The sequence below is a fragment of the Varanus komodoensis genome, unplaced genomic scaffold (genome assembly GCF_004798865.1).
Source record: "Varanus komodoensis strain SLA01 unplaced genomic scaffold, ASM479886v1 scaffold7_3, whole genome shotgun sequence".
Lineage (NCBI taxonomy): Eukaryota > Metazoa > Chordata > Lepidosauria > Squamata > Varanidae > Varanus > Varanus komodoensis.
Genome location: NW_025336480.1, coordinates 7,766,846 through 7,911,024, shown reverse-complemented (window position 1 = coordinate 7,911,024; position 144,179 = coordinate 7,766,846). Strand labels below are relative to the sequence as shown.

Genomic DNA, 144,179 nt, shown 5'->3' with positions numbered 1-144,179 from the left:
TCCAACCCGTAGATGGGGTTGCATTCCCCTTAAAAAAGAAGTGCATTGCTTAGAAAGCTTCTTGGACTTGCACTAATTGGGAGAATTCAGGTAGCTTCAGTATCCATTTGTGCGTTTTACCCGCTTAGGCTGGTATAGCAGCTGCAGCCCTGTCTGAAGAGGACAGACTTTGCCTTGATTATCCATGCACTACTGATGTCCATTTGGACTACTGTAATATGTCCCACGTGGGGCTGTCTTTGAAGACATCCAGAAACTCCAGCTGTTGCAGAATGCAGTTGCCAAATGTTGATGGGGTGAGGCAGTCGGATCATACCAGTGGTGCCAGTATGTTTCCAAGCCCAATTTAAAGTTGTTTTGAGCTTTAATGTTTTGAGTGATAGCATTACTTGAAGGACTACTTCCACCTGACTGAATTTAAGAGGCCTGGCTCATTAGCCCACCTTTGAGGGCAGCTATGTGAAAGTGCCCTTTTCCACAGTGGCCCCACACCTCCAGAATGGGGCCACTGCATACTATCAGGAAGGCCCTAAAGACCTATATGTTTAATTTGGCCTTTCCCTAACTGTGTTTTACTGGACTGTTCTGTATTGTAACTGCAGTTATAGTATAGTTTTTAGTAACATTTTATTGCTGGTGACTGTTGTTTTTGGAATGTTTGTTGTCTTATTATTGCATCTTTTTATTATATGAATTTTAAAATTGTAAAACCAAAGGGCAGCCTAGAAATGTTACATTCTGATACATTCTATTGTCTTTCCCTTTCTTTTTCTGCATTTTACTGCTTTCCTCTCATTTATATCAGTAGGAGGGAAATCAACAGAATTTTCCCAGTCTAGCTCCTTTTGCAGAAAGGGCTGTAGAGTTTTCCACAGGGCTTGAAAGGGTGCATCCAAGGTCAGATCTCCTCCTCTGAGTTGACCTTTTTCTCCATCCTTTGAAGGGGATATCTGAACATTCCTATAGAACCTGAGATGTCTAAAGCTGCAATTTTATGCACATTTATTTGGGAAAAAAATCTCAAAAGGGACTGACTTTTGACCAGGGTGCAAGATGATCAGGATTTAATTGGGACAGAATGGAAACTACACTCATATATTTTCAAAAGTAAAAAGTTTTAAACTTTTCCATTGGATAATTATAAACAGATAATATGAATTAAAGAGTTCAGTTGATAACAAAACCCAAGAGATGCCAACAATGCTACGAGATTTGATTGATCTCTTCATTCTTGTATGGGTCAAAGAAGCCAGAACATCTCTTTTCCCTAAAAGCCAGAAACACAGAACAACAGATGATATATTTGGAGTTTATTTTGAGTTTATCCCAGTGGGATGTAAGAGCCTGGAAAGAAATGCATATTAACATCCTTCGAAATAAAGTGTTCGTAAGATAAACATGTGGGATAAATAAAGTGCAGAGCAGGAAGCAACGGTTTATAAAGTAGGGGCCAAGAACAACACAGGTGATGTCAGAGCCTAAATCCCCCCATTTACCCCTCCCCCTTTTCAATCCAGGCGTATTGCTTAAGAAGGACCTCCAAGATGACCTGTTAGTTTCTTTTGGAATTTCACCAGCTCAATGAAGAAAGAAGGGAACCGATATGTTAGGATCCATTGCCAAGCATAGTGAACATTTCTGTCTTCTTAGTTTCTGTATGGAATAGTGACCTATAAAGCCCTAAAAGGCTTGGGACCAGGATACCTGAAGGAATGTCTCCTTCCTTATACGCCCTCACGCCCCTTAAGATCTGTGGGAGAGGCCCTGCTGTGGAAACCCTCCCTGAAGGAGGTAAAAAGGACATCTACTCGGCGTAGGGCCTTCTCTGTGGTGGCACCCAGATTGTGGAATGCGCTCACCAGAGAAGTTTGCCTGGCACTGAGCCTATATTCTTTTTGGTGCCAGGTCAAAACTTTTTTATTCAAGTGTTATTTTAAAAATTAGCATTTTTATGTTGTTAACAGTTGCTTTTGATTTTATTTATTTTTATTGGTTATATATTGTTTGATATGGTGGTATTGATTGTTTATTGGGTTCAGATTTTAATGAATGTAAGGCATCCTGAGATGGTATACATATAGGACGGCATCTAAAAGTTTTAAATAAATAAATACTTGCAAGGAAACACTATGAGATGAGCAAGATTCACTTGGCCTGAAGTCTGGTAAAAAATCAGGGTGGCTACTTATACACCACTGGAAGGGAGACAAAATAAGCGAAGTATGTGCATGAAATTTGCATATCCCACTTTTATGAGAAAATGCATAGGTGAACATCTAGAAATAATTATTATGAATTAAATAGAAATGCACTACTAGTCATTGTAATCTGAAGGATGGATTGGGTCATCTGTGTGCCTGACTGTTCAGTCTCCTGTTGAAGTGGAAAGGTTTTTTTCTCCCTGTTGTCAGAATACTCCCCCCCCCGCCCCAATTTGCTCCAAATCTCTCAACTGTCCAGAGCAGATTTTGTAACTAGGGGGCTGAGGCTACAGCAAGAGGTGGAATCCCACCTGTGGAATGATTCTGTTGCATTGGATACAACTCCATCTATTCCATTATTAAGGTCATCTGCTGAAATCACTGATGACTTCCATTTTTTATTGTAGATTTTTACTGTAGTTAATCTCTTATCAGTAAAAAAATCTCTCACCCGCTTTTCAAACTTTAAAGCATTCAACTCCTTCAAAATGAATTCAACATACTGTGGGTATATGCACACACACGCACACACATATACAGCTGCTTATACAAAACTTCTCAGCATTTGCAATTCAGGCTGTGGTGCTTTGTAGACCAGTAGAAACCTTTGTGCTTTTGCTGAGGCATAATTTTGAATGGCTTGTCATGCTAGAGATAATAGTAAGATTGACAGTGTAGACCTAAGTGAATTGACTCCTATTGATTGTATTGATTCTGGTTCCTGACTCCTGACTGAGCAGATCAGAGAAAGCTGCCCCAGAGGAAGTCTAATTCCTGACTTTTAGCTGAGCAGAGTTTAGGGGCTCTGGAATACAAGCGGCCATCTCCCAGGGAGCGAGCAAGCAGAGCAAGTGAGCAGGGAGAGCAAACAGGAGTGTGGTGGTGGAGATGTAGGGGAAGAGGAGACAAAAGGCAGAGGCAAAGGGCCGAGGGGCCTGAACTAGCCCAGCAAACAGTCTTCCAAGAGGCCGTGTGCTCCTGAGAGCTGCAACTGAAGGGGGCACGTCCTGAGAGCTGCAGCTGAAAGTGCATGGCTTGATTACTAGCAGCAGCTGTGTGGGTGGGGAGATCCATTCTGGTTCCTGACTCCTAGCTGAGTGGAGCAGAGGAAGCTGCCCCAGCTGGATTAGAGATGGGGGTGCAAGCACCCAAGTTTCCAGGGAAAGCAAAGAGGAGTTTGGTGGCAGAATTCAGTGGGGGAGGTCCCTAACTTCCTTTTTCCTCTTAGTTTTTCCCACCTTTGTTTTCTTCCTTGTAACACACTCTCATAACTGGTAGGACTGTGTTGTTAACTTTCAGAGGAGATAGGAAAAAGCACTGGTTGTTACAGCAACCCCAACAAGGTAGAATCAAAAAGGTAGCAGAGAGAATGGCCCGAGAAGACTCCCCAGTGGTGGTGACCTGCAATGTTTTTCAATGTTTATTTATATGCCTGAGGTCAACATGGCTACACATGCAACAAGTGCAAGCCCGTACCCTGTTAGAAGAAAAGGTGAGGGCACTAGAGCAGCAAGCGTCCACCCTCAAGGTAATAAAAGAAGAGTTTTTAGACAGAGTGGCAGAATTGCAACAGCTAAGAGTTGTACAGAAGCTGGACGTGCAACAGCAAGCTGAGACAGAAAGGAAATGAGGAGGGAAGGGAAATGAGGAGGAAACTCCCTGGAAAAATGGTGACAGTTGGGTGCAGAAGAAGTAGAAGACGATGACACTCTGCACCAGTGGAAACAGTTGTTGTTGTTAGTTGCGAAGTCGTGTCCGACCCATCGCGACCCCATGGACACCATTCCTCCAGGCCTTCCTGTCCTCCACCATCCCCCGGAGTCCACTCAAGCTCACACCAACTGCTTCAGTGACTCCATCTAGCCACCTCATCCTCTGCCGTCCCCTCCTCCTTTTGCCCTCAGTTGTTCCCAGCATTAGGCTCTTCTCCAGGGAGTCCTTCCTTCTCATCAGGTGGCCAAAGTATTTGAGTTTCATCTTCAGTATCTGGCCTTCTAAAGAGCAGTCAGGGTTGATCTCCTCTAGGACTGACTGGTTTGATCACCTTGCGGTCCAAGGGACTCGCATGAGTCTCCGCCAGCACCACAATTCAAAACAGTGGAAACAGTAGAGCTCTCAAACTGCTTTCAGATATTTGAGGATGAGACTGGAAGGCAGCCTGCAGTGGAAGAACTGCAAGTCATCCTGTGCAACGCTGAAGAAGAGGCTATAGGTCAACCAAGTAGCAGCAATGATACCAAGGCTTGCAAGAATAAGAAGTGAAGACTCCCTGTTGCATGAGATGGAAACACATGTATGCCAGGATGACCTGTGGGCTCATCAGGTATGCTGTCTCCCTGAAGAATAGATTAGTGATATAAAAGAAAGATTGCCAAGGCTCATATGGCCCACTGACACGTATCCCTTCCTTCTTATACATGTGGGAACAAATGACACTGCCAAGCGGAGCTTTGAAGAAATCATGCCAGACTTTGAAGCTTTAGGGAGGAAAGTCAAGAACTTTGGGGTGGGGCCCAGATAGATTTCTCTTCAATCCTTCCAGTTCTTGGAAGAGGAATAGACAGGGAAAGAAAAAAATCTCTAAGTGAATGCCTAGCTATGAAGGTGGTGCCAATGTGAGAGATTTGGCAAGGGATGGGTTACACCTTACAAAGACTGGAAAGAATGTGTTTGGCCACAGCATGAAGAAGTTTATCGGGAAGGCTTTAAACTGAATCCTACAGGGGAGGAAGAAGTTACACCTGGTTGTAACAACAGACAAAGGCTTATGCACCACAACAGAGAGAGCAGCTCTAACAGTGTCCAGTAATAGTTTTACAAAAACTGTAGGAAGAAAGCTAGAGTATAAAGCATGTGGTCTTTTATGTCTATATACTAACGCCCAGAGTATGGGAAACAAACAGCATCAACTCGAGCTCTTAATACAGCAGGGGCAAATATGACCTGATAAGTATAACCAAAACTTGGTGGGATGACTCCCATGACTGGAATTCAATAGCTGAAGAATATAATTTCTTCAAGAAGAACAGAAGGAACAGAAATTGAGGCAGAGTCACACTATATGTTAAAAATATGTATTGCTGCACAGAAATAGAGAAGGATGAGCTTGGTAGTCCCCTTGAGAGCATCTGGATTAAATATAAATGGAGCAAGGAATAAAAGGAACACAGTAGTTGGAGTCTGTTACCAACCACCCAGTCAAGGAGGAGACAAGAATGAAATATTTGAAAAGCAAGTTGCCAGTGTTTCAAGGAGGTATAGTGTCTTCATTATAGGGGACTTCAATTTCCCCAATATCTGTTGGGACACAAATCCTGCCAAGCATGGCTTCTCCAAGAGATTCCTAACATGTGTTGCTGGTAACTTCCAGCAACAGAAACTGGAGGAAGGAAAAAGAGGAATGGACATTCTCGACCTGATACTAACCAACAGGCAAGACCTAGTGGAAAGAGTGGCAGCTATGGGACCTCTGGGGAAAAGTGACCATGCCATACTTGAATTCTTGATTCTAGAGGAAGCAAAAACCAAATGTAACCAAACATGTATTGGATTTCAAGAAAGCCAGTTTTAATTAACTCAGTACAATGCTAAGCAAAGTCCCATGGCAAATGACTCTAATGCAAAAAGGAGTCCAAAAAAGGACATGTATAGGAAGCAGAAGGAAGGCCAGGCTACAAAGGAGGAATACAGGCAGATAACACGGAATTGCAGGGAAGGTATCAGGAAGGCTAAAGTTAGGATTGAATTGATGCTAGACAGGGATGCTAAAAGCAACAAAAGGGCCTTCTTCAAATATCTCCGAAGGAAAAGTCAGAGGAAAGAAAAGAGTGGTTCAGCTACTCAGTGTGGCAGGCAAAATGATAACAGATGACAAAGAAAAGGCAGAAGTGCTAAGTTCCTACTTTGGCTCAGTGTTCTCCCAAAAGCTGTGAGCTTCCTGAAGAAGGGGAAGTAGAAGCTGAAGGAGCAGGATGGCAGCTCAGGACTGATAGGCAAATGGGCAAGGATCATCTAATTGGGTTGAATGAGTTCAACCCAATGAACTTGGGCCCAATGAACTTGATCCTAGAGTCATAAAGGATCTGGCAGAAGACATCTCAGAACCACTGTCTATTATTGTTGAGAAATGCTGGAGGACAGGGGAAGTGCTATATGACTGGAGAAGGGCATATGATGTCCCTGTCTTCAAGAAAGGAAAAAAGAGAAACCTGGAAACTGCAGACCAGTTATTCTTACTTCAATCCATGGGAACATTCTGGAGCAGATTATAAAGGAATCTGCGAATGCCTTGAAAACAATGCCAAGATTACTAGAAGCCAACATGGATTTCTGAAGAGCAAATCCTGTCAGACTAATTTGATTTCATTTTTGATTGGGTAACCTAGTTCTTTTCAACATTTTTATTAATGACTTGGATGAGGAAGTGCAAGGAATGATTATCAGATTTGCAGATGACACCAAACTGAGTGGGATAGCTAATATCCTGGAAGACAGAAAGAAGATTCAAAGTGGTCTTGGTATGTTGGAGTGTTATGAATGAAATTCAGTAGGGATAAATGACAAATTCTGCACCAAGGAAAAATGAACCAAATGCAGTGTTACAAGATGGGGAATACTTGGCTCAACAATACTGCAGGTGAAAGGATCTTGGAATTATTGCAGATCACAAGCTGAATATGAGTCAACAACTTGATGTGGGCGCAAAAGGGCAAATGCTATTTTAGACTGCATTAATAGAGATATCACTTCCAAATCACATAAGTACTAGCTTCACTTTACCCAGCACTGGTTAGGCCTCATCTGGAGTACTGTATCCAGTTCTGGGCATCACCATTTGAAAAAGATGCAGACAAGCTGAGAAGGGTTCAGAAGAGTGCAACAAGGATGATCCGGGAACTAGAAACAAAGCCCTATGAGTAAAGGTTGAAAGAACTCGGTATGCTCAGCCTAAAGACAACCAAGGAAAGATATGATAGCACTCTATAAGCACTTGAAAAACTGTCACAAAGAGGAAGAACAGGATCTCTTCTTGATCGTCTCTGAGTGCAGGACATGGAATAATGAACTCAAGTTACAGGAAGTCATACTCTGGCTACACATCAGAAAAATGTCCTGTGAGAGCAGTACTGCAGTGGAACCAATTACCTAGGGAAGTTGTGGGCTCTCCCACATTAGAGGCATTCAACTGAAAGACATCTGAGAGGGATGGTTTAACTTGGAGTTCTGCACTGAGCAGCAGGTTGGACCTGATGGCCCTCTGGCAACTTTCAACTCTACTCTTCTATGATTCTATGACTCAGAAGTAAGTCCCACTGAACTCAATAGGACATACTCCCTAGTAAATTTGTTTGGAATTACAGCTTTAGTTTACCTTCTGGATTTGCAGTTGGACATGAGAATTTTCAAATCAAGATTGCTGTTTACCTATGTAGCATAATATGGAAATGAACTCTTTTCAGTCACAAATTTTTCTATATTATTGAATGATTCCATGTTGTACCATAAATATTTCTCATTGTTTCTGTCTGGAAAAATGATATTTTATTTTTTGTTTATTTCATTTTTATACCACCTGATAGCCAAGGGCTCTCTAAAAATTTCCTTTTATTGTAAGCTGCACTGGTTACAAATCCTTCCCTTTCCCCCTTCTGTTAATAAAATAACTTTGCCAGTTTTAAAGGATGACTTTTCGAAGCTGATATCCTTGCCAGCAAACAAGGAACGTGTGAGCAAGTGTGTGCTCTCCCTAACAGGTGCTTGCGGTTAATCTCGCTTGAAAAAATACCTTTGGGGTTATTTGCATGATGTTGGCAACACTCACTCTACCTCCCCCTCAGAGGACAGATTCAAACAAAGTAACACAGAGAATACAGAATAAGCCTTCTTCTGAATCATAACCCCCTCAAACTTGTTGAAAAAGTGGGGCATTCTTGTATCCATTCTGAAAAGGCATAATGTCAGCATTTGAAACATTGACAGCCTACACATTCTTTTTCATATGACAGAAACAGTGCAGGCAAGACAAGGCAAGGCAAATATAATGTGTTATAATGAATCAGTGTAGTGCAGTGGTGCTCTGGTGCCTGATGCAGGCTTGAGCCAGTCTCATTTCCCTTCAGTATCCAAAGATCCTATGGGGCTGCCAGACTCCAGCATGATCCCAGGCAGGGCCAGCATCAAGGATAGTCATGGGCACCTATTGAGGACCACATCCCACCAAGTGTCTTCAATCTCCACGTCGAGACTGTTCTGACCGGGGCGGCTCAGGACTTCATGGCCTCCATGACAGCCATGGGGCTGCCTCAACATGTCATTGGCCCAACCCACAAACGAGGTCACACTCTGGACCTGGTTTTCTCGACGGGGCAGGAAGAGGGTGATCTGGAAGTGAGGAACTTATGCCTGACTCCCTTGTCATGGTCAGATCCTTCCACATGAGGTTTGAGTTCGGAGCTGGCTTTTCCCTCTGTAAGGATGCGGACCCCATTACGATGGTCTGCCCTCAGAGCCCGATGGATTCCTGAGGGCTCTGGGGGATCTTCCAGTTGATAAAGCTGTCGCTCCTGTTGATGCTCTGGTTGAGCTGTGGAATGGGGAAATGACCAGAGCTATTGACACGATTGCTCCTAAGCGTCTTCTCCTGCCAGGCAGAGCCTGTTCATCTCCATGGTATACATATGAATTACGAGCAATGAAGTGGGTTGGGAGATGACTAGAATGCAGGTGGAGGAAATCACGGGATGAATCTGACCGAACACGCTTATGTGCTCACTATCAAGCCTATGCTGTGGCGGTGAGGGCGGCAAAGAAGAAATTCTTCTCCACTTCCATTGCCTTCTCACAGTGCTGTCCAGTGGAGCTTTTCCGAGTGGTACATGGGCTAATACATCCAGGCGCTAAAAAAGATCCTGTGCCACCATTGATTGACTTTGCCCAGCACTTTAAGGCGAAAATTGTTCAGATTCATCACGAGCTGGACTCCACAGTTGATACAGTTCCTCTAGGGGAGGTGTCCATAACTCCGTCTGCTTAAGCTTTATTGGATGAATTTCAGTTAATGAGACCTGATGATGTGGACAACGTGCTTGGACAAGTACATCCAAGTACCTGCTTACTTGACCCTTGCCCTTCATGGTTACTTACCAAAGCCAAACACAGGATTGGTTCCTGGATCCAGGAGGTTAGTAACGCCTCACTGAGGGAGGGCCGGGTCCTCGCTTCTTTAAAGGAGGCGGTGATCAGGCCTGTCCTAAAGAAGGCATCCCTGGATTCAGAGATGGCTGCCAATTATAGACCAGTGGCCAACATCCCGTTTCTGGGCAAAGTATTGGAGCGGGTGGTGGTGGGACAACTCCAGGCACTCTTGGATGAAACTGATTATCTGGACCCATTTCAGTCTGGTTTCAGACCCAGTTATGGCACTGAATCTGCCTTGGTCACCCTGTATGATGACCTGTGCAGGAAGAGGGATGGGGAGTGCATCCCTGTTGGTTCTCCTGGACCTCTCAGCGGCTTTCGATACCATCGACCATGGTATCCTTCTGGATAGGCTGGCGGCACTGGGAGTAGGAGGCACTGCTTGGCAGTGGTTCCCTTCCTACCTTGCCAGCCGATTCCAGAAGGCGGTGCTGGGGGACTTTGGCTCTGTGCCATGGCAACTCTGCCATGGAGTACCGCAGGGCTCCATGTTGTCCCCCTTTCTATTTAACATCTACATGAAACCACTGGGAGAGTTCATCAGGAGGTTTGGGCTGCGGAGTCATCAGTATGCTGATGACACCCAGCTCTACCTTTCCTTTTCAACTAATCCAGGTGAGGCAGTGGCTGTCCTGAACCACTGCCTGGCCAAGGTAATGAGCTGGATGAGGGCCAATTAACTGAAACTCAATCCAGATAAGACAGAGGTCCTGTTGGTAGGTTATTCGAGTTTCCGGGTAAGTGACTTGGGCCCTGCCCTGGACTGGGTTGCACTCCCTCTAAAGGACAGGGTCTGCAGCTTGGGAGTGCTCCTCGACCCAGAACTGTCCCTGGAAGTCCAGGTGAGGGTGGTGGCAAGGAGCGCTTTCCTTCAGCTCTGGCTGATCTATCAGCTGCATCCTTACCTGGAGAAGAACTTCCTGTCAACAGTGATGCACGCACTGGTTACCTCCCATTTCGACTACTGTAATTGACAGCAAGAGAAGAAGGGGACGGCAGAGAATGAGGTGGCTAGATGGAGTCACTGAAGCAGTCGGTGTGAGCTTAGGGGGACTCCGGGGGATGGTGGAGGACAGGAAGGCCTGGAGGAATGTTGTCCATGGGGTCGCGATGGGTTGGACATGACTTCGTAACTAACAACAACAATGTGCTCTACGTGGAGCTGCCCTTGAAGACAGTCTGGTTACTTCAGATGGTGCAAAATAGAGCTGCCAGGATACTGTCAGGAACTGGTCGTTATTCTCATATAACTCCAGTCCTCTATCAGCTCCATTGGTGTCCCATTGAAGTCCGGGCTCAGTTCAAGGTGCTGGTTATTACCTATAAAGCCCTAAATGACTTGGGACCAGGTTACCTAAAGGAACACCTTTCTCCCTATATGCCCTCCCACCCCCTAAGATCGGCATCAGAGGCAATCCTCCAGGAACCCTCTTTGAAAGAGGTTAGGAGACAGTACTCAGAGGAGAGCTTTCTCTGCGGTGGCGCCCCGACTATGGAATGAACTCTCGAGAGAGGTCCGCCTGGCGCCATCGTTATATGCTTCATGGCGCCAGGTCAAGACCTTTTTATTTAACCAATATTTTAAAGTTAATTAATTTTAATGGTATATTTATTTATTTAATTTATTTTAACCATGTTATTTTATACTTGGTCATGGTGTAGCCAATTTATTTATTTGTTTAGGACTGGACACTGTATTTGGGGTTTTAATGTTTGTAAACCACCCAGAGAGCCCTCTGGGCTATTGGGGTGGTATATAAATGCAAGCAAGCAAGCATGCAAGCAAGCAAGCAAACAATAAATAAATATGTAAGTGCACTGATTAGAGCCCTTGGGGTCTGCGTCTCCTTTTCGTTGTAGCAAACCGCTTGATCCCTTGGCCCTTGCTTCTTGCTCAGGACCAGGTACTGGTGGTGGTGAGAAGAGGGAGCAGATGCCACAAGCTCCTTCCTTACTGGCAACTGAAGAAGTGATATCCATGATGGAGAGCAGGAAGCATAGCAGGTAAGTAACAGTGGCTAAGGGAGACAGCCCATTGACGTTTCCTTGCATGAGAGCCCTCAAGACCCCTGGAGCATAGGTCCCAGACCTCTTCGCCACAGGTGAAGGTGTGCCAGCTGTCATGCAGTAGAGGTAGAGGATGTGGAAGGACTCAGAGATGGGGTCCCCAACTCATCTGAAGCAGCTACCTCACCTGCAGGATCTGAGAGGTGCGGCTCACCTACCTCCCAGTCCTGGGAAATGCCAGCCAGGCAGTCCTTGACAGTAATGGGACTTCTTATGAGTAAACAACTCCCTGAGAGTTGCAAAGGCTGATGACTAGCATAAAGGGATCCAGCTGAGTCTGTTAGTAGCTTCCCAGTTACATTCAGGAAGCTGCTGAAGCAAACCAGTTCTGCATTCTTACTTTCCAGCCAGCTGACCCCAGCTGATACTTGGCTCCTGGATTCCTGCTTATAGGTGGAGCACTCCATCATGTCTGACCTCAGCTTTGCCTCATGACACTGATATTAGGCCATGCCTATCTTTGGACTGCCTCATGATGCTTGACCACAGTTTCTCTTAAAAATACTTTCCTCGATTGGCCTGATACTGAATGAAGACCATCATTCTGTGGAGCTTGGTCAGGTCCCTTTCATGTAACCCAGCCTTCCCTCACCTCTTGTTCTGGGCCAGGGCCAGATCTACACCAAGCTTTTACTGCAGCTTTTATGATGCTGCTTGTTTTTAGCCTCTGTGGTGTTGTCCCTCTTCTTTTTTTCAGGAATTTTCATGGCCAGGTTTTTTTCTGCTTTCTGCTTCTTGTGTGCCAGTTGCATGTGCTCACCTGGCACTCTCCTTGCCTCCCTGCAGGATGGGCAGAAGCAGGGAGAGGAAGTGCCCCATCTGGACTCAGCCTCTGCAAAGCAGGAGAGCCACTCAGAGATCCTCTGGTTGCTTTTCTGCCTTCCTTGCTGGCCCCTGCTACCTCCCTCCCTCCTTCCCTCCCTCTGATTTCCCCTCTGGAAAAAAATAAAGCTTGTGGTGTTTGTTCAAGAAACATCTAGTTGAAACACATGTCTACTCAGAAGTAAAGTCATGGTTTTCAATGGCCCTACTAGTACATCACAGTGACCTCAATGGAGCTAGCTTATGGGCCAGCCTGCACGGGAGACAGCTGTACTCACTTGATTCGAGCAGAAGGAATGCAGGTTACTGCCAACCTCTCTAGCTACAGTCTGTGGAGTTGGGTGTACTGGAACAAACAGTGGCACCCTTTCTCCTTTTCCATGATTTTAAAAAGTTTTTATTTTGGCAGGGCAGGAGGAATGTCATTTTTCCCACCCTTTGTCTCTTTCCCTCCTTTGTGCCTGGATACAGCTATTTGAACTAAAAACAAAGGCAAAAGCAAGAGCCATTTTGCCTGCATGTATCTCCTTTCCAACTTCACTTGACATGTTCTCAAGTGGCAAAGTCGTCAGACTAGCAACATCCACTAACAGTGCCAGGGAGTATATGTGCGATGTGGGAAAATGGAGTGAAAATCGTGGCTTTGTGAGACTACAACACAGGTGGGGATACTTAGCAGCACCAGGGTGAGATCCTAATGAAATGAGGTTAAGTGTAGATCTGATAAGAGAAGACAAATTCGGGTATTGGGCAAGGACCTTTGAGACCTACATTTGTATGTCCACTTCACCATGGAGTTCAGGTGACCTTGGTCCAGAATATTTTATTTGTTCCTTCCCCTTTAAAGCCATACAATAACTGTAGTTCTCCATGTAGGACACAGCTAAATTGGAATCAAAGAAGGCAGAATAATAATGAAACAAAAACTGATATAACAGCCCAGGAGTAAAACAAAGGAAAAACAAATGCTTTCAAAGGGCAAAAATCTTAAAGCAGTAAAACAAGCTCCTAAAATGCCTGTGGAAAATAAAACTTTTCCTCCCATGGTGCGGAAAAGACCACAATGTGGCCCTGGGTGAGGCACTCAAGGCTGGAAGAACAGCGTCACTCGAGGCTCCCCTGGAAGAACAGCGTCAAGAAAGGCCACCCCTGTCGCTTCACTTGCAGCCACCACCTTGCCTCAGGCAGCTACGGCACTTGACAGTGGGCTGTGCCATTGGGCGGGGGGGTCACTCTCTCTCAGCCTCTCAGGTTGTTGTAAACAGGTAAAATGCGGAGGAGTGAACTTCCCTCTACACTGCCTTGAACTTTTTGGAAGCAGATGGAAAAAAAACTTTTAAAAAGAGAGAGAGAGAATTTAAAGTAAATAAAACAGGAAGAAAGCTTCCTTGGGTTCCTTGCAGGAAAAAAGGTGGGCCATAGGTTTGATACACATATAAATACATAATAAGATGTAATATGTAGAGTTAGGTATAACAAGAGGTCCAACATGTCCAAATTCCTATCCACATAGTGGCAGTCCAGCACCCTGTGGGACCCAACCAGTAGGACATGAGTGCATTGGTGGACAGCTCTACATTTCGTGCTCCTCAATTCCAGATATGTTCTGTATATGTCATTCTCAACAGGATTGGGTGTTTTCCTGCAGTCAGTGTAGGTGTAGTAAAGATGCCAAGCATGCAAAATAAAATGCAAGAATAAATAAAAGTGGAGTTGCTAGGAGAAGAAGTCATTAGTGTTCTGAAAAACAAAGAGAAACAGGAGAAAATGAAGGAAAGGATGTGTCACTAATAAGCTGTATGGAAACTATCATGAAGAGAGAGGAAGAAAATGTAAAAATGGAAGAACACAGTAACAATAAGGGTTGATACTCACATGTAAAAATTAAAAGCTAGGAGGATGGCATTGGTGGAATTAATATTTTGTGGGTTTGTTGCATTACTCATAGGATGCACAAAAATGAATAATTGCTCAATACTTTTGTCAGCATTGCTGGTGTGTTGTGAGTAGAGAATGAGCAAAGTTTAATACAATGAAAGAATAAAGATAAGAAAGCATAGGAGAAAACTGAGGGAAAAGAATTTAGTCTACTCCCAATAAATTCAAACCTAGGCTCTGATACAATACACTGGCAGATGCTAAGAAAGCTAACTGAGCACATTTTTAAGAGCCCAACATCTCTGGTTAAGGATGGAAGGAAGATATCCTTCTGAAAGGCAAACGTTTTGATGGTTTCAGCAGGAAGCTGGATCTAGGGCATGTGTGTGTAACAGTGTGAACTGGCTCCGACCTTCCAAAATAACTTTATCTAACCTTTGGGTACGCTTCCAAACTTTAACCTGGAGGTGATGGAAAGCTTGTTCAGAGCTTTAAGTCATAAGGAAAGCTTTCATTTCCCCAGAAAATTTTTTGAATGCTATGCTTTGGCTTTATTATCCCTTTCTCCTTGTTGCTGTTTATGTAATATTGTAGTCACTTCCTGAATGCATATGATCTCTCACTGCTAGATGAGATAAACAGCATTACAGAGATTAATGATGTGAAAAAGAAGGGCACATTTGTACATTGGAATATTCTTCTGGCCACAGATGTCAGAAATGCAAGTTTGAGATCTATCACATGAAGAATCAGGGATCTGATAATCCTTGTGTGAAGTTAAATGATAGAACTCTTTTGTTTTTGTGTGAAGGCAACTCAAGTTATTACTAATGGCTAATGAGGTTTTTGTTTCTTTGTTTTTAACTAGTGTAAAAAAGTAAACCATAAAAATAAACTAATGTGACACTAAGGGCTCTTCTAAATGAAGCATTGACTGCGTGCTTGTCATTTTCTACTTATGGTTGTTGAGAAGTTCTTTTGATAATACTGTGACCTTTCCCCTTTAGTTTTTGTTTTTAGAAAAGGGAAAGTAGGCATTTAGTTAGGAAAGCAAAGGAAGCATAATTTCTTCTTATGTATTCGTGCCATTCTACAATGCCACCTAGAGGTTATATGCATGTAGCGGTGTGAGCTAGGGGTTTTCTCCCTTCACAGGTTGCTTTGCAAAAGCTCTTCATTCACCTAAGTATACCCAATAAACCCAATCACCACAGAATGTGTCTTTGAGCATGCAGAGTGTTCATTGGACCCATTCTAAACAAATACTTCCAGAAACCCTCCTTTTCCATATGCCTGGGCCTGATCCCCCATTTGGATGTGAGCACATCTTTTCTCTGTATGCCAGCCTTCTGGTTGGCTAGCCCTCCCTTCCTGACACTGCCTCATGGGGTCAAGGGTACATCTCGGTTATTCTCAGAGCCTGTCTGAGCACTTGAGGGAGGACCTTGAGAAAAGCACCTCCTCTTCCCTCTCCTCAAAGTCTGGAGGCCCACTTTCCCCTCCGTCGCCTCCACTGCATTCTCTGACTCAGAGTCCAGATCGGTGTGACCAGGGAGTACGCATCAGGAACAACTGATGCCCTCATTGCAAATATGTAGTGCTTAGATCTTAATTCTGTTACAAAACCAGAAGCAGATAACTGAAGATTCAGTCAATTAACGTCCTCATATGGAAAAGCTCTATAAGGCTGCAATTAGAAACAAATTTGCCTGGAAGTAGACCCCACTGAATTCAGTGGGATGCCTTTCTGGGTAGTCATGTTGTATGGGATTGTGCTGTAAAGGCATAATCCCATGGGGCAGGAAAATGTCCTACAAGGAATCTGATGTGATGGACAAACAGAAGAAGTTCAAATGGAAGGGTGGGGTGGATTGGGGTTTGCATTATTCTGCTTGTAATTGCAAATAGTGAAATGCTATTTGAATGTAGAGATGAGCATGAGTGGTGTGGAAAATGATGAACTAATAATGAACATTCATGTATTTGTCATAAAATGTGCAATTTCCTCTCTGTGTGCAAAGTCCCTAAAATGAAGAATATGACCCACAATCAAATCATTTGGAAAGGTACTCACTTTCTTCCTGGAGTGTCTGTGATCACGTAACAGAACACCTAGGACCTGGAAGGCTCTGATTTAGCAGAAAGCAGCAGAGAATTCACACTGTAGGAAGACTGGGGGTATTACTTTGCTCTGAATCACAAAACAGGGCCAGGAAGAGAATCTGAACGCTACCCAAGTCAGTCCTTGCAACCCAGCATGGAAACAATTCTCACAAAATAATCCATATAATAGCATAATACCTGTGTTTATCATGCAGATCAGAGAGAATGTTCCAGGTGCAGAAGGGCAAGAAATGTCTCTGGGACAAAGATTCATCTGTTCATTCAAAGAAACCCAGATGCCTCAAGCCGGCAATTTGTGCCATGTGCTTTGGGAGTGACCAAGCTAGGAGCACGGAAGAGATCAATATTTGTGCTCTGGTGCGTGTATGTTTTGTCTTACCCTTCCAGATAACTGCAGCACTGATATCTAGACTGCGTGTCTACTAGGCCACTCCTGTTCTAATGGGATGTGAAAAAGATCAGTGTTTGGTCAAATCCCACCACCATCTTCCCACTTCTCTGCTGTGGCCATGAGAGAGTTCTGCTCATCGTGCCCAGTTGGTTCTTTACTCGTGATTAGCAGTCATGGTCTGCATGCTTTCATTATATCAGAGGTTCGCTCCGCTGTCTTTTTTGCAGCCCTCACAGCTGCTGCTGCTGCATCTGAATTTGCCACCACCCCAGCCCAGCCTTTTAGCCTACAAGCATGGCAGGCACCTTGTTTGGAAGCAGAATTATGTCCCTGGAAGCTTCCTCCACGTCCTGAAAAGTCTTGCCTAGTCATTAACCAAGGAGAAGGCAAAGGATTTTGTACCACCATCTACGAAGGAAATACATGACACAAATAACTGAGCACTTCTTAAAAATGAAGTTGGCAGAGATAATACCAGCTCAGGTCTGAGTGCCCGGAACAAACAACACACGCAGTCCTTCTGTCTTATGATAGATGGATTTATAATTGAGATTGGCTGATGACAAGCAGCATATACCACTCTCAAGGAAAGGGTTAGCTTTCTTGTGGATAGATCTATGCCTAGTAATGAAATGGTGTGTAGTACAAAGGCATTATCAAATACCCATCCATCAGATGTTGTTTTCACATATGTAGGAAGGCAGGACATCTGTGACACAAATACTCATTGCACAAATAATGAACAAATGCAAAGTTTTCCAAATGTCAACATTGCTTTTAGTATTTATTGCACCACTTTTGGCAAACTGTGCAGGGGAGTACTCTTTTTTGAGGTCAGCCTTGTACTACTTTCAGTTGGGAACAAGCATATGGAAAAATGGAATTTGAAGATGTAATCTGTGCTTTTGCTGACAAAAATGGCCACAAAGTTAATGTGTAATCCACATTTACTTAAGAAATATCTATATGAGTAGATTGCTATATTGAACAGCTTTAATCAAGTTAAACCTTTCTGCAGGCCCACACTGTTCCATAGGCTCTTGGGAGTTTGGTTGGCCATAGATCTGCGACTCTTGTGCCCAGTGGACAGCAGGATGGAGGCTGCCTCTTCAAATAATGGAGCAGATTGATGGAGGTGAGTGTCTCATCGCATTTCCTGTGCAAATTCTTCCTGCAGTGCAGGCATGTGACATAAATGGGAGTTGCCATGATCTCAAAATGGTCTACCATGGAATTCTATCACTTACCACTTAACAAGTTGACAACCAACTAAGAGCAACAAAATCTTAGAAATCCACCATTTTAAACTCATGATCCGCTACAAATCAACCCTTGATCACAGCACAGTGATCGGAGCTCCTGGTAAAACAAGCCCTTAGAAGAGGCAGCTGTCAGTCCCTCAACTCTGATCACTCCCATCAAAGTGTTAGAAAAACAAAAACAAACGATACTATTTGGGAAAGTGATAGAATATCTGAGCACAAATTGCTAACTAATCCTTGTTTTAGCCCAGTGTCAGTACTAGAGGCTTTAAGGGGAAGCCCACTTCCCACCAGGAAGCACCCCAAATAGTCCAAAGGGCATCTCTCTGCCCAGGCTTCATCTGAATCTGCTGCAACCCTTAAGATGGAGTTATGGACAGAACTAGATGGGTGTCTGAGTTTGCAAATGTATTTTTAAAAAAGCCTTCAGAAAAAGCCTTAAGAAAGATCTTCCCCACAAAACAGACCCTGAATTTGCTGAATTACATCTTGTAATGTGTTGTTAATCCAAAACTATGGATTAACTATGGTTAGTCAATCACCCAAAATAACCCAAAGAAAACCCATGGTTTTTTATTAGGTTGTGAACTTCTTTGATGTTGGTTTGTTTAAACTGTGGTAGTTGTTATTTGTGAATCCAGAATTGTGGATAGTTCATGTACTGTTTTGCCATGCTACAGAGGTGGTGAGCAAGGGTTGTAAAACAGCAAAACAATAGAAAACAGCACCTTTACTTGCTAGTACTGCACCCTCACAAAGGCAGTTGGGATAGAGGGAGGAAGTGGGCAAAGGAAGAGAGAAACGACCTAGGGACTGAGAAAACCAATGAAACCATAGTTTGATATCTGTTAGACAAACTCTAGATAGGCCAATGAACCATGGTTTAAGTAAGCCATGGATTAACATTACATGTGAATGAGACCAATGGCATAGGATGTTGTGACACTAAGATTTGCTTTAATGAAATCCCATGGGTCAACAACACATCGGCTATCAGAGGCAAGTGGGACAGAGTGCAACATGCCCTGTACTTGTGATTTTACTCAGCCACCCAAAATTGCCTCCTTACTAGGTGACTTAGCACAACATGTGAACTGGACCACTGGGTTGTTTAGGGATGAACTGGCAAGAAAGGTGAAGAGCTAGCAACCAGCGGGGAGAAAGGAATAGAGCAAACTGGTTGGAAAGGGAGGATGAGAGATGGAGAGATAAAGAGAGTAAAAATGGAACCATGTCTTTGTGTAGATAATTTTCTGGTTTATACTAAGAAGCTATTTTAGAATATCCTGAGAGCTGGAAGTGAGAGCTGCCCATATATGTAGAAATGTATACAGACATGTATACATTGTATATAGAAATGTATATAGGAGAGCCAGTGTGGTGTAGTGGTTAAGAGCATGGGACTGGGACTCAGGCAATCTGAGTTCTAGTCCCCACTCGGCCATGGAGCCAAGTGGGTGACTTTGGGCCAGTCACAGACTCTCAACCCAACCGACCTCACAGGGTTGTTGTTGTGGGGAGAAGATGGAGGAGGAGAATGATGTAAGGTGCCTTGAGCCCTTTGTAAGAAAAAGGCAGAATATAAATTGGGGGAAAAAAATCCAAGGCTCATATGTAGCTAAGTCTGTATACCAGTTTTGTCCATCCTATCCCACCTGTCCCTGAAAAACCTTAAAAGTGGCAGGAAAGAGTTCTGGCTTTCTATAACATAGTTCTTGAGTATGGCAACATTAAAAAGACAAACAAACCAACTCCCTTATGCAGATTCCATAGCAGATGCAATTCATGATCCCAACTGCAGGTTTGAAGGAGCTGTGGCTGGGAGAGGGGTTTGTGAGAGCCCTGCAGTGGGAGTCACACTGAGTATTGCAGGTCCGGCTCGGAGCAGTGTGGTCCAGTCGTGTTGGACAATGGCAGGTGCAGGTTGGAAAATGGACTGAAGCTGAGACGTACAAAATCCCTGCAATGTTACCAACTGCTTTTGATACAACATTCCAGTTGGGGCTGCAGTGTAATTAAGTATTAGTTCATTTGCAGAGTAAGTGCGACTGGTTTGGGAAAACCTCCCCATACTTTTTTAGTGATGCTAAAACCAATCCAGAGTGTCCCTTGGACTGCAGAGAGATCAAACCAGTCAATCTTAAAGGAAATCAACTCAGACTGCTCTTTAGGCCAGATACTGAAGATGAAACACAAATACTTTGGCCACCTAATGAGAAGGAACAACTCACTGGAGAAGACCCTCATGCTGGGAATGATTGGCGGCCAAAGGAGAAGGGGATGGCAGAGGATGGGGTGGCTAGAGGGAGTCACTGAAGCAGTTGGTGTGAGCTTAGGTGGACTCCGGGGGATGGTGCAGGACAGGAGAGCCTGGAGGAATGTTGTCCATGGGGTCGTGATGGGTCAGACACAACTTTGCAACTAAACAACAAAACCAATCTAGCTAAATCACTCCTCAAACTGGATCCCAGGCCCAGTCAAGTGTTCAGAAGCCTCATGTTGCGTGGAGGTGCATGCAGCCAGGTTGCCCTTTCAGTGTTCAAAATGGACCAGAAGTAAGACTCTGATTAGAGCAGTGATTCCTGACTTTGATGCTTTTCAACCCCATCAGCCACAGACTCGGCTAACACGCAAATGTACTGGGGACATACTGCAAGTACAGCATTTTGTTGTGGATGCCATTCATCGCATGCTAATTTCCAAAGGCAAATGGGAAGGGAGCGCACTTGAATGCAGAGGCCCCACACCTGCATGCTGTGTTTGTATGGGTCTTCCTGGTTTGGCCTCTTATGCGAGAGCAGTACATGGCTGTTGGCCCAAACAAGGCAAAGAACAGGAGGAGGCAACCTTGGACATTTAGTCTTAGGGGATGAGAGAAGAGCCCAGAAGGCCTCAACACCTGAGAAATACTGCCTGCTGCTTTTTATAAGCTAATATTCCAGATTCCTCCTGAAAGTCGGTTCCTAAGCCTCAAATGTCCAGGACAGAGGAAGCAAAGAATGAGTCTCTTGCCAGCAGCCTCAGTGCATTGAAAACATATCTTTAATAGTATCCAGATGGATCCACAGAAATGGTTAGGTCGCCACACAAAGCCCTACCCCCAAATCAGTTGCAGGGTAAATGAGATTCAAGTGGTTTAGGAAGGACAGCTTGGAGGAAAGCTCCAGTGCTGTGTTGCCCAAGAGACCTAGGATATGTCTGAAATACAAGACACTGTGGTGGGAGTAGTGCTTCCTAAGCAAACTTGGAAGGAAGGCAGGAGAGAGGAGGCCCAACAGCATGCACTGGGGAATGGCTGCGTCTGCGAGGAGTGAGTGATTTGACAGAGCTACTACCTCTTATATTTCTGCAGGGCTCACTAATTTGATCTGGATTTGAAATCCTGCTTTATTTATGAGCCTGCTTTTAGAAACAGCCCTCATTCCCCCCCCCCCCCAGCCCCTTTGGGGTGTCTGGGGATGCTTGACTCCCGGCTACCCGCAAAAGAAAGGAAATAAGAGTACTGCATTTGTCTGGGAGCACTGAGGTCTTTGCACAGTAAATCAAGATGGAAGAAGTGTGACCAGGGGATTCTGCCTTCAAAATGGCATCGTTATTTTGGTGAGGGTTGCGCCTCTCCAAGTGAGCTTGATTAATTTGCAGAGTCTGTTAATGCAGGCTCATAATGAGCGCCAGCACCGTACCCCCTTGGATACATCCCAGAATCCTTTGCAATGTGGGAGAGTTCCTTCGCTCATCAACTTATATGGGAAAGGCTCCCTCAGGGACAAAGTGTGAAAGTCCTAGCTTTAAAGCATAAGAGCACTCCAGAAAAAAATATCCATGCTCTAGGAACCTTTAGAATGGTTAGCAGTCAGAAGGAGAGCCTTTTCAGTGGTGGTGCCCTGTTCCTGGAATTTAATGCCAGAGAAGTCTGCCTGCCACCAGCTGGGTAGCAGCCAACTGTGCTTCAGCACTAATGGTAGTGCACTAACATTGAGTGGTGCAATGTAAAACTCACTTGCTAGGGAAATGGGAAGAGGCAGTGACTTTTTCTCAAAATGTGCACGGGCTTCCCCATACCCCCCTCTCCCACCCCCTTACCTTAGCACCAATGCTCGGCACATTTGCTACTACCACAGTTATCCTTTTGGCCCCAAGCACAGTCTATTTCTCCTTCCAGGATTTTTGTGTATTCTTAAAAGACCTACACGAATAATTGACCACACATCACCAGTTAGCCCCTGGACAGCAGGCTGAACAGGCAGAATTACAGGTCACCCAGTCACAGTCTTCCCTACAACAGTGAGATTGGCTGTACTTCTATTTAAATTATAACCATGATGTCTAAATCTGCAACTATAGCTATAATTAGCATGTGCACATTTTGTGCACATTGGTCCAGCGCTTGCTTCTTTTTTGGTGATGCATTTTTAGGAAATGTAAAAGTGAAGTGAATCTTAGATGTCAAGAAGGGTTTTATGCACACACCTGTGGCTTTAAATCATATGGTGGGACTATGAGAAGCTTGTGCAAAGAATGACAGCATTCCTTGTTTTCCTGTGAGGATGTTGGGCAGGGGATACATTCAGAGGAGACAGGAAAATGGAGAGTGGGTTGGTAGAGGGGGGAAGAAGTGAAGAGAAGGAAGGGGAATATTCTTTTCCCAGCATAACAACTGCCTAGATTGCCAAACAGGAAAACCTAGTAAAAGAGGATGCAGGTATCAGAGGATTTATATCCTGGAAAACCCCAGTGCATAATGCCTGCAGTATTTGGTAACATATATGTGTGCTTATTTATTCATTATATATAGATGTGTATATAAATATATCTATTCCAACTAATGTGAGAAACAGAGTTTCCTGTAACAAATGAAGTTCCCAAAGATCCAGAGGAATTGAGAGCCAGGAACAATCATGAAGCCATAAACAGGCAAACTCATTACAGATGGCCATCCCATCCCATTCCATGGGGACTCTCCTGGCACTGAAGCTTCAGCTCCCTCAAGCTTTAATACTTCATTGAAGAAGTGGCATGGGTATTTCCATGTCAGAAGGAAAAGTGATCTGAGGGCTGGAAACACCAGGTACTGGGTTTGCCCAGCATGGCAACACATTGAAGGTGGCAATCCATGATGGGTTATTATGTCATGTAAACCTGGCCTGATTACTCCAAAGGGGCTTGTTTGTGAGCAACACACCACCTGACAAGCCATGGGATATTGTAGGGTTAGAGTTGCTGTGTCATCCAAACCCAGGTGAACATCCCCATTGTGTATATGGAGAATTGACTAAAAATGGCCCCCCACTCTTGCCAAGCAGTTCCCAGACAGCCACCAGTGCCAGCCACTCACAAGTTGCCTGAGCGACACCTGGGGCCAGCTGGCACAAGATTCCTTCCTCCTCACAATTAATGTGAGCCATTTCAGACTCACTGCATTTCCCCCCTTTACCTTTTCCACCCCAAAGAGTGCCTAACAGCTACTCAGAGTAGCTGCTACTGGCTTCTCCAATCCCTGCTCTGCTCTGCTCACATGCCACTTCGGGCTTGCTGCAGGTTTTATTTTCATTTTTTCTCCACCTCCCACACCATCAAGAAAGTTGGATTGATAGCTAGCATTTGCATCCTCATTTTGACAGCCAGTAATCATCTGTGGCAGCTGGTAGCTCCATGTCAGCTGGCTGTGTATCCACTCAGATTTTCTTCTTAGCTTTAAAGGAGCCACCCATTATGCTGAATCCTCTTCTCAGAAGAGGTTCAGCACCACGGACAACTCCTTTATCAAGTTCAGGGTGGAATCACAGTCCCATTAATACTGGAGCTATAAGCCTCTGCTGTCCACTGCCCTTTCAAAGTGCCTTGGAGGGGCTGTTCCTGGCTGTCAGAAGATTTTTTTTAAAGGAAAATCTGTACAAAAAAGAAGTTAACACCAAAACACCTTAAAATATTTTAGTGTTTAACCTCTGCAGGGAGTTGAAGTTTTGGTGGGGATAATGTCCAGGGAGGTTCCTGCTGCCAAGCTGCAGCAGATACCAACACTGGACATTGCCCAGAAGAGGCAATTGCTCCAAATTGTCCCTCACACATACACAGGCACTTCTGTTTCTCTTCACAACTATTGAAAGACTACCTATCAAGAAAAACAAAAAGCAGACACAAAAGGGGGTTTTGACAGCTTTGACAGTTATTCTTTCATGTTGTTGTTGTGGCTGTTGTTAGAAAATGGGGTTTAATAGAGTAGTTTTTGATTGGGACATATTGCTGTACATGTCCCAGTCAAAAAACCCAAACCCATCCAAAACAAACCACAGAACCATTGACCAGAACAATTTTTGAAAAGAAACCAGAATTTTGACAGCTATCTCCCAAAAAGGAGGATGTACTTTTGTACTTCCTGAGCACCTAGAGGCTTGGGGGAAAGTGCAAATTGTGCACCAGCATATGGACTAGTGGGGGGGCACAAGATAAGGATTTTGACATAAAGGGGATATAGATCCCAAAACAACCACTTTTTGTGGGCAAAGATCCCCTGGCTTTTGGATTCTTTGCACAGCTCATCTTTGACAGCTGTCAAGAGAAACTAAAGAAGGAAAACAATTTGTAGCCTCTTCTGGGCAATGGCCAACATTAGTACCAGGCACACCCCTGAGGCCTCAGCTACCTGCACTTACACAACTATGAGATTTTACAGTTGTGCAACCGTAACGTGTGTGTGCGAGTGCATGTGCATGCATGCATGTGTGTGCTCATACTGTTTGAACAAAGTTTTTTTTAAAAGTTCTAATAGCCATGGATAGCCCCTTCAAAGTGCTGCTCAGGAACCTAGAAGGAGCTGTTGGTGGCTGTCAAAATGAGGATCTGAAGAGGTGGAAAAGGTAAAGGGAGAAAATCCAGTGAGAGTTAAATGGCTCACACTGGTTGTGAGGGGGGAGGAAACCTGTGCCAGCGGCCCCCAAATGTCACCTGGGCACTTTGGGAGTGGCTGGCACTGGTGCTTGCCTGGGAACTGCTTAGCAAGAGTGGGAGGACATTTTGCTGCTCTTATTGGGTGCTCCCTAGCCATTTCCCCATTCCTATGATGGGATCAGTTGCCCAGGTTTGGATGATACGACAGCCCATCCTAAGTGCAACACTCCCTACACAGCTTATTGGGATGCGTTGTTGCACAAGCACAAGCCACCCTGGGGAAATTGTGTCAGTTTACATGGCACAAGAGCCAGCATAGCTAGCAATCCATGATAGGCTGTGTTGTGCAAACCCCGTCACTGGCTTTCCTTGCTGTCTCCAGCAGTTCTCCAATATGATCCTCTGCTTGCAGTGCTAGCTACATGCTTTTTAACAAAGCTTTTCTTCCATTTTTTTGCATCCAGGCTACAGAAAGCCATGACAGCAAATCTAGGCATGTGTGCCATTTCCTCTTTCAGCTCTCCTTGCCGGTGTCTTCCAGTGCGAATGGGATGAGAGCAGACTGGCACCGTTTAGCTTCCTTGACAGTTAGATTTGCTTAGTGGATTTGCTGTTTGCCTGGGGTGTGTGCAGCATTTCCTCCAAAAGGGGTGTTGAGAAGGAAGCCTTCTATTTATGTACCAGTGCGCTGTACTGCAGGTGGCTAGCTGTGCAGCATATCAATTTCCTCCTGCTGCCACATCTTGGAGGTAGGCAGCACCCTCTTCTGGGCTTAGTCCAAAGGCTCCAAACTTGCTAAGATGCTAAGCATGATAGCATTAAAAGGCAAAAGGTCCCTTTCTGGGCTGCAGTCAACTCTGTACTGCCCCCTTCTGGACCTGCCTTGTTGTTTATTTCCAAAAATAAAACACTGTCCTGCTCTGGTAAATCTCAAAGCTGCTGTGACTCTGATGAAGTCCACACATTACATTTGTAATGTACCTGCCAAAGGTTTTATGTGAGCATGTGAACATGGCAGATACATGCTTACATATGTGCATATTATGCAGGAGCACAGCAGGAAATTGGGACTCGCCCTGGCTCCCCAGGGAGAGCTGGCAGTGTCATCAGAGAGGATAGGACCAAGAACTGCCATAGGGAGCACAGTTTCTTCTCATTTTCTTCTCATTCCCAGCAGATCCTGGAAGGTGCTAATACGGCAATTGTTTCTAGTGGCTGAAAAGGTCTGATATTGCAGTGCATAATGGGATGCACAACACAGGGCCTCTGGCAGTGACCAGCTCAGCTGACCAAGGGCAATTCCACATTGGAGCCTTTCAGAGCCAGAATTCCTCCTTTCTGCCTTTCATGCAGCTAAAGGGGAAGGCCTGGCTGGGACATGCTGGGCGCTGCAGGCCTTTTTTCTGTGTCAACACACAGAAGGTTGCACCTTGAATATATCACCATATGCAAACATTGTCCTTCCCTGTGGCCAAGTATCATCAAAAATGCATGCACATATATAATTCTATCCAGCAAAGGTCCTTTCTAATGGTTTTTTGGAAGGTTCTTGTTTGTAACTTTCAGCCCATTTATTTCATCAAGTTCATAGCTGGCTTCTGATTTGCTTTTTGAATGGTCTCCAAATTCTCCCAAAGCCAGTGTCTTCTCCTGTCAGGGAAGATTTAATTACTGGCTCTTCTGCATTCCCCCACCATTTACCAGCAAAATAGCACTATAAATATCAAAAACAGTGCATTTAAAACAGGGGCTGGCAGCTTTTCTCCATCCAGAAGGTTTGATCTACAGCCCACTGATGACACTGACTTGGGTCAAAACATCAGGAAGGTCACAAGTTGCCCATCCTGGATGGAAGACATAAACAATGGGCAGAAATCAGTAAGTGAAGCTTCTTCTGCCCCCACAGAAACGGAATGAGCTCTGGTAGAACTAGCTGTAACGGCATCCAGCAGTCAGACAGCTGTGAAGGCCCAGTGCAGGCGATAATGGACTGAGAGAAGAGGTGCCCATAGTTAGAACTGTAGCATTGAGGAGGTCTATCTGAAACAACAAACTGTACCTTTGATCCTAGCCCATTTGTAAAATAATAAAGCCTTATGCAACATCTAATTATGTCAACATGCTTTGGCCATGAGGATTACATCCTGTATCAACCATTATCAGGCATATCAAATATTAATGGCCATCAACCTAGCCTCTATCAGTGTGATCATGTTGCATTGTGAAATAACACACAGCTAGGATTCTGTGGTCAGACACTACCAACATGGTTACATTCAGAGGAACTGCTTCTGTTCACTGCACAGCAAACCGTAAGCAAATTCATGCTAGAGGCCAGCTTGCAGTTTTGCAAGATGAAGTGGGAGTCACAATGTCTGACCTGCACATCCTTTGGAAAGCATCATCTCTTCCTGAGAGTTGTTCAAGTGCATGATAGCTATGCAAGCCCAGACATTCCTCAGTGACACTGATTAGCTGAACTTACATTCATCTGTCTTTAGGCTTGGGCTCAGCACTGAAACCGCCTTGGTTACTCTACTCTGGGAGATCGAGGAGAGTACAATCATACTAATTCTCCTTGCTCTTTCAGTTCCATTGACCATGGTATCCTTCTGGACCATCTGTCTGGAACACAAACTTGGAGAATGGAATCCTGGAAATTCCAGTCTGGCCAAGCATTTTCCTAGTAGCAAATGGTGCCACAGGGGGTCTCTTGCTCTTCTCCTGCTATCATTAGTGCTACTCTCTCCTCTATTCATGGAATCACTGAATAAGATTAATGTAAACTAAGGTGTCCTAACTGTGCTGATTACTCCCTGCTCTATTTTTTCCTGGTCGTTTTGGGCAGAGCTGGGCAGCTGGCCATGGTCAGTAATGGCCTGGATGAGAGCTAACAAACTGAAGTCAGTCCAGACAAGAGAGCCAGTGTGGTGCAGTGGTGAAGAGCATGGGACTGGGACTCAGGCGATCTGGGTTCTAGTCCCCGCTCAGCCACAGAGCCAAGTGGGTGACTTTGGGCCAGTCACAGGCTCTCAGCCCAAGCTACCTCACAGGGTTGTGGTTGTGGGGATAAGATGGAGGAGGAGAATGATGTAAGCTGCCTTGAGCCCTTTGGAGGAAAAAGGCAGGATATAAATCGGAAAATAAATAAATATGTAAAATATGTGGAGGTTCCGTTAGCTGGCCACTCACCTAACTGAAGGGATGGGGTTTAACTTCTTCTGATCAAGGCTTAAGGAACAGGTCCACAGCCTGGGTGTACTGTTAGATCTAGCTCTTAATTTGGCATATATGGCAAAAAGCTCCTCCTGTCAGTTTAGACTGGTGTACCAGCTGCAGCCAGCCCCTCCTAAATAGCAATAGCCTGGCCACTCTGATCCATACAATGTTCTCATGCAGATTTAACATCTGGAATGTGTTGCACAGGCAGCTAGAATGTAGAACAGCACTGGTTGATTGGAACATACTTCCGTATAGCCTGAAGTGCCTAATCCTGCCCAATCATGGAAGCTAAGCAGGGTCAGGCCTGGTTGAAATCTTGATGGGTAGCTTAAATGTTGTGAACTGGCCAGACGGCTATGGCTACAGGCAGTATAACAATGTAACAACAACAACAACATATCTTGTCAGGTTTGAGAGTATTTCACTGGCTTACCAGTGACACAATTCAGAATCCTGTTTTTAACCTAGAAAGCTTTATTGAGCTTGAGACTAGGATATCTAAAGCAGGGATGGGCAGACCTAAAACTTACAGCATCTGGAGTTTTCCTAGAACTCCAAGTACCACCACCTGAAGCTAAGTGCAAAACTGTAGGTCCAAAACAGCCACATATTCGTAAAACTGGGAACATCTGAATGCATCTCAGCCCAGTGCTTTGACTCCTGTACCAATATGGAGTAGCCTGCAGTCCTTTCACACGGTCCCATGATGAGCTGGGGGAAGGGAAATTTCTCAAAGCAGTCAAAGCAGGGAACTTCTTGTCATGAAAAGCAGATATAACCCTTAAGTCATTGCTCATTCTGCTGCTAGACAATTTTTTACTTCTTTGCTTTTATTTTTACAATGGGCATGTTTTTATTGTTGGTTTATTCAAGTAATGTCCCCTGTAAGGTGGACGGAAATATTTCAAATGCAATAAGTAATAAGACTCTTGAGTTGCAATGAGAGTGTGAAGACAGAATCCCTGTGGAAGTTCAGTAATAACCTGTAGATGAAACTTGGTTAAACTGCTTTCTTATAAAGCTGACAGAAAAGGATAAAGGCCAATAGAGAGCACGCTTCTTCCCTTGGGATAGCTTCTTTTAGGTTCTGAAGTGATTCTTTTCCTCCACTTCCTCTTTTGATCTGAATATTTCCAGGCCTGGGAAAGAACTACAAGAAAGAACTGAAATTTGAATTGCATCTACTCAAAAGTAAGCACAATTGCATTTGGTGGGGCTTGCTTCCAGGTAGGTGTGCATAGGATTGCAGGCTGAGGCTGAATTCACATAAAGAGGTAAATAGTGTTAGATATTTCTGGGAGGAAAGGGCGTGTGGGTCACATTCCTTTTTATGTCCAGGAAAACATCCCTGGCTTCTGAACAGAGAACCCTGAGGTTCTCTGTCACTTCTGCTTTCTGGAGACTGGTAGCTGATTTTTGTGTTAGGGGCTTTGTGTATTTTATTCTGTACATTTTAAAATTGCCCAACAACTAAAAAAATGCTGATAAAACCACCAATATAAACCTTGCATGATGAACCAAACAAACCACCAGCATAGAATCAAACAGTGCAGAAATCTAAGGGTATGAATGTCAGGGAAAATAAGGAACTCTTCAGTTGGCGCTAAAACGACCATGCCTTAGGTTACAGGTGGATCTCTTTAAGAAAGGCAGGGTGCTACCATTGAAAAGGTCCTGTAGCTACCCACGTTGCCTTGCTCAGAGAAACATCTGGAGGATGACCTTAAGATCTGGTAGGTAAATAGTTGGGGTGGTGGAGGCATTCCATCCGGTCCCAAGCCATTTAGGACTTTCGAGGCTAAAACCAGCACTTTGAAATGCTCAGGAACAAAGTGGCATTCTTGCCTAGCAAGCTTGAAACCTGGATGTGGTGTGGTTACTACTTCCACATGGTTCCATCCCACATTATTCTGGTTATATACCTTATGTAAGAAAGATCACATAAAAAAAACCACATCATTGTCACATCATGACCTTAATCCAGCCTTTACAACTGGTGTGGTTCTTTCCATGTGGTCTCATGGCTCCATGCAATGTTTCCATTCCTGAGGAAGACCAGGAAGAAGTGGAGCAAACAATACTTTAGTAGGAAAGAATAATAACAGAAGAAAGAATAATGGTAAATCTTAAAGCATTTGGGGGCAGGCGGCCTGAAAGGAAGACCCGCTTGCCCCGCTTCCTGCTTCAGCCTACTGTGGTTTGCTTCCCATAAAGCTGGCATGACATACAGGACAAACTGAAGAAAGTTCTTCACTCAGCTCACAGGTCAACTATGGATTTGCAGTTGCAAGCTGTAGCTATGACCACCATCATGGATGTCTTTAAAGGGGGACAGAACAGGCAGCTGGTGGGCCTCTGTGTGAACAGAATGCTGGAGGAAAGTGTCTTTTTTGTGTAGCAAGAACAGCAAAATGATCCCACCCACCCCTAAATAATACTGTTGAAATGAAGGAGACTGGTGTGCAAGAAGGCATGGGGAGGAGATAAATCTGTACCAGGAGTGAATTTTTGTGCCTTCAGAGTCCAAATAAATTCCTGGACTCAGAATTCTTTAGCTTTTATGCCTTTTGCACTGGGCTGTGACCAGTGGATCTCTGGATTCTGGTAAAAAGCAAGCAAAGCAGATCTTGCGAGCCTGGCAGATGCAGGCGCTTCAATTTTCTTTTCACTTGGAGGGCCAAGCACTTTTCCCCCTTGACTTTGGGCAATCAGCTGCCCACACAGCAGAGAACGTGCTGGGCAGACCCAGGGCAGGGGGCGGTTTTCCTGTTTGTCCGTCCTTTTGAAGTGGTGCAGCACAGTGAGATATTCTTGACTTCAAAACACACCAAGAGGCAACAGATGCAGCTTTATCTGTCAATCGAGCTTTTTACAGCCGGCTTCGGAGGTGCAGCTCCCCGGCTGCCATGTGTTTGGCTGGGAGCTTTCCCTTCCCAAGGTAAATGCGAATGAGGCATTATAACAACTAGAAAGAGGGCCGCAGCTTCCTGCTTCGGCTTGCCGGAACTTTGCAGATAATCAATGGCAGGATCACAGGCCTCCCGTAATCGGAAGGAGCCCTGTGTCACTCCCATGCCCTTGTCAGACTGACACGGGCCTGTCAGGCCACTTTGTTCCGCGGCTCCCCGCTCGCATTCCTGCCCTGCGCCCGGCGCGCTCGCCGCGGAGGAAGCAATTCTGCCCCTCCCCGCGCTTAATAGGCCTTTTCCTGCGCCTGATGGCACCCTCCGGCAGCAGCAACTTCCTAAATCACTTTGAATTGATTTCAAGCCCTGGCACGGAGGGTGGGCTTCAGGGCCCCCTAATCCTCTGAGCAGGAAGGCTTTAATGGGAAAATGTTGTTTGCTGCAAGTTAGGAGGTCAAATAAACCCAATCTGGAGACAAACATGCTATTTCATCCGGTAAACAAACGGCTTTCCATGTTTCACTACCACCACCTCCCTGCCACGTTTTCTTTTCTGCTAGGACTTAGATAGTGAGGAGGGATTTGGTGCTTATCAGGGGGTGGCGGGAGGGGGCCCTTAATGCCTTGCGTCTGTATTTTAGGGCCTCGTTCATGCTAAGAACGGAAGAGGCAGCTCTGAGCATTCAGCTAGAAGTTCCAGCAATACGTGGCTGAGAGGCTGGGAGGAAGATTTAGAAGTCCCTAAAATGGGGCCGCTGTGTTGCTCACTATAGTGCTTCTTTGCAAAAAATTATTTATTTACAATATGTTCCATCTAAGCAGATTCAGAAGTGGTGAATGATCAGGAAATAAAAAAGATAAAACATATAAAATCTGTATGTATGAAACCTTAGCTGGTTGGTCTTGGAATAGAGATGTGCCCAGGAGGTGTCAGAAGCATCACAGCATTGGTTGTGCCCGGCCTCCAGGGATGGCAGGTGTTCCACAGCGCCCGGAGTGTGCCATCTGAGGACTTCACTCACCTGGCAGGTTGGTAAGGGAGAAGGCACTGTCTCTGACCTCTTGCTCTCGAGTTGTTTAGTGCTTTATATAGGAATGCCCAAGTGTGAAACCTGGCCCTGTAGCAAATAGGCAGCCAGTGACATGCCCATGACTGCACAGTACAATGAGCTCAATGTAGATTGAGATCAGCAATCTCTTCCATTCAGTTTGGTGGGCTGAATGAAGGAGAGGAAACTAATCCACCCACCCATGCAAACAACACATTTTCTAGAGGGTGATGTTGTTTGTTATAACCCAGGAGTGCTCTATCTGAAAAATATGTTATCTGGAAAGGCCAGACACATTGCTTGCTTTACACTTACCATTTTCTTGTTGTACTGCTGTGCGCATGCGCACATCTGTGTGCATGCATATGTGCCATTTTTGGATTTCATTTGCATTATTTTTTACTTGTCACCCTGAGAATAATTGTATAAACTGGCACATAAATGTACTACATAGATAGATATATGGAATTGGATGATAAGCACCCATTGATGAAACCCACAGCTGAATCTGGAAGTGCTTCCAGATGAGGCTTCCCACTTACTACAGAGAATCTATTAGAAATACAGAATAGCTACTAGACTTTTGGTTTAGTAGTGTGAGGAGCCTTCCATCCAGAAGCACTCCCAAAACCTAGCGATGTTGTACCTTCATGGATGTCATTTTCTGTATATCAGTAAGATGAGCATGTAGCACTATCATTTGCATTCTATTTTAACTGGTGGCAGTAGGTTTTTCAAGTTCATTAAACAGTGTGATATTTGCAAATCTGAAAGTACTCCACAAAAAGGACAAGGTGGGGAAAGAAACTTTTTGTAATTTATCATGCTCATTCTCTTGGGACCAGGCAAGCATCCAACATAATGGCAACATTGGATTTGCTCTCTAAAGATCTGGAATTCCATTATTGGGAGTGCCTCTATCATAAAATGTAGGACTGGGTGTGTTCCTACCATAAAATGTTTGTCTTATAAACCTTTCTCTAGGAAATTGTTGTTTGGATTTGGTGGATTAATTTGATATTATGACACCCTTGGGTTTAATTTGTTGTTTACCATAAGTATAATCCAATGATTATTGGATACCACAGTTTACTGGACACTTTCAGTTATGACTGGGAATGGAAAAATGATCTACTGCAATTATATTGTCTATAGCATAATATCAAACAGCCACTTCTTTCTGTCTGGGCATGTATCTGTCTGACTCATTTGGTTTCTGTGTTTTCTGCCGATTGAAGAAATATTATGCAATGGTCATGGCTTCTCATTTGAAGTGTAGAATTATTTTTGTCTCTTTCATTAATGGCCTCCATTTTCCAAGCCTGTCGCTCTAAGCCCCAAATTCTTTACCACTAATGTGTCAATCTAAAAACGATCTCTTCTCTGGCTTTTTGGTGGTGTGTGTATTGTACACAGTACAATGTATTATTGACAACACAGTCAGGATCTAGTCTGCTCCAGGGCTCCATCTGGTGGCCAGAACCAGAACACCCAGCACAGTACTTGTGGATTGGTTCCAGACCACCAGCTGGGAGTCCTGGGGGAACAGCCATATCAGAGCAAGCTCTTCCCTCCACTAGCAGCCTTAGTAATGTGGGTTTTCCTGCTAATTGTGGCTCAGTTCCTGCATTTTGCTTGACCCTTGCTATGTCCTGCCTTGCTGCATTGTGCCTTGTGGTCTTGACTTGTCTGCCACACATTTGCCGCTCCTGAAACCTGTCCAGTTTCCCTGCTCAGGTCCCTGCTCTTGTTGCCTTCCTCGTTCTTGACCCTTGGCTGGTTTCACAACTGGGTCCTTGTCTGTCTGGATACATACTTCTGGCTCCGGACTTCAGCCTCTTCCTTGACTATGACCATGCCTCTGGGCTTTGGACTGTGTTTGGATTCTGCCCTGCACTGAGTTCTGCTGCTCTGTTCCCAGCACTTTTGTTATGTCTCCTGCCATCCATGCCTTGGATCATCCATGCCCACACGCACAGACACACTGCACAGTGTGTGTATTGTATATCATACAGTCTGGTACCCAACACTGGCCTTCAGTTTCAGGTTATATTTGCAGCCAGTTTGTAAGCTCATTCCCTAACCACTGGCCAATCTGCTGTGCTGGGAGAGAGCTGGAGCGGCCTGGCTGTAAGGAAGGGAAGGCTGAGAGGAGGCAGCATCAGCTTGAATCTCGCAGATACAAGTGAAGGGTTGAGAAGAGGGACTTCGAGAAAGGAGGCAGAGGGATAAATAGAGACTGGAATGATAGAATACACAGGGCACAGAGAGACGGGATGAAAAAGTCTGATGGGCATGGAGAAAAAGTGCTGAGAAGAGAGTGTGAAGTTTACGAGAGGAAACAGGGGAGATTGTGGTAGGGATGTTGGGCTGATGGAGGTAGCATTAAGGAAACATTACAAGCCACAGGAAATATCTGGTGTGTGAATGGAAAAATGGATGCAAGACCTGACCCAGACCTCTGTCTCCTCCAAGGTTTTCTGCATGTGGTCTTTATGTCTGTTTAATTTTCTTGCCTCTTGACAGCTGTGAGTGTATACTTTCTATCCATCTGAAGTCTTGATTGGAACTTGTAATGCTTGAAAAAGAAGAGAGAATCCTTGCTTCCTGCTCCAGGGAGGCAGTAGGCCGTGAATGTAGAAAGGTCAGGTGTGTTGAAGTGGGAGAGCACTTGGCTGCTTGGGGCTGTATGTTCTGTATGAGAGAAAACAGAAGCGATGGAACTGCGACGGGGGGATTCCCCGCTGCCCCCCTTTCCTTGAGAACCGTAGAAAACAGCTTCTCCGGGGAAGCTGCAGCTAGCTCCTCTCAGGGTTGCTTTGGATACCGTGCTTCTCACACAGGCTGCTTGAAACTCACCAGTGTAAGGGAGTGCTTGGAGGGCAGGCTTGGGACTCAGGACATCCAGCTTCTAGTTCCTACTAGGCCATGAAGCTCACTGGGAGACTGGAAAGTCACTGACTGGCAGCCTGAAATACCTCACAGGGTTCTGAGAAGGATATAGGGGTGAGGAGGAGGGCTAAGCTGCCTGGGGTGAAAGCAGAAAGGAGGGCTGTGGATGTAATAATCAGACAGTATAGATCCACAAAAATACGCTGCTGGCAGTGTCTCCTATGTGGTAGTCGCAACATACAAACCACCAGTCCTCAGACCAATTCTTTCTCGGACCAAGGCTCACCTCGTACATTGACAAGGGACTAGGGACCAGCCGGACAGCCTCCTCTCATCTGCAAAGCATCTTCTGTGCTAAGTTTCATCCTCACCCGCTTGTCCATTATCCAGGATCCGTGGCTTGGCAAAGCAGAGAAGCCTGCAGGATTAGTTGTTGGCTCAGGGAGGCCCACTAAAAAAAGCTGGATGCCCTTTGCTATGACTGAAGTATTACAGTGGAATTTCTGTAATACTGCATTATTTCTTAATGGGCAAACAGCTCATCCTGAAGACCACCTAAGCCATCCTGGGTTCCCTGCAAGGGGAATAAATGATGGATAACTAATCATCATCAACAGCAGCAGCAGCAGCAGCAGCACAATGTTCACAAAGAGAGGATTTAATTGCTACTTGCACAGAGATTCATTTTGCACATGCTGCACCAGGAGGTCTCTTAAAACACTCTCATGTGTTGAAGGATGGAGAGAGTGGGGTGGCAAGTTCGGTGTCTCTGATGTGGATGCACTCTCTGGAAGCCAGAGACTGTGTGAAATTCTTGCAGAATTCTATACACGTAGGGGAACCCTGCTGGGAGAAGCCCTACACACGTTTCTACACGCTAATGCCCCGCGCACGTCCACATGGGATGTGGTGAGTGCAAGTGTCACAGGGGCACGGCTGCTGGGTATGATCCTGTTTCACCTCTCATGTGCTTATGGCACCATGTTAGTCTTTCCTCTGAGCAGTCCTGAAGCAGTGATCTGTCTTGAAAATACAAAATGCTGGCTGTGAAAATAGTCACGGCACAATTGATGGTTGTTGTTGTGGTTATGTGCCATCGAGTCTTTTCCGACTTCTGGCAATCCCATGAATGAAAGCCCTCTAAAATGTCTTGTCCATAACTGCCCTGCTTGGTTCTTGTAAATTCTAGGCTGTGGCTTCCTTTATGGAGTCAATCCATCTCTTATTTGGACAGTTGATTTAGTTTTCATAAACTACGGCTGTAAAAATCTGTGTTTGATTAGCTGGACTTAAACCCAGCCATCACTGGATTGCTTCTACCAATAGAACAAGCAAGCGACTGCTTGAATGAATGGTACTCAGAGTTTCCTGTGGTCTTGTGGATCCAGTGCCAGCCTGGCTTCAGGAGTTGGCATCATCGGGCACTTTCCAGAGCATACATCCTTGCAGGTGACTACTGCCAATCCCCGGAGTCTCCTGGTCCTGCCACGCTATCTCCTTGCTGCTCACTGGCCTTCTCCAGCATGCCAGCAGCAGCATGAGCGAGCAAACAGAGCAGCGTTCCCTCCCTGCCTTGAGGCGTCTGGGCCCAGCGGGAGAAGGCAACTGCATGGGCAGCAGTGACCTTGGCGGGGAAGAAATGGGCCTCTTCAGAGGAGTCTCTCTGGGCATCTTGTCCAAACCCCACTGGCAAAGTCAAACTCATTAATGCTATGACTACAGACTCAGCATTTTATTATGCTCTAATGGAAGGGAACAAATACATGTGGAGGGAGAGTGTGGATCAAGGCTGAGTATGAATGATGGGAAAAATCCCAGCATGCAACAGGTATAGCAGCAGTTATTATAGAATAGCCAATACTGGAAGAAATAACATTGCTGAAATATCACTATAGACCATTTTCATTTTGTAACATGTTGAGGTCTTACGAGGTCAATGGGTGCTCAAGGGCTAGGTATAGACTCCATTTCAAATTCTGGATTTAGATTAGGAACTAGGCCTCTCAGCGTGACGAAAGAGGGACATGGACACCATTAACTGTCTCTAGAAACGCCCCATGTTTAGACTGAAAAGAATATTCTGTACATAACTGAGGCATTCTTACTATTCTCGATATGGACATTGTGTGTGTGCGCGCACGTTTGTGCGAATGCACGTGCACCCAACTGCAGATGGATAAGAAATTTGCCCATTCTCCTGTGAAGGAAATGCAAATCCATTTGAAGCTCTGCAAGTCAAGGTTCCAATATTTTCTGCTTCTGTATTCTTTTTCTACTGCCTGCTTTTTCACCTTCGGTACTTAGCTATGAGCTTGTCCTGAGCATTAGAGCAGCAGTTTATATCTCCAGACAGCTTTTTTTTTTTTACTGCATAGAGGGGTCCTCTTTACCCTGGCGCTCTGGGAGGATGCACTAATGGTTAACCTCCTGGTTTGGGAATATTTACATTCTGAACATCCTGTGTTGCTCCTGCCCTGCTCCATTTTTTTTCTCGGAGGTTTGCAGATCTTTTGCTCTCCAATAGCCTTCTCCTTGCCCTCTCTATCTAGAAAAAAAAGCAATAAAGCTCTCCCTCAACTTCAAAAGCATGAGGATTATTGTCCTGTAATCAATTTGATTTTCCATAATAAAAGATCTTTAGTTTTGATAAGGCATTAACTCACCTTCTTTTAAAGGAAAGTTTGTGTTGCCAGGAATAAACTCCTTAAAATTGTGTATGGGCACAGTCCAACGCATAGTTAAGCAGGATTAAACCTACTGAAATCTATCAACTTAGACATACTTAACTTAGTGCTGGATTGTGCTCTATAGATGTAGTTGGCAATGCTGTTCTCTCTTGTTCATCCATCTGGAGCAATTACTGAGGATTATTTTTCAGGCAGGAGTGTTGACATTTTCCCCAGTTGGGTGTCAAGTATACACGTGAGGTTAGCAATAGCTGAGCTTCAGATGTCTAATGAAAGGAATGCCCTGAGGTTAATGAGGTGCTGGGAAACAGCAGAACTAAATCCGTTATTACTGTTTTCCAGTTTTCGGGTTTAATTAGAAATCTTAATCACCTGTTCACATATAAGACATTTCTGTTTGCAGGCAGTTGGCAGTGCAGCCCTTTCTAACTATGTGCGTGTGTGCGATAGTGGTAGTGGCAGTAATGGTGGGAAAACCGGGCCATATATGTTGTCCTAGACATCTGTTTTTGCTGTTACTTCTTCCTGCTTTGCCCCAGATCTGTTTAGGTGTACACAACTTTATTACCTTTTCCCAAAGGTAGTTTTTAAACTACTCAAGTCTACCATGGAATACTTAGGAAACTTGAGCTGTTTCTCATCTTCTGCCTCTATTGTCTTTTCTATATTACAGTGATAGAATTCCCACACTTTTTCTGTCTGTGTGTATGGATTAGAATGAGCCTTTGCAAAATTGGCTACCACTACGATATCACACTTTTTTAATCCTAGGTTTTCCAACAGATACCCATCAAAATGAAGTGCTTCCAGAAACATGGCAGCAGACTTGGGCTGCACCTAAGTGAAAGCATTTTGGGATAGAGTGCAATAGCATACGTTTGAACTTATGAAAAGGCTAGGCCTTGAATTCTGCAACTAAACAACACAGCCAGTTCGGTAATTAGCAAAACAGTATTTGGAGGACCTGCCCAAATTTTCTAGCTGCACTGTGAAACAATGATGATACTGGAACAGACAGAGGAATGCAGACATTTATAAACCATAACCATGCTGAGGAAAAAGGCATTAGAAACATAGAAACATAGAAAACAGAGCAAGTCAGAAGGGGCCTCCCGGGCCATCTAGTCTGACCTCCGGCACCAGCCAGCTCCGCTCACGACATGCCCACCATGTGGACGTCCAGCCTATCTTTGAACACCCTCACTGATGGGGCCTCAACAACCTCCCGTGGAAGCCCATTCCACACCCTCGGGGTCCTGACTGTCAGGAAGTGCTTCCTGGCATCCAAATGGAACCTTGGCTCCCTGAGCTTTGCTCCGTTGGAGAATGCCCTGCCTTTCTCTCCAGTTTCTCTCCTTTCTCTCCAGGCTCTCCAGTTTAAAAAAAAAGCAAGCAAAGGCAATTGCTGCATTAATAAAAGAAGACAATCAGATTTCTTTTTCTGTGTGGAGTTTTACAATTGCATTGAGAGGCTGCATATATATATATAGTGCCTTGATCTGGCTGGAAAAAGTAGTGTCAGGTCTAGCTCAGAACTGCAGATGGAGTGAAATGCTGACTAACCTCTTCACCTATGGAAGTATCTATCTGAATGTTCCTCTATATGAACAAAACAAGACCTCGTGTATATCTCCTGACCTAATAGTAATGAACTAGTTTATGGAATCCGTTTCCTAGAGACCATCTTTGGATTCCCCTGTAAAATAAAGTGGTTCACTAGCTTGTCTTCAGTTTACATGAACTAGGCCTTCGTGTTAATTCATGTATTAGTTTGAACTTCAGTTCAGAAGATACTTGTGTGTAAATGGCAAAATGTGGAGACAAACAATGCTGTCAGTTGTAATGGGAACATGCATATGATTAGGTTTCCCCATAGTAAACAAAAGATAGTAAAATATGCCTTGCGTCCTAGCTATGGTGGAAGCTAGATGTCATGCTACTGGCCTCTGCCCTGGGGTGAGAATATGCATCTCCTGTTCTCTCCCATGCAACATCTTGGGATATTTAATTCAGGGAATGACATCATCATGGTGCAAGTACCCCCACCCTTATGCCACTTGCTGCTTGCAGAAGCAGGGAAATTTACAGCATTATAGCACCTTATGAGTCCTCTAACATTATGGGAGAAAAGAGACACCGACCTACTTAATGGCTCCGCAATCTACCATGGCTAAATTTATGCTCAGCAGCATGATAGGGAGAATGAGGGAAAGATGGGGCATATCCTGAGATTGTGCAGTGGGTTCAAGGCCTACCATCAAAGATGGCCAAGGGCTCTGACACCTGGATGGTGAGCAGGCAGTGAACTTTTTAACAGATCACTCTGCTGCTCCATTCCCAGTCCCAAAAGGGCAAGAAAAGACACAGGCACAGCTGTTCTAGGGTCAAAGCTGATAGCAAGCACAAGAAGAGGATGTAGGTGCCCCTGCTTCTTCTCCCTGCTCCTCCCCCTCCACCAAAATCTAGCAGGGAGGGCAGTGATTTCTCAAGGCAGAGCAATTACTCCCAGCCTCAAGAAGCTGGACCCTAACGGGAAGCAAAATACAAGCAGGTTCTCAAGCTCTCTCCAAGTTCTTTCCCAGCAGCTTGGATGCACCATCCAGCTCTGAGCACAAAGTGGAATGGGGGTTATCTAAGGAAGACTGAGCTTGGGCTAAAGATTCCAGGCTTTTTCAACCAGAATGTTTTCCAGCCAAAGCCTCTTGGGCCATTCAGCTAACTAGAAATAAGGAACCAGAGATCAGCTCATTCAGGATCTGGAATGCCATTCCCCAAGAAAGGTGAAAAGCCTTCTGCCAGGCGCCACTGGTGGAACCACTTATGTCCACAGTAGCTATTCATGCAGATGGGGAAGGTGGGCCATGGGATCGCTGTGGCAATCATGTACAGTGGTGCCTGATCTCGGAGGCTTCAGCATTCTTTCTGAGCAACCATTGTAAACTCCATGTTTACTAGAGTAGCTTTCCATATGGGCACCAGATTTGGCCAAGCTGCATTCCATTGTTAAATAAGTGGAGAATGCATGATGCAAGATTTCATACTGGGCTGCACTCTTGTCAGACTCCTCTATGGATGCAGTTCAGGATGCAGAGAACTCTTGCGGCTAGTGTGATAGCTTGCAGAAATTTATGGCTGTGTAGCCGGTATGTGGATTCTGCTCAGGCTGGACTAGTTATCTCTCCCTTTGTAGGTGCCAAACATTTTGGGGAGCCTTTTGAGAAAGTCCTGGTGGAAGGCATGTACAAAAAGAAGGTACATCTCCAAGGAGGAGGACAAGAAGGTCAAAGCAGAAACTATTTTTGTCCCTACAGATCTACCAATAGATTTTGAATCTGTTCAGACCAAGAATTAGAGAAATTTATGAAATGGGAACAGTGCACTAATTCACTAGTAAACCCTGGCAAGATGGCAAAGGTGCTACATTCTTCCAGATGCCAAGAATGGAGGCAAACTTCTCCATTATTATTATTATTATTATTATTATTATTATTATTATTATTATTACTACTACTACTACTACTACTACTACTACTACTACTACTACTACTAATGGTAATTAACAACAGAGACAAGAGCACTGGAATCTGTTTCATAGGGGTATGGCCTGAAATTTGCTCTGTTTCCCAGGAACAGATATCGGGCAACTCCCAATTCCAAGAACTGAAACAAACATTGACTTTTGAGCTAGCTATTCAACAGTGTCTGGACATTCAGGCAATAGAACTTACCTCAAGGGCAGGAAAGATCAGGGATCTATTTAAGTATTTTCTTGGTTAGGAAGAGAAATGGAGACACAAGAACTACAGTGGATTTTAAGTGGCTGGACAAATTGATCTCAGCACATTTTAAAAATGAGACATTGAAGTTGATAATAGCTGCTTTGACAGAAAAAATGCTGACCTCAGTAGACCTGTCTAGAGGCCCAGCTGCCTGTGCCAATCAGGGTCAATCACCAGAAGTTCTTGAGCTTTGCTTCCCAACTGAAACATTACCAATAAAGGCAATGTTTGGAGTTTGGGCAAACCTCCATGTGTGTATACAAAAATCCTGGTACTGTTACTGGTTCATTTGAGAAAGAAAGAATATACCTGTGCTCAATCTCAGTAATGCTTCTACCTTGTTCTGAAACCAGAGAAAATTGGATTTTGGTTACTGTCTCAAGCAGGCTCTCTTCCTCATCTTCCAAGCAGATCAGGTGAAAGACTTTCTAAATAAGGTTTTTATTATATCTGTGCTGACCAGCTAGGTGGGCTTCATGGTACAAAGAAGAGTATTGCAGAAGTCAATTAAAAAGCCCCACAAAGTTAGAATACTGGCAATTAGGGGAATTTGGCTTAAGGTAAGAAATGGATTCCAAACGGAATACCTCCCCTCTCATCCATGCCAGCTGGCACTACCTTCCAGGTGTATCGTAGTGCTTGAAAGGCAATCATGCAATTTCTTAGTTGGCTGCCCTTTTAACCTGATGCTGTACAAGTGGACTCATGTGTCTCTGCTCTCCAGAATCCTCTCCCAATCTTGAAACTGACTGGTTGTCAGCAACTGTCCGACATATCTCTAGTTCTGCTGGCCTTGGTATTTCAGCTGCAAATTCCAACCCCACCTCTTCTTCTACTTCTCAGTTAAAATCCTGAATCAACAACCTTTGAAGGATGCATTCTAGGATAAGTGGGCCCAATTCCTACAGCTACTGTGGACATTCTTCAGCACATGGCTCATGTGAACTGGCAGGGGGATGAGGTTGGAGATGTTAGATGCAGACCTGTGAAAGCTGCAGAAAGCTCACAGGAAGAAAATTGATGCAGGTGGTGTCAGAGGAGAGCCAGAGGAGAGGAGAGAGAGGAACCCTGGACCAACAAAAAGAAACACAGAAACTGAGCGAGTCAGAAGGGGCTTCCCGGGCAAGTGAGTCCTAGAACAAATCAAACTACAGCTTTTCCTAGAAGCAAAAATAACAAAAATGAACTGAATTATTCTGGATTATTTACACACAGGAATCTCCAAAGTACTAATACCCTTATGTTCCTTTAAATGGGTGACAGTGGTCATTTAATACTATCCTTGGCTACAGGGACAAAGAGGAACTGGTTTCCCATCTGCCTATATGCCAGTTCCCCACTGTTGAACCCCCACACTCCTATCCATGGATTATCTTCTTGGAACTTAAACTGGGTCCAGAGAGTACTAATGAAGGATCATTTTTTTGCCTGTGGGGAAAACTTCCATTGGATAGCATACTTTCCAAACAGAATTATTAATGGCTGTTACTTTAGTTCGCAGGGTGTTGGAGTTGTTTTTCATGTCAGTGAAGTAGTGTTTTGACCTGATTCATCATTTATCCACAAGGTAAATGAGATATTCCAAAGGTCCCAGGAGGTGGTTCTTGCATCTTGTTGCCCTAGTCCTAAGCAACAAGAACTGGCAGAAGCGCAGTGTGTGAAGTGCTCTCTGGTTAGGACAGCAGCATACAGGAAATCTAAATCTTGTGTTCTTCCTAGCTGTATCTTTGGGGGAAAAAGGGCCTGCTATTTTCCAATAACTTAAGGAGGGCTTTCAGGCAGTATATGTTAGTCCCAGAAGGCAGGCTCCTCAAGAATGACTGTGCAGTCAGTCTGGGCAGCTGGCATGTCTGCTGCCCTCTGGCGTAGAGCCTGCATGGTGTGGACATTGTGTCAGTACATACCTTCTTTAAACTGAGAGCCAGTGTGGTGTAGTGGTTAAGAGCATGGGACTGGGACTCAGACGATCTGGGTTCTACTCTCCGCTCAGCCACAGAGCCAACTGGGTGACTTTGGGCCAGTCACAGACTGTCAGCCCAACCTACCTCACAGTGGGTGGGGATAAGATGGAGGAAGAGAATGATGTAAGCTGTCTTGAGCCCTTTGTAGGAAAAAGGCAGGATATAAGTCAATGAATCAATCAATAAATAAAATAAACAGTGTAAGAAAGACTGGTAGACTCTGGCTGCTCCACTCTGGGGAGATGGATTTTGCAATGGGTGATTTGGCCTTACAGGAGGACCTTATTCCTAAATATCCTGAAAGAAAGAGTCCTGTGGTGCCTCTTCAGTCCACTTGCCGAATTAATGGGATGGCTGTTTTTTAGAGCTTCTGCCACTGCTGCACATGTGGGCATGGCAGACAATTTTCTTGGTGTGTGTGGGGGGAGGACAATGGTCTCCTTCATCCAAAGTTTTTGATTATCAAGCTTTTATGTTCTCTTTGTTTGTACTTTTGCTTTAGATGTAGTAGAGGTTTGCCTGCTGTTCTACTTCTGGAAACACAAATTTTCAGTGACCTCCATGGTTGGGTGGGGTCTAGAACTCAGATCTCCTGAGTCCCAAATTTTTAACTCTTCCACACCAGAATTTGTTTATTTATTCACACATTTATATGTCACCTATAACTGCCAAAGGCCTTCCTAGACAGCTTACAACTAACAACCTATTAAAAGAGATAAAAGAACAAAACATCAATGCAACAAACAATATAAAAAGGTCACAAGCACTCACAAGGACTTCTGATGATGATGATGACGATGGTATATCTTTGCATGGAGCCAAAAAGAAAATAAAGACAGCATCGGGCAAATTTTCCTAGGGAGGGAGTTCCAGAGATGGGGAGCAGCAGTAGAAAAGGCCCTTCATCTCTTTGCCACCTCCTCACCTCCCTGAGGGGTGGCTCTCGCAGAAGGCCTTCTGAGCAGATCTGGGGGGTGGGGGTAGATATATTATAGGTGTAAACGGTCCTTCAGATAGCCAGGGCCCAAGCCATTTAGGGTTTTATAAATCAAACAAACACCGTGAATTGGGCTGGCCACAACTGGTAGCCAATTTAGTTCTTTCAAAACTGCTGTTATATGGGCTGCTCTAGAAGTGCCAGTCAACCAACTGAGCAGCGCGATTTTGTTCCAGTTGTAATTGCTGGACTGTCTTCAAGGGCAGCCCCATGTAGAGTGCATTACAATAACCTATTTTGGAAGTTACCAGTGCATGGGTAATTAACCAGGTTCCCCCTGTCCAGGTAGGGGCGAAGCTGGTAAACCCACTGTTGCTGGAAAAAGGCACTCCAGGACACCAAGTCCACCTGGTACTCCAGGGACAGACGTAGGTCCAGGAGCACCCTCAGACCATGGACCATGCCCCTTAGTGGGAGTGTGACCCCACCCAGGACAGGGTAACGCCTCTCTAGCCTGGCAGAGGAACTCCCTACCAGTAGTACCTCCAGCTTATCAGGATTAAGCCTCAGCTTATTGACCCTCATACAGTCCATTAGAGTTGCAGACCACAGCTGGCCCACGCTAGCCTAGATACACAGCCACCTTAAGAAGATAGCTCGAGATCATCAGACTTTGCTGCATTCCTAGTCAAACACATCTGAGAGTAAATTTCATTAAACTTATGAGTAATGCACGGTTTTATGCTCTTTATTTTCTATATACCAGTAAGAGTATGCAGATGATGTCACTTTGACAGTATCCCAGTAAGAATTTTATGCTTAATGTATAGTCTACGCAATGGTAGCAGTGGTGTTCACATCTGAGCTTGGTTGATTTGGTGCAAGGGAGGGCCTCTGCATTTGAGGGTGAGTTGTGGGAAGTCATATGAAAAGTATGGAAGCTAGTGAGGAGTTGTTTTGCTAAAGAGTCACTTCCTGTTCCAGGAGATTATATCTCTACATTTCTATTATGCATTAGGCTATTGAGGGACATAATTAGAATGTAAAAACTCTTCTTGTTTAAATTACATCAGCTGAAAGTCTGCAACAGGCCAGGTGGAACAAACACACATAGTAAGAGACAGCTGCAAATTCCAGCAGTGACTCTTAATCCCAGGAGATTGGGAATAGTGGGGGATAGAGAACTTTCAGAGGTGGAGTAAGCAAGTGGAAATTTGGCAGGAGTTTACAAACAAAAGAAAACCAGAATGCTGAGAGAAAAACACCACTCTCATCTGACAAATGACATGTTTCTTGCAAAATAGTACTGCTGTATTGTATTTTACAGAAATAGTACTACTAATAATAACAGGAAGTCAGTGGAGAAAACAAATGTCCAGCAAATAAACAGTCTCTCATAAATTACTAGCTTAGTTCTTGTAGATTCTGGTTCCATGGAACTCTGTTCCTTTCCTGAGAAAAAGTTTCTGTCTTGGGACAAGAATGAATTTCCTGGATTGCCTTCCATCCAAGTAATAATATAGCCTTCCTTTAGCTCCCACATATGATTCAAGACAGGATATTGGGTAAACACGACTTGCACCCCAACAATTTTTTGTAGATGTTTAGTGGGTGGGCTTTCCGCAACCTCAGGTTCTAAATGATTTCCAGATTTGTGATTAGGAAGGATGCTGGAGCTCAGATGAGCTGGTCAGCCAAGCCAAGAAGTATTTTCTTTCTCGTGTGCTGCTTGGCCCATAGGCTTGAGGCTTCTGAAGCTTGGGCTCAGAATCACAGTGCCATAGAATAGCAGAGTTGGAAGAAGCCAAGAAGGTCCAAACCCCTACTCTGTGCAGGACTCCAAATGGAGAACTCTTGGTTTGCTGTCAGGAGGGGAATTGCTTCTGTACCTCTGTGCTGAATTAGGTTGTAACTGCTGTGGTTTTATTCTCTTACATTATTTTTTCTTGTTTGTGTGTTTTAACTTTTGTGAACCACCCAGAGAGCCTTGGCTATTGGGCAGTATAAAAATGAATTAAATAAATTTGGAACCTGTAAAAATGAGAGATTTTTGGGGTGTCTCTGAAATTATTCAGTGTTGTATTCAGTGTTGCGGCCATTGATGTAGCTACCGTGGCTTTCCTCCCATCCCCCCCCCCCCCACTGCTGACACAGAACTGCTAAACTTCAGAAAGGCGGCTGCTACTGGGCAACAGTGATAGTTGAAAGTGACACTAACAGAGATCTATTCAGACAATGGCAGGAATACTCAAGCTAACTCTGGTTAGTACTGCGCAGAAGAAGAAGGTGACAATCCACTTCTGAATGTTCTTACCTCAAAAAGCCTATGATGAAACAATAAAAAATGATACAAGAGATAGTGCCAAAAGATGAGACCCCTGAGTTTGGCATTTTACAAGCTACCGGGGAAGGACAAAGGACAGTGCCAGTAGCACTGTCACTAATGACACCATTAGGTCACACCCAAAAGGAAATCTAGTGGCCGACACCCAGAGAGGTGAAAAGAAAGTCCAGTGCTGAACTACGCATATAATTGGGACATGGAACGTGAGATGCATGAATCAAGGCAAACTGGAAATCATGAGGCAGGAAATGGAAATAATGAACATTGTAGTACTTGATGTGAGGAAACTAAGGTGGACTGGAATGGGACATTTGCAGTCAGACAAGCACAGAGTATTTCACTCTGGAAATGACAAGCTCAGAAGAAATTGAGTGGCTCTAACACTGAGGCAAGATGTAGCACAGGCAGTAAGGGAGTACAGTGCAAAATCCAACTGAATAATATCAGTCAGAATTAGTGGAGAACCTATCAGCATAACCATCACTCAAGTCTATGCTCCATCAAGAGATGCTGAAGACAAAGAAATTGAAAACTGTATGCAGGTGTTCAGAAGGAAATCGTAACACGCAAAAACAAGACGTGTGCCTAATCCTGGGGGGCTGGAATGCAAAAGTAGGAAATAAAGCAAAATCAAATGTTTTAGGAAAGTCAAATGTTTTCCCCTACCTGGACTAGGGGAAAGAAATGAAGCAGGAGAATAGCTTGTAGAATTTTATGAAGCCAACAACTTCACTGCATACACATACTTTAAACAACCACTCAGATGACTGTATACATGGACTTCACCAGATGGCCAAGCAGAAATCAAATAGATTATGTAATTGGAAGCAGAAAGTGGAGAAGCTGTATTCTTCCTGCCAAAACAAGACCAGGAGCAGACTGCGGTAGTGACCATCAGCTCTTGATTTCAAAAATCAGAGTAACACTTAAAAAGATCCCCAACAGAAACATAGTGCCAAAATATAACTTAAGTAACATCCCCTAATAATTTAAAGTCCACATAAAGAACAGATTTGCATTGCTCAACTTGATCATGAGCCAGAAGAACTGTGGACTGGAACCAAAGATATCATTGGGGAAGAGTGCCAAGAGACAATTCCTCTAGCAACAAGAAAGAAAAGGAAGGTGATAGAAACAGGGACAGAATCCTGAATGCAACTTTCTGGCAACTATTGTGTAGTGTCAGAAAGAACTATTACAGTGATCAGTGCAAAGAGATAGAAGAAAGCAGCAAAATACGAAAAACAAGAGACCTCTTCCAGAAGTTCTAAGAAATCAGAGGGAAATTCAAACCTAGATTAGGGATGCTGAAAGACAAACAGGAGGACATACTATCTGAAGTATAAAATAAAGAGAAGGTGGAAAGAATATACAGAAGAACTATATAGAAGTGATGAAAGGATGGCAGACTCCTTTGAAGCAGAATCCTATGAAAAAGAACCTCCAATATTAGAAAATGATACGAAAACTGCTCTGAAAGCACTTAAAAAGAGTAAAGCACCTGGGGTAGACAGGATGCCAATAGAGCTATTCTAAGCTGCAAAAAATGAATCAGTCCAAACCGTAACAAAAATATGTAAACAAATACAAAAAACAAAACAATGGCCTACAAACTGGAAACATTTCAATATATACTCCCATCCCCAAGAATTGTACAGAACTTCAGGAACTGTTGCATCAATCTCCCACGCAAGCAGAGTGATGGAACAAAAGAATATGGATTGAGATATGCCAGACATCCAAATGGTTTCTAACAAGGAAGAGACACCAGATATTATATTGCAAATATACATCGGTGTGCTCCAATAGCCAAAGAATTTCAGAAAAAGATCACTCTTTGTAGAGTACAGCAAAACCTTTCACTGTGTGGAACATGAGAAGCTATGGATGGTCCTGAAAGAGATGGGGGTGGCTCAGCACTTGATTGTCATGTTGCAGAATCTTTATCATGGACCAGAAGCTACTGAGAGCACAGAATACAGAGAAATATAGGCAAAGCTGTCGGACAAGGATGTCCTTTATCTCCCTATCTGTTCAAGATGCATGCAGAACATATCATAAAGAAAGCTGGATTAGAATCAGAGGAAAGAATGAAAATTGATGGAAGAAACATCACTAACTTAAGATATGCAGTTGATACCATACTACTGGCAGAAAGCAGCAATGACTTGAAAGGACCTTTAATAAAATGAAAGAAATACAAAAGCAGGACTGCAGCTGAATATTAAGAAAACCAAAACAAAACATGTGCACAGAAGAATGACAAAACTTTACTATTAATAATGTAGAAACTGAACTTGTGAAAAAATTCACATGCCTTGGCTCAGTCATCAATTCAGGCTGCAGCCAAAATTTTGAAAACTGAGACTTGAAAGTGCAGTAACGAAGGAACTAGAAAGCATAATCAAGTGTAACGTTTTACTGGAGACCAAGATCTAGTTAATCCAAACTATTGTATTCCCAATTGCAATGTATGAAATGTGTGAAAGTTGGGCAGTGAAGAAAGATGACAGGAACAAAATGGATGCATTTGAAACATAGCACTGAAGGAGAGCTTTGCAAATACCCTGGACTGACAGAAAGACAGACCAGTGGGTCCTAGATCAAACCAAGCCAGAGCTTTCCCTAGAAGCAGAAATAACAAAACTGAAACTGTCAAACTTGACACATCAAGTATAAGAAGACAAGACTAACTGGAGAAGACAATCATGTTAGGGGAAGATGAAGGCAGAAGATGAAAGGGAAGACCAAATGTGAGATGGATTGAATTTATAAAGGAAGCCACAGCCTTGCACTTGGAAGAGCTGAATGGAGCTGTCAGCTTGGACAGTTGTCATCTTTTGGACAGCATTCATTCCTATGGTTGCCAGTCAAAGATGACTTGACTGCACATAACAAGGCTGGACTTAGATGCTCCTACCCCTGTCCTGAATGAAAGCATCATAATAATTAGTCTGAGGAAGTGACACAGATCTCTGTATGCCTGGAGAAAAGCCACATTTACTCATTTAGGACTTTTACTGGCAAATTAGTGTGAAGGATTTATAAACCTGCAGTGCTGGTTTGGAATGGATAGGAAACAGAATGTCCTATGTCCATGTTTATTCTGGAACCAAGTGCATCATTAGAGCCAACCTTTTTGGTGCAAGATGAGGAAGTGACATGCATCAATGTGGAAGAATAGGGATCTACTTTGGCAGTGCCAAAAGTGGAGAGAGATAGTCATCAGAAAACAGAACAATAACAATTGATACTTTATGAAAGCTTTGACTTGATATATTCAATAAAGGTGAACTATTTAAGCAGAAGTTAATTTGAAGGGTTTAATACTAATGAAGTTCACCTGTAAGTACAAGCACCTTATTCTCATTCTCATTCCTGTTAAAATGAGAACCGGTGGCATGCCAAACGCATGACTGAACAAGCAGCTTTGAAATACAGTAAAATAATAAAGATTAATTAATACCTTTGGAGGAAGGTAATTCATTTTGTGTAGCTGATAGATTTATAGTGGAATTTCCAAGCTTCCTTAGGACTGTTTGGATGTTATTTTCAGTGGTGAGTAAATGCATATAGGTAAGGCAGCAGGATCCTGCCTGTTGACCTCACCCCTCCCTCCCCACGTCAGCATATGTTCACATACTAAGTCACACTGTACGCACTGTGGCATGAACTTGCTCTTCCTGCAGGTGTTTGGTCAACACTGTAACATTTGCAGAGTTCTTATAATGAAAGGTTAATTACATTTAAATCAACCCATTCTTCACAGTCATTCTTCTTAAAATACACTGCAATTTAGCATGTTGGAGGAACCAAAGCTATAGCTATGATCTGCAAATTAAGACCCCACATTCCTGGAAAGGATAGCAAAAATGCAAATTGACCTAGATAATTGAGTTTCATTTACCCTAGCATGTCACTGAGAATCTGATTATGGAAGTACATCATAACTGTATATAGCTAGGTTGTAGTCCTTAGTTCCCAACCTGGTGCCCTGCACAACTCCCATAACAAAGAGGCCACAGCGTTGCACTCAGAAGAGTGATGAGTTACTCATTCTTATCTAAGGAGGCTATCCTGTGTATGTTGAAACAGAAAAGAGCCCTAGGATACCGTGCACACTGCCAAAGTGAGCGTGACTGCCTGGAGAAATGCAGGGACTCGTAACCTTCTTGGCATGCATAGTGGTGGACCTTAAGGCTAGAGAATCCTGCTTTGTAGCAAGCTGTGTCACTGAGCTCCAAGTCCCATTAGGCACAGTAAATAGCAGGCGTGCCAGCGATCCCATGGTCCATAGATTACAGAATAACCCATTAAGCTGCTGTGACTGCAGGGAGAAATTGCATCAGTCTCAGCAAGGCACAAGCCCACCTACTGCACTCTTCCTGGGAGGGTAATACTGCAGGGATTGCCTCTCACTGCAATCCATACTGGCCTTTATTACATGGCGGGTGGGAGTTATCCCACTGAAATCAAGGGGGTTCAGACCACAGTTAAATATGCAACTCTCATTGAATTCTATTGGATGTATATGTATATAATCTTCTTTCCATTGTATTTTTGTATTTGCCCTATTTTTTCTTATTTTTGTAATGAAAATGTTTGGGATTATTTGGATCTCTTGTGGTTCTTGCTTTGGGCTGTGGTAGGACAGAATATATATATTGAATGACATTGCCTATAGTTAAAACTGCTGAACATTTTTGAGTGCATACAGTTTTACTTAATAAATTAATACATATTGCACATACCAGATATTATGAAGATCCAGTATAATATTACTTTAAAAAGAAAGGATTAGTTTATCTTGGTCCTAAAAGCACAGTTAATTTGTTTTAAATAATAGGATAAATCCAGTATTGTTGATTATGCTTCCATGTGTTACATAAGAATGATAACAAGCAGACTTACATGTTTTTCAGTCTTAGATCATATGGTCTAAATACATTTCTTTCCAAAAGTGGAAGCTTTGTTATGCATAAGGCAGTAGGAGCTGCACACACCTAGTTGTGTGCTTGTCTATGGCTAGAGCTGATTTGATATACTTTGGAGGCAGTATTATGGGATTCCTGTGACTATGTATTAGATGTATGAAATACATTTGTATTTTCATCTTGCATACTCTGCCCCACTTTATTTTCACATTCCCCAGTGTGAGAATCAAGGGGGGGTGGGGGGGCGGGAGGTGAGAGGGAAGGCTACTTACTGGCTGCTTAATTCTAAGGGACATGGGTGGGGAAACCATCTAATCAGGAGAGACTGGCAGGGGCAGAAAAAGTATCGCCTTCTGGCCATAATGAGTCCGTGGTCCCAGTTTGCTTCTCCCATTCTTCTTCAAGCCAACAAACCAGTTCTTCTCTGCGTGCATCTTCGACGTGTATGTGTTGTAATGGTTCTCTTCCAACCGTTCCAGGAACAAACACTCCTCTGTTGGCAACTGCTGAAGAAAAAAAGGGTGGCGCATTCATAAGGCAAAGCAAACTCAGTGGGTTTCCTGTCACTACTGGAGGACGGTAGTGATTGAGCCTTGATTGTTGGAAGGGTCCTGGCAATGCCACGTGTATAGGCAAGCCTGGATCACTGCAGACATGGCACAATGGACGAGATGGGGAAATTAACCCTTTTGGGCCAAGTGCTTGTTGTTCAACGAGGTACTTTCCACTGAGTTCCTTCTGTCCCAAGGCTGCCAACATGTCCTCCCACCACTCCAGGTTACTGGATGAACAGTACATGCAGCATCTCAGAGGCCTGTTTATCTGAGGTTAAATTTGGCTCAGTGCCCCTAATGGCAACCTCCGCTGTGATTTGGCAGCTGAAGGAAGAAGTCCTGCTTCTTCCACATATGAAATTCAATATCTGAAGTATTTTGGAACATTGTTTCAAATTATTCTATTTATTTTTCCAGAAATAAAGTTGGGCACTGGGTGGCAATCCAGCTGCAAAAACAACAAATGACATCTAATTGATGTTCGTGGGCTAAGTTACTCTGTGCTACAAGATTTCCGCAAACCTCAAAACCTCCCCATGCCCGATCCCACAGAAACCTCATACTTACCGAGCCATATAAACGTCCATTGGCATCCATAGCCAAGTACTGTCCAGACTCAGTGCCCTTTATATACACCTCACCCACACTTTCTGCACTTAGCAGCAGTTGGACTGCAATTGAAAAAAAGAAAAACCTTTAGGCCTGAGGAAGGCACATGATGTTCTACTGCTGGAGCCGAACAGTTTTGGCCCAATAAGCTGCAGGCATAGGAGGCTGCTAGGGAAGCACATGTCAGCTGTTCTGAGCTTCCTGGTGGAAAAGCAGGGCGTAAGTGTGATAAATACAACAATGATGGCATGAATAAGAGAAAGAATCAGGGCTTCTCTACATGAGCCATTCAATGTGCACTCAAGATTCTTTGCTTCTGGAAGTCTGTGCGGCCTTTTCTTGACATTACCATCCCGCCGGTCCACTGCTCAGCCACTCCCATGGCTTTTTTAGTGCATAGCAAGTCTGGCTCTATTCCGGATGGCACTGTAATTCCCAACAGAAGCCTAGCTTATTTTTGCAATTCAACTCTATGCCACAGTGCCACTTGGTACTGTGTAAACATATAGAACAGCAGAGAGGAAAGCTCCAGGGGAAAAATACCTTGTTAAGCAACATTTTAGTCTTCTTGTAAATCAAATGGAAGCTTATGTTGGTAAAGCACCCAGTTATTTGCCTCATGTAGAGAAACCTTACATTTAGAGTTCCAATATTAATCTTGTTATTTAATAGAAACAGTGTGTGTGTACTTAAAAATCTAAAAATCAAATTTAAATTTTAAGAAAGCAGGGTGGGTTTTATTTTGTTTTTTAACCATCCTTTTTTATTCGGCCTGCACTAAAGCCACACAGCTCTTTTTCTTTCTCAAAGAAAATGTTGTGGTATATTGTGCCACTCCCACTTAAATATTGATTGTTATTCTCTTTAGAAAAGGAAGTAGTTTAAAATATCTCCAAGATTTCTTTTCTGCAGATCATAAAATCTATCTCCAAGGGAATTATTCTGCTGTAACTCCCTGTACATATCTGGAACATTAAATGTAGCAAGCAATTTACTTTTAATACTTCCTTACCCTTAAATACAAGCAGCTTCAGCAAAAGAGGAAAATAACCTACAGAATGCCAGGATTAAAGCTATGAGGGAATTTTCACCTGTGCCTGAGATTCTCCCATCATCTGGTACGTGACAATCAAATCAGATGACCAGCTTCCCTTGCTGCACATGGAAGATGCTACGTAGATGTAATAGTTTCAGACAACAACAGTCTGGGAAAACAAGAGCTACTTCCCCTGCAGACGTTGTGTAAAGATTCTTCTTTCCTTTTTCTTTTCTTTTTAATAGAAAATCTTGCTCTGGTATGACAAAAAACATACTGAATGCTCTAATGACTTTGCCTTTGGAAAACTATAGCTGCTATAGTTCATACCAAATGCCAGAAGAAAGAAAGAGAGGGAATTATAGAACAGCAGTAAAATTAGAACTGGTAGGCTTAGTACTAAGTAATTAAATAAAACCGTGGCTAATGGGCAGTGTAGACATTTGATAAATAAAAACAAATATAAAAGAGACCAGTGTGCATTTGGGTAGCTGTTTAACCAAATATCCGTATTTCTCCTTATCCCTGTTTTCTAATCTCATTTTCTCTCCATCCCCCATATTTTTACTTGTTTTAGAAAGGAATCAGGAATATAAAGGGGGTAATGGTGGCACTGCTCCTGACCCCAATCACTGTAGAAGAGGTTGGTTTGGTATTCTGCTTCTTTGTATCAGGAAATGAGCAGTCACACACACACAGAAAAACACTGAGAAAGCAAAAGAGACAGACAGACACTAGAAGAGGTTGTGAAAATTGTGTTTTCTTTAGGAACTGTCCATGCTGCATTAAGGAGGCCCATCTCATGTTTTTGTGGTTGTAGCATGAGTTGGAGAATAATCCATGATTATTATCATGGAAAAAATATGTTGCTGCTTGTGCACATCCGGTGATACAAACAGTTTCTGCTCCCTTCAGTAGCGCCAAAGTGAGTCTTGCATCCATTACTAGCCATACACAAATGACATTGTAAAGATTAGACCAATAGGTTGTGGAAAGTGAGGGCACCACCCAAGTTTACTTATGGAGTCAGCAATGAGACTTGTGCTCTGCAACTAGGGTTATTCCACTGGCACAGATCCGTTTAAGGAGTTTCCTCTGTAAATATTTTTTCATCAGGATATCCAAGTGTAATAGTTCATTTACACTAAGCTCATTTCTGGCAGGGACTAGCGAACATACATCCTTTAGAAAGCACACTGCAATGTGTTTGCAGAAAAAAAAATAAGACGCCTCTAGTGAGAAAATGATGTGTGGTTTTATGTGTGTGTGTGTTTCTCTCATCACACTGGCTCATAGTTTTCCTTCTTCATTTCTGTGCTTGCTCTTACCACTTGCTGACTTATTAGACGAAAGGAATCCATCATTGTAAAACCACAGCTGGACTTTGGGACAAACCCTTTGGTACCACAAGATGTGGTGGTGACCATTAGGATAGAAGGCCTTTTGAAGTTCAAACAAATTCTTAAAGGGTAACACAACTGTTAATGATGATAACTAAATTGTATATCTCCATGCCTAAACTCTATATTCCAAAATGCCAGATAACCAGGGCAAACAATTATGGCAAGCCCTACCATTTGACTAACTGATTTTTGGGAAGAAAAATTTTGGACTAGATGTACCTTGGTTTGATGGAGGTAGGTTTTCCATATGCTCCCAAGACAATGGAATCAAGCCCCTTTAAAACTTCACAATGGGATGGCCTCTGGAAGATATAATTTCTGCTAGAATTAAACGAGAACTATTTTGGTCAGCTTTAACAAAGTTTGCAGAAGCCTGGGGGAAAAGTGCTTCTGAGGTAGACCAAGGGTTTTCCATTTCAGTGTGAAAAAGAATGTGAAGGAGATTTTTTCCAGTTCCTTACTTTCCGTGAAGCACCTTGCCATGCTTCCTAAATATCTCCTCCAGAGCACTGAAGACCCTCCAGAACAGCATGAGTAGTGTCATTTAAAAAAAAAATACCCCTCCCCTTGCACTTTCCCTCAACTGGACCATCTTGAGTAGAACTTCACTCAAGAAGGAGTGGCAGGAGCAGACTCTGCATCCAACCCAATGACTTGTCATTATGGGAAGAGAAATAATATAAGTCAACCACTGTCAAAAAAGTCTACTATCTATGTGACAGGTTCTCTAAGAGTTCTAAGGCGGCCTTTCTTCCCCTGCCAAAGCTCTGTGGATGGATACATGAATGTATATCTAATATCCTCCCAACATTCCCATGGAATTAGTTCTTAGACCCTGTGAATTGCTTAGGACCTGATTCATACATTTATTTTTATTTATCTACAGTATTTTTACCCTGTCCTTAACACATGTCTCAGGACAGCTTACAACATAATACATGCATTCTATGGTGTGGCAGCTGTCTGAAGATACAGTTACATTATGTGCGGCTTGTATGTAGCAAGTTCTTGGGCATTTGGGGATTCTTCACCATGAAAATATAGCTCTTCCTGTGTGTGGCTTGTATTATCATGATGAAAATTGCCCAAGCTGCATGGAAAGCCACCTGCCACATGGAGCTATCGCCACATGGTTTCACTCTCAGGGGGCCACAGCACCTGAGGGTACATTTGGAAACTGGGCCTCATGTGGCCCAAAAAAGACAGCTTGGGCTAATAGGATCCAGGCAACTGACTAGAACAAGGTGAAATATACACAATGTTAACAAATATAGGAATAGTCCTGAGTCAATTTTATTTCCCTAAACAATACTCTTGGTATCTCTGGAATGAGTTGGATTAATTACAGGAGGAGTTTCTATCTGGTTGTTGTTGAACTCAAACTTTATGGCTGAGGTTCAAACAGCTACCAAAGGCTACCCAATGGGGTTTTCAGTTTTGAATGAACTGCACCCCCTTCCACCAAACACACACACACACATACACAATCTACTTTTGTGCCATGTGGTGTGGGCTGGCTGATTTTCAAGAGATCAGCAACTTGCTGACCACACAGAACTAACCATGCAGCTCTTTAGATTCAACCTATGTCAGGGCCAGCATCAATGGTGAGCAATGTCAAGCACCTCTTGAGGCCTGTACTTCTGCAGGGGTCCCAACAGTAATAGTAATGAAGAGGAAGTGAGAAGGCATAGAAGGTATATTTCCAAATAGCCCCTAAACCTCTATCAGGCATGTTCCCAAAGACAGGGGTCCAATACATGTGTTTCCTTTTGCATCTCATGTTTTGCTTGTTCCTTGCGAACTGCAAGTACTCTTACACTTTCTGCAGAATTTGCTCCTTGTTTGCTTTCCTACCTCCACTGATTGAACAGGGTTTCAGAAAGGTTACATGCCAGTTTACTCTAGGTTAGAGACTTCCTGTCTGTCCTTTGCTATGTTTACTCAGGATGAGATCATCTTCATTCACTAAAATGTTGAGTGTGTGTGAATGTGAGTGTGCAAATGGCATTTATAATTAAACCTCTACCATAAACTGACTTCAGAAACCAGAGAACAAAGCTGGGGCAGGGGAGGGAAACCACATATTCCTGTGGCTTTTCTTAAAAAAAGAAGTACTTTTCTTAGAATTTGGAGAGTGTGCCTGACTCTGTCATCTCAACACATCCTGCAGCAGGGAGTCCAGCTGTATTCCAGTAAATGCGCAGTAGCCCAGTGTACACACAGAACAGGAAAAGGTTCCTACCGTGAAATCAGTGTATTGTGAGTGTGTGTTCCAGTGCACAGTGGAGCCCTATGTATGTATGTATGTTCTGGACCAGCAAAACAGTGAAGCCTTTTATACTAGTTCTTCTCACAGTATCAGCTCTCATCTCACCAGCCAATTTTCCTTGACAAAGGATTTCACTAACCTTTCCAGGTCTTTCTGAGACCATAATAGTGCATTAATATATTTGAAGTTCAAAAACAAGAGTTGTTTTGACGAAATGCTAGACTCATCTCAAATAGCCAATCGCAAACAGATACTTCATTAAAAAGAAAAAAGAAAAAGCATGACACAATCCATAATGAAGTGGAGGCAGTGTTCAGACAGCAGTCTGAACATTCCAGTTGATCACGGATAAAATCTAATTATCCCATTGTTCAGCTTAGAAGTAATATGTGCTTTTTTATAGAACATGGAGCAAGGAACAAGCATTAAGTCCCATAAACATTAAGAGAGAAGTTCTTGGGAGAAGTTGCTCCCATGCATTTTCAGTCTTGCTTGCTCCTCTTCCCTTAATGCTAAAGCACAGAAAAAGAGAAGTAGAGGTAGAATTTCAGCAGATTCCGCTTCCTTGGGAATATATTATGTACTGCTGCCTAGGGAAAACAGAGGTATGACTCTGTATTGAGAATACATCCTATACAAAACAATAAAATGCATTCTTTATCCACAGGAAGATTCATCTTAGATATTTTGCAGAAGACCTTAATTTTCATAAAGGTCTCCACTCCAGACAAACTAATTCAGAAAGTAAATGGATATGGTCAAGTTGGGAATACTGGCATAAGCCTTAGCAGGACAGGAATACTGCAATCAGCTTTTAGGGGTGGAATGCTATGATCTCCTAACACTGGAGGACCAGACAGGGTTTTTCACAGTCCCAGAACCAAGGTTCTGAGTGGGACTTGTGCTAGTTCAGTGCTGGGATTTGAAGGCTGATCCCTGCACTCCTTGCAGCCTGTGCAGCAGAAACACATTGCCTGCCTGTCCAGGACTGCAGATACACCTTGGAGAGGGTAAAAGGGGTATGCAAGCAGTGGGGATGGGGGAAACTGGGGGCCATCAGTGTCCAAGTCTCCTTCCCTCCTCCCACCTCAGAATTTATCTAGCTGGTCAAAATGACCGTCTAGATAGAATGCATGGAGCAAGTGGCACTGGAGTTTGCGGCTGCCATGCCTTGCTCTGGACACAAGTCGCCCTCAGTGTTCAGCGGTGTACCGGTTCTGAGGGCAGGGGACATTGGATTGTGCCTAAAGTGCCTAAGTTTTATAGCTTTCATCATGAACACTCCAGTACAAAAGCTACCATTTTTCTCTACTGAACTTGATGGACAGTGGAGGTCAACCCTTGGTGTGGCATTACTTATTTCATTTTTATACTTCCCAATAGCCGAGGCTCTTTCATTTTCAAAATGAGAGCTACTTTGTCTGAAGTTTGGGTAAGCGTCCTGGCATCTGCCCTGGAATTCCATCACCATAATTCTAGGAGTATAAATATTCAGGCACTGGGGTAGGAGGCATGAAGGCACTCTGATTTTGAAGCTGAGCTGGGAATAAATGCATGGCACAGCAGCTGGCATCCTTTTTTTTTTGGTGCGGCTCAGCCTGGCAACCTTTTCTTCATGCCTTGGACATTGTGTGGTACCACTTTCTCTCTGCTTTGGGATTTTACGTGTAATGATATAACTGGCCAACACAGGCTGGTCAGAGAGATGAACCACTGTAAATGGATTTGGTTGAGATAAGCAAAAGCAGGGCCATAAAATCAAGACCAACCATTCCTGCATGTGTTTTTTTTTTTTTTCCAGTGCTGCTGAAAAAGACTGGAGGCCCAGCTAAATAGTACAGGGGATGCGTGATTCAAAGATTCAAAATTCTTGTGCATCTAGAAATGTGTTGTAAAAAGGTTTCACTGTGGAGCGAATGGCGATGCACGCAGTATTTCCCTATGTCTGGAATGGATAGGGATGAATTTGCATTGCAAAATTGGCCCAGTTGAAATGAAAGGGAGTCCTCTTGCCATGCAAACTGCAGGTGCTCGGGGAGCAATCTGAATTGGACCCACAGTGGAAGGCAAAAGGTTGAATCTATTTTAACCCACCATGCTGTGGTCCCAATTTGGATCAGCCCCCCTTTGTTGATTTGTTATGAATTGCTCCTGCACTTACCTTCAAAGCTATATGAATAGCATCACTTGTAGTTTGGCACTGAGTTCACACAGGACAATACTGAGCTCCAACAAAGCATTCTATAATATGGCTTGGAATCCTTTGCTAGACAGGGGGCTTCCACTATGGTCAATGTTCCTAGGTTCCTCAGCAGGTAGATCATTCTAAAAAGGTAGGAAGTTTGAAAGCCACTGATAAAGGGCAAGGAAAAGCTTACTGTGTCTGTCATTTCGGTCCATTGTGCCATCTACTTTACCATCAGGAAGTATCCTTAAGAAGTGGCCTCCATTGCTGCAGTAAAGGAGTTTGGGCTTCTTGTAATTCTCCATTGGGAGATCAAACTTTTCCATCAGGGCTGTGAACGTTGTTATTTCCCCTTCAGCCATCCCTTACGAGTCAGTGCTTCAGTACTGGAAAAGAAATTCAACAAGTTTGTAGCAGTAATAGCAATGTATGCAATGCATTTATTGCAACTGCATTATCAAAAAGGGGGAAGCAGTCTTTAACGAATCAAGTGGGGATTATTTTGCACACCAGCAAACCTCACTTTCCATGAAATCAACCATGGAATGTGCTGTTCCTTCACATTTGATCCACTTAACACTTGAACATTTGAAAATATAGTTTTATTTCTTTAATCTGGAGTACTCATATCCTATAGTACAGGCCATCCTTCTGCATCCTGACCGCCTGCAGATATTTTGCACTACAACTCCCATCACTTCCTAGCCAGCACTGGCCAGGAATTCTAGACCAACATTTCTAAAGGGTACCAGGCTCTGGAAGGCTGCTTCAGGCCAGTTAGCATGAATTCAAAACCATGATGTAAAAGAATAGTAAAACATAAGCAAAAGCAGTTGTATCAAAAGCTTACACGCTAGATTAAAGAAATACATTTGACTGCATAGTTTCATAGGAGTAAGCCACACTTATCACAGTGGGAGTTAATTCTGAATAAGCATGCACAGAGGGTTGCACCATACCCAAAAGACATCAGAGGCAGGCCAGCCTCTCTGCAGACAGCAGTCTGGAGTTGTGGTATGACAACTGAAAAGGGCTCCTCATGCGTCCCCTTACTGGTTATTACCAGAGAACAAATATTAATTCTTTTTTAAAGTTCTTTGGGGAAATGCTTTTATGGTTTCTTCCATTCTGTCTATAAAATATATAGTTTTAAATCTATGCACCTATTAAGCCAATCTGTCTGAGAAATAAACAAGAGGCACTCGGCTCCCTGCTGTTTTGATTAGGTACCGAGTCGAACAGACATCCTGCCAAAGCAATCACTAATCATAGGAATGTTCAAGAAAAAGTGGGAAATTGGTAATTTATGGGCCCAGTGTTGGTAATCCTTTTCACTTCTGAAGAATCTGCAGGGGCAGACAAAAAGATGGCTCTATACAGAAATCATACTTGGACATATTGAAAATAAGCTGCTTGAGCAAACGAGTGGACGTTCCTCAAGTAAGCTTGGCTGGTATCGTAAAGAGATTTCCAAAAGTGCAAGGAAGTGTTGTGCCCTACACTACAGCCAATAGCCATGCAGGGCGCTATTTCTCACCCAGTGGATTTGACGCCCTCTTCTGGCTGGGCTGCAGGCTTATTTGTATAGTTTGATCAAACGGTCAAAGCCCCTAAAGCACTAATCTTCTAAAAAGCCCAGCTCAGGGCCCTTAGCTGAGATGAAGGGAGAGGCAGGAATGGAAAATGAAAAGTGGGACATGCGGTAGATCTAGTTCTACTCCTTGTAAGGCCTGTTTAACTCTCAAGTCAAAGCAGACAATCTACAGATTGCAGATCATAGAAGAGCTCTGCTTTTCTTTGCGCCTGACAGCACCTTTCCTCATGCCCATTTCAGGATATAATACAATAAAACCAATGCTGACCCATTTGTTACATTTGCTGAAATACGAAGGCCTAAGCCAGGATGCTGCCTTCATAGATTTGATGGTCTGATCCAAATGCTTCTCTGAAACATTTTAGCAGAACAGCTCAATTGGACATTTGGAAATGATTTAGTTAATTTCATGTTACTATACTTCTTTAAGATTCAGCACTATTTTTAGAATCTGTCCCTGCTTGCCAGCAACCTTTGACTCCCAAGGAGGAGTTGAATGAATACTATTTTCCACCCCCATTGTCCTGCTGTGCTAGACTTGAACGCTGTTCTCGTACTTTTATGATCATGTCGTTGATATTCCACACGCACAACCCTACTCCTGGTCCTGCCATTATACTTTGGACAAAGAGGCACCAGGCTTTACTGGAATAACCGTATTTGCATGCACTTGCAAGAAAGAGGACACAAACCAAATGCAACGTAAGAGGACTTTTTTCCTAGTCAGCCTTTTAATGATTGAAAAGCTTGGAGAGGACCAGGAAACTACATCCACGATGACCTCTCTCTTCAGCATTCCACAGCAAAGGTGAAATGCTCCAAAGTGAAACACCCTACAAGGAAAGGCTTTTGGCGGTTGCTTGGATTAGGCCTTTGGTTGGATTAGGACAGTAATGAATGAGCGGATGCATTTGTAGGCTCTTACAGCTAATCTAACCTTGCACACTACATATCCAAACATGTTAGATCTTTATATCTTGTTCCAATGTTAACTTCCTTTTCATTTTTAAGTAGGCTCTCAGCACATTTACTTGACTGATTTGCACTGGGCTCTATTACCTTACACTCTCATACTACTTGAGAGTATATGATTGCTGTCTTGATGCAATAGGATTTCCAGTTAATGCTACACCAAGATCTTAATATGCATTTAATGAGAAGAAAGCCTCATTGAATTCACTGGGCATCTGTGGATATCATTGCAGCTTAGAAGGTTTCAGAAGCTCACTGTGGAATCCCGAACAAATGTTATTGCTGGTGGTCAGACAAAATGATCAGTCTCCTAAATTTAGCGGTTTCACTTGATCAGATAACTTAAATGCAAAGCAAAAATGTTTCTTCAAACTGTTCTTTTAATTTCTTCTCCAAAATTGCACATTTATTTACTTTACATTTTAAAATCTGGATTTTAATAAAAACCTTAAAGAACCAAATTGGATTTTTTATTGATTGTAAAATGCATAACTAAATCCAGGTTGAAAGCGAGCAATTCAGTGTACAGTATATGAAAACACAAACTACAAAAAGATGCAGTAGAAGCAAGCTGTTGAATAAAAAGAATGACTGGAAATTGCTCAGTCGGGAAAGACTTGGCTGAAAAGAAAAGTCCAGCAAACACCAAAGACCAAGCAATATAGATACAAGTTTGATTTCAGTTGTAAGGGCATTTTCCCTCTTTCCACAGTAATATACAACACAGATGAATGGTGGTGTAAATTAAATTGTTATTGAAAGAGCATGTCCATTACCCATGTTCCAAAACTATTCTCAATGTGGGATCCCAGAGACTACTGGGATGTTAGAACAATAATGCTGTGGAATCCATTGAGCAAATCCACTGATCCTTAATGTGAAGACTGACCCACATATGTATGAGTGTAAAACATCGCAACCTAGGCTAGCATAGAAGACTGCAGTCAGCAAAAAGAACAAAGCCAACATTTTCCCTACTTCTTTCCTGTATTCTCCTGTGCTTGACAACTCTGTACGTGTTCCAATCCTTCTCGGTTTAAATCAGCATTTTTCTGAGCTAAACTGGAGACACATTTCTGTCATATACCTGAAAAGGCCTACTTTGAAGTGTATGTTCAAGGACTGCTTAGCCTTAGAGAGAAGCCTACCCTCTTGTTTCTCTGCATGAACAATTCTTCAAGCATGATTCAGTGCAAAGATGCAGCCAAAAAACTCACACCAGCACACTGAAAGGACTGCAGCACACTGAAAGGACACTGACTCACACAGAGATATCATACGCAACCTCTTAGATGTACTCCAAGGAGTCTTAATTAGTTGATTGATTTACAGCATGGGTCCTCAAACTAAGGCCCGCGGGCCGGATCCAGCCCACCACGCCCATTTAACCAGCCCGCCCCACGGGTTTTGCACTTGCCAGCGCGCAGCTTGCTCGCAAGGAGGTTGTTTTGGACTAGCTTGGAGAAAATGATCTCCTCGCAAGCAAGCCGGCGCCTCGCCATGCGCGCACCCAGGGTGGCTTGCTTGTGGGGAGGTCATTTTGGACTCGATCTCCTTGCAAGCAAGCTGGCACCTCGTCCCGCACCCCCCCGCCTTGCCTCGTGTGCACGCACATGCACCCCGCCCCTCACCAGTGGCCCACGCCTTGGTGGCCTGCACAGCTGGCACCTGTCAACTGGCCTCCTTTAGAAAAAGCTGAAGGACCCCTGATTTACAGGGTAACTGTATGGAAATCTTCTGCGAAAAATGCCAAACTGACTTATTCTTAGGGTCCTCTTTTCTGTAGCACAGCAGCGGTTTGGAAATTAATTCTAGACTGCAAACCATCTGCCATGGTTTTAAGAACACACACATACTCACACCTACCTCTCACTACATTAATAATAAAATGATAACAATGAAAGGTCATTAATTTTATAACAGATGAATCAATCAGTCAATTTTTAGACTTCTCTCTCTCGCTCACACACACACTATCATACTTCTGTTCAAGTGTGCCTGTGTTAGAACCTCGAGATTTCAATTTTGGAATACTTCTTTAACCCATATTTATTCCTTCACTATTTAATTGTTTAAAATGTCTCTCCATGGTCGCCAACAGCAGTCATTCGAGCAGGTGGTACTGCAGTGGATGAGGGGAAAGCCACGCCACGCCACGCTGAAAGACTTACTTCCATTTTCCTGCTCCCTTCAAACTCCTCATGTATCATGTCCTTTTAAACACTGAGCCTGTCTTGTTTAATCAATGATATGAAAGTCATTCTGGGAATATTTTTGGTTGAGGAGCAGCATAAAAATACTTCAAATAAAATATATTCAAAAATAAGACTTGATACTTCATCTTTGCCTAAACTTCAGTTATCACCTGTCTTAAATCTTTTAGGGTACAGTCTAGTACTCTCTGCTTGAGATGGATCTAGGCTTCCAAACTCAGAGGCTTACATGCATCTGATTCACGGAGCGAGGAACAGCAGTGTGATCTCCACTGCCACTGTGCCTTGAGTTCGGCATCCTCTCCAGGTGGTTGCCTGGCCTTCCATCTTAAGGGTGGGGAGTGGCAAGTCTTTCCATACTGACTCCTAGAGAAGCAGAGTGGGGGCCCGGACTTCAGAGTGCCAACTTCAAATAATCTTGTGTCCCCCACCCAAGTAAACCCTGAGAGCCCACAGAATTGCACCATTAATAGCCTCTCCCTTTTTGAGAATAAACCTGGGAAACTCCTTTTTCATGTCCTTTATATAAAATGTACTGTGTTCTCACCCCATCTCTTCACTCATCCAGTAAAAGCAATACCTTTTTCTCTACCATGCCTGTTACAATAATATTTAAGTAACTACGTTTGTAGAAACTCTTTGGTTTATGTGGCTGAGCGTATTCGTGCCAAGGAGAAAGCTGCCTCAGACACTCTTCCTGGGTATCTATATTTCATATAAGGGAATTGTAACATTAGACAGATTTTTGTGTACTGTTCTAAGGTTGCAATTTGAGCCTACATCCGATACTAATGAAAAGTACATTGCAAATTTAGTGTGCTGGAAGAACAAACCAAAGGGGCAGGAACTTTCTTTTGTACACTGTAATATCAAATTATCTCATGTGCTTTAAAGATATGTTTGTGCCTGGTGTATTGGTGCATTTCCCGACCGTATTTTTCCATTGCCTCCCTCCCCTCCCCTCTTCCAGATCAGCTATCCTCAGCCTGCTAGGACTACACCTTTCATCATTCCCGACAGGTTTATGCTGGCCCAACTGGAGGGTTCAAGGCTGGACAAAGGTTTTAGAGATTTAAGTGATTCACAAGTTCAAGGCTGTCAGGACTGGCACATTTCAAAGGACAAGCAGTCCCACCAGCCGCAAGAGGAGTGGAGAGGAATAGTTGCTTTCACCCTCCCCTTTCTCCTAGCCCATGCCTGGACCTCTCCATAGCTTCCTATTTCCCTCTGCTGACCATGGCGAGCTATTGGACTTCCAGGTTAGCTCTTGGCCCTTGCCTTAGGGCAAAAGGAGATACAGCATCAATAGGTGTGCAAAGTTGTTGTTACTTTTTAAAATGCAAACAGCAGCTGCAGAGAACATTGGGACCACAGAGGATGGAGGAAAAGAACAACTTGCCAAAGGACACCTCTCCCAATGCAAAAATATGCTGCAGGGAGCTGGTATTTGTTGGAACAGCAGCAGGGAGAACATGATAAGCTTTCCTTCTCCGCTTCATGTGATCACCTTGTTGCTTGGACCCTACGTCATCTAATTTTGGCATTCATGCAACTGGTTTGGTTTAAAGTAGTAAGAAGCATGCTCTTACCAACCACCAGATTCAGCCTTCTCCTGTTCCATCTGAAACACACTGCCTCCTCCCTGCATCCTGGTTTAAACTTGTCTAAGCAGATCCATTCAGATCTATTTGGCCTTCTGGTAAGCTCGCTTCTACAGCATGCTTCCATATCGTTGCTATTGCATCTCCGCTTCCCAAGGATGCTAACCTGTCTTTGACCCCCAGCCTGCCTTCTGAAAGTGCTTTGAGTGTGCTTTTTGCCACCCCCACCCCCTCTGCCACCACTGGGAATTGCTGCACTTCCCTTCCCATAGACCTGATTCTTTTGGCAATCTATACATAGACCACTTGTCAGCACTGAAATAACCCTGTTTCTAACATTAAAAAAACATCTTGAAAAGAACTCTCTGTGTCTTGCCTCCTGGATCCCTAGTGTTACATCCTAATACTTAATAACTCATTGCCTTATTTGCATTTAGATGTTTTCCCCTTTAGAGTTTCCGTAGATCGGCCCCTGATCACCACACTGAAGCAAAGGGAGGATGTGAAGGGGGAAGCAAAAGGAAGGAGCTGTAGAAAAGGAGATAATAAAATATGCAACTTTTGTTCCAATCCTCCTGCCTTGCCAGGAATAAATGACAACACACAGCCAGCCAACTAGGTTTGCTTTTGTGGGAAATCCTATACATTCCATCTGGCTGATCAATCCAGAGCCAAATTTGCAAGGCTTCAATGAAATAACAGTTTAGTTTAAGTTGTTCCCATTAATTAGCATGCTTTCCCCAGCCCCACATTCGAAAACTCAGGAATAGCAGGAGAGACGCAAAGCCACAGGATATCCATGGCAGATCTAACCTGATAATGTGCAAGATTTTAGAAACATAGAAACAGAGAGAATCAGAAGGGGCTTCCCAGGCCATCTAGTCTGAACCCTGATTCCAGCTCGCTCTGCTCATGACATGACTACCATGTGCATGTCTGACCTATTCTTGAACACCCTCACCGATGGAGCTTCAGCCACCTCCTGTTGAAGCCCATTCCATACCCTCGGGATGCTAACTGTCAGGAAGTACTTCCTGGCATCCAAATTGAACCTTGGTTCCTTGAGCTTGTCTCAACTGGAGCGTGTCCTGCCCTCCTCTGCAGGGAAAAACAGGTCTCTACCCATCTCCATGTGACACCTCCTCACATACCTATATGTCACCAACAGATCCCCTCGGAGTTTCCTCTTCTCCAGGCTGAAAAGACCCACTTCCGTCAGTCTCACCTCATACAGTTTTCCCTGCAATCTGGCCACTATCCTTGTGGCCCTACACTGCACTGATTCTAACCTGGCTATATCCTTCCTGTAATGTGGATCCCAGAACTGAACATAATACTCCAGTTGCAGGTGCACACAGAGTGGTAGTAATACCTCTCTTAATCTAGAAGCCATGCGTCTGGCTGTGCAACCAAGGGAGGCATTCGCCCTCTTGGCTGTGCAACAAAGGGTGGCATTCGCCCTCTTGATAGCCATGTCACACTGCTGACTCATGTATAGCCTGCAGTTGACCAGTAAGTTGAGATCCCCTTCACAAGTGCTGCTTTCCAACCACTTGTCCTCTAACCTGTACTTATGATACCCATTCCTGTGTCCCAAGTGCAAGACCTTGCACTTATCCACACTGAATGCCAACCTGTTGTCCCCTGTCCAAATCCATCTGGATTAGTGGCTCCTCAGTTGTGGCCACTGCCTCCATTTTAGCATCACCTGCCATTTAGATCAGCAGACTGGTCATCCCTTCTTCCAGGTTATTGATGAAAAGATTTAACAGGATTGGTCCCAGGACAGAACCCTGGCAGACCCTGCTTGTCGCTGGCTGCCATCCTGATGATTCCCCACTAATAGGCACCCTCTGCTCTAAGTCTGTCAACCGTGCCCTAATCCAGAGATTGGAGAGAACACAGAGGCAAACTAGTCATTTAGCATCTGTGCCAGTTCCCTCACATCAGTCACTTAATCCCCTTCCTCCTTATTAAGCGGTCCCACTGCCTGTCTCTTTCTTGCTATTTACATGTTGATAGAAGCCCTTTTTGTTGCTTCTGATATTCTTTGCAAGTCTCAGCTAGTAATCAGCCTTAGCCTGGTGAAGAATCCTTCTGCAATGGGCTTCCTTTTCTCGGTATACCCTTTTGTCCACTTGCCCCAGTGCCCATTTCCTACGGAGGTTTTAATTTGCAGCAATGCAGCAGGGATCTGGTATCTTCTCTGTGCTTTCCCAAAACCATATGAATCAATACAAGGCTACTATGCAATCCAATGTGGCATGATGTTTAGAGTGTTGGACTGGGGAACCTGGAAGATTGAGGCTCTAATCCACGTTCAACTATGAAGCTCCCTGGGTGACTTTGGGCTAGACACTCACTTTCAACCTAGTCCAACTCAGAGTTGTTGTGGTGAGGGCAAAATAAAGTTGAGAACTATGTCACCTACCTTGGGTTCCTGGGATATAAATGCAATATTGTGGTGGTGGTGGTGGTGGTGATACTAGTCATGAAATCTGTGCATGCATGCATGCCTGCATTCATTCATTCATTCATTCATTCATTCATTTGGGTATTTTTACCCCATCCAATATGTTGCAGGTCTTTGGATGGCTTACAAGTCAAAATCCAGTAAATACACATGTACCCAAATAATATAAAATAATCCACGACTGAGCATAAAACATAGATAAAATATTAAACATTAAAAGTACAGAAGAATAAAAAGATCTTGACCTGGCACCAAAAAGCATATAATGTCGGCACCAGACAGACCTCTCTGGGGAGTGTATTCCATAGCCAGGGCGCCACCACAGAGAAGGCCCTCTTCCAAGTATGTTCTCCCCTAACCTCCTTCAAGGGGGGTTCCCGGAGCACCCTCTGCTGCAGATCTTAAGGGACGGGTGGGCATGTAGGGAAAAAGACATTCCAAAGGCACATGTGCAGTATCAAAGGCAGTAAGAAGCTGAATAGTAGTTGTATCGGTGTTTGGCAATGTGTAAGTAGCCATCATAATGCATGTCCCTGCATGTGCACACTGTCTGATGGTGTAAAAGAAAAAAGCTCTAGCTTTTGAAGCTGGCTAGGTTAGAATTTGGGTTTGTAAGACTGACAGAAGAGCTCATTGTTCTGAAACATGTTCGGTTCACTAAATTTATACATAGGTACACACAGCAGGCAGGCAAACACACAGAGAGACCCAGAGAGAGCGAGAGAGAGAATGAGCATTTTGATCAAATGTTGTCTTCACCTTTCATCCAGATTTGATGCTTCTCTTCTTGTTTGCTTGTTTGTTGGTTGAGCTCTGTGTTCCTTTACTTTCTATTGTGCCAGTCACCTTTGGGGTGGGGGCAACAAAAGTGATCTTGAGCATAATTGATGAATACATGGATTTTCTCTCCCTACTGTTTTTGCTATGGCTTGTTTGACTTTGGCTTGGTAGTGTTTAAATACTAGTTTATTAACCTGGGCATTTTGCTTGAATAAAATTACAAAATTACAAATTGGTTTGCAAGAGTGACATCTGGTGGTTACATCTGGACTGCACTTTTCTTCCATAAAAGTAGGCAAATTCATCCTGCATGAGGAAACCTTGATGACTTTTAATGGAGAATTAAAATAGAACCTTCTGCAGAAATGCTAACAGGTGTCAAACCTGAACCTGCAAGATCCCATGTAATAATACATTGACTTGAAAAAGATAGATTTCAAGCTTCTGTGTCTTTCTTGGGATAAATGATGGTTATGCCTGCAGTAAATACCTGCATTTAAAATACTGTGCAGTTTGTATTATACTGCATTTGTTTTTGGAGAGGGGAGAGGAGCTGCAGATGAGATAACTATATATTTTCATAAATGAGAATTCTCATTAAACCAGTTTTCCTGCTGATCCTAACTTCAGGTTAGTTTTTACCATGCCTACTTGGGATCGTGGGACCATGTAAGGTAGGCCTTTGGGCAGAGGACCAGGGCTCTGGAATGAATGAAAAGGAAGTCCCCAGATACAACAGGTTCATTTACCATATTTTGATGTAAATGAAGCAATGCACTTCATTCTGTCTAAAGGAGGAGAGACACATCTACCATCTAAAATTATCATCAGGCACAGTTCTAAGCACATTTAGACCAAATATGTCTTCCAATTCCTAGCATTTCCCAACCAAACAAACTGATAGGGCAATGCTGGGAGTGGTAAGATTTTTTTTTTTTTGCCTAAACATGCACAGGATTGCACCCTAACTCTACCCCCTAAGTATCCTAGGGGGCCATACAGAGAAAGCTTCCACACTAGACATTTTGTGTGGAATTTCTATGCTTTGTTCACCTGCTTTTTGCAAAGCACCTATGCTATATTATTAACAAAGTATCATCCCGCCCTATGTTTCCCAGTGGCTCTTCTGGTTCCCGCCACACCTGCAGGCCACAGAAAATGTGACTTTTTCTTGGAAAGAAAAAAACAGTAGCACTACTTCTGAAGGAACTGATGACTTTAGCACTACGCTTCCATCTAATCCAAGAGGTACAGTGTTGATGTATTCAGTGCGAGAGCCTATCAACTGTTGTGTACAATGCAGCATTACCTTTCCAGTGAACTTATTTTCTCAGTATTTAATTTTTTTTCAAAAAATAAATACATAAACTATTGTTTCCTTAATGCTAAAATGTTTTATGTCCATATTTTTAAAACATGCCCCAACATTTATTTATTTATTTCTAAATTTTATCTGTTACCCCATAGCTAAAGCAGTTTACAGGCATTCACAGGATACAATAAAACACAATGCCAAATGGAAATGCAATCAAATGTCATACAATTTAGAAACATAGAAACAGAGCGAGTCAGAAGGGACCTCCTGGGCCATCTAGTCTAACCTCCGGCACCAGCCGGCTCCACTCACGACATGCCCACCATGTGCATGTCCAGCCTATCTTTGAACACCCTCACTGATGGGGCCTCAACGACCTCTCATGGAAGCCCATTCCACACCCTCGGGGTCCTGACTGTCAAGAAGTGCTTCCTGGCATTTAAATGGAACCTTGGTACCCTGAGCTTTGCTCCGTTGGAGCGCCTCCTGCCTTCCTCTGCAGGGGAGAACAGGCCTCTACCCATCTCCGCGTGACATCCCCTCACATACCTGCATGTTGCCAGCATATTCCCTCTGAGACTCCTCTTCTCCAGGCTGAAGAGACCCAGTTCCCTCAGTCTTGCCTCATCCCCCATCCCCTGCAAACTAGCCACCAACCTTGTGATGCTGCACTGATTCTAACCTGGCTATATCCTTTCTGTAATGAGGGGCCCAAAACTGAGCACAATACTCCAGCTGCGGGCGCACCAGTCATATAGAGTGGTAGTAATACCTCTCTCGATCTAGAAGCCACACTTCTGGCTATGCAACCAAGGGTGGCGTTCACCCTCTTGACCACCGCATCACACTGCTGACTCATGTTTAGCCTGCAGTCAACCAGTACCCCGAGGTCCCTTTCACAAGTGCTGCTCTCCAGCCACTTGTCACCTAACCTGTACTTATGATACCTATTCCTATGCCCCAAGTGCAAGACCTTGCACTTATCCACATTGACTGCCATCCTCTTGTCTCCTGCCAGCTTCCATAGTCTGTTGAGATCCTTTTGGATCTGGAGTACCTGCTACTCAGTTGTGGCCACTGCTCCAGTTTTAGTATCGTCTGTGAATTTGATCAGCAGACTGTTCACTCCTTCTTCCATGACATTTATGAAAGGATTAAACAGGATCGGCCCAGGACAGAGCCCTGAAGGGCCCCGCTTGTCACTGGCCGCCATTCCGATGATTCCCCACTAATGGTTACCCTCTGCTTTTGGTCAGTCAACCATGCCCTAATCCACCAGACAGTGCTTTGGTGAATCCCAAAACTTCTCAGTTTCTCCACCAGGATATCATGGGGCACTTTGTCAAAGGCCTTGCTGAAATCCAGGTATACCACATCCACTGCATCCCCTCCATCTAGCCATCTCGAAACCTTGTCATAGAATTCCACCAGGTTTGTCTGGCAGGACCTGTTTTTGTGGAAGCCGTGTTGTGTGGCTGCCAGCCTCCCTTCCCTATCTAGCATCACGAGATCTCTCTCTATTATGAGCATTTCCATTGTTTCTCCTACAATGGACGTAAGGCTAACAGATCTATAATTCCCCATGACCCTTCTACTACCCTTTTTGAAAACTGGGACCACTGATGCTGCCCTCCAGTCCTCTGGAACCCGTTCTCCACAAGGCCTCAAAAATGGAGGCCAGCAGGCGTGAGAGAACCCCTGCCAACTCTCTAAGTAACCTCAGGTATAACACGTCAGGGCCTGGCACCTTTGTAATGTCCAATGCCCCAAGGAGCCCCTCGACTTCAAGGGGGGTGACTCTAATCTGTGCCCCTAAGTCCCTACAAATTTCCCTACTAATAAACCAAATTCAAACTATTTTGACAAGTAAAACAAGCTAAGGCAACGAGACTCATTACAAAGAGCTGGGGTAATCCCCCACCCTGCCCTATGCCATCAAGAAGTGTTAAATGCCTCGGTACAGAGGGCAGTCCTGAGGGTAACAGAGCTGGACCATGCAGGCTTTGGTCTGGTGATCTTCCGTAATGGGGAACCACAGAGAAGGCTCTCCTTGTTGCCACCTAGTAAGGTGATATTCAGAGAAGACCTCAGTTGTTGAACATAGTATCCAGACAGATTTAAGTCAGGAGTGATGCCCTGAAAGGTACTGTAGTCCCACACGTATATAGCCACATGTTAGTGCTTAACAGAAACAGCACTATAGAGCTAATTTTACATATGATTTAAAAAACAAATGAACAACGCTGCACCCGGAATGGCCATTCCAGTTGCCATTTTAATAACATGCTCCTTCCCACTCCAGCCCCCAATTTGCCCTAACAAACTTCCTAACCCTTTAAAGCAGTTTTACAAGTCTGAAAAGTAATTGGCAATAGTGTTTAAATAATAGTGCAAATTAAATATTCGATTTTTAAAAATCAGCGAAAACCACTTTTACAAAATAGATGAGCAAATAAATTTGAACAACCATTTTCCGGCCATGCAATGAGTTCGTGTGATTCCTTCCCTAACCAAACAGCCATGGGTCCTGGCTACCTGAACGAGCGCTTACGTCCGTATATGCCCGACCGCCCCTTGAGATCTGCGGGAGAGTCCCTTCTCCGGGAACCCTCCATGAAAGAAATTAGGAGAGTAAGTACTCGGAGGAGGGCTTTCTCTGCGGTGGCGCCCAACCTATGGAATTCATTCCCCAAAGAGGTCCGCCTGGCACCGTCGTTACTGGTTTTTCGGCGCCAGGTAAAGACCTTTTTATTTAAACATCATTTTAATTGTTAAAATATATGATCTGGCCAGATCTGGCCATATATAATTGTTAAAATATGATTCTTCTTCCTTCTCTTTTCTCCTCCTATACTATTTATTTACTTATTTTATACTGTTATTTTTAATTTTATATTATTATGTTTGAAACTCAGTGTATTTTTTGTATTTTTGTATTTAATGGTAATTTATTATGTTTTATTGTATTTCAATGTATTGTATTTCAATGCATTTTATTGTGTTGTAAGCCGCCCCGAGGCTTCGGCAAGGGGCAGCATAGAAATGTAATAATAATAATAATAATAATAATAATAATAATAATAATACATTCTAGTGTGGATGGAACATAGCACAATGCACATAGAAAAAGTGCAATATTCCCAGCAGTATAGGAAGTTTGCTGCCATTCCACTTGCAGCTTACAGTGTCTGAGTAGCAAAAGGAACTGCCTACCTAGAAGCATCCGGAGCCAGGGTTTATATTCTTTATTTCACTGAAATGTCTTTTCAAGCTATTGCATAACAGTTGCCAATATCCCATCAACCATGGTGCAAAAGAAGTACAAATATAGACCAACTTCCAAAAAGCTAATATAGGGTGCTCAACTATTGGAAATTCCCAATACTTTCCCCCTTCTTTTCTTGAATGCTATACTGCATATTGTTGTTAAACATTTCCGCAGATTCAAAGGTGGATTGCCATACAACTTGGAAGGATGTTGTTTGTGAAACAAAACTCCAACGGCCCCTCGAGCACATGGAATCAGCTTTGTGGTCCTTTGGATTCCTTCTATAGTTTTTTACTATTGAAAATTAAATCACTGTGGATAAACATAAATTTGGTCATTGGCATAAAACAGCTCCAACACCAGTCATCCATATGGCCAATGGCTAAGGTGATGGGGACTGTAGTCCCCAGATACTTTGGAGTCCACCAGGTTTGAGAAGAATGATTTCGAGTTAGAGCATGAGAGCTATACATTGCACAGGGTGTCTTGGCAACAATCACAGAATTGAAAACTTTTCAAGACAGTTTTCAGAAAGCACTAAAGGTCTACCATCAGTCGTAAATATGAAGTTGTGTGTGCTTGTATGTGTGAGCGAGAGCGAGATTGTAAAGATCTGCTGAAAATGAAGATGCAGTATCTTGAAACTTCTGTGTTGGGAACTAAACTGGTGGAAAAAGCATAGAACCATTTAATGTTTAGAATGTAATAAATAAAAGCTATAGGACATCTGATAACAATATTGATTGTAGTAGCATTGATAAAGTGATACAGTCTTGAAAAGCTTTCTTGTGGTAGTAAGTACTGGAAAAGCTTGTTGTAAACCATCCTGAGACGTCAGTAATGGGACGGTATATCAAAACTTTAAATAGATAGGGGAGAGAGAGAGAGAGAGAGAGAGAGAGAGAGAGAGAGAGAGAGAGAGAGAGAGAGAGAGACAATAAGACCAAATTGTTTTGAGAGTGAACAAGAGTAGTCTTTCCTTACAATGGCCAGAACTTGGGGTTATTTCTCTCTTCAGTTTGCAGATATAAATTGAAATGAAAACAATATAAACAATTTTATCTCTTTTCCTGACTGATCACTTTTCCAAATGTTTAAGAAGAAACAAATTAGAAAAAAGGAAGAAGCATGCCAGCATTTCCTCTGGGAGCACCCAGCAAGAGGGGGTCCTAGTGCTAGCCTCGGAAGGTATTGTGCAGCTATTCTGCCTTTTCCAAACACATTTTCTGAGGTAAGACACAAGATGGAAATTGAAGGGAAACGTGGGAGGGCTGTGTGTGGGAGACATTTGGATTGCCCATAACATTCCATGAAAGAGGCACAGTGATGGCACCATAAAAGCCTTGTCTTCAAGCACCTATTTCAAACTTCCAGGCAGAGTCAGCCCAAGCATTAGGCAGCATGAGTGAGAGCACACGTTCAGACAGATGGAGGGAGGTGGCAGCAAAGAGTTAGAGGAGAAAGCAGTGGTTATGTGGCCTGCCCACTGCTCCAGGGTTTATTCTGAGCATTTTTTCAACTGCACAAGAAGCCAATGCAGTGCTCCATCCCAGTGCGTGAGAACCTCCCAAACAGTAGAAAATAAAAATGTGAAACAGCGAAGAGTAAAGGAGAGTGGTTAAGAAAGATGGACAGGAAAGGAAGAAGGAAAAAGGAAGACGGATGGAAAAAAGGAAAACGATGACACTTGGCAAAGAATGGGTGAGTTTATTTTCCTCTTTAAACCATATTTAATGATTGAAACTCCCCTCTCACAAATAGTCTAACCAAGGGGCTGAGAACCCTCTCCTCCACTGATAATTCTGGTGGCTAGAATTCATGCTTCTGCAGGGTGGCTGTTGTCCTGCAAAATATGGGGAAGGTCCTCCATGGCGTATGAGGAGAAACGGGTTCCAAAGCAGCTGCGGCACAGAGGCCCCTCTCCAAATGGCAGCTCCACAACAGCAGGGCTGCACCGCTATCCTTAACCTGCAAATCTGTTGCAAAGGCTTGGGAGCAACTGATGCAACAGAGAGAGGTCTGGCCTTAACACAAATTTTCATGTTGCCTGTAAAGCGGCTGGGAATAAGTTCACCAGGAATTGGAGCAGAATCTTTTAGAAGCTGGACACTTGACTATGAAGCTGGACACTTGACTATGACTACTTAGTTAGGAGGCAGAGGATTCTGTCTACTGGAGGTGCTACTGTAGAATGTTGTATCTTACCAGGAAAGCTAAAGGCACAAAACATTGGCCTAAAATGTATCTGAGTGTCTTCGACTCCTGGCCGAGCTTAGTCCATAAGGCCTGACAGTCTATTGGGCTGAGCTGAGGTCTTAGTTTAGTCTGGGAGTGTCTCTGAGATACGTTGCTTCCTGGAGAGCCTGTACTGATTGAACCTTCTGGTAGCCTGCTCATGGGAAATCAGTGTTCTTCAAGGATTCTACAGCTCTACAACTGGGAACAACAAGAGACCCTGGGAACTGGACTATAACACCAGGACAAGAATTGCCCTGTCCTGTAGCTGCTATTATAACTGAGGAAGGCAGAAGAGAAGTTGTTGGAAGGGAAGAAGGATCCTATACAAAGAACTGGAAGTGGCATTGGCCTGTCCTAGGTTGAGCTGTCTGCTGAAAGGGTCTGGAATGAACTTTGCGGCAGGGCTGAGAAGTAGGCAGTTCTGAAAATTGCAGCTGCTGGAATCAGTAGCTGGAGCACACGTTGCTTTGCTAGAGAGAGGCCCAGTCATCACTGAACCACCCTGGGGAAGGTTTATTGCTGGGCAGGGCAAACATTGGGTGGTTCTGAAGGAGACAGGCATCACGTTTGTCATGATGTGTTGCCTGTATTATGGTAAGAAGCAACTGTTAGGACAGAATATGAGAAACGAGATGGATTCCTATAGGCAAATATATCAGAAAAGGGTTTATTTTATCTCCCTGTCTGTTCATTCTGTATACAGAATATATCTTAAGGAAAGATGGATTAGGATCAGAGAAAGAAGGAATAAAAACGGCATAAGATTTATAATTAAGATATGCAGATGGCACCATATTACTGACAGAAAGAAGCAATATATTGAAACAATTCCTAATGAAAGTGAAGGAAGAAAGTACAAGAGTAGGACTGCAGCTAAATATTAAGAAAACAAAAATCATGATTACAGAAGAATGATACACTGGTGCCTTGTACTTCAAGATGAATCGATTCAAGTCAAGACAAGACTAATTGATTCAAGACAAATCAATTCAAGTCAATACAGATCGATTCAAGACAAATCAATTCAGGACACTGAGGCTTTTTTTTTAAACTTGGGCACACAACTGATGACGTTTTTGCTGTGATCACATTTTTTTCATTTTGCTTGCAGTCCGAACTTATCTTGACTCTTAATGTTCAAACTCTGGATCACTTGACTCTAATGTTCAAACTCTGGATCGTTTGAAGTTAGAGTCATTTGAACTACAATGCACCACTGTACAACCTTACTACAAACAAGAAAGAAATTGAAATTGTGAAAGATTTTGTATATCTTGGTGCAATCATCAATTCAAATAAGGAGTCTGCAACAAAGAAATCAGAAGACCGAGACTTGGAGGGGCAGCAATGAAGGACCTAGAAATGATAATCAAGTACAAGCCCATTCCACTGGATACCAAAGCCAAGAGCATCCACACTATTATATTCCTGATGGCCAAGTATGGGTGCAAAAGCTGGACAGTGAAGAAAGTTGACAGGAAGAAAACTGATGCGTTTGCAACATGGTGCTAGAGGGGAGTTTTGCAAATATCCTAGACCAACTGAAAGGTGGGTTCTAGATCAAATCAAGCCAGAACTTGCCTTGCAAGCAAAATGGATTAACTGGAGCTGTCATACTTTGAACACATCATGTTCAACGCAAGACTCCTTGAAAAAGACAATCATGCTAGGGGACGTCAAAAGCAGGAAAAGAAAAGCCAAACAGGAGATGGACTGATTCCATAAAGGAAGCCACAGCCCTGAGTTGATTAGAGCTGAGTAGTGCTGTCAGGGAACAGATATAAGGAAGATGTAAAGACCTGGTTACAAGGGGAAGAGCCTTTTGGCTGTGACCCTGACTATGGAACCAGCTTCTCAGAGAGGCGCACCTGCCACCAAGTTTATATGCTTTTCTGCACCAGGCCAAAACCTTTTATTTTCCCTATATTTTAAATGTTAAATAGGAAAAATTGCATCCTATTCTATATTGTATTTTTATCACCATTGGATTGCCTGGGTTTGACCACTGTCTTGTTAAGCTGATTATTGTCTTGTTTTGAGGTATTGGTATTCCGTCTTGTTCTAAACCATTCTGAGAGCCTCTGGCTAATTGAACAGTATATAATAGCTTTTATAAAATAAATTAAAATATTTTAGAGGGCACTCATTCATGGGGACATCATAAGTAGAGGACAACTTGCCAGCTCCTGTATGGATACATTTATATTTATATGGGGGGGGGGAGCAGTAATTTGGTTTCTTTTAGCCCATATGGTCAGTCAGTTGTTACTCCCTAGTATATACTTCCTAAGAACTCATTCTGGTTGTACTAAAATGAAACCAACCAACCAAACAAACAAATAAATGCAAGACTGCTGGTTCTCTGCAACATCAGCTTGTATCATCCATCAATGTAATGCAGAACCATCTTCAGTGGCTTTACTAAATGCAACCTCATGTCCCAACTTTCAAGCCATCATTCCTTGCTAAGCTCTCATTTGCATCTGCTGATGATCCTCTAGTGTTTGGTGATACCAATATAGTGCCTCCTGCTGCACCAGCAGTCAAATGCCCCTGATTTTGCCAAATCAGGAGAAAAATGGGGAAGTTCATAAGACTGTTGGAGATGATGAAAGTGCTATATCTAAGGCAACCACATATGGTTGATGGCCTGGTCATAAGTGTACTTTGAAACCAGCTTCAAAATTAATCAAACACAGTCCAAAAGGCAAAACCTTTGAATGTTTTCATCAAAACGCCACAAAATTCTGTTAGGTGTAGAGCATGTTTCACTCCATGCACCTATACAGCTGCTGATCTGGTAGACACTGTTTATTTGGACTTCCAAAGGCTTTTGACAAAGTCCTTCACCAGAGCAAAGATAGCAGTCACACAATAAAAGGGAGGAGGGTCCTCTTATGGGCCAGTAAAGAAGAACAGAAAGCAGAGAGTGGGCATAAATTGTTAATTCTTCCAGTGAAGGGATGTAATCAGTGGAGTCTTGCAAGGTTCTGTATTAGGACTGATGTTTTTCAACCTATTCATAAATAATATGGAATTAGGAGTGAGTAGTGAAATGGCCACGTTTGCTGATGACACCTAACTGTTTATTTTGGTCAAAACCAAAAAGGATTGTGAGTAGCCTGAAAGAGATCTCTTCAAGCTGATGTCCAAGAATAAGTTTCAAAATGGCAAATGCAGTTCAGAGTAAGTAAGTGCAAAATAATCCATGTTGTGGCAAAAATTGTCAACTTCAAATCTAGGGTGATGGAAACTGAGCTGGAACTGGCTGATCAAGAAAGAGAGCTGTGGTGGACAGCTCAGTGAAAATTTTAACCCAGTGTGCAGCTGCTGTGAAAAATTGTTTGCCTCTTAGAAATGTAAGTTATATGTCATCAAATTTAAGAAATGGTTTGAATTTAATGTATCCTGTAGATAAGATCAAATGCTAAAATAACAAAACAGACTCTTATTCCAAAACTGCTCTTTATTTTTGAAAGGGTTACTATACCAATACCGTCAACCACATTAAGAAGCAGAAAATATTGTCTGAAATTCACATGGGAAGGGAGATTGCTAAGTGTAACAATGACAATTGTGGACTGAATGTTCCCAACATAATTAGATAATGTTATGTTGTTGATTTGAAAATCACTTTCCAATGACTGAGAATAAAAAAGAAACATGCCTTAATAAGGGTCCTTATAATGATCTTCTAAGAAAACATACAAACCAGATTTAGAAGTCGATGCGTGCGATTGTATGGCCTCTCAGTGTTGGGCAGGGGGGCAGGCAGTGGCTTAGAATTACTCAAGCTCCAGTTTGGAGGCCAGGCAACCAACCTCAGAGCTAGGACTCCGAAAGCCAAAACTCCATTTCGCCTCCCGCAAAGGCAGTGCAGAAAAGACCGTGCTGATTCCTTCCCCAAGGCTGCAAGTAGGTCTTGGAGAGGATGAATGGGGTGTGCCAGGAAAGGGAAGAGAGAAGGCTGGGGCTGCCAACTTAAGCTGATTCAGCCTCTTTCCCACCCCAGGGCTTTCCTCCCCAGCCAAAAATGGCTACCTAGACAAAATAAACGGTGCAAAGTAAAGCCCTTGAACAATGGATGCACTTAAGCCTTCAAACTTGGAGGCTTACATGTATCTAAGTAGTAGTCACTCTTATGTGACTATTCTCTTACTGGCTGTCTGGGATAAATTTGGAAAGTCCTTACATTCTGCAATGCTATCTTCTTTTATATTTAAAGTCAGAGTTTTCACTGTGAAAATAAGACAAACTGAATTACTCATGGTGTAACAAGAGTCAGAGAAGTGACACATGATGGTTGCATTTTGAGTCTAAGGATTAAAATGAATAATCGGCCAATTGGTTCCAGTATTTCAGACACCAAAAAGATTGTAGAATAACCTCAGTTATTATAGTTTCAAGACTGTAGTTTAAGAGGCTAAGATAAACAAATTAATTGTAGTTTAAAATATTTTCTTCTTATTAGAAAACCCTGTATATTAGAAATACGCAAATAGGTAAACAAAGGGGGTATCAGGGAGACTCATGCCGATATTCTGGAAAAATCTGGGGAAAGACTGTTTTTGTTGCCCCTAAAGGCCTAGGGGCTTCCCTCTTTCATTAGTCATGAAGAAAAATGTCATATGATAAAATATATCTTGTTAGGATCTTGTCCCATAGAGGATAAACTAGATATAAAAATGAGAATGATAATGCTATAGTAGACAGGAAGCTGGAGGTGTGCCTATCCTGAAACCATGCCTTTTGGAAAAGACTATGTGCAGTAAAACTAATGAACAGCTATGAGAGCCCTTCAACACAGCTGATATTCCACTGGGACATCTAGCTCTGATGATGAGGATGATGATGATGACGACGACAAAAGTAGCAGCAAAGATCTGAAACACTCTAAATACCTGGACCAACTAGTAAGGAATGGCCACTGAGTATGTGCATGGGGTTGGGGTGGGGATTATGCCCCACTGATACCAACAAATACAGAATTGCTGAGTAAAACATCATTGTTTTAGATCCAGGAAAACTGTGATAAACAATTGGTAGAAACTCTGATACAAACGAGATATAAATGCAATGTTTGTTCTCATGTTGTAATGATTTGTATACGCTTTACACAACATTGCTTTCTTGTAAGACTGCACTCTGTAAGTTGTTTTTGCTTTTTTATTGTGATTATAATTTTGAAAGCATTAAAGAGCCTGTTACATATTGTGATATGATAATAAAAATCATTTAATTATCAAATATTAATAACACAAATTTAAAAGAAGCATCCCCCTTTAATATCTAAAATTCATCTTCAGCTATAATTTGGAGCAGAAAACTAGGCTTAAAATGGAGGGAGCTATCGCCTTCCAGTTAATATATTTTACTGTTCTCAGGTTTCATTCTTTGACCACAGAAAACTTTGAAGATGCTATATAGTTAGATTAGGTGTGAGGACAGAACTTGCACCTGTAATTCTGGGAAGACAGAGAATCTTTCTTAGTAATTGTATGGCTTTGCATGCCATTTTTGAAAATCTGCTGTGCCATCCATCCCTTTTAAAGCAGCACTTTAAAGCTAATTTAATAAAAGATTTGATACTCCAAAGATGATTGGGATTTTTTCTTCTGCATTGTTGAGTCAAATAATTAAAACAATAAATGTTATCTATAAGGTAATCTGATAGAAGAAAGAAAACCATATTCCTATTTATATTAAAGTCTGTATCCCTTCCAACCTTTCAAATCAGGAAAAACTTAAATGTTGTCAGGGAGGACACACAGAAGGTGTGTCATGTCTGTGTTTTTAAATGAATACCACATCAGCTGTCTAAGCAAAACTGATTGTCCCAAGTGGAAAGGCTGCAATTGCTAATTCCCAATGAAAATCAGATATCTGGCATCTGTTGAATAGGAAGAGTAAAATGTTCTGTTTTTTTCTAATTAAGAATATATAAGAGGACAATAAATCTTATGTCTCAAATGCTCCTTAACACTTTGAAAATGTTTCCACTGATAAAGAGTTTTGTCAGGTTTGTATTTTGCTGACCCCTTTTAAAAACTTGGAATCTATTTCTCAGGGTATGTTTCTTATCACCAGAGAGAAACTGAACACTTGACAATGTATTTTAAAACATTTGTTAATGCCTATAGGAATTACAAAACCCTACACTAAACTGAAAACTGATAATAAAACTCATAGAGTTGGAAAGGACTAGGAAGGTCATTTAGAAAGAATAATTACAACACCCCACCCAACATGTGTAATGCTCCTGAAGAGTCTCATTTACTCTATGGTCCAAAATGCATTTACTTAGAAGTAATTTCCATTTATTATTTCACATATCTATGTGTTTTAGCCAGTCATGCCCTTTGGATCCTCAAGCAGCATTCTGTGTAGCTGTTATGTTATATGTATAAAAAGACCTACATCAAACAGTTGGCCCAAAATTGCAGAAACAATCATTTTAAGGGTGAAACAATAATATGCACTGAGGGAGAAATCCCATTCTTAACTGGTTTTTAATTGCATATAATGTAAAATAACCCCAATGATAAGAATGTCACAGGCAGATGAAGGATCCAAGAGCACTGGAGTGGTAGTTTAAGGTATAGAATGCTTTGGCTATTGAGTTGCATGAAAATTAGTTAAATGAATAAATAAGTAGGTAATGCTTGTCTTAAACTGTAACTAGAAGAATGTTGCCAAAAGTGTTGCTCAACCATGTTAAATTTCAGGCTTATTTTGGATAGCTTAAAGCAGGCTTGGGCAAGCATGGCTCATTTTAACAATTGCAGTGTCGTTTTAGAGCTAAGAAACTATGTGAGACCAACTAGGAAACAGGCTTCATCTCTGTACACTTCAGAATTAATTCAAACAGTCTAAGTCCAATTTTCTTTTCTTTGGAAACAAGCATGTGCTTTTCTTGCCTTTATGCATACAGAGTAGACACAATGCCCCTATTTTTCATCCAGAAACAACTCATGCTGTATTAAGAATCACCAAGAGCTGGCTTGTATATCGCTATTGCTATGAAAAGTTACTGATCTCTCTGGGATGAAATACATTTATCAATCTTCCACCCCTGTTCTGCTATGAACTCCTTGGAATCAAGCCACATAATTTCCTACACAATCATGAAATACATGGCTTACCTGGTGACTATGGAGTTGCAGAGAAGTCCATACAAATGAACTGTCACCTAGACTTGGCATTTTCCAGGCAAGACCCTCACTATCAACCTGCTGAACTAGCAGCAGTAATCCATGAATTCCTTAGATAATACAGATAATAACTTCAAACCCAACAACACCTTTTACCTCAGGACTCTCAGCATATACTGTAGGGTGTAACCTCATAAATGCCTGACAGATTTGTTCTACGTGGACAATTAAAAAAGAAATGGTGAGACAGGCCAACCGGTCTTTGCAGCATTTATGTCTGGTGAGTAACTTAATACCAAAATGATAGCTGGGATTGGCTGAGAGTGCAAGTGGCAAGAAGTTTACATTATCTGTGGACTCTAGAAGCAAAATAAATTATGGCTTATTGAGCTTGGGTCAAAGAATGTTGGCTTCCTATCCCTGTTTTCTGAGTAACCATGTGTCCACTGAAGCCACATCAAATGATGTTATCATTGCTTGTGTCTCTCTTGTTTAAAATGGAAAGTGTCATTGCTCATTACGGTCAACAGAAAACATCCAATATGTGGGCAGGGACCTACCACAACAAAATGAGTCATTCCATTCTTGTGACACACACACTTTAGCCTCTGAACCCGAGGACAATTAAAAAGCACAATGTCCGCTGCTATGGATCATTTTGGAGTGATCAAAAGAAAACCCAAAAAGCTTGACACAACTTAAGAGAAAGGGTTTAGAATGTGGCATCTACTGAAGAGATCCAGCTTCTGGACCTCAGCTTAGCCCCATAGTTAAGCAGGTCACCACAGGCCCATCATTATCTCCCAGCACACAGGTTGTTGTGGGGATAAAAATGGTTATGAAGATAAAATGGGAAGAGATGTTATACATATGATACTCAGCCCCAAGGAGTAGAGATGGAATGCAAATAAATATTGTAATAACTGGTCTATTTGTTTATTACATTTGTATGCCACCCCATAGCCCAACAGGTATTACGTACGTTATATAGCTTCACTGTTGTGGAATGTAAGTGCACCCACAAGCATGCACCATGTGCTAATTTTAGTGGTAATCTTATACTGTAACTTGCCTCAGAGGTCTGGTATGCCAAAAGGCAGAGTGTAATTTATATAAATTTAGTCACCTTGAGTGCCATTGCTTGGAAGAAAGATGAAATATGTAATAATCAAGTACTATAAATAACAACAATGGTGATTAATGAAGAGTGGCTCTTGAGCTTTGATCTGTGAGCCAAGTACTGATTGATTGATTGATTGATTGACTGATTGTAAGCCATTCCAAGACGTTTGCAGGGGACAGGATAGAAAAGCGTTACATAAATAAATAAATATTTGTGTAAAGAACTGATATGCACTGCTGTTCTCTACTACTGTAATAGACAAAAAAGACTGAAAGATAACACTGGGATTTCATGAATACACTTGTCCAGGCCTTTGGTTTCTTGTTCAATGGGTAATTCTTGTTTGGATTGATATTTTGTCTCAGTCACTCCACACTCTCGTATCTCCGTGGATAGCTTCACACATTCCCTAAGCCATGGTGACTTCTATTCCTGCCCCACAAGTTCCAGTCACAAGCCATTTAGTTAGGCCTAATTCTGCTGGCCAGGGACAGGTTGTCATGATGTCCAAACCCAGCAACGGTTGGTAGCTAGAGTGGTTTCCAGATCACCTTGAAACCAGGACTTGTTCTAGGGTTTCAGAGCTATTTGTAAACCACCCCAGCTACTTACCCTCATCAAATTCAGATGTCAGGACAACCAACAATAATTATGCTAATTAGGCAGCTTGTGCTCAACACATGTGCAGAGGGAAAATAAGTCACCATGGCATTTTTTCCATTCATGCACCCATGAATCAGATCATTAACTACTAGGTATGTGCATTACATGTGTTTTGTTTCCTCACATTCATCCTTTGTTCCCTCATCTTTGTTCCCTTCCTCTGTAGGTATTATGCTTTTGTCTCCCTTTCATGGGACTGTGCTAAGACAAGCCTGAGGGATCTTGACCTTCCCATCTTAACAAGTGCATTCAAATACATGCATAATTAAGGCACTCAGGTCTGCCACTCATCCTAAAGGAGGCAATACTCCTTGCTGAGCACAGCAACAAATTTGTGTTAATATACCTCGTGGTGCTGAACAGAGTTCAGGCAGCATAGCTGTCAGTGTCAGGATTCACTAAGCCCGAGTTTCCCATTTCTGTAATGTTTTCTTGTGCCTTTGAAACCTTTTCTGTTGCAGCAGCACAACTAGGGAGTTTCCTCCCTAGGAAGTTAGATGGATCCCATCTCTACTCAGTTTAAGAAGGTGGTGAAACAGTTTTTATTGCGTCCAGTTTTTAATACTTTTTAATCTGAGCTGGAACGCTTGATTCCACATTCCTGGGTTTTTAAAAAGTGTTGTTCATAATCTGGTTCATGTTTACATCTGCTTTATTGTTCTGTTTGTGTACAAGACTCACACACAGCCTGGAGGGTTGTGTTGGGGTCAAATGGCAGCTCATAAATATTTTGATACGTAGCTAGATAAGCAGGTCTATGAAGAGGAATAATTCAATCTTCCTTAAACAAAAGGAAGATTTGTTTTGGCTTCACTGTATACAGTGTGTCCTGAATCCAAAAGGAAGGAAGAAGGGAAGGAAGTCAGTTTATGGAATTAAAGTTTCCTCTTCCTACTCCTACTCTGCAGCCAGAGAAAAGGATGCAAAGGTGTGGAGGCTTTTCCCCTTCATCTGTGTGCATGTGTTCAGGTCTATCTTGTGGGATGGAGGGAGAAGGGGAAAGGAAATGCTCCTTCCATGAATTCCTCAGTATCCAGGCCAATTTTGTGTGAAACTGCCTTTTCCCAGAAGCCTCCCCACCCAAACCCACATTGTACAGTGAACCCCACAATGCTGCAAATATGGTACCACCATTGTGACTTTGTTATTGTTTGCATTCATGAATAATGTGGATATTTTGATAATATTCATTTGGATTCAAAGCTTTTATTTAATATGATACTGAATAAAGTTACAGAGAAATGTTGACAAATATAATGTTAGGTCTAGGTTTAATTATTGTGAAAAGACCAGTAAGATAGCATCATGGGAATACAAAATCTTTTTTTTCTTATGGACAGTCTTGTAAGGTTACATGGGGCCAGATATTCACACTGCCTTCCTCTTCTCCACCCCCTTTCATTTTTTTGTATGACACAAGCCTAAATGTCAGACCACAAAAACAATACAGCTCAGGTTTGTTTGGTGTCTTCCTGCAGGTGTGGCTTCCTTAGCAGAAAGATCCTGCCCTGAACAACCTCCCACAGAAGTAGTTAGCCATTTCCTCCCGCTCCATATTGAAAAAAAAATAAAATAAAAAATAGACCGATACTAAAACAACATATCACCACTGGACCAAAGCTGGACCAAAGCGACACATTTAATACATTTTTCACTATGCCATTTATAGATGCCATTCTGTCTTTTTTCCTCTGTCTCATTCTTTGCGCATTTGGGCCTGAAATATAAATGTCCAGGTGTCTGTGGTTAGCAAACAGGCCACTCACAGTTAAGGCCTGTCCGTTGACACCAGAACTTGAAGCTTTGGGACTCATTCCAGCTCAAAGATGTTGCTGCTTTGCACGAATAAAGAGTCCATTCCAAAAGTATCTGTGTGCCAAAAATTCATCCAGTGTCCAAATTATGCCAAATGGAAGCAATCCATTTTCCCCTGAACTCCACTTTCAGAGCAATGCGGCCTTGGATTCTGCTTCTGACACTCAGGGCCTAAGCCCTGTGGCGCACATGTATATCTATTTATTCATTGCATTTATATACCACCCCAATAGCCCAGAGGGCTCTCTGGGTGGTTTAAAGTATACTTTACTGGCCACACTTTACTGAGATCTATGGAACTCTGGCCCAGTTTGTAACTCCATTATCCTGAGGGGAATGTTGAGGCTTCTTCACACCCTCATGCTTACAGAAATTTAGTTCCTTGAACCTGTTGTCCCAAACTTGTGAGATTTGCTGGAGCCAATCAAGGAAACCAGGGTAGAGGAGAGCAATCAGCTATTTGGAGGAATGCAAAAAAGTCTCAAAGTGCACCATGGTTTAAAATGTGCAAGATGCCACCTGCAAGAAAGTCACCCAGGCTGGGGAAAAGGGTGAGCAAGAAGAGGGGTGAGCAGGAGAATCATCTGTGTGGCATTGTCCTCAACCAGGTACCAGCCCACTCATTCTCTCTGCTCCCACTCATGCTTGTGACAGACTTCTCTCAGGCACATGTGAGGGGGCAGTGGGGAAATCAGATAAGCAACACTGCTCCTTCCCTGAGTTCCAACAGGTGATTTCCTTCTAACAGGCCATCCAGAGCAGCCTTCCATAACCTTGTGCCTTCCAGATATGATTGGACTGCAACACCCAGAATTCCCAGTCAGGGGCCCTGCTGGATGGGAATTCTGTGGTTCAAATGCCTCTGAAGCCCATCAGGTTGAGGAAGGCTGCTCCAGAGTAGAAGGTGAGGGTGATTGATTGTCTGCTGTGCATCAGGCTCTGAGCGCTGTTTGTTCAACAGAGACTGCTTGACAAACTTGGCTTGGCTCATGATTGTGGAGGTCACAAAGAGGAACCTCACTCTCCCCCATACTGTCTCCTGGAATACCGCCTGGAGGACTGAGAGGAAAGGAGATAGTGGGAAGGAGGGCAGTTACTACCATGAGCTTGATTGTCTTTCAGGCACATCGAGGTAAAAAAAACATGGACTGTGGTAACAACGCAGGGTTGAGGGTTCATTCAATCCACTGTGGTTTTAAATTTTCACAGCTCACAATAACTTACATGGATCTTGCTTTTTCCTCTGATAGTTAAAAAAAGACGAATCTATGGGCTAGCTGCATATTACAACATCTCGAAGGGGAAGGAATGCTTAATCCTTTCCCTGCACACTATTTCTATTTTGTTTTTGTCATTATGGCCTTTTACTTGTTTCTATGTATAACTTGTATATGGGGGAATAGAGTACTTCATATAGTCATGAAGCAGATTTCTATTCCCAGAATAGTTTCTTTCATAACTAAAAAGGTGAATCTATTCACAGGTTTCAATTATAAAAGCACCCAGACTTTTTTTTTTTTTTTTTTTTGAAGGCCTGGGCTAAAAGTTCTGGCAACTTAAACATATAATTTTGTCCAATGTTAGGGCAGTGAGAACGCTTCATTTAATCCTTAAAAATTTTTTGTAGTGGTTTTTGTTTTGCCAAGAAGATTGGAAAGGGGTTGCTCAGGCTGCTGGAAAAAGAACCCTGCCTTTGTGGCCTGCTATAAGAAAACGGGAAACACTGATAATGACTTAACGTAGGCCAATAGTAGTTGTTTTTAATTAGCGTGGGAGCATTGATACTGTAAGTACTCCCTCTGGATTCATACATACAGATTTTTTCCAATAGTTTAACTTGCAGAGAACAACCCTTTCCCAGAACTGCTCTTCAGAGTCACATGAGTTACAAATCAGAGATTGGGCACCAAACCTTTCTAATGGGAATACAGGTGAAGGAAGCCTGGAAGTTGTGAATCTGACTGAAATGGATAATAATTGGGGCTTGCATATCTTTTTAATAAAAGCAGTATTTTTTTAAAAAAAATGCTTGATTGAGTTTTTTAAGATACTAAACAGTTTTGTATGGTTTTTTTAATGGTAAAAACTAAGTTTTTTTAATAGAACTATTTGGATAAAATTAAGTAATCTGAATAACAGCTTTTTAAAGTTAATCTCTAACAGAATCAACATTTCTACCAAGTACACCATTAAAGGATGCTATTCAGTGAAGAAACAATTTGCTCATTTCTTAGATACCAATATTCATACTGTACTCACCAAATGCAGGCATTTCAGTTTCTCTATATGTAAAGAGGCAAATCATGCAAAATATATTGGCTGAAATGCAACTATCATTTGTCCCCCTGCAGCCTGGAGGTCCCCCCTCCCCCATCTATCCTGGAGAGTATGAGGTTCCTCTGCAGCAGTATTCAGGGTATAGCAGGGTACTGGAGAGAGTTCATTGTATTATGAAAAGTTGTCCTTTATTGTGTAATATTGGATAAAGGTCCATAGAGTGCAATAAAAAGATGCAAGGTCAGGTTGTAAGTAAGTATAAGCAATATTAGAGTTAGTTGCAAATTAACATGGTTTAAGTGGTAGATTTACATCATTATTCAGGAAATACTGGAAGGAAAGAATGTGATCAAAAACACTGATTTAATTGCCTTAATTTAGATGTGCCTTCCCCAACCTGATGCAAATGTGTTGGACTACAGTACTCATAACCTGCACAGCCATACTGGCTGGAGATGAATTATGTTCCCACTTGTTAAGAGGGAGTGAACAGCATCCTATGAGTATGTCATTTGATGTTTCCAAATCATCTTCAAAGGCAGCTGTTAGTAGACTGCATTATTTTAACTAATGGCAAGAATTATAAATGCATGGATGAAATAGCAAAACACAGTGCACATACACAAGGAAACAAATGAATAATTTCCCCATTGAATTTCTGAGGACCAAATCTTTCAATAAAAAGTGGCTGGATAAAAAATTATGTGTGTCATAGATTACTTTGACCTACAAATTTGTCAGAGAAGAATTATCCTCAAGCATAATTCAACTGGTCTGTTACAAATCCCAAATGCATACCATGATTCCATCCCATGCATAGAATCTCATGAATCATGAAACCCAAGTTTATATTTCAGTTCAGATGTTGCATTTCTTAATTATACTTTAGCTCACCCAGGGACTTTTCTACATGCCCCCAAACATGCTGTTTGCTCTCGTCTAACTCTGTTTCTCTGATTGGCTCCAGCATTGTGAGCCGCCCCAAGGCTTTGTTGCAATGGGGGCAGCATAAAAATGTTTTAAATAAATAAAAAATAAATTATCTCACAAGTTTGGGACAACAGATTCAAGGAACTAAATTTCTGTAAGCAGCTTCAAGCATGAGGGTACAATGAAGCCTCAATATTGTCCTCAGAATAACAAAGTTACAGACTAGGCTGGAGTTCATAGACTTCTCAGTCCAGTAGAGTGCACCCATCCACCACAGGACTTAAGTCCTGAGTGTCAAAAACAGAATCTCTTTATTAGATTTATATCCCACTTTTTTCTTCAACAAACTCAAAGTGGCTGATATTCTCCTGCTGCTCTCAATCTTATCTTCCTATCAACAACCCTGTGAGGTAGCTTGGACTGAGAGCCTGTGACTCACCCAAAGTCACCTGGTTGGCTCCATGACAGCATGCGAATTAGGACTCAGATCACCTAAGTTCCAGGCCTATGCTTTTAGCCACTATACTACAGTGACTCTCCTGATAAAACAGAAGAAGTGGACATTTTTCTGGAATAGACACATACAGTATATCACACTATGATATACTGAGTACATTCTTTACTTGCTTGAGCTTTGACATCATTGTCTGAGGATCAGAAAATGTGGGAAATATACCAAGTTAAGCATATGCAACAAACAATTTCTGGGAACATAGATCAGTTGAAACGCAATAGAAGATATAATTGCTCAAATAATTATCATGACTTTGTGGGTGCTGACTGGTCGCAAATGAGCAACTCTCCAGCAGAGGGTGCTCAAGATTAAAGCTGAAAGCCCTGTAAGATAAAGAAAAGCAAAAGAACTTTGGAGTAACATTTCCAAGTAGCTATTTGGTTCTTTTGATAACATTCCACCCAGTTTTTCCACACCATTTATCACAGTGTTTAGGCACTATGAGAATAAAGAGCGAAGAAAGGGTATTTGCTAGTAAATAATACTGCCAGAAAATTACCGAGAAACTTCATTTTGACAAATTTTTACCATAGTGAGAAAGGTATTTTGAGGCACCATCATATGCATGTTTAGGCAGGAAAAAGTTTTACAGTTCCCAGTATTGCTCACTGAGCAGGAAGTTGTGAGGTTCTTTCTGTCTAAATATGCATGGGATTGTACCCTTAAAAACTCACTGACCTGGTTCAGATAACAAGAACTCATTGTGGGCAGCAAGTCATGGTGGGAACCTAGATTACTTCTCACTTGGAAAAATGAACAGAGAAGTAAGCATATAGCCTCTGTACATCAAAACTACCCCTCTTTCTCTTGCATGAATCTATTTTAAAAAAGCCCTACTACTGACAGTTGGAATGGTTACAGAAGTAACCACTGGTGAAAAACAGGTAGGTGTACTTTTCTACACTCCTGAATGTCCAGAGTCTCAGGAACAGGAGGAAAAATTGGAGCCACTGGGACATATGTGGGGGATGGACAACACATTCAAAACCTTGAGAATTTTGCTGTGAAGGATAGAAAAAGGCACCAAACCCCTTTCACACTTCAGCAAAAACCACTTGTGGTTTTCCTTTCCTTTCCAGCTCACCTTTTCATAGTTCTAAGAATAAAACAAAGTAAAAAACCCTCTTTAGGGCCCCTGTGGATGTGTATCCAGGGTTCACACTTGCCGCATTTTGACAGCAAGTATTACACAGGACCTGGTACAGGTGAGACCCTGTTTTGGACCCACAGAAATGTGCACTTGTGAAAATCCAATGAGAAAACTAATACAAACTAACCAACCAAATATAACAATTGTGTGCATTTGGCGCATCAACTTTTTTTTAAAGTAGTAGACAGCCAGTGACAACCCCTCTGATGTGCAGCTTTGGTGCTTTAAAGGGCCTGGCACTTCAGATATTCTTATTTACTCATTTATTTATTTTTGAATTTATATGCTGCTCAGTAGCCCAGCAGGACTCTTTGAGCATCTAACAATATACAACAAACATCAGAAGTACAGGGGAAGAGGGAAGGAAAGGGAAGGAACAGAGTGAGCATGATCAGAAAAGATATCACAAAAGGGAATCCAAGGAGGTAAATGTTTAAAAGAGAAAAGATCCCAAAAGTACTTGTGATCACAGCAGGGAGCCATGGCAGCTTCAGCCGCAGTGTCCCCTGGGATATGATCTGAGGGCCAAGGGCGAAGGAGAGGAGGAACCCATGGTGTGCCTGAACATCTACAAGGTGCACCTTGGGTTGTTCACTGAACAATCAGCCCACTGTGGCTTATTGCAAGGATGGATTAACAGACTGTGTGAGCCTGCCCACTGTGTCAAAAAGTAGGTCTTAAATCGGCACTTTTTCGCCATCTTTCAAGGGAGATTCCCAAGCCCTACAATTTTGTTGTATTTTGTTATTACATTTATAACTCAAAACCCTTCCTTCAAGGAGCTTGTGATGTTGCACAATATTCCCTTCACCGTTTTATATCACCTCAGCAAAACTGTGAGGCAGATCAGGCTGCAATGCTATAAGCACTTCCTGGGAATAAATCTCCTTGAATTCAATTAGACTCGCTTCTAATTAGACATGTATAGGATTGTCTTAACAGGTAGCGTGGCTGGGTGAGAAGGTGTGTGTGGGAGAGGCAGAGGCTGAATCAAGGTCATCCAGTGAGCATTACATGGTTTGTCATGGATCCTGTGAACATGTCTTTGTTACCAGTAGTTTCATTTTTCATCCTATCGTTGCTCCTCACAATATAAACCTTTGAAGATCATTACTTTTAATGCCATTGCCATACTAAATGTTTGGCCTATTTTTCACCTGGCAAGTCTACAAAGATACAAAAACAGAGGCTGTCTCAGCACTGTCAGAAGGTTGGGGATCATTTTCAATTAATGAATGAGAACAGATGCACAAAAGTACAAAACCCACACTGTCATTTATGCAGACCAGGCATTTGCAACTAGGAATATAAAGTGCTACATATGGCAATATTTGTGACTACAAGGAGCCAATATATCCTTGCCCCTACAATTTTACTGTATAACAGTGACTTACAGCTTTGGTTCCATGCCTCAGGCAGCTCTTGGCCAAGATGTTCTCAGTTGACTGTTTGCTGCCAAAGGCATATACACAAGGAGTTGAATCAGATTTCCACTGGATGAAAGGCACTGGTGGAAGTGGACTTGTCTGCCTTCTACTTCAAACCCCCAAAAGTACTACACAAAGAGTTGGAAAATCCTCCCTAACAGTGAAAGCAATGTGGTAGGAGGCAGGATCACTCCAAATCAGGTGGAAGAATATTCTGTGAGCATAGCCCTCCCTCTTGCAGGAGGCAGATCCAGGAACCAGCCCCTCTGATGAATTTAATATAATCTGTGAGAATCTAACACCAAGTTGGAACTTTAAACAACTGCTGTAGAACTGTACTTCAGAGGTGTATCACATGCTTTGCATGTTGAAGGTGCTCAGATTAACCCCAGGGGTCTCCTGATATGACTGAGAGAGATTCCTGTCTGCTGTCAGTAATGATAACACTGAACTAGATTGAGCAAAAATCTGATTTGACAGCTTCCAAGCAGCCTAATTATCTACAGGTTAACTTTGAAGTAAGTCTTCCAAAGAGCTGTTGAGGACCAAAAAAAGTCCCTCTTGTTCATTGTCTAACCAAGAAAGAGCAGGCAACACCAGCAAGTCATTTTATAGTTTAAAAACTGTCTATTGTAGATGCACACTAGCAATATAGCATGGACCCATCAGAACCAGCTGCCACAGTCATCATTGCACAGCGGATGTATATGTTTAAATTTTTGTAACGATTAACAACAGACAATGGTATAGCAGGAAACAGTACTCAATAAAATTAGGACACAGCCATCCAGAAAGGAAAACAAATCAGCAGGAAACAATCAGTTACTTTTGTAAATGGTTATCTTGACCTGTACCCCTTTTTAGGGCATTTGATGTCAAAACATCTGCTTTCAGACTTTTTACAAATTCTGACCTTGACAGATGTTTATTTTATATTTCCAACCCTCTTGTGTCCCTTAGAAGCCTAAGTAACTAACCCTTGTTGTTTGGTGAACAGGAAAAATATATATACTTCTGTGCTTCACTCCTGGTTAATAGCAGACAAGACTGCAGTCTTTGCCATATAAGATAAGATGGTCCCTTAGACTACATTCCCATATGTGCTTACCTGGAAGTAAACAGGTAGTGTTTACTAGTGTAAACATCCTGCTCTCTAAATTTGTACTGCAAATTAATATTGAAAGCTAAAACATTAAACAAATTTAATTCTTTCTATGTATGAGAGGTTATATGAAATTTGGAATACGCTGACTGTGTAAGTTTAATAATATAATCCTGTTTAGTGAAGTTCAAGATGGGATCTTTTTAAAAAGAATTGTATTCCATAGTTTAGAATAAGAAACAAAATCTGTAGTGTGTTTTCTTATAAACTATAGTACAATTTTCTAGGATTTTTTGTATGTATTTTTACTCTGAACAGAAAGAGAACCTAAATAGAACTTCTTATGAATAACTAGGTGGGGATTTTATTATGAAGAAATTAAATGCCAACATTTTCACTAATCTTATTTTTCCTTGAAAACATTGCAGATTAAAAAAAAAAATCTTAGCAACATAAATGTGTATGAGGCTGTTCAGCTTCTGTCTTGCCCTCTCATTTACTCTTCCCCCTTACAGTTCCATGCAGTTCAACTTAGGTAAAAAGTTATATATAGCTATTACATAATATCCTGTATGATATTCACCAGAGCTTTAACTGTGGGTTATAGGTTCACCTCTCCACTAACCACCAGACTTTACAAACCTCTGTGTTCACTTCTGCTATCATGCTGTGTTATCATTCAAGAAATGCTTTTGTGAACTAAAATTTTATTTCTAGAACAAATATTGTAATATCTGCAACTTGCTAGTTATATTTCTCCCTGGCCAACAACCATCTCGGTCCAACTGCCAATTGCCACATCTATTTCTGTTTGGAACCCTCAGGGTGCTTCCAAACATTTTTTATTGTGCGATCACCCTGCATCAAGAATGCAATTTTACTGGGGTCCAGACAATGTTGTCTTCCATTTTAACCTTCCCATGTTTTCCCACCATTTCTTCTGCATTTTTTCTCACCATAGAATGTGCATTAAGGTGAGAACAGCTGCATAGTGGGCACTATCCAATGTGGTGCCTTTGCCCCCACCAATTCTTTTTGCACCACTAATTCTCTTCCGCTCAAGCAGGACTCACTGCCTATGCAAGGGGGGTTTAGCACTTCCTAGCAGAAACCCTGAAACAAGCAGAATCATTTCTGAAGGGAGGGAAGGAGCCAAAAGCTCCACTGACCTACCTCTTTTGGAAAATAAGAATTTATGCTGGTTTGGGGCTGCATTGGAAGTACTAAATTGCCATCACAAAAACATTGGGGGCTGTTTGCACATGCATTGGTGGGATGAAAAAGAACTGGTCAGTGGTCCATTGGATTCTGTGCAATGTCTTTTGATTGGTAGCGCAAGAAGCCATTAGTCTTGAAACATTTTCAAAGAACTCCAATATCATTCTGTGTATTAGTGAATTCACATGGATGAGTGCCAAAAAGATGGAATCAAAACAAGGCCACTGAGAAACAAGAGGGAAGTACCATCATGCTCAAGTAAATCTTAAGATAGACAAAAGTATACTGTGTGTGTGCGCGCGCGCGCGTGTGTGTGTGTGTGTGTGTGTGTAGGAATCTTAAAAGAGACAAAAAACAAGAACCCAAACTGCCCAGTGAGGACTAAAAATGCTGAGTGATGTCCGGAAGTCACAGAAGATTGAATGCCTACTAGAAAAGAAATAGGAGGGCGGCAGAAATTGGCTCTACCACTTATAAGTACCTGGAGGTGGCCATGGATGGCTGAAACCCTGAACAAGGATAAAGATAGGGGATAGAGGTATACTCTTGCATTTTTGGCTCCACTTGTTCACAGTCATTACAGTCAAGAACTCCCTTTTCACTGGTTAGTACTAGAATGCACTTGTAATGCTTCAGATTCTGGGCTGCAAGTTAGGCAATTTATACTTTGGAGAACATGCACATTATTTCTCATCTTTTTTCTGTACAAAATATATACATTTATACTGTATATAAATGTGCATGAGTCTGTTCAGCTCTGAGAACAAGCAGTCATGAACCAAATCGTTTATAGAAGGCATAGTTGGATGGATTCAGAGGAAAAGCCAGTTGCTTGTTTCTATGGGCTCTAGGGAATAAGGTGGACACAGTCCTACCACATTATGGTTCCCTTTCTCAGGTGCCTTATGGCAAACCCTTGGTGCCTCCTGAAGTGTCTGGTAAAATGGCAACACCTGAAATTGCCTGAATGGGCTGGTTCCAACTGTCCGGGCCTTTTAAGATGTAAGTGTAGGGAGATTAGGAAAACAGGTCCAGCCAATAAGTTTTTTTTTTCTTTTAGCACATTTTAAAATTGATTTTAAAGATTACATTTCCCAAAGGAAAAAATAACAACCACCGCCACCACCTCCACAGCCATCTTACACCAACATTTTCCCTTCCTGATACCAACAAAATTGGGTTACCAACCTTGTGATTCATTGTTTAACTACTTCCATTGCTGCATAAACTTGGCACAGGGCCACCTTCCCTGACTAACTCAATTAATCCATGTTAATTTATTTAGAACTGCACAACGCAGCTTAATTGTTCACTCTTTGATTATTGTGATTTGATTAGTTTACCAATACTTTGCACATACTATTGTAGTGGAAACAACTATCGGATGAAGGAGTATTCCCTCTCACTTACCTGTCGGCACTCTAATAAAATAAATCTTAGCGTCAGAAGGTAACTCCCTCACTCCCAATTTTATTATCTAATGCTAAGACTTGTTGCAAATATCTCCTAGCCTCTTTGCACTACCACTAGCAATGGAAAAAATCCCTACTTGCTAAATAATTTTCTGATTTGTTGGATAGACCACTGATACCGCGATCAGAGAGGCTACCATACGACTGAACAAAACAGGAACCAGGATCTACTAAGGGACAGCTGTTATTGAACTCAGATTCCATAAAAGTGAAAGCTTGCTTACTTTTTGGGAGCATTCCATATAACATCTTGATTACTTGAATATTAGTGTTTGATTATAGGTTTGACTTAGCTTGTAGTAATATTAAAATCAAGCATTAAACATGTTTCTTTATAGTTGAAAGTTCTGGCTTTGCTAAAAGACTGCTACTTCTGAAAAGGAGTTCTTGCCTTTGATGTTACCTTGCTTATATGAATAGTATGCCAATAAAATCAGTAACTTTAACAGAGACAGGACTGTACAGTCTTCCCCTACCTGGTACACTCCAGATGTTTTGCATTAAAATTCTAGCATCCCTGGCTATTGGCCATACTGGCTAGGATGAGAGAAACTGGAGTCCAAAACTAACCAGCAGCAAGCCTGAGCACTGGTTATCCTATTAGAGGCTAACACCAAAGCATCTGGACATTTACGTTCTGCCCATCCCACTATATTGTACTATTCACTTTAAATTCCCACGTATTTTCATCCCAGGTTGTGCCCTCATTATCTTTAAGAAGTAACAGGAGAACCAGCCCACATAAATCCACTTGAGATACTGCAAGTTCAGAATGCTAACTAATCAAATAAGTATAATAATTCCAAACCCCAATGAACTAACATCCATCTGCACTACAACATGTTGTAAGATCTTTATTACCAGAAAGAGTCAGGCCCTCTGGGTGTATATCTCATTTATTTGAGGAGTTACTGCATCTGGCATAAATGGACACCCTCCTAAACACTTTCCAGGACCCTTAGGTTTCACAACATATGTAGCACAGCAAAGCCAAGAGAAAACGATTTTCTCCTGATATGCTCATTTCCCACCCAATGGAAATTATACTGTAATACCAGCTGCTATAGAACATGTTCCCTGTGGATTCATTCTCAATCATCCATGTTTTTGTTAAGCATTTGTTTGCCATTGTGATTTGGCAAGAAACTTGAGAAATTTAAGTTTTGATCAAAATCAAGGGCAGGGTATTTATTTGTCTAGATTATGGAAGGTCATATGGCTGCTTATTGTCCCCTTTTCCTGTCTTACACATATACTTGGTAGAAGAAATACTATCTAATGGATCACAGGAAGCTGCCTTCTCCAGAGGCAGAACATGCTGAGCTGAATCTGAACTTGGGGCCTTCTGCATTGCTCCACCTGGGTTCTTTCCTCTCTGGCATCATGGCAGTCAGCACTTCCCTACAAGCAGCAGCTAGTGAGCTGGTGTGGGGACAGGCCCATGATCAATGTAATTTATTTATTTATTTAAAACATTTCTATGCCACCCCCATCGCAACAAAGCCTCGGGGCGGCTCACAAAAAATATATATTAAAAAAAAAACATTTTAAACCCCCCAAGTGCATTCTTGGCTAATTTAAAATCCTAATAAATACAATAATTTAGCAATTAAAATAAGTTTTAAATAAAAAGGTCTTAGCCTGGCACCGAAAAACAAATAACGACGGTGCCAGGCGGACCTCTCTGGGAAGCGCATTCCATAGGTGGGGTGCCACCGCAGAGAAAGCCCTCCTCCGGGTACTCACCCTCCTAATATCATTCACAGAGGGTTCCGGAGAAGGGCATCTGTTGCTGATCTCAAGGGGCGGGAGGGCATATATGGACGTAAGCACTCTTTCAGGTAACCAGGACCCAAGCCGTTTAGGGCTTTATAGGTCATAACCAACACCCTGAATTGGGCCCGGACATCAATGATGCCACATTACATGTTACTGCTATCCAACATGACTGGAGATGGTAGTGACTAGGGAGAAACAAGCTGGAAGCAGCTGTTCATTTCATGCAATGGCTCCTAAGCCTGCTTCCGATGACTTTGTTGCTTGTTGTAGAATAAAACCTTCATGTAGAGTATATCTGCTACATGAGATGTGAAAATGTATACATCTTTGAAGAGTGTCCTGTTAAAATGCATGTGAACAGGGAAACAGATTTTTCTCCAGCTATCGCTCACATTTAAAGAAACACGTGAACAGGGAGAGGTTGAACATGTTTGGTTTGCACTTTATGAGAGACCAGGAAAAGAGCAATGGATCCTTTGGGAGAGGGGAGTAGGGGCAGTTAGGCAGCACATAAGCTTTGCATAAAGAAGGTTTCTGGCTAATCCCTGGCATTTCCAGTTAAGAGGTTCTCTTATACAGCTGAGCTGAAAAGAAAGCACTGCTTGAGTTCACTGAGCTAGATGAATCAACAACACGACCAGCTGAAAAAAATATTCGTATAGTGTTTTATGGTTTCATGCCCATATGAAGACACTCTCATTTAGTCTGCCATGTCAAATTAGCTTCAAGGAATGCTCATTTTCCTGAATCATTCCACCTTTCTTTTGCAACAAAATGATGGGGTTGTTGTTCAGTGGCAGAGCACCTGCTTTGCACGTAGAAGGTCCAATGTTTGATTCCTGGCTTTTTCCAGTAGGGTAGAAATAGTCTGCGTGACACCATAGAGAGGTGTTGCTACTACTAGATGGACCCACAGTCTGACTCAGTATACCAGCAGCTTCCTGTACTGCTAGACTGTTACCTGTGTTCCCATGTAACAATTAGTGTGATCCCTTGTCTTTAAGGAAACTGCTTGGGATTTGGTAATATCAAGGAAGCGCAACCACAGAGACTCAACTTTTTATGAGTCTTTAAAAGAAACAAGGATCCACTTGTTCTTAAAACTGATGATATCATGATATTTGCATGCAAGTATGCTTTTATGAATGTAGTTAAGGAAATAGAATTTCCTTTTTCTTAATATGGATGCAACTCACAAAACTGGTTTTGAATTCAAGACTGATTCCAAAGGACCACTACTCAGGAGATCTGCATTCTTATTTTTCATTTGTTTGAATAACCATACAATGGGACAATCTTTGAAAGATAATAAAAAGGATACCTCATTGCACTTCCTATACTCCATTCCACAATTTGTTTGCATTGCCAATTTGAGATTGAAGTGTTGTTGAAAATGGAACAACAGTGATCTGGAAAGCTATTTCCTCAGGGGCCATTATTCTATTATTTATTTATTTATTTAAAACATTTGTATGCCGACCAATTGTGCCACAGCACCTCTGGGTGGCTTACAACACACGATAAAAACACAATGAAATATAATAAAAACCATAACATATTATATATTAAAAGCAACAATAAAATACAGTAAACATACAAAACAAAGGTCTATGGAAATTAGTTATTAAAATGTTTTTTTTAAGAAGGAAGGTCTTTACCTGGTGCCAAAAAGGAAGACACCAGCCGAATCTCCTTGAAGAGGGTATTCCAAATATGGTGAGCAGCTGCAGAAAAGGCCCTCCTCCTAGCAGCCACCCCCTCTCCTCCTTAAGGGATGGCTCACACAGGAGGGCCCCTGCACAGATCTCAAAGGCTGGGCATGGGTGCAGGAACTCCCTAAGATAACTGGGGCCTAAGCCGTTTAGGGCTTTATATGCCAACACACTCCTTCATGGATCACTGCCTTGTTGTGGCAGTGTGTAGCTCAATGAAGCTATGAGCTATGCTGTGCAGGGCCAACCAAGACGGACAGATCATAGCAGAGAGCTCTGACAAAACGTGATCCACTGGAGAAGGAAATGGCAGCCCACTCCAATATCTTTGCCATGAAAACCCCATGGACAGTACCAAAAGGCAAAAAGATATGATGCCGGAAGATGAGCCCCTCAGGTCGGAAGGTGTCCAATATGCTACTGGGGAAGAGCAGAGGGCTAGTACTAGTAGCACCAGAAAGAATGAAGCAACTGGGTCAAAGCTGAAAGGACACTCAGTTGCAGATGTATCTGGTGGTGAAAGGAGAGTCTGATGCTGCAAAGATCTATACTCCATAGGAACCTGGAATGTAAGATCCATGAATCAAGGCAAGCTGGATGTGGTCAAACAAGAGATGACAAGACTGAACACCGACGTCTTAGGAATCAGTGATCTAAAATGGACAGGAATGGGTGAATTTAATTCAGATGACTATCAGGCATACTACTGCAGGCAAGAATCCCTCAGAAGAAATGGAGTAGCCTTCATAGTCAATAAAAGAGTAGGAAAAGCAGTACTGGGATACAATCTCCAAAATGATAGAATGATCTCAGTTCAAATCCAAGGCAAACCATTCAACATCACAATAGTCCAAGTCTATGCCCCAACCACTGGTGCTGAAGAGGCTGAAGTTGACCAGTTCTATGAAGGCCTACAACACCTTCTAGAATTAACTCCAAAAAATGATGTCCTTATCATCATGGGGGATTGGAATGCTAAAGTAGGAAGCCAAAAGATAACCGGAATAACAGGCAAGTTTGGCCTTGGAGTACAAAATGAAGCAGGGCACAGGCTGGTAGAATTTTGTCAAGAGAATACGATGGTCAAAGCAAACACTCTTTTCCAACAACCCAAGAGACGACTCTACACATGGACATCACCAGACAGTCAACACAGAAATCAGGTTGACTATGTGCTCTTCAGCCAAAGATGGAGAAGCTCTATACAGTCAGTAAAAACTAGACCAGGAGCTGACTGTGACTCAGATCATGAGCTTCTGGTTGCAAAATTTAGGCTTAAGTTGAAGAAAGTAGGGAAAAGCACTAGGCCACTCGGGTATGACCTAAATCATATCCCTGATGAATATACAGCAGAGGTGACAAATAGATTTAAGGAATTAGATCTGATAGACAGAGTGCCTGAAGAACTACGCACGGAGGTTCGCAACATTGTACAAGAGGCAGCAACTAAAACCATCCCAAAGAAAAAGAAATGCAAGAAAGCAAAATGGCTGTCTGAGGAAGCTTTACAAATAGCTAAGGAAAGAAGGGAACTGAAAGGCAAGGGAGAAAGAGAAAGATACAAACAATTGAATGCAGAATTCCAGAGAACAGCTAGAAGAGATAAGAATGCCTTCTTAAATGAACAGTGCAAAGAAATAGAAGAAAACAATAGAAGAGGGAGGACCAGAGATCTCGTCAAGAAAATTGGAGATACGAAGGGAACATTTCATGCAAAGATGGGCATGATAAAGAACCAAAATGGCAGGGACCTAACAGGCAGAAGAGATTAAGAAGAGGTGGCAAGATTACACAGAAGAACTATACAAGAAAGAGCTTAACATCCCTGACAACCACGATGGGGTGGTCACTGACCTCGAGCCAGACATCCTTGAATGTGAAGTCAAATGGGCCTTAGAAAGTCTGAGCAACAACAAAGCTAGTGCAGGCAACAGTATTCCAGTTGAGCTATTCAAAATCCTAAAAGACGATGCAGTAAAAGTGCTACACTCAATATGCCAGCAAATTTGGGAAACTCAACAGTGGCCACAGGATTGGAAAAGGTCAGTTTACATTCCAATCCCAAAGAAGGGCAATGCCAAAGAATGTTCAAACTACCGCACCATTGCACTCATTTCACATGCCAGCAAAGTTATGCTCAAAACCCTACAAGCTAGGCTCCAGCAGTATGTGGACTGACAACTACCAGAAGTACAGGCAGGATTTCGAAGAGGGAGAGGAACTAGAGATCAAATTGCCAACATACGCTGGATCATGGAGAAAGCTAGGGAGTTCCAGAAAAACATCTACTTCTGCTTCACTGACTATGCTAAAGCCTTTGATTGTGTGGGTCACAACAAATTGTGGCAAGTTCTTAAAGAGATGGGAGTACCAGACCATCTTATTTGTCTCTTGAGAAACCTATATGAGGGTCAAGAAGCAACAGTGAGAACTGGACACAGAACCACTGATTGATTCAAAATTGAGAAAGGAGTTCGGCAAGGCTGTATACTGTCACCATGCCTATTTAACTTATACGCAGAGCACATCATGAAAAAAGCGGGGCTAGATGAATCATCAGTTGGAATTAAGATTGTTGGGAGAAATATCAACAACCTCAGATATGCAGATGATACCCCTCTCATGGCAGAAAGTGAAGAGGAACTAAAGAGCCTCTTGATGCGGGTGAAGGAGGACAGCGCAAAAGTTGGCTTGAAACTCAACATTAAGAAAACTAAGATCATGGCACCTGGTCCTCTCACTTCCTGGCAAATAGATGGAGAAGAAATGGAGGTAGTGACAGATTTTATTTTCCTGGGTTCCAAGATCACCGCAGATGGGGACTGTAGCCAAGAAATTAAAAGACGCTTGCTCCTGAGGAGGAAAGCTATGGCAAATCTAGACAGCATACTAAAAAGCAGAGACATCACCCTGCCAACAAAAGTGCGTATAGTCAAGGCCATGGTTTTCCCAGTTGCAATGCATGGCTGTGAAAGCTGGACTATAAGGAAGGCTGAGCACAAAACGATTGAGGCCTTTGAATTGTGGTGCTGGAGGAGACTCCTGCGAGTCCCTTGGACTGCAAGGCGATCAAACCAGTCAGTCTTAGAGGAGATCAACCCTGACTGCTCTTTAGAAGGCCAGATACTGAAGCTGAAACTCAAATACTTTGGCCACCTAATGAGAAGGAAGGACTCCCTGGAGAAGAGCCTAATGCTGGGAACAATAGATGGCAAAAGAAGGGGACGGCAGAGGATGAGGTGGCTAGATGGAGTCACTGAAGCAGTTGGTGTGAGCTTAAGTGGACTCCGGGGGATGGTGGAGGACAGGAAGGCCTGGAGGAATGTTGTCCATGGGGCTGCGATGGGTCAGACACGACTTTGCGACTAACAGCAACAACATGCCAGCACAAGCACCCTGGATTGGGCCCGGGTCACAACTGGTGACCAAAGAAGATCTTTCCGTGTAGGTGTTCCGTGGGCCGCTCTAGGGGCTCCTGTCACCAACCGAGCTGTACCAATTATATTCTGTACCAACTGCAATTGCTGGACCGTCTTCAATGCATCCCCACATAGAGTGCATCACAATAATCTATTTGGGATGTTACCAGTGCATGGGTGACTCTATCTTAAGAGGGGATCCTTCAAAATCACAGAAACATAGAATAGTAGAGTTGGAAGGGACCAAGAAGGTCAACGGCCAACTCCTGCTGTTGCAGGTCACCAATTTATATTATCCCACTTATTTTGCCAGTCACAACAAGCCCTATTAAATTAGCAAGGCATGCTTAGTTTTATAGGGGAAATGGGCAGAAAAAGAAAAATTAATTTCATATATTAGATTTTTATACTACCTGGTAGCAAAAGCTCTCTGTGGGGATTTACAGATAAGCAAACAGCTTTACCTGCATATAAACATAAAGAAGAAACACATACACGTCTAGCTGTTAACAATGCAAATACACATGGTTTTTCAAATTCCAGAGAGTGGAGGGCGTATTCAAAAGATACGATATTGATTCCAGCTGGGTCTTACTGGGAAGTTCATTCCAAAATCAGGGGGCTGCCACCAAGAAATATTTGTTTATTGTAATATATTAACAAACATGCTTCAGGACTGGTGATGGTCATTATGGTTGGTTGGTTTTTGCAGTAGAATGGGAAGCTGGCTTTCTTGAAATGGTTGCGAATTTATCATTCAGTGAAAATAACCTAACCACACAGAATGCATTTTTCCTTATACCCCCGCCTAAACTTGAACCAATGAAATACAAACCCCTGCAACCTACTGAACTTACTGAAACACATCTAAAATAGACATTCAAACAATCTGTTGCTCTAGAAATTGAGATCTTTAAATAGTGTAAATAGATGTGGCACCATTTACACTCCTGGATAGAGAATGTAAATATAAGTAGGACAGACGCTCAGACAAGATGCCCGCTATTTCCAGCCAGACTATAAACAGCACAAGAACAGCTTCTTTTCTGTTTTGCCCTTTCCCTTCTATTTGCAAAAGTAAGCTCCCAACTCAGTCAGGAGCACCATGAAAACGAACAAAATGTCTAGCTTTTGAACTCTAGTGCACTCTCCTTCCTTGTACTGGGTGGGTTTAGATGCCTGCATAAACCACAGCTAGAAGTAACTAAGGCCTGATTCACACATATTAATCACTTGATGACTACAATATCAGTTGATTACTTGCATTGTGTGAAAGGGCCTTGCAAATATATCTCTTCCTATCTTGCACTCGTTGTTTGGAAATGAAGTCAGTTCACACTTTCAGCTGCTTGACAAAAAATGTACTGTAATGAGCTGATGTTCATGCAAGTGTCAACCAGCTTAAGGGCTTCAACTTATAGCCTTATACCATTTCATCTATTTGGGACCATGGCACTTGCAAGTATTTTTTACAGGAATATCACCCTTTTATTAGGAAAACTGTGTGTATTGCTATGTGTAATAAGTGCATTACATCATGTGAAAGTTATTTCCTTGTAGGAAATAATTCTGTGTGAAGCATCTGTTCTGCTAATAAAAATAAGCTTGCACCAACATGACATGCTGGGGTGCATGTCTCTTTTCTAGAAGAAAAACATTTTACTCTGAGATTTATTTGTACAAAGGCCACACTCCATTCTGACACTTTATGTTTGTACATTTGTGACTTTGTAAGTGTATAAAAATCTCTACAGGAAGGAGTTTGAGGGCCTAGCAGACGTAATTCTCTTAAAGTGCATATAGACTCAGAACCAAGTTCAGGTGCGTTCAATGTGATTTGCCCCTAGGTGTGTATAAAATTATAGCTTTGCTTTTTAACCATGTTTAAGTCATGATCAGGGGCAGATTATGTGACTTAAAGCTCCTCTCCCTTTGTACACAATACTCCCATTCTACCTGCCATTCTTACTATGTTTATAGGTTACGTGACAATCAGTCCTACTCACAGTTAACAATAACCAGGGATTTCTATTGGCCAGGATTGTGAAAACATTTTCAAATGCTGGTTTTAACTCTGTTCAATCAAAAAATTCTAGTTACCACTGATCAACCCTTGGTACCACTGTAACTCTTAGCGAGTGACAGAACTCATGTGCAAAAGGTAGGAAGCACTGTAAAGAGGCAATGTGCAATCCTACTCTCAGGGTGCAATAGTTCAGGTCCTGAGAAAGCATGGGCAAACAGAAAGCCATTCTGGCTCTAGTTCATGGATGGGGCAATTCAAAGGGGCGTTCCAGGCCCTCATGATGGTAGGTCTGTGGTATCTTGGATGTGTTAGTCCAAAGGAATTAATGGCTTCATAGCTCAGATTTATTAGTACTTTGAGGTGTGTCAGAGAGACAACAGGAGCTAATGCAGATGCTGAAAGACTGGCATGCTGGGTCTCTAGGGGGTCCACTGCTATGAGTGGGTGCATTCTTTGCCAGCAGAAACTCCCAAGGAGTCATCAAGGCAACTCCACTCACCTACTGCAGGTAGGCAAGGTACAGTAAGTGAAGCCTGCTGCCATAGTGAAAGCTCACAAATACAAGTTACTCAGAGGAAATACTTGGAGTTATTGCAATGTACCAAATAACTAATACTTAAGCTTTCTTGTAAAACAATCAAAAGAAACAAAGGGTGCAGCTGTAGTGAATGAATTTTACCATGCAAGCTAAAATAGGATTCTCTTAATAAGGTAGGGACACAAAGAGTAAATTTCTCCATAATTCTTTACATTGCACTTATTCAGTCAGTGAGGTAATAATCATCTAACAGATTTAAATAATAGGATATGCAAAATCTAAAGCAATTAGAAAACTAGTCAAAGCCTAGAGGGAACAGGTTTTTTTAAAAAGGGAACATCAGTAGAGAAATTGCCTATTATTTTAAACTGAAAGTTTATGAATCAGCCTTAACTTTTTAACTACTTACTAAATATATTTTCCTTGTGACATCAACTAAGAACGTATGCAAATCACACACCTAGGTACTTGACCTGGGTCACACAGTTACCACAGCCCACTATAGCTTATGAACTATGATGGGTTGTTGTGCCTATGTGCACAGGTTGGCAATTCAAACCCCTCCTGCTGTGGTTTGTAATTACATGCAAGTTATTCAAGAATGGGTTGTTGATGTGGTTGAAAGCCATGCAAAAACCATGAGGTTTTTTTTAAGATTTTGGCTGGCTTGTCAACTACATCAACAACCCACCCTCACCAGGTTCACATATAATGATAAACTATGGCATGCCCCACTGTGCCCTGTTCAGAATGGCAGCTGCCACCACAAGAAGAAACCTCAGAGAGAAAATCACTCATGGTGGTTTCTTGTTAGGTATGAACTTGTCTTCTGTATACAATCCCTTCTTTCCCTACTTTCCCCTTCCTATTATTCATTCAAACATATTACTAAGGCCAATAAAGCTCTTTTATTGGTATAAGATTTGAATTTTGAATTTATGAAAAAGCTAATCCATTTTCCATCCGTAGGTGATGGGAATGGATAGCTCCACACATGCTCTAGTTAACCAATAAAATTTAGGAAAACAAAATTAAGCATATGTAAAATGAGGAAAGGAAATCTTTATATTTATGAAGGAATACCACATTATAATGTACACACTATTTCAAAGATCTAAAGCTCTGATTATTTCTCCAATAACAGTTCACCAAAAGGTATCCACCTTTTTGGAACCCATAATTTGAAATTACAGATACTTCCTGGGTTACAGACTGGGATAATGGAAAAGTAGAGCCACAGATTCACACATGGTTACTTATGTGTCTTTTCTTTTCAAAATGAATATTGATTTATGTGTCAGGGGAAAAATGGATCTCATAATGTATGAATGGTAGAGTGGAAGTTTCTCTTGCAAATAGATGCTAATATCCTGCTAGCTGGTCACTTTCACAAATAATTGCTCACACAAGCTGTCTACTCATATGAACAGGGTAATATGTTAATATTACAAGCAACTCATATGTGCAATCATTTCCCCACCAGCTATTTTCCTACCCAAAATGGCCTTCCACCTGCTTTTCCACCCATTTTCCCAGCAAGTGGAAGAGCAGCTGTGGTGGTGGTAGGGATTCTGAGTAGGAAAACAACTGGAAGGAAAGGGATTAAACAGTCCTCCCATCACTATTTCTCAGTTACACAAGTCTGCCATGTAGTACCTCCTTTAGGCCTCAATGGTAAGAATTTTCAGAACCCATTCATCTGATACATTTGCCATAGCATTCTTCTCTGGCAGCTCCAAAATAACATCATTTGACAGTAAATAACCATCTTGAGGACTCACCTAATGAAACACTTTACTGGAAGTAAAGCATTTTCTTTGGGAGCATTAGCCAGGATATGCTAACAATTTTGGCAGTGATAGAAAAAGGGCTCAGTAGAAAGAGACCAAACCATGTGTATTACTTTAGCAAGCAATTTTATGCTGGGGATTTAAAACAAAGATACAAATGTACTCAGCTGTTAGAGAGATAAATACATACTCTTTTGCACTGACAAAGACTATTAGTGACAACTGATATCATCCTTTAAAAATAGTGCTTTCAAAGGCAAAATCTATTCATCCTATCTAGGTATTACTTCCAGAGCTTGTGGTGCAGTTATGGTGAATCGCACATCTCTGTGTTACACATCTAGACACACTGAAATGGATGCATGCATTTACATTGCACATGAGCACCCCCACATAGCACAACTAGTTTCATGCAACAGAAACCACTGGAGACTGACTGGGTCCCATGTCTAAGTTTTCTGTACAGGAAAACTACTCAGTTTACAATGACACCAATGGATAAAAGGGCATGATTAATAAGAAATACCAACATGTCTACATTTAAGCACTTCCATGTAATTGTGACAAGTGAGTTTTGATGCTTAAGGAGAAAACACAGCAACCTGATAAAAAAATGGGAGGCAACATTTCCCAGATGTTGGCATTTTGTACACCTACTGGTGACTATTCATATGTGGAAATCTGAAGAATCTTGTAAATAATATTGTAGTGGTTTGAAAAACCTGGGCTAGAACAAACAGTGCAGGCTGTTCTTGGGTTCTCCTGGACGCTAAGCCCAATGCATGCTGGATCCTCCAGGTTCACAATATTGTGCTGAAAGAGAATGCCTCTTTCAGACATTTAGCAGGTGAGAAGATACCCAGCTCTGCCAGAATACTAGGTGATGGTAAGAAGTGACTCATGCAGACCAAGACACAATTGTGAACTCTCCACACACTTCCATAGAAATGATAACAATTCTCTTTTTTGCTGAAACTAATTCACTGAGCAGCTTACCAAAGTGATAGCAGATTCCTGACCATGGGATATGCCAGCTAGGCTTGGTGGGATTTAAAGTCCAAAACATCTGTAGGATATCATGTTGGGAGAGATTGACCAGAACAGGTCCCAGGAAATGCAATCACAATGGCACTGAGAATATCTTATTTTACATACTGTTGTTACTTCAGAGAATGAATTAGGAGAAACTTTGATAAAGTTTAGTCTCATTCCCATAGATGCGTTTCCCCACTACAACTCTCCTTAGTGGCAATGCTGGGTGATGATGATAGATCGTAGTCAAAGGCATTTGCAGGGTACCGTGTTGGGGAAATCTGCCATAGTCTGTAGTTCTTGTATCAATGCACATGAACTCAGTTGTTTTTGTGAACAGCCTGCTCTTCAAAGGAGGAAATCTTAATTTATGATAATCTTTAGGGTTCTTCTTTGATTGGGAATATTAAAGGCAAATTCTAAACCTGGGGTAGCTTTATTTATTTATCTATCATATTTGCATATTGCCAGGAAGCCAAAGTGCTCTGGGCAGTTCACATGAAGTACTAACTTATACATTTACTCACATTATGGACCACGGCTGGATCATTACTACATGGAATTGTCTTTTAGATCATACAAAAATACAAAGGATTTCATCATGCAGTAGGCAACAAGAGCTTAGAGCAGGGGTCTCAAACTCGCGGCCCGCGGGCCAATTGCCGGGAGGGGCGGGGCCTGGGGGAGGGGTCCTGCAGCCTTCAAAGCGCCGGCGGCGCCCGGGCCGGCCTCCGGGAGCCACGCGGGATGAGCGGCCCACCACCACCGCGGGGGTGGACTGCTTGATGCGGCCCAGCCTCACCCAGACTCTGCTTCCAGCAGCCCCCAGGTAAGTTGAGTTTGAGACCCCTGGCTTAGAGTATAGTTTAACTGCAGTCATCATAGGAATTGATAAAAAGTCCAGTTGTGAGCTGTTCCAAGTTTCCTATGTACAAGTTGGTGCCCAATGTACCACACTACATGCAATTTAAATGAACGTTTCTTTTAGTTCACTGTGCCTTCTGCCAGACCAATTAAATGTTGTGAAATTTTCTCTAACCATCATTCTCACTACTATGTATGACTAGTAGGAAACACTCTTTCCTCCCTGTAGAATGAGAACAGATAGGCTCCTGATGATGAAGGGACTCCCTTATTTTTGCATTTTGGGATATAAGAACTTCAGGGAACCTAACCTAGCAGTGAAAAAGTCTACTTTGGTACACAGGTGATGCTCTGGTTCCTTTACCAGTGTGGTGCAAGAACAGACCCTTTATATCAGGTCTCCTACAAATGATAAGTGCTGAACAAGAGGTGATATAATGTCAACCGGGTAACATCTCAAAACATCTACTTTGGCTATTTCTCCAAAATACAAGGTTTGGTATTCCAAATTCCTAATTCCAGTAATTAGTCAAGAAACAGAGCCTTGCATGGAAGCTGTGCCTGATGATGTAAAGGTTAAATACCTATAACAAAAAGGCACATATTTCAATGTAATCAAATATTAACAGCCTTGCTCTCCCATAAGGTACTCCATTTAAGGCACATTCTTGTCCTACTTTTCAAGGCAAGGACACAAATGGACACCTGACCTCTGGATTTGCAAGAGAAGTAAAACCTGCAACAGTCTGCCTCTGCCATAGCACCGTACATGTGGCCAAAGTATATATCCTTGTGAAACTGGACAGGAGAGAAGTGCTTTTGGGCACTCCCTTAATGGTCCTGGCCAAGATGGAATAATTCCTTTGTAAAGCAAATTTCGGGTAAGTGGTCCACAATGATAAAGAGAAAGATGAAGAATCTTAGATGGTAACAGCAGTTTTGGAAATGGGGTTTGTCTCCCGCCCACACATACCTACTTTTGATAAAAGTTGTTGCAATCTAGGGGTGAGTCCAGATAAGCCAAAATCAATATTCACAATGCATGAAATTGCTATGATGCATGTCAAGAGACATTATGAAATTTAAGTCCCCCATGACCATGCTTTGCTTTGTCATTCTTACCCAGGCAGCAAGGGGTATTGGAGAAGGAAAAACCCTCAAATAATCCATGGTCAAAAATCCACCAACAACTCCTGCTGTTCTAGTTCTGTTCTAAGAATCAGCAAATGTTCCTTAATCCTCATATAAATCATGATTGCCAAGTATAAACAACAGGACAACTCCCAGGCAGGGCTGGATATGCAAAATGGTGGCCACCCATGCCCCACACTTGTTGCAACCTTGTGGGCTAGAAAACCCAGGGAGGGCTGTTATGTCATGCAAATCAGATTGGGAGACCGAGAAATAAATTTGTAAGCATCTTAAGGTGCTGTGATATGGGAGAAGTGGACTTTGGCTGTCTGCTGGAATGTTTAAGACAGGTGCCTTTATGTATATTCCTAAAATTGTAAGCAATTGCAGATATCACAAACCGCCAATGTTTCAGCTTCAGTGACCACTTTCCCAGGAAACTACTTGGAACATCTCATTTCTTGGTGAAGTAGAGTAAGTGTGATACAATAAATGTGCTAAGTAATTATTGCATGTATGACAGGTTAAGGGAGCAGAAAAGAGCCCATGAGACCATAGTTTACTGTGTGAACAATAGATTTCCATCCTTCAAAAATGTGTATGCGTGTGTGAAATTCACTTGGGGTTGTTACATCAATGTGTGGGAATTCAGTAATATAAGTAAACACATACGAAAACACATTTCAAACGCCCCATCCCAGCTGGTTGTGGTTAATGTGGACAGGTGCAACAGAGCAGTGATGTTTTCCAGACAATGAGGCAGGTGGCAGAACCATATTTTGATGCACAAACCAACAACCTAATGTGTGGTCAGGCTCTATATCCAAATTGTGTGCTATCATGGTCTGGGATTTACCTGGTCATACCTTCTAGCAGCTGAAGGTATGGCAGGGGCGTGCGGGAGGGGTGGGGGCATACAGAAGAATCCTTCCTTCCTTCCTGACCTTGGCAAGTGCTTGCCGCCTGATGCGTATGCCCTCCAACCTAGGATGCATGCATGGTGCACATGCCTACAGGAACAGCAAGCTGTCCAGCAGCAATGTAACAGCGAGGTTTTGAAGTTAGGTACTTAATCAAATAAGACATCGGTGGGGAGAGATCCTATTTTACTCAGAACCCAAGTTCATAACCTCTGTTACCAACATGCGGATAGTCGGCGTGTTCGCATTATTCTCTGCCTCCTTCCCGGCGGCCTTAAGCACAAGCGTGAGTGACAACAACCTTCTGCCTAGCCACGGTTCCTCGCCCATCCTTCTCTTGTTCGTCCCTGCTTAGCCTCGAGCCTTCTCAGGACCCAAATCCGATGAGATGATCTTACCTGCTGCCAAGCTACCTTTCAGCCGAGAGCTTTGACTCTTGCTGTGAGGAAGCGATATCCTCGCCTGTCGCAATCTGCGCAGCCGGAGGGCGTGAGGGATCGGTAGAAGGGCGGAGGCGTGCCCGCCCCACGACGGCTGGTCTCTCTCTCTCGATTACCGTACAGTTTCGTTTGGATGCCACCTGCGCAGTCGCTCTCCTAGGTGCGTGACAGGGCTTTATACTGTCCCTTTCCTTTACTGCACATAACGGAGGGGTTGGGCCACAACACGCATGGACCAGGTTGTCGGAAGGCACCCTCCAAAGTTGTGCTCCACTCTCCAGCGAAAACGAAACGTTGCTGCGCTTCGCTTGTGTTGCACCGGCTCAGTCCACGCCGTTTCTTTCTGCAGCTTCCGAGACCGTTTGATGGAAGAGGTGGGAAAGAAAGCCCTTAAATCTCAAATCGCCTGTAGACCCACGGAAGGGAGGTTTAACGGTGGCGAAAAGGAAACCCAAGACAATCGCCGGGCAGCTCGCAAGATAAGAGGCTGCGCGCCGTCGCCTGCTCCGCCAGCACCGTCATTGGCGGACAGTGGGCACTGCAGCGGCTCAGCCCTTAAGTCAATCACGCCCTGGTTGGTTTTCTTCTCTGCGGACGATCCGCAGAGCCGACGCGGTCTGTATTTATTTTGAGGCTCCCCCTGCTAAGGAAAGGGTGGGTCGCGCTCAAAGGGAACGATACAGAACTCAGGCCGAAAGCGCCTGCTTCCTCCGCTCTTCATTTCTGCCGCTTTGGTTCGGTGTGTGCTTTCTCCGCCGACCCCTCCCCCCTTGGCATGAGGAAAGCAAAACGATGCCGACAGCCCCCCACGTTAAAATCCCAGCCTGCCCCGTGACGAATAAATTGGAAGTGCGGGGGTGCCTGGAGGAGGGCCTCGGAACCCGGCCTGCACCTGCTGCCTGCCTGCCTCCGCCCCGGTTCTGGCACAGCGAGGGAGCGCGCCCTGGAGAGGAGAGGGAGGCCCCGCCGTCAGGCAGCAAAGCTGTGCGCAACTTGCTGCCCTCCAAGTGTGTTGGAAAAGAATGCCCAGCATCCCCTGCGGCTGCTTTTGGATTCATGAACCCGCATGGTACTTGTAGGATTTTTGCCTCAGCTACTCAAGTGAAGTGGCTTTACTTGAAAACTGTACTGCTGAGTTTTGGGGTTCGCATGTGCATGGAGAGAGGAAGTCATTTGCTGTTCCATTTCCGTGTATCGCCTCCCCTCCCAACACACTGAAAAGCGCTTAACCATACAGAAGAACCACACATGACAATTATCCCCATTTTGAAGGGGCTGAATCTCAGTTTATAGGCCCATGTCCATTCTGTCCAAGCTCAGGTTCAGAACATCACCTACCTCACCAATAATAGATGAAAAGGAGAGAGACAATGCTCCACACATCACTGAATCAGTTCCCTCAGTGTGATTGAGATTGCTGATCTTAATCGAACAGCATGGCAGGTAAAATAGAGTTCAGTTGCTGTGGAGCAAAGCAATAATCTCCCAGCACCACCTTCTGGAATAACTGCAGAAGAGTGCCCCAACATCTCTATTTAACTAAGGATACAGTAATGAAAAGTATAGACTTTGACAGGAAATGATCTGGCCACGACAAGGATGACTCCTGTCTTCAGATCACCAACCTCATGCCCAACAGGAAACCACATCCAGAGTGTGTCCTGCCATATGTGTTGGGTCAATGACCATGAAGTCCTGAGCTGCTCTAGATCCACTGGCCTTGGCATGTATCATCCTGTGAGTCTTCACTACCAGTTGATACAGCCCAGTATGTTCCTGTCAATGATCTCTCCTCTACAAGCTCCAACATGTTCAACCATTTGCTCCCTCAAATGGTCCTGTCCTTTTTCCCCCTTTCCCCCATATAGTCTGGCCTGCCTTGCATAGCATCTGTGTGGTACCACCTCTATTACTTCGGATGCCTCTTCAAATCCCACCTTTACCATGGAGGCTTTGATACAAGCCTTTCACTTGTTCCCATGCCCATGTATAATTGCTAAGTGTATGCACCCACACCTAAAACAACTGTGTAGTGCTTCCCCGTTTGTTCCTCTCTCCATTCCTCATCCTTTCCTTTCTTCTGTGAAATTTTTTAGATTTTAAACTTTCTGGGGCAGGAAACAGTCCTCATGTTCTCTGCAAAGTGCCATTCACAGTGATAATGGTGTCATACAAAATACATGCATACATAAATAGCAACAATAAATATTGGGAGAGGCTATATTTAAATAATAAATATTAACGCAACAAATGAATGGTTGCTTTGAGAGATGTACCCATCTCTGAAAATGTATTGATTTGATTTGATTTGATTTGATTTTTGAGAGGGAGAGCACTTTAGCTAGTCCAATCTGCCTGGAAGTAGCCTTGAGATTACAGAAAAGATTCTGGGGATCCCCCATCACCTTCCTGAAGTGGCTCAAGTAGTGATAAGAGCCATGGTGTGGTAGAGAGGGAACATGGAAGAAATGCAGCTCTGTTACATTGTTCACAGCAGGAGTTGTGCTCTTTCTCAGGTGTTAACATAGCCTGACCTGCCTATGGTACCATTCCCTTGACTTTTGGGGGTGAGAAGCACCATGTACTTTTCTGCCTCCGGACCGCCAACCCTGCCTGTGCTCTGCCTACAGGAGCTATCACATGAATTCCTGCAGTTCAAAATTTATAACTATATATGCAGCTGGTAGAGTGAACTTTAGTGAGTTGCCATACAAATGAAGTCGTACTGAAGATGATGTAGCCTTGGCTATTATGCTTGGCCTGCATGGGGCCCGACTGTCTTACAGAGTCAGGAGGTCTTCCACCTCAGGAGGAGCAGGAGTACAATAGAGAACAGGTGGCATTGGGTTTGAGGAAACAACTTTACCGACAGCTAAACATCTGGACTGAGGGAGTCCCAAGCATGCCTAGAGAGGGATAGAGAGCAAGAGCAAGGTAGTGAACAGGGATGGTGACTGAAATCCTGCTTAAAAGCAGGCTGCTTAAATCTAGTTAATATGATTTGAGCAGCCTAACTGTGTGCAGGAATCACAAGGGGATTACAGCCCTGGAGGGAGGGAGGAAGAACAAGCCCAACCAGGAGCAGCCATGGAGAAGGAAGTGAGAATTAAAGGGAGCAGACGTGGTACATGCTGGAAGCAGTTGCTGTGGGTAGATGAAGATTAGGATCTCAGCCTTTTGTTTTAAAAATTGTCTAGGGCTCTGAAGCCAGCTATCAATCTATCAATTTGCTTATGGAGTTTTGGTTTGGTTTTTCTTGATAATATTTGCAATTCTTAAAGTTAAGTTAGGTAAATTTATTCTGAAGGGAATAAGTCAACCTTCTCTTTCTAACCTTCATGCAGTCAAGCAATGAGGCATTCTTCCAGTGAAATTATTTTTTATGCCATCTTGTATAGATCACATTCTAAAGGTATTCCATTGGATAGTGACTAAATTACATTAGCAGAACATGGAAACTAAGTGAATACCTTTAAATGGAGAATTCTTTATGTGCAAGTTCTAAAATCTCTGTAAGAAGTCAAGTTCTGATTTTTAATTTTTTTTAACTTGTTTCTTTCTTGCTTGGTTAGTATGGATATAGGAATTTATTTTAGAAAAGAGAAGGATAGCCTAAATGTATAATCTCTGTTTTGAAAGAATGCATCTTTTTTGATGTCTCTTGACAGAATGCATCCTCATGACTGGAGCAAAAGGAGAATAAATCTTCCCTCAAACTGAAAAAACAATTCCCAAAAGATTCCACCAAACTTGGGTCCTCCCTCTCTTTGCCTTGGCATCCCTTCAAGTCTGCAGTTCATCACCCCATTGCATGTGTTTATCAGTGACAAGCCATGGGAATGCTATCAGGTTAATAAACGAAACAGATGTAACTACAGCCTAAACCTGGAAATAGCTCTCCATTTTTTACCAGTTCCTAAACTGGTGACAGTAAGATTTTAGGTGTCCTTAAATGCAGCATTTTCTCTTTATTCAGCAGTGCAGATATTCTTTGTAGTTATAAAGAATTCTCTCTTGTCTTACTGAAACACAGTGTATAGGCAATAGCCTGCAGCACTCCAGGGATAGATTATTTTGAGCACACTTGCAAAAAGCTGTTAAATGTGTTAAAATGCATTCTGGGACAAAGCTGAAATACAATCTCAGCTTTTCCCCAGGAACAGTTCTATCCCCTTCTGCAGGGTCCTTCTAGAAGGTTTTCGAAGTATAGTAGTGTACATTTACAAGTGCAGTAAGCTGAGGTGGGGGAGCTCTTTCAATCTGAAGGGCAATTTTTGGAAGAGCTCTCAGGCTGCATTTTGTGAGTAAAACCAAAGGCAGAGGGGGTGGGATTAGAATACCAACACCTCCACTCCACCCCCAGCATATTATTGCTTGAATCTCTTACTGCAAATAATTAAGCCACAGGAGAGGCTTTGGAACCTTTTAAAATGGCAAAAACTGCACCAAAAGCTAGGAAACCACCAAAATGCTTATTGGTTAGAGGGAAAGGGCGGGGGTGAGAACATCTGTGACTCAGATTCCTTAGGGGAGGTGCCAATGTTACCGTCTGGTCACACATTGTTGGATGAGTTTCAGTTACTGCAGCCTGATGATGTGGACAAGGTGCTTGGACAAGTACGTACCACCACCTGTGTACTGGACCCCTGCCCATTGTGACTACTATCCAAAGCCAAACACGGGATTGGTTCCTGGATCCGGGAGGTCATCAATGCCTCTTTGAAGGACGGCTGGGTGCCTGCCCCTCTAAAGGAGGCGGTGGTCAGGCCAGTCCTAAAGAAGGAGTCCCTGGATCCAGAGATGGCCGCCAATTATAGACTGGTGGCCAACATCCCATTTTTGGGCAAGGTGCTGGAGCGGGTGGTGGCGGGACAACTGCAAGCTCTCTTGGATGAGACTGATTATCTGGACCCATTTCAGTCCGGCTTCATACCCGGGTATAGTACTGAATCTGCCTTGGTCGCCCTGTAGGATGACCTGTGCAGGGAGAGAGACGGGGAGTGCGTCCCTCTTGGTTCTCCTGGACCTCTCAGCGGCTTCCGACACCATCGACCATGGTATCCTTCTGGACAGGCTAAGGGGGTTGGGAGTAGGAGGCACTGCTTGGCAGTGGTTCCGCTCCTACCTCGATGGCCGGTTCCAGAAGGTGGTGCTGGGGGACTTTACCTCTGAGCCATGGCAGTTATGCCATGGAGTTCTGCAGGGGTCTATTCTGTCCCCCTTGCTCTTCAACATCTACATGAAACCACTGGGAGAGGTTATCCGGAGGTGTGGGCTGCGGAATCATCAGTACGCTGATGATACCCAGCTCTACCTCTCTTTTTCAACCAATCCAGGTGAGGCAGTGGCTGTACTGAACCGGTGCCTGGCCGAGGTAATGGGCTGGATGAGGGCCAATAAACTGAAGCTCAATCCCGACAAGATGGAGGTCCTGCTGTAGGTGGTTCGAACTCCTGGGTAGGTGACTTGGATCTTGTCCTGAATGGGGTTGGACTCCCTCTAAAGGACAGGGACCGCAGCTTGGGAGTGCTCCTCGACCCGGAGCTGACTTTGGAGGCTCAAGTGTCGGCGGTGGTGAGGAGCACTTTCCCTCAGCTTCGGCTGATTGATCAGCTGCGTCCCTACCTGGAGGACGATTGCCTAGCGACAGTGACGCATGCATTGGTTACTTCCCAGTTGGATTTCTGTAATGCACTCTACGTGGGGCTGCCCTTGAAGACAGTCCGGATACTTCAGATGGTGCAAAATAGAGCAGCCAGGTTACTGACGAGGACTGGGCGTTATTCTCATATAACCCCAGTCCTCTACCAGCTTCACTGGCTTCCCATTGAAGTCCGGGCTCAATTCAAGGTGTTGGTAATTACTTTTAAAGCCCTTAACGGCTTGGGACCCAGATACCTGCGGCCATATTTGCCCTCCCTCCCCTTGAGATCGGCAGCAGGGGCTCTCCTCCGGGAGCCTTCCATAAGAGAGATCAGGAAGCAAAGTACTCGGAGGAGGGCTTTCTCTGCGGTGGTGCCCCATCTGTGGAACGCGCTCCCCAGAGAGGTCCACCTGGCGCCGTCGTTATTTGTTCTTTGGCGCCAGGCCAAGACCTTTTTATTCAAACAGTATTTTAATAATCTTTAATATTTATAGTTTTAATTGTGCAGCCAGTGTGTTTCCAAGTTTTAATTGTAATTGTAATTGTATTTGTTTTATTTATTTGATGACATGAGCTGTCCCGAGGCTATGTAGCAGTGGAGATGGCATATAAAAACTTTAAATAAATCTGAAGAACTCCACAGGACTTGATGGGACCCCTCAAGAGCAAGATTAGTTTCCTGAGGTTGCTTTCTCCTGTTTCCTTTCTAGCTTTTCTATATTAAAAATGGCTATTAATCCCTTGTACCTACCTGTGGTATTGTCACAGAATTGAGAGATGAGCGCTACATAAGGAGTATTCCTTTTCCTGCTTTTCTAGCAGATGACTTATTAGTGGTACTGTGACAAAGCAGAATAGCTCAAATGCATAAGAGGAAAGCAAACTTTATTTTGCCTTCATAGTTAATGCTGTATTTTCCCTGCTCTAAAAACAAAACAAAAACACACACTGAAAGTGCTGGTTAGACACAGAAGCAAAACCAAAGGATCACAACTTTGTCTAAAGAAACCAGAAACAACTGTGAGTAGGGAATGATGAGCACACAATGAGTGCCTCGTGAAGAAAAGCTCTTAGTGAACACACCAAAGAAAGATAAAAGTCTGGGTTTATGTGTCATGACAAGCAACTATGCATGGTTTCCATGGTGCAATTAATTGCCGCACAGACAAGTGGTTTTATGCTCATGTAGTTTCTGTTCTTCTCACTCAGTCCTCCTTCCATCAGCCACTCCACCTGAAATTCAATCCCACACTAGATAGGAAAAGCAGCAGCTGCTACAGCTAAGGGGATGTGCTGGCTGCATATCAGGATCATGGAAACCATGATACCTTGTTCAGGTGATCAGAGAAACCATGGTGTAGTATGGAAACTGCAGACCATTGTTTCTTAGTACGGTTTCTAAAAACCAAATGTACCACACTGAAATACCACAACAGGATTTGGACAACATGACCAATCACCACGGCTTGTCGTGCAAACCTGCCCATTGAGTGCTATCTGTACCCACTGGGTCCCCCACTCCACTGCAGTTCTGTGGTCCCTGAGAGGAATTGCAGGCTGGGTTTCTGTGGTTCCTGGGGGGTGGGGGGTGGGCATACGATAAATAAGATGCTCTCCACAAGAAGAAGGGGAGATCCATACTCAGAAGGGGAGCGCTAACCTTGGAAGTCCCAACCCAGCCTTCAGACAAACCTCCAAAGTCCTTCATTCCAACACTGGTAGAGACAACAATGTGACAGATTGGAAAGCATGTCAAAGGCAGATCAGGGGAGGCTTTGGATTTGCAAGATCTGAGTTCAGTGGGACTTACTAACAGATAAATGTATGCAGGTTTGCAACCCCACAAGCTTAATGTCAAGGCATTTCGCTCTTGCTCCTCTTTGATAGAGCCATCCTGAAATGAAGGGCAAGATGATGCTCCTTCCCAATGCATGTACAGAGGCTGGCTTAACTGTGCATTGCATATTGCTCCAACACTGGTAATGGGCTAGGATGAATGTTCCCCACTGCATCTGAGGAAGGTCGTGTGTTTAGGGAACTGTGTACAACTCTTTCCTCCTACACTGAGGAAGAGATGCAGAGTTCATGAGGAAGAACTGAGAGGCTGCCACTGCTGCTCCCCAATATCTGCCTGAAACACTTGCCTCACTCTGCCTAATAGGGGGCTGTCCTTGGCTGTCCTGGGAAAACATTCAGTGTTCTCACTTCTCAGTACTCTGTAATAAATCCTCCTTTCTTGGAACCCTGAACCTGCCTCCCACATAGCACATTTTGTTCATAGAATTGCTCCATAAACAACTCCCTGGGTGAAAATTAAAACTTGTATTAGTTGTGTCTTCTTATGAGTTAAATGGGGCTATACAAAGTATCTGGAAGTGGTTTGGTATATTTCTGCTTCATTGACTTATTCACAAGGAGGTGCCAATAATATTAATAATTTGTTCCATTTTACAGCAAAATTGCAGGTGCACTCCTGTGGTTACAATCTGTGAGGCTACAGTAAACATTCCTGTATTGTCCTCTAATTTCCATCCTAAACCCCTGGTTAGTTTCTTTGGAAACAATTAAGTATTCCAGAAAGAACAATGTATTTTTCTCTTCTTCTTCCCTCACCTCCCAAAAGGGAATAGGGTTGTAAGCTGTGGAGTTGAGAAGATGCCAGAGTAAGGAGGCGGGAGAAGGGAGGAGGGTCTGGGAAAATGGACAAGTTCAGTGGAATCTTTTTGGAATCACTATTTTAGTTTGAAAAAGGATTAATTCATCCTTCACTAAATTTTGTCAAATAACCTTGCCTTCCATCCCAGCTTTGTTGCTTAATATTAGTGAGGTACTGAAATGGAAATTATTCAGAATTCCATGTCCATCCTTAGAAGTCAATTCTAATTTCCATCCTAAACCAATCATGGGGGAAATAAGGGCAAACATCTTCTTAAAAATCTGAACTCCAGCCCTCACGAGCTTTTAAATGTAGTTTCTGATTCAAGGGACTCACTTAGTTCCATGTTCTCATTTACCCAGACAGTATAATTAAGTCAGATTCCATCTGGTATCAAATAATCCAATATGAAGCAGAGATATTGCCTTATAAAGGTCATTTTTTCTGTTTCACTGGAGGAAGTCTGCTTCAGAGTTTGACGCATAAGATTTATGGAGAAGGCTAAATTATTCCCTCTGCCAAGCACATCCTAACTGAATCTGTATACTGAACTGGGATTTTTAATAACCACAAACATCTTGCAGATCACTTGGGCTGGAGGTGGGGAGACCAAATGGAAAAGTCACTATGAGGCTTCCCCTTGAAGGCAAACCATCCAGAGGAAAAATCTGAAGGTTGCCCCAACATTTGTAAGACTGCAGTGTTAAGAGGTTTTAAACTGACTGGTGCATGTAAAAACAATGAGATGATGATGATGATGATGATGATGATATGATGATGATGATGATGATGATGGACACAGGGCCACATGAAGTGAGGCGGGTGACTACTAAGGCAGGTGCCTACAGCGTGTCCCACCTGGTCGTGCTGGTGGGGCATGCTGCGAGTTGCTGACCATTTTTCTGTCAAAATACTTACATGCTTGAGCTCCATGGCCATGATCCAATCCTGCCTGGCCTTGAGCACATAACTTGGAGGCTCACCAGCATCCAATGCATGGTGCCAGGCACATGCCTCCACTGCACCTGGCAATCTTCATGTCGTCCAGACGGCCGTTTTTGGCCATCTAGATGGAGCAGTGCAGGAGAGGAGGAAAGGATCCTGAAGTGCTGCTTGGATATGGCATACGCCATCAGCCTCAGCCTTCTTTCCTTCCCACCCAGCAGCACATTTCCTTTCCTTCTGGCTGAGGCTGATTTGCTACCCTGAAGAGGCAGCTGATACAGTTCTTTCTACACTGACTGCGGCTCGAGGGGCACAGCAAGGGCTTTCCATTCACTACTAGCAAGAAAGTTGCAGAACCTCAAAACTGGGACTCCAAAAGGTCCTATCCTTGCCAGGAACTCAAAGGACTGTGCCCTTTAGTGCGTTTTGCACTGCTGCTGACTTTCCATTCATCCATTCATTTAAAATTTCTTATATATCATCTGATTACAAGACATTTACTTAAAAAGCCAAAATAATACATTTATATTAAATTCATATTACAACCATAAAATAGTTAAGTCCTTAGTGCCCACGCTTGCTACAACTAAGTAAAATGCATTATTGATTAAAAAACTGGGAGAATAAAAAGGTTTTGTTCTGGTGCCAAAACAATAAAGCATCAGTGCCAGGAGCACCTTTCTGGGAAGCGAGTTCCATGATTGGGGTGCTGGCGCAGGGAAGGCCCTGCTCCTCATAACCATCCTCCCCACCTCTCTCAAGGAGGGCTGTTAGCAGAGGACCTTCGCAGCAGATCGCAGGGTTTAGTAGTTACTCTACTTGCATTCTGTGTTAAGCTTTTCAGTGTTTTCATGCTATTGTATTTTATGGTTTTTAGTCTTATTCTGGGAACCAGTCAAAGAGTTACAGCTATATAATCTTAATTATAATCATAGGAAGGGACTTGCTTCATATGGTTGAATTCTTTATATAATGAGAAACTGATTTGAGAAGTGGATTTTTATTCCACATTTCAGCCTTGTGCTGAAAGGAGAGGTCAGGTTGCACAAGGTCAGGTAGCACCCTTTTTTGGCAATCTGACAGACTCCCTAGTCAAAATTCAGCATCACTTACCAAAATTGAAGGTTTGCAGGGAGAGCTGGAAAGCTGCTTGTGGGAATAAGTCCTTCTAAAAGCTCAAGTGACTGTACCAGCATCCACATCAAACTCTCCAAGGAAATAAGAACACTTACTGGCTTTTCGATGCCTGCCCCTCAGCTCTCATGTGATGTTGTTTTTGGTCGTGCCAGAAAAAGATATTTTAGAGCTGGCCTGAAGCCCAGGTGAAAAGACAATAATTGTATCAAGCCTTTCTCCTTCATGTGTACAGAGAGTTTCTTAATCTGCCTTTTGTAGAGGTCTGCCTTTTGAGATAGGACTAAAAAGGCTCAGGATAAAGCTTTATTTCTAGTCTAGCTCCACACTTTGCAGGGTTCACCTCATTAATCAGTTTGCCTGTGGAAAGAGGAAATTTTCTCCTCTCCAGATTATAATCCAACCAAATGAATAGAAGTTCCAGTTCAAGCTGGTTTGCAGTTTGCATAACACAAGGGGTGTGCTGCATACCACACCATTCCTTTCTGGTAGTAGGTGGAATAAACTATCCTTCCTTATTATTCCTGTAACATTTTGCTACACCCTCACTTTCTTGTTAAAATGGAACCAGAAGAATTAAATACTTAACAGCCTGCTAAATTTGGGTAACTTCAAGCACAGCTCAGTTTGGTAAAGTAAAGGAGCCAAGCACCCTTAATGGCACCTCAAAGTCTTGCTTTCTGATCTGAAACCCTTGGGCCTCTGCTCTAATTCCAGATGTGCTGTGGCTGGCCACAGGTGCTTAACAGCAAAGTAAGGGTGTTCTTCGTATTGGCAGAGAAGTTATCCTTCATATATGCCAGAGCTGAGAGCCAGGCTCAGTCGTACTGCCGACTGCTGATAAGTCTGTTCTAGAAAACCTCTTAAAGTATGAAATAATAAAGACTGTTGTGTCACCTTAAAAACTCCTGGTTTATGATTGCACGAGCTTTTACACACCTAGCCCAGTTTGTCCAACAAATGAAGTGTTATCCTCAGTTGGAAGGGTGAAGCAGTATTTAACATTGTTCACGTGCCTTTGCTGGTTATGTTGTAAAAACTAGGATCATTATAATGTCACAGGAAGCTAGAACCTCCTAGAGCAAGGGTGGGCAACCTGCGGCTCTGGAGCAGCACATGACTCTTGAATCCCTCTGCTGCGGCTCCGTCGCTCACAGCCCCTGATCTACACGTGCCAGCACAGCTGCTGATCCGCGACCCGCGCCGGCACAGCACAGCCCCGATCTGTTTCATAAATGCAACACACTATAGGTTTTTTATACATACCATAAAGGTAAAAAACGAAATATGCATTGTTATTTTCATTTTAGAGGTCAAAAGATTTTGCGGCTCCCAGTGTTTTCTTTTCTGTTCAAATGGGTTCAAATGGCTCTTTGAGTGTTAAAGGTTGCCGACCCCTGTCCTAGAGCAACTCTGGAACCAATTGTCTCTAGAGTAGGTCAGGCTAGTTTAACTCACTCCTGTGAATTTTACTATTTCATTCCAGAAATGAGAATTTTGGCTCATTTCCAGTTTAGGAAGCACTAGCTCCTACTGTGTGATGCATCCTGCCCTTTGTTGTGTGTGTTTGGGGTGGCACTGGGGGCTGGAATTGTAATTACCTTAATGAGAGCGGCCATTCATAAAACTTATTGTTAGGAATTAATATAGATACCCTGGCACTGATAAGCTGATTTAAGAAATGTGATAAAATCTTTTTCTCAAGCCACAGAGCTGACTCTCTTGATGAAGAAAAGGTCAGCAGATTCCCACTGAAACCTGTTTTGAAGTCCCATCTGTCAAGAATGGGCACCTTAAAGGCAGTGACACCATGCCAGGGGAGACTGATGTGCCCCCACACTGGTTTTTGAATGTGGCTACTCCTGACCACAGTTTTGTATTAGTTTATACGTTTGCACAGAGATTGGTCTATTTGTCCTGTACAAAGTGCAGAACGGCATTGGTGGGAATCGATGGCATATACTGAGCAGGTGTTTAAACCCCCAATGTTGTAGATCACATCGTTATTTTCTATTGCCAGAAGAGACATTGGGACAGAGTAGCACTGGGTTCTATAACATGTGCAGGATCATGCCGAGCAGATTTCAGGAGTCTGTTGTTCCTCAGTGGTTTCTAGTACATGTTTCTTTCCTCATCTCATCAGTAATTTGGTATATTTAGGATGACCTGCTTCGGTTTTCTTATGGCAAAATGGGATACATTTTGAGCTACAGATGCTTTAATATATTCTCTTTCCTCTTGCTTTATTTTTTTTTCTTTTTAAAACGTATACCGTGAAATATCAAATATGTTTTTTGACATATCCAAGCCAAGTCAAGCTAAAAAAACTGTGAGAGATACCAGGTCCTCCAAAGATCATGAGTGACTAGTGCAAGATGTCAGAAACTTGTAGAATACTGGCACCTGCAGTCTGTGGGCAGCATTGCTTCCTTCCCTGATGCAGCTTTACAAACACTCTGGCTTGGAGAGAAGGTTAAGCAACCATTCTGATCTCGCTGCTTCAAAGCATGGCTCAGCTGGTATTTTAGTAAATGCTTCTCTTTGATGCTTTTGTGTATCTGTATGGCAAGTTACCCGGTGGGAAGGGTGGATCCTCTAACAGGAGAACCACCCCCATAAGGACATGAAATGTTTCCTCTGTCTCTCACAAACACCACTAACTCTTTGAGACATGCAGCATGCAAAGATTATATTCCAGGATAAAAGAGAATAATTAAAATGCATACATATTTATGTTTGGAAGTGGTTGGTTAAGGCATCTGATCTTATCTGTGGTACTGAGTATGAAGGGGGAAAAAGGAGTCTCGTATCTTGTGCTTATTTACAATACAGTGCCCATGCATCCATATTTTTCCTTGATCTCTCAGCACTGATCCTCTTCCCCAGATGGCTGTAATCTGTACAATACCAGTAGTTAATAAAAGACATGAATTTAAATTCTGAACTCTTATTCTGATGTCCTACCTTTTGAACAACTTAAGCTCCAAAGTGCATGCTTGCCCAAAAATAAAGCCAGCAAAACAAATGTTTCAGACTAGTCAGAAAATATAGCTGGAAGATTTGCTTTGCTTATCCATTCTGAATTCAGTTCAAACTTATTCATTCATTGTGTCCACTCTTATAGACATAGGGGATCATAGACATGAGTCCTAATGCTTTGATAGAGAAGCAAACAAGTACTTTAACTATGATGTCTGTCCTTCCTTCCTTCCTTCCACCAACTACCAACAGCAGGACCATGGTTTATGTTTCCATTCTTTGACATTACAGCCTTCTTATTAACATGCATATAAGTAGATATAGTGTCTAGTAATGTATTGTGCTTATTATATTCAGTTGTTTTTAGACTGTGTACAGATAGCTATGCTGTAGATAATGCTGAACCACTCAGTGATTTAGTATAACTATTACTTGGAGCTCATAATAAGAAATATTTTAAGACATTGAGAGGAAATATATGCCTATAGATTGTAAATTTAGAACTTGATGATCATAGCACTCACTTCCTATAATGCAGTTATCAACCTGCCTTGTCCCCTTTATCATCTATACATTGCAGGAGCACATAATCCCCGTGCAGTACCTCTGCTGGCAGGCTGAACTGGTGTCACCAGCAATTTCTGTGGATCACTTCTTCCCTGTTCAACTGCAGATTCTGTTATCTCCAATCATAAAGCAACTTCGTCTCCAGCGATGAGACTTGCTATGTAAAAGAGCTGAGGACTGGAAGTGAGGCTACTGACCGTATTCTGTGCCACGCTCCTCAACAGAATAACCGCTGACTTGAAAGAGTGGATCCTGGTGCAGAATCCCTGAACACTTTTAGGTACCGCATCATTGAAGACAGAACAGTTTTGGTTGCATTTCTAGATAATCAGTCTTCCTTGTTGCATGGAATGTTGAGTAAAGGTGGAAAGAGCAGAGAGAGACCATAGACACCTGCTACTTCTACGGCTCCAGTCAGCAGCAGCATAGTAGTTGCTGGTGAACCTAACTTGCCAAGTACAGGCAGTGCCTGGGTTACGAACGAGTTCTGAAAATGTCTTTAAGTCGAATTTGTTTGTAAGTCAGATCACATACAGTTGGCTGTCCATGTTTGTGGGGTTTGGGGGCACAGGATCTCTGTGAAAGTGGAAAAACTGCTAACATCTCTGCCCCCGCTCACCAGAACCTCCTCTTTGCACCAAGGAAATGCCAGAGAGATTTCTCTTTCCAAATGGGCAGGGCAGGAAGGCCTGCTTTTTTGACCCCTTCGCTCCCTTTTCACTTCCTCTCTCTCTATGCTAACAGTGATTTTGCTCAGTAAGTCTTTAATTCAATTCTTTAAATTAATAGACTTTATGCCAGTTTGTTCATAAGTATGGGTTATTTGAAACTTGGGCATTTATAACCTGGGGACTGCCTGTATGTACACAGAACGGAACTCAGCCCCTTCAGGGAGGGTATATTCCCTCCAAAGTGTGTCACTTCTAGCTTCAGTTCCCAAGAGATCACTTACGGAGCACAAAAGAGAGCCTTGTCCTCAGGAAAAAACAACCACCAACCAACCAACCAAGAATTCTTTGTAGTCTCTGTGCATCACACCTATGAGCTCTGCACCTGTGTGGGGCTTCATTTGGGAAGCTTCTCTAACTGAGGAATTTTAGGACCCCCCCTCCCACCCACACACACACTTTGCTACTGCCCCTTCCCCAGCAGGTTCCCACTTGTCCCCTCTGTTTCTCTTTGTCTGCTGACCTGGTTCTTTCAAGAGGCTTCTCCTGTCCACTGAGGACTGTATTGCACTCGCTGAGTTTTTTTCTCTTTTCTTTTTTCTTATTCATATTCCCTTCTTCCTCTTCTCTCTTATTTTTCTTCTTTCACACAGCTTTCTTTCCCCTCAGGTCATATGGCCTTGGAGGCATGTTTAGAAAGTGTGGGAGCAAGCCCCTGTCAACAGAGGAACACTCTTTTAGTCTGCTTTGCCTGGGGGAAAGCCACATAGCAGGCACCTGTGTTCACTGCCTGGCATTTACTAAGCAGATGTGTGGAAATGGATTGGCTCATTCAAAGGGTGTTTTCTGGAAAAGGGAGTTAGAGGCCATCGAGGCCCATTGTCCTGCAGTGGCACCCACTTGATCTCCATCTCTGGCATGTCCTGTTTCTTCTGCAACAGGGACTCAACCGTACTCACCAATATGTCCTGCCTCTTCCTCTGCATGGTGCTGGAGTCTGGGTCCTTCTCCAAAAACTCTGTCGATCCTCTAACTCTGGGTTGGTCATTGGATCTCTCTTTGGCCAAAAGCCATCTAAAGAGGCCAGAATATCAAAGTGCAGAAAAAAAGAAAAAAAAAGACTCTAAGAAGTGTGCCTTCCCAATAACTCCCTATCTAGATTCTGGCCCCTCTGCGACTCCTCAGTTCTCCAATTGCTGCATTATTCATTCATTTATTTATTTTCCGATTTATATCCTGCCTTTTTCCTACAAAGGGCTCAAGGCAGCTTACATCATTCTCCTCCTCCATCTTAGCCCCACAACAACAACCCTGTGAGGTAGGTTGGGCTGAGAGCCTGTGACTGGCCCAAAGTCACCCAGCTGGTTCCATGGCTGAGCAGGGACTAGAACCCAGATCGTCTGAGTCCCAGTCCCACGCTCTTCACCACTACACCACTCTGGCTCTCAGTGTGGTTCCAGGCTTGATATTAATTACTTCTGCAGCTGAAGAGGAGAGATTCAAGATCCTTCCCTGTTTCAAGAGCGAGTCCTGGGCTCTTGTCGGCTACCTTCTATCGTCGGTAATCAGTGACTTCATTGCTTCTGCCTTCTTTGTTTCTTTGTTGTGATCACTGAGACCAGTCTCATTCCTCAGTGCCAGATTGGGACAGGCTTGCAGCCTGTGCTTACCTGTCACCTTTACCATTATGAGGAGTGGAGGACTGTTTGGGATCGGGGGCACTGCTGCAGTCCATGCCACTTCATAGGAACTCTTGTTCAAGCCTGGTAAGAGATGCTGGCTGCGCTCACACATCACAAGCAGCCATGTATGATTTCCACAGTGAGCGGTTTTTTGCCTGGATGTGCCTGACAGATGGTCAGATGCCTTCTATATTAATGTGGTTACTGCCCTCTGTCAAGACCTGGGGCGGCTTCAGGGCTCCCTCTGCTGGTCAAGGACCAGCAGAGCAGCCCTGGTAGTTGCAGGATTACTACTCCAATCAACTGCAGCTGTCAGGGCTCTCCTGCGATCACCTGGGAGTCCTGAGGAAAGAGCTATATAAGAACCGGCTCTTCCTCTCAGAAGCTGCCTTGGCAATAAAGGTTTCCTGAATTGTTTCTGGTTTGTGGATGCTTGGGCTTTGCTCCTGGAACTCTGCCTGTGACCCTGTTCCTGCTGCCTGGACCCTGTGGGTGATCTTGTGCCTGCACCTAGAGCCTGCCTGGCTTGCTGGCCCTTCCTTGCTCCGTCTCCTGCTTCAGTCCTCAAGGTACCTGCTCCCGTAAGCAAGTCTCCTTAGTTTCCTGACTCCTGGCTTGTTTGACCACATTAAACCCCTTGAATGGACTCTGCCCTGTGCTTCAACACCTGGCTCTGGACTGTTTCACTGTCCTTTTGGACCGACCCTTGTGTCTCACCCTGTTTACCTGGGTCCTGGTGCTCCTGGTGCTAGTTGTCTGCCCATGCCTGGGATGCTGACACCCTGCTTGCTTAGTCTTCCTGCTGTTGGCATCTATTCCATCAGCCACTGCCCTTGAAATTTGGTCTCACCCTGGATGGCTGGAGCAGCTTTTGCAACAGCTGCTCTTTCCAGGGGACTCTGTGGTAACTGCATACCAGGACTCTGGAAACCATGATGCTGGGTTCAGAAAACTGGAAAAATCATAGTGAAGCAGTGGAAACCAGTGAACAGACTGCTTCTTATTGTGGTTTCTAAAAACCACACACACCATGTTGGAATAGCATAACAGGGTTCAGCTGCTATGACAGACTATCCTGCACATGAAACCTCCATGGCTTGTAATGTTGTGTGAACCTGCCTGTTGTCCGTGTTCACTTTGAGACAACCACCAAACAATATTTTCAGATGTTCTCTTTCACCACTGCCATGAGCACCACCAGCGTCTGAACATGCTCCCTCTCTTTGCTGTTTCAGCATTTTACATGAGGAGAGGAGCTGGAGGTATCAAGTGCAACAGCAGTGCCTCTTTCCTCACCTCCCCAGCTCCCTAATACCATGACTGTACTGGTTGTGAGTGGAGAGAGGGCGCACCAAATTCACAGCTCCAGCCCCGATCTCAGGAGTGCTTCTCCAAGGTTGCAGCTGGGTCTCTGAATTATCTTACAGCTTTCTAAGTAGTGTTGCAGCCAGAGAATGGTGTGCAGGAGGAGTTTTGTTTGAGTGTTTTGCTCATTGAAAGCATGCATATGAATCTGTGACTATGCAAAAACGACAATAGACAGGAAGGAGCGGGTTCATACTGTCATACGAAGTTACTGTAACACTGACATTGCAGTCATGTGTGACATGAGAGAGCAGGACAATTGATGGGGTGATGTTGATGTCATGAGATTCAGTCTGCATATACCATAACTATTGTGTTTCAGCCATATGGAATTAATGCAGAGGTAACACTATGGTAATTGGCTATGTGCCACAGGAGAAGTAAGCTTGAAATCAAGAAAATGCATGATAAAACTGCATCATCGGAAGATGTTGCAATGCAGATTAGCCTCAAGAGAGAATAATTGTAATGCTTTCCCTGCCAAAGGATGGACAAATGAAACTTATTTCCAAATAATATTCTGTATGTATCATATCGTTTTGCTATGCATTATAGAAAATGGCAATAATAAATTGTTCTCCAAGCAAGGATTAGTAATAATGTAAGAATGTGCTGTAAGTTTCAGGTTTATTATACAAATGATATTACAAAATGCAAGATATAGTGAAAGCCACAAACTTAGAGAATGATCCTAATTAACATGGGAGCAAAGTAGAAGATTGTCCTCATTTCCAAAGCCCTGCCAGTTCACACTGTCAAGGGTGACAGGTGGGGAATAGCTTTACCAGGTTCTTTAGCCTGGCACACCTTTTTTCTAAAGTCCTTTCCCTCACTGAAGAAACTGAGTGGAAGATTAACTACACCAGCTTCAGGCTGGCAGAGGTCAGGGATCCAGTGCTACGGCATGCAGGATAGTTCTGGGATTTAGATCCGGTGAGTTCAAAGCCAGCTTCTTCCTGCTTCCACCATGCTCTGCTTGGGGGCTGATTGCAAGCAGTACAGCTACGCCTACAGGACCCTCCAAGTCTAACAAGGCCCTAGATGTGCCCTCTGCCATGCATGTTGCTGCCAGAATTCCTTCTAGTAGAGGCAAGGCTAATTTGCTCTAACCTGACCCGCACCAGCCAGTGGATATGGAGCTTAGGGTTGCTCTGTTACGCAGTTCTTAGAGGGCTAGGCCAATTCAGGAAATAGTTCTTTCTTTTTCAAATCTGTATGCCACGTTCCCACCAGCTAGTGCCCAAAGAGGCTATTCATGTCTCTTAGCTATGATAGTGAGTGGAATCTCTGTGTTCAGAGATTGTGGACAGAAGGGGGAGATGGTGGTCCCCACTGTGCCATGTTTGGGGCTTTGAGAGGCTGACTGCTGCTGAAAATAGAATGCTGAACTAGAAGGCTTGTTATTACTATTATTACATTTTGTACAGCCCATAGCCAAAGCTCTCTAGGCCATTTACAGCAATAATCATGGAATCATACACTCAAGTCACCCATCCCAGTTCTGCCACGTCTAAGTCTGCTTAGCAGCCACAATTAGGCAGGAGGCTACATGCACTTGAGGCTACATGGATTCTGCAAGTTCATTCTTCTGCTTAGGTCTAATATTAGGCTGAGGGTGAAGAACCAATATGCTGCTCTCTGCCCTGTTTTGCCTTCAGACTTGCCCACCACTGGAACACCGGCCCAAGGGCTTCTGTAAAATCCAGTTTGGCCCTTGGGCTGAAAAAGGTGTCCGCACCAGCGGTAGGCTCTGCAAAACAAGGTTGTTTATGGCACTCACAATATTAACCACAAGGGGGAGCTCAGTCCACATCGGCTGCCTTTGAGTTAACCGGGCAAGTTCGGGAAACAACTGGAACTGATTCACCTCCTTTAAATGAAGCATTTGATAATGACAGTTTCCTTCTTGAATTCACACTGGTGAAAAGAACTCTGTCTTCTTTTCATCACTACAGTAAAGAGAATCACACAGACTCAGTTTATTAGACACAGAATTCTTGGCATCGCTATGCATACAATGCTATGCATACAAGGCTCTAGAAGCTGTATAATAAACCTCCAGCCCTTGGGGCTCTCTGCTGCATACTTGCATGCATCTTGCCTAATATTGCATCTTATTCGTGCATTAGAGGAAACAAACACTCTTTCATTTGCTTTGATTACTCCTCCTCCATTAGAATGACAGAGTTACTGGTATTGTTTCCCAACAGGTCCATTACCAACAGTGAGAACTGGGTAATAAGAGCTGCAGGTGAGTTTGGCTGAAGTTTATGCATCCAGTTAACAAGTATCATGTATGGCTGTGTGTAAAAATGCACACACTTTCCTAGATACATGTATATACAAGAGCTTTTATGTTGGCAGTAGTAGATCTTCGCAGCTTTGTCCCAAGGATATGCACACATCTCTGTTTTCTCCAAAGGGGATTGCCTTATTTATCATACAAGAGTTAATATGTGCAACATGATCATTTGGGGAATTTGCTAATTGAAGTACAGAGGTAATCACCAGTGTTATGTGATTTCCCTTAGGGGATTAATTAGCTTGAATATATTGGATAATTTTATGCATATGAAACATAAGGGCACAAAACTGAATGATTACCACAGCCATCCATGTACAAGCTACGGGGATGGGGAAATTAGCTTAAAGGCACATCGAATATCTAAACTGAGGGCTGCCATACTTCCTGAAATAGGCTGCACAGTCATGCATGGCTGCCATGGTCTTGGATGGGCTGGGTTGTGACTCCTGGGATACTGCAGGGCTTGAAGCTAAACACATCCATGTTCTAAGACTTGCAGGAGACAGAAAGAAGGGATGAAAAGTTGTAAGATGGATAGAGAAAAAGGTCCACAGTGGTTTGTCTCGAACTTTGGACTGCAAAGCAATTCCACAAGCACACACGATAGAAAAGTGGGTCAAAGAGTTGGAGGCTACCATTGGTAGGAAAGGCCATCCAGAAAAATTGTAAACATCTGAAGATTGCGTTTCCAGGGTTTTCTTTGGATTATTCTAGGATGCTGTAAGAAGAGAAACCTGAAGCAAGGCTCCTAGATGATGCCTTTCAAGTCTGTGCTTCACCAAGAGGGGCCTCAAGGAAAGACTCCCTTGCAGAGCCCAGGTTCTTGGGAGCACTTTCAGCAATGAGACCCAACAGGAGCAGTTGAGGACATGGTGCTTATCACAAAACAGGAACATGTGATGCCCAGAACTTGAGTCCTTTTACACTGTTTAAACAAAAGGAATTTTCCATGGGCAATATGAATACCTAATAGCAGTTTTAATGCATTGGATGCCTAAATCTATGCAGATTTAGAATACGGAGTAGAATACTGGATTTTTCCAGTATTGCTGTACGAAGCATGGGGATCTTTGTCTGACCATCATCCTTATTGCAGTTTGTGCAATATGTCACTGGTTGCCTGTTTTCCTTTCTGCCTGACTCTCCATTAATGTGCATAATCTCACGGTGAGTAATTCAGTTTTACTGTGCATGACTGGGTCATCTTGCTGAGTCTTGGCGCTTAGTGCCAATTGCAAAATTCAAGGTCTCATGACACAATCACTTTCTGGTTTTCTCCATCTATGCCAGCTAGAACTGTCAGCCCTCCAGGCTTGCGTTTCTTCATGGAGCCAGGCTGTATCTCTTAGAGCAGCAGCACGTCATCAACACCGCTTAAACAAGCTATTCAATAGGCATGCTTTTATTTATACCAGTGTATAAGATGACCTTTGAGACTGGAAATAGCAAGGCGAAATTGGGGAGGGGGGTTGTCCTATGTGCCAGGTGAAAATTTCCCCTCATACAGTAGGATCCCCATATCCAGGGGGGATAAGTCTAAGCCTTCCAGCGGATGCCTGAAACTGCAGGCCCCTGGGAAAACCACACATATCTCTAGCAGAAAACCACTAATATCTGGAGAAAAACCATGAATATCTTTAGGGACTCTGTCTGGGATGGCACACTCTTTGTCTCAGCCTCACCTCCATGTTTTGCCTCTCAGTGGGCTTGAAGACTATAAAGCTATTTGCTGTTTTTTCTTAGAGATACTCATTTTTTTTTAAAAGAGCTATTCGCTTACATACAGGCATGTGAGAGGACCCTTGAAAACGAAAATAGAGAAACAAACATTGGAGGTCATTTTGTACACCTGACATGACGGACACCAGAAAAGCAGCCCAAAATATTGACCTCCTCTGATACGTTAGTAGCCTTATACACCAGTATATACAGTATTTTAATTTATTGTATTTATATCCTTTTTCCTTCAAAATGACTTACACAATCCCCCCCTGCATCTTATCCCCACAACAACAGCCCTGTGGGGTAGGCTGGGCTGAGTGGGGACTCGAACCCAGATTGCCTGATTCCCAGTCCTGTACTCTTAGCCACTATACTACTCTGGCTGCCATTCACTTAATTACTTGCGGGGGCACAGCTTGTCGCACCATACAAATCTGGGCAGCATGGCCTGTTTAGGGGGAAAGAATGCTCAAATAACCCTGGAACAGGCCAAAGGTTATTTGAAAACTGAACGTGGTTCATCTTCAAGGACGCCGTGTTGTTCAAACAAGCCACAGTTACACGATAAGCTACATCCAGGCAGGTAATGAGTCACATGGCTTGTTTGAGCTGTGGTGTTTGTACAAAATGGGCCTTCCTCAAATAATAGCGGAGCGGTGTTTTCCAGGCTTGTATTCCCATCTCCTGCTAACACTGTATGAAGCTATAGTGCCTATCTCTACAGAAGGTGCTGCATATAACAGAACAACACACAAAACTACTCAAGTTCACATTGATTGGGCACATTGCAGGTCCAAGGGAAAATAAATCTTTAAAGGCACATTATAGCTGAAATCTCCTACTGCCTATAACTTTGATCTTTTCCACATAAAGTTGTTAATTTGCTGTACCTGCCTTCACCTTCGTTGCAGATCTGAGCATTACATATACATCACCTTTTCCTACTTTTCCATTACGTAACTGCTAGGTGACATTGTGAGGTAGCAAAATAGCACAATTGCAGACTGAAAAAAGTGTGTGTATGTGTGTTTGTGCAGGGTGCCAGAAGTTATAAGCAGGTGTCATCCACCAAATCTTTCCCTGAAGAAGGGGCTTGGCATCGGCTTCCTCCTCCTACCCCCTGCGGCATGGGCAGGTACAAACTGCAGCATACTAACCACGGCTCAGGTCAGGAAGCTGGGGCTTCCTTTGTGGAGCTCTCCTCATGTCCCTGGTCTGCAGCGTGCTGCAGCTTTTGAAAATTTCCCATGGTAAATTGAAAATGGTAAAGCACCACAGCGATGGTGTGGGTACTGCATCCCCCACTCTCTGCCAGAAGGATATTGAGCAACTGCTGCACTCCTGTTTATGTAACGGGATTATGTAGAAGGAATAGTTGGTGCCACCTTTATCTTACCTCGGAGTCATTACGGTGTCATCCTAAGCTCCCTTCCTGGGAGTAAACTCCGTGTAACTCAGTGGGACTCTTTCTTAGTAAATACATGTAGGATTGCACCATCCTTTTCTCATTACAATATTTGTTTGTTTTAGGGCATCTCAAATCATGAAACAAACCCCATCAGCAGATGGGGCTCCCAAAACCCCACCCACTTCCAGACGGGCAGGATGGGCGCAATCCAGAGGAAATATACCCTCTTCCACAGAGATGACCCAAGTTGCATTCCACACAGGGCTGTATGGTGGCGTGCACAATTATATTTGTACACATTTACATCTATGCTCCATTGGGGAAATAAGTAGAGTAGTGCAAAAACGGGGAAATAATGAGCAAGTCCAGTCTGAGGAAGAGGAAGCCAGTATGCACAGGAAGGGTGGGGAAGCGTGCACTGGGACAGGAAGCACGAGCAAAGAGCACAGAGCGTCATTGCCAAAGCTGGCCTTTCCTGGCTTCTCCAACAGCGTTGCACAAGACCAGGCCCGAGACATAAGGGTGCTTTCCCAGTCAGTGCTAAGCATCGCTGTTCAAGCTCTTCAGCTTGCTCTTTTGCGTGCTCTTGCATGTTTTGAACCACGGCTCCCATAGTTCCTGATTATGTTGGCTGGTGCTGATTGGAATTGCAGTCCAATCCAGATGGCATCAGGTTAGTGAAGACCATTCTGCCATATTTGCATTGGTTCATCCATAAAATCCTTTAGAAACAGCTTCTCTATGCTTTATCTTTTTGCTGTTTATTTTTTCCCTAGGCCTCACTCATTTGCTGGCAATGAAAAGGACACCCCCCCCTCCCTGCATACATACAAACACACACACCTTTTGTTTGCAAGCCAGAGGATGATTATTTTTTTTGCAAAGAGCCTCAGAAGGTTTGATGCTTTTTTTAGCAGCAGCAGTCAATCCAAAATTCACACCTTCTCATGCAGTTGGAATTGCTGAGAATCATCCCCTGAGAGGAGCAAAAAACTCAGAGCCATCTCCGTCCAGCCTTTGCAGTCAATACCTCATTGCCCAGGATCGTGAAGTTTTTCTCATTTTGTCTTCTCGCTGTCCAATGATTAGTACAAATGGTATCAGACAGGCCTGTTCACACAATGCCTGCCTGGTTTCATGTCATTCCTCTGGAACAGCGGCACAAAGAAGCTCCTGTTTCTCTTCTGTTCCACTGGCATCCAGGCATTCAACCCAGAAAACCGTAGCTTGCTTTTGTCTGTGGCCGCTTTGAATGTGCCTTTGCAGAGTCCTGCAAGCTTCTCATCTGTGTCAGCAGAATTCCATTCCCGGCTCTGTGTCCAGAGCGCCACTGACGTATGGCTCCTCTTAGCTTTGGGTTTTCTGAAGGTCAGATCAGGACCATGGCTGAGAGAAAGGGGCATTTTTGTTGTGCCCAGTAGGGGCTGCGATGGCCACCAGCCAAGGAGAAGGAGTTTGTTTTGCTTTGAATGGAAGATGCTGCATCTGCCTTCAACATTTGTGGCTTGGTTCAGCATTGTCTTCTGGGCATTGACAATCCGAAAGAGGAATACAGAAAGAATTACCAGCACAGCTTGAAAATAGTGAATGCGTACACAAAGACAGCAAGTGGTCAGGAATTATTCTGCTTTAGTCTAAGGCAAGAGAATGCAATGTTGTTCCATGGGTTATATGGACATACGGGACATTGCAAAGCTACTCGCTGCTGAGAACTTGCAAGCAGTTCTGCCTGGGCAGGAGTCGGGGCAGGAAGAAGGAGAGCTGCGCAAGCATCCAAGGCATCGGATGAATTGGATTACAGGAAACAAGCAAAGGTCCAAAGTGCTGCTAACAAATAAAAAGGAGGTTGTTCTCCAAACTCTAGCATCATAGCTGGCAGGCATCTCAAATGATAATGCTCTTCCTCCTGCAAGTGACAGCTTGCCCGCTTTCAAGCACTTGACTGCTTTTAACTTTAGTGAAGTGAAGGTCTAGACCAGTGATGGCGAACCTTTTAGACCGAGTGCCCAAACTGAAACCCAAAACCCACTTATTTATCACAAAATGCCAACACTGCAATAAAACCTGAATTTAGAAAAAAAACAACTCATATATTAGCATATTTTGTCTTAAAAGAAAAACACAATAACAAAGCTTTCAATGATACAAACAGCTTTTTATTGAAAGGTAAAAGTTTGCATTTGGCGTGCTTTTGCACAATTAGTGTGATCTTTGCTGTTGCATGCATGCTGATAATTTGTCAAACCTTGGCTCAAATATACCAGGGGGACAGCACAACATTAAAATAATCTCAGTCTCTTAATTAGAACATCTCTTTGCTAAATCTTAGATATTAAATTTCATTTTTTCATAAGAAAACTCAAAGCTAAAATCTTGTGTTAATAAAAACGAATGTATTAAAACTCACAGTCGGTCCAAGCAAATATATATACATACATACATGCATACATACATACATACATACATACATACATATCTTTGGCAGCGCACTGACCGGCCATACGAAAGCTTGGACAAGTTGTGGCTGGGTCATGGCTCGTGATGGCATCGCCTGGCGCCGCTACTCCTTTCTGAGCATGCGCATGGCCCCTATGTGCACTGTTATCCAATGCTCGGCTGCTGGGGCGATGCTGGGGCAACTTGGCTCGGGTGCTGACAGAGAGGGCTCTGTGTGCCCACTGCGGCACGCGTGCCAATGGTTTGCCACCACTGGTCTAGACCAATCTTTTCCAAATTTGCAAAGAAGTTAGAGATTGATGGGTCAGACGATAGCTCCCACCAACCCCAACTGCCACGTAGAGAAGTCCTCATCTATTCCAAAGGTTGAATGTAATTTTGGAGAAATTCCCGGGGCTGCATTCCAGTGGTGGGTGGAACTGAAAGCAAAGGGGATGGGGCCAGTATACAAACAAGATGAACATATTGTGGTTTACTTACTGCCTGGAGGTAAGCTTTTAAAGCAGCATGTCATTGTTCTGTAATGAGAGGGAAGAAACCCTGCACAAAAGTTTGGAAGCCACCAAACAAAGAGTTGTTGGGAGAAGGGGGTGCAGGTATGTGGAGAACCTCTGATAGCTATTATGTGATATCTGCTTGGGAGGCTAATGGTAGACCACGTAAAGTGTTTTACTGGCAGCTGGGATCAGGACCTTTAGCCACTCACCTCATATTTTCTCATGAATGCCTCTGGGTCGTACATGGGGCTCAGTGGCATTCGTATGAGGCAAAGATGGCAAGAGGCTGCAGGAAGAAGCCTTCATCTGCAGCACATCCATTATCTTAAATTGGTAAATTTGTCCCTGGACCCAGCTGGTTGGCAGTCCCTGACCCAGAACATGGCTGGTTCAGAAACTCCAACACCGAGAATGAGACGTTGATCCTGATTCAGAAAGGATGGAGTAAAGAGTTTGATCTGCAAGGCAAGATGCTCCCCCAAGCGTTTTTGCCAAGTTACCACAGTCAGTGTAAAATGTAGATTAATTAGGGTGGCCACCAGATGTTTTGGATTAGAGCTGCCAGGACTCCTGACCATTGAAAGGAGCTGCACCAGGTCAGAGCACCTGGGTGAGGGTGACCATATTCCAACAAGGACAGGGTGTGTCCAAAGGTGAGGAAAACTCTACCTGCTAAACTCCTCCTCTGGGCAGATGGTAGTCTTACCATCTGCACAGAATTTCTGCTTTCCTTAGTTTCAGGCCACTTTAAGACTGACCCTTTTACATGCTTGAAATATTTGCCTTTTGCAAATCTTGTACTGATAGTCCTTGACACTATGAAAGAAGTTGCTATTTAAAGCATTAAAAAGAAATTAGAACATACTTACTGTACTAGGTCCCTAATGAAAACTGCTGACTTATCTTAATATATATGGCAATTTTATGTAGGGCAAAGGAAATCCCCACAGACATTTCTGGATAACTGATTCTCTGAGTTTCCTCATTTGTCTTCCGTAGGTATTCCACTTGTACCTACTTTTGCATGGCTTGTTGAATTTGGGGAGAAAATGATGCTAGGTTATTCAAAACCTGAATACCTTTCCTTTGTTTTTATCAGAAGATGCAACATAGGAAAGAAAGACATAGGGTTTATTTACTAGTTTTCTACCGGAAAAGGCTCTAAGGTTGGCTTACAGAACCAATGAAAATGGATCAAATCAATACATTAAAAAGCAATAAAACACAAGTTGCAGGGAAAATATTAAAACAGCACCTAACCCACAGACCCACTTACATTCCTAAACAAAGCTGGGAAAAGAACATCGGGGCGGGGGGGGGGGGAATCTGCCCTTCTTCTGAGGGAGTTCCATAGCCTGGGAGCCGCCATCCAAAAAGTCCTCTCTTGGGTCACCACCCAGCAGACCTGTAGAAGTCTCTAAAAGCAGTCCAAGATCCCAGGAACCAGGTAGGCTCATATAGGAGAGGATGGCATTTCAGGTAACCTGGTTCTAAGCTGGCTTCTAAAGAAAACTGTGTACCTGGAAGACACAGTATTCTAGTATCTAGATCAGGCCACGGTTGGGAATGGGTTGAACCATCAGGTGTTGCATTTTTCCTTCAGAGTTGTTGGTTAATGCCCAAGCCTTGTACTGAATCCTTAATTTAAGGCCATAATTTTGACTGTATCGTATGACCCCAGAAAACCATTATTTCAGAAGCTTTCTTTTCCCCACCCATCTTGCCAGGTGAACACATCCTTTCCAACTAGTGGGATGTAACTATCTGATTTCTTGGCAAGCTCCCATTGTATATGGAATCATAATATGAGTGAGAGACAATCTGGGTGATCCTTAACACAGCCATAAATGCTATGAGGGAAAATCTTCATGGGGAAAAATCTGCTTTCCCCCCTACCTCTTAATTATCTTACTCATGATCTTAAACATTAAGTGTGTGTTTGTGGTGATATTTCCTGCTTCATTTCTTCTGCAAAACAGACCTGGGCTGGATTAACGAACAAACGTAATTAAGACCACGTGTCTCCTGCTTCCTAGCCATTTTTGAGACCTGACACTTGGGACCTGCTCGCACAGAGACTTCAGTGTGTGTTCTGAGCCATCGATGGAGAGGTGGCTCATGCAGGGAAATCGTGATGCAAAGCGGACTGTGAACAAACGTGAATATTCCTCACTTGCAGGGCCTGGTGAAACCAGGGCTCAGAGGGATGCTGCACTTGCTCCTTTGGACTGACGTGTGTGCTGAGATCATCTGCCAGCTGTCTTGGAATTTCCCTTTGGTTTGAGCGACAATCCTCACAGTAGCTGGAAGAAAATGAATTTTCCTCCAAACACATATCGCTCCCTGTTGTATAGCCAGGTTCGAGTCTATAGCTAGGTTAGAGTCAGTGCAGCATAGGGCCACAAGGATCGTGGCCAGGTTGCAGGGAAAGCTGTATGAAGCGAGATGAGGGAACTGGTTTCTTCATCCTGAAGAAGAGGAGACTCCGAGGGGATCTGTTGGTGACATATAGAGGGGGTGTCGCATGGAGGTGGGTAGAGACCTGTTCTCCCCTGCAGAGGAAGGCAGGACGCGCTCCAGTGGAGCCAAGATCAAGGAACCAAGGTTCAAGTACCCCAAGGGTGTGGAATGGGCTTCCACAGGAGGTGGTTGAGGCCCCATCGGTGAGGGTGTTCAAGGATAAGCTAGACATGCACATGGTAGGCATGTCGTGAGCGGAGCCAGCTGGAGCTGGGGGTCAGACTAGATGGCCCGGGAGACCCTTCTGACTCGGTCTGTGTCTATGTTTCTTTGTTGTGATGCAGAGTGCTGAGAAGTGGCTCGGTCCTGAAAGGACAGCTAGGACCCATTAACTTCATGAAGGACCTGCTCCTGGTAGATATAAAAGCAGGAGGCTGCTTTATTGGTACAGATCAACAGCTACCTGCATTTTTGGGATCCTTTTGTCTCTGTGGCTATGGGGACTGTCAGAATGAGGGGCTGCATGTTCAAATGTGTCACTATACCAGTGATTATGGCATAACTACAACACCAAGTAACAACTTGCAGGTATAGACAGATATCTATATTGGACATGCACATGGTAGGTAAATCATGAGCAGAGCTGGCTGGAGCTGGCGGTCAGACTAGATGACCTGGGAGACCCCTTCTGACTCCTATGTTTCTATCACCAACAGTCACATCACCACTAAATATTCACATATTCTGCTGTTCATCTTTAAGTTGCCAACAATGCATACTTGTCTGGTTTGGACTTCTGACAAGTTTTCACAACGAGCCATTGTGGCTTGAATATTCACACTGCTGGCAAGCACCGCAACTCACCATGGTTTAAACAAGCCATGGTGGGCTATAGTGATTCTAGGGACCAGGTTACTGTGTTTTTTCCAGAGGGGGAGGGCAGAACAGAAAGGTGGCCTCCACTGATGGGCAAACCTTTTCCCTGAAATGATCCAGCATGATCCACCATCCAGGGCATTCTGAGGGGGAAATGGCAACCTCGGGGGAGATGACTGAAACCAACTCTGCAACCGCTTCTGGCAGAAATGTGCGGTTTGCCACTGAGCCACTGCCTTTCCTATTCATATCTATTTGTATGGGTGGGTTCTCCCACACTAGAGACATTCAAAAAGAAACTGGACCGCCATCTGAGTGGGATGGTGTGACATGGTGTCCTGCAACAGCAGGGGGGTGGATCCGATGGCCTTCCTGGCCCCTGCCAACTCTACTATTCTATGATACTGAACTTCTCTTTCCAAATGAATGAAAACTGAGCCAAATAGGCCCATTACAGTTCAATCTTGTGTTTGTTTAGAAATGAAAGCAAATCTGTAAAAGTGAATTAACTTTAGAAGTATTTCAGTTCTCAATCAAAAAGAATTAAGCAGCCTTCTGGAGAGAAAGCAATAGTTACACCTTTGTGTTTGGGCTGGTTGTAGCTGTCACTCCCACTGTTTTGCGTAACACTAGCTAAGCCATGCTAGAATTCCCTGGATGATAATGCACTGCTTGTTGTATCTGATGGATGTGTCCATGTTACTCCCATTTACAGAATTGGGTTTTTAAAATGAGAATAGAAAGGATTATTGTTCTTGAGCCAAGCACTGACTTGTACTCCTTAATTAATAGTAATTAACTTGACACATTATGATAAAACACACCACAGTGCAGAATGACAGTATTGTTTTGCCCATGGATTTTATGGCGGGGGTGGAATATCTATTAGTTTAACAGCAGCTATCAATTTAAAATCCCAATAGCTTACTCTTCCATATTTTCTGCACTGTTCATATTATAAGGCATTTTTTTCTTATTGCAGTTTTATAGAAAGGGAAACTGAAGTTAGATTGCCAGTTGTAGCATTTGTATTTAGCAGTTCCTGGCACACAATGCCAGGAGTTAGAAGGTCTTAGAAAGCAAATGCCAAATGCTTGAATGAAGAAATTACAGATATCCAACAGGTATATCTTTTTTGTTTATGATGTCTCAATTCTAAGCATCTCCTGTAGAATCATTCGTTGTCATGCAGCTGCCGAGGGTACAAGAGGCCTACCAGAGCAAATATGGCAATCCTAACTCATAAGCCTTTTTCACCTTTATAGTAGAGAATGAGTTCTAATTACTTGTGGGAATGGTTCGCTGTTTCTCAAACCTGTTCCCTGGTGTTCTTGTTTAAATAGCAGTGTTTTACAACACGCGCTGACACCAGATTTTAAAAATCCAGCTGTAGTCAGCCACAACTGGGTTAGTAATTCAATTCTATTAGAACTAAATTGTTGCAGATGTACATTTGAGTCAGGTGGAGCTGTGCCAAAGGCTTAGAATTTCTGCACTGGCAGCACACTCAAGAGCGGAGGGAGGGAGCTGAACAAGAGGAAACTAAAAAAAGAATATTCCTTCATCTGATCAGTTCTGAGAAAGCAATGCTGGACCATGCTGTAACCAATATGCAGAATGGCAAACTGAAGCTGAAGGTCGTTGACAGAGATCAGAAGAGGTTCTGGTTAACTGAATTGTTCTTATTACAGGCTGAAATCAGACTTGTGTTGAAGAGAAGAACGATTTAAGAAAAATCTAAGTGTTTAGTTGGTGCAAGTTTAAGCCTTTAAGGGAACAATCTGATGTATGTTTTGCCAGAAAATGTTCTGCAACTAGGACCATTAATGTTAAAACATACATAGGATCACACCTTAAAGCAGCAGTGGAAAACATACAGCCTTCCAGATGTTGTTGGGCTCAGCACCCATTATAGGGGGCCTTCCTGTCCTACATTAGAGATGATATCCCTCTGTTTTAAAGAGCTGGCAGAGGACAGTCCTGTATTTGGAAGTGTCCTCTATTGGAAGAAGTGGCTAGTTCAAGGCTGTTGCAAGGCTAGTTTAAAGGCAAAGAACCCTAAGGCAGGGGAACAGGCGCCCCGAACCCACCAATCAGCAAGACCTGGGCAGCAGATCAAGGAGGCACCCAGTTACTCTTCATGTACACATGGCGTGATCGCTGAATTTGCATTGTGACACATTTAGCTACGATTGCTAAATTTGCATTCCTACATAATCATTTGGCTAGGCAAAAACTGTGCAAAATCATTTTGGTGATGCGATTTC

The 144,179-nt window shown here is 43.1% G+C and overlaps 1 protein-coding gene across 2 annotated transcripts; it reads right to left on the bottom strand.

Annotated features, from left to right (window-relative positions):
- Positions 1-51,390: 51,390 nt before the first annotated feature.
- FGF1 (fibroblast growth factor 1) lies at positions 51,391-112,570 on the bottom strand. 2 transcript variants are annotated; one of them, XM_044454435.1, is made up of 4 exons: positions 112,506-112,570; positions 59,794-59,986; positions 52,663-52,766; positions 51,391-52,047 (listed from the first exon to the last, which is right to left on the bottom strand). In XM_044454435.1, exons 2-4 carry the CDS (start codon positions 59,960-59,962, stop codon positions 51,853-51,855), a joined length of 468 nt encoding a protein of 155 aa, XP_044310370.1. In that variant the 5' UTR covers positions 59,963-59,986; positions 112,506-112,570; the 3' UTR covers positions 51,391-51,852. The 2 variants fall into 2 exon arrangements, with proteins under 2 accessions (XP_044310370.1, XP_044310371.1); XM_044454436.1 differs by having other exon boundaries at positions 51,391-52,044.
- Between the last annotated feature and the right edge of the window lie 31,609 nt (positions 112,571-144,179).

Excerpts from the sequence above, each read along its gene's own strand:
- FGF1 (XM_044454435.1), bottom strand. The coding sequence starts at position 59,962 with ATGGCTGAAGGGGAAATAACAACGTTCACAGCCCTGATGGAAAAGTTT. Across the intron at positions 52,767-59,793 it reads GGACCGAAATGACAGACACA|TCCAACTGCTGCTAAGTGCA; the intron begins GTAAGCTTTTCC and ends TTTCAATTGCAG. Across the intron at positions 52,048-52,662 it reads ATGGACGTTTATATGGCTCG|CAGTTGCCAACAGAGGAGTG; the intron begins GTAAGTATGAGG and ends TTTTTTCTTCAG.